The sequence below is a fragment of the Lottia gigantea genome (genome assembly GCF_000327385.1).
Source record: "Lottia gigantea unplaced genomic scaffold LOTGIsca_8, whole genome shotgun sequence".
NCBI classification, from domain to species: domain Eukaryota; kingdom Metazoa; phylum Mollusca; class Gastropoda; family Lottiidae; genus Lottia; species Lottia gigantea.
In genome coordinates, this window is record NW_008710662.1 from 3,903,975 (window position 1) to 4,041,162 (window position 137,188).

The 137,188-nt window shown below is 32.7% G+C and overlaps 10 protein-coding genes across 10 annotated transcripts; 8 read left to right on the forward strand and 2 right to left on the reverse strand.

Moving 5' to 3' along the window:
* Window positions 1-2,801: 2,801 nt before the first annotated feature.
* On the forward strand, window positions 2,802-5,740 carry LOTGIDRAFT_229657 (hypothetical protein; the record flags this gene model as incomplete). The annotated part of the gene is made up of 6 exons (XM_009067070.1): window positions 2,802-2,856; window positions 3,358-3,559; window positions 3,911-4,044; window positions 4,419-4,571; window positions 5,041-5,219; window positions 5,529-5,740. 6 exons carry the CDS (start codon window positions 2,802-2,804, stop codon window positions 5,688-5,690), a joined length of 885 nt encoding a protein of 294 aa, XP_009065318.1. The 3' UTR covers window positions 5,691-5,740.
* A 5,165-nt stretch (window positions 5,741-10,905) lies between these two features.
* LOTGIDRAFT_155524 (hypothetical protein) lies at window positions 10,906-22,985 on the reverse strand (the record flags this gene model as incomplete). Its single annotated transcript, XM_009067071.1, has 8 exons — window positions 10,906-11,532; window positions 12,127-12,344; window positions 12,687-12,816; window positions 13,261-13,410; window positions 13,781-13,929; window positions 14,236-14,391; window positions 14,626-14,733; window positions 22,811-22,985. The coding sequence occupies 8 exons, from the start codon at window positions 22,983-22,985 to the stop codon at window positions 10,906-10,908; spliced, it is 1,713 nt and encodes a 570-aa protein (XP_009065319.1).
* An 18,673-nt stretch (window positions 22,986-41,658) lies between these two features.
* LOTGIDRAFT_108347 (hypothetical protein) lies at window positions 41,659-45,900 on the forward strand (the record flags this gene model as incomplete). Its single annotated transcript, XM_009067072.1, has 2 exons — window positions 41,659-41,769; window positions 45,745-45,900. 2 exons carry the CDS (start codon window positions 41,659-41,661, stop codon window positions 45,898-45,900), a joined length of 267 nt encoding a protein of 88 aa, XP_009065320.1.
* A 7,182-nt stretch (window positions 45,901-53,082) lies between these two features.
* LOTGIDRAFT_108629 (hypothetical protein) lies at window positions 53,083-62,174 on the forward strand (the record flags this gene model as incomplete). The annotated part of the gene is made up of 8 exons (XM_009067073.1): window positions 53,083-53,254; window positions 53,526-53,633; window positions 55,023-55,178; window positions 55,516-55,664; window positions 60,200-60,352; window positions 60,550-60,679; window positions 60,925-61,139; window positions 61,617-62,174. 8 exons carry the CDS (start codon window positions 53,083-53,085, stop codon window positions 62,172-62,174), a joined length of 1,641 nt encoding a protein of 546 aa, XP_009065321.1.
* Window positions 62,175-63,978: 1,804 nt separating this feature from the next.
* LOTGIDRAFT_211143 (hypothetical protein) lies at window positions 63,979-67,592 on the forward strand (the record flags this gene model as incomplete). Its single annotated transcript, XM_009067074.1, has 3 exons — window positions 63,979-64,166; window positions 66,444-66,570; window positions 67,092-67,592. Coding segments are annotated over 3 exons (816 nt in total), but the record flags the coding sequence as incomplete, so codon positions are not given.
* A 7,975-nt stretch (window positions 67,593-75,567) lies between these two features.
* On the forward strand, window positions 75,568-75,894 carry LOTGIDRAFT_108573 (hypothetical protein; the record flags this gene model as incomplete). The annotated part of the gene is made up of 1 exon (XM_009067075.1): window positions 75,568-75,894. A coding segment is annotated over one exon (327 nt), but the record flags the coding sequence as incomplete, so codon positions are not given.
* Window positions 75,895-78,737: 2,843 nt separating this feature from the next.
* Window positions 78,738-85,301, forward strand: LOTGIDRAFT_108245 (hypothetical protein; the record flags this gene model as incomplete). The annotated part of the gene is made up of 8 exons (XM_009067076.1): window positions 78,738-78,909; window positions 79,181-79,288; window positions 80,390-80,545; window positions 81,718-81,866; window positions 82,387-82,539; window positions 82,869-82,998; window positions 84,205-84,419; window positions 84,765-85,301. 8 exons carry the CDS (start codon window positions 78,738-78,740, stop codon window positions 85,299-85,301), a joined length of 1,620 nt encoding a protein of 539 aa, XP_009065324.1.
* An 11,101-nt stretch (window positions 85,302-96,402) lies between these two features.
* On the forward strand, window positions 96,403-103,463 carry LOTGIDRAFT_92127 (hypothetical protein; the record flags this gene model as incomplete). The annotated part of the gene is made up of 10 exons (XM_009067077.1): window positions 96,403-97,003; window positions 99,930-99,977; window positions 100,172-100,347; window positions 100,753-100,943; window positions 101,055-101,290; window positions 101,461-101,693; window positions 101,931-102,059; window positions 102,231-102,467; window positions 102,621-102,950; window positions 103,236-103,463. Coding segments are annotated over 10 exons (2,409 nt in total), but the record flags the coding sequence as incomplete, so codon positions are not given.
* A 3,325-nt stretch (window positions 103,464-106,788) lies between these two features.
* On the forward strand, window positions 106,789-110,987 carry LOTGIDRAFT_184255 (hypothetical protein). The gene is made up of 10 exons (XM_009067078.1): window positions 106,789-107,001; window positions 107,399-107,596; window positions 107,728-107,861; window positions 108,020-108,157; window positions 108,440-108,544; window positions 108,731-108,853; window positions 109,012-109,212; window positions 109,446-109,566; window positions 109,700-109,968; window positions 110,189-110,987. Exons 1-10 carry the CDS (start codon window positions 106,863-106,865, stop codon window positions 110,270-110,272), a joined length of 1,512 nt encoding a protein of 503 aa, XP_009065326.1. The 5' UTR covers window positions 106,789-106,862; the 3' UTR covers window positions 110,273-110,987.
* A 3,183-nt stretch (window positions 110,988-114,170) lies between these two features.
* Window positions 114,171-121,657, reverse strand: LOTGIDRAFT_108291 (hypothetical protein; the record flags this gene model as incomplete). Its single annotated transcript, XM_009067079.1, has 12 exons — window positions 114,171-114,263; window positions 114,770-114,895; window positions 116,929-117,137; window positions 117,542-117,700; window positions 118,006-118,127; window positions 118,814-118,898; window positions 119,122-119,216; window positions 119,571-119,695; window positions 120,018-120,117; window positions 120,610-120,791; window positions 121,173-121,318; window positions 121,510-121,657. The coding sequence occupies 12 exons, from the start codon at window positions 121,655-121,657 to the stop codon at window positions 114,171-114,173; spliced, it is 1,590 nt and encodes a 529-aa protein (XP_009065327.1).
* Window positions 121,658-137,188: the final 15,531 nt, after the last annotated feature.

A 137,188-nucleotide genomic window follows, 5' to 3' on the forward strand; every position in this document is an offset into this window, starting at 1 on the left:
TAGGATATGTATAATGTATAAAGGTTGTATAATGTATTGGGTTTTGGGATATGTATAATGTATAGGGTCTGTTTAATAAACTTTGTTTAGGATATGTATAATGTATAAAGGTTGTATAATGTATTGGGTTTTGGGATATGTATAATGTATAGGGTCTGTTTAATAAACTTTGTTTAGGATATGTATAATGTATAAAGGTTGTATAATGTATAGGGGTTGTATACTCTATTAAGGGTTTGGGATATGTATAATGTATAAGAATTGTATAATGTATTAGGTTTATGATATGTATAATGTATAGGGTCTGTTTAATAAACTATGTTTAAGATATGTATAATGTATAAAGGTTGTATAATGTATAGGGGTTGTATACTCTATTAAGGGTTTGGGATATGTATAATGTATAAGAATTGTATAATGTATTAGGTTTATGATATGTATAATGTATAGGGTCTGTTTAATAAACTATGTTTAAGATATGTATAATGTATAAAGGTTGTATAATGTATAGGGGTTGTATACTCTATTAAGGGTTTGGGATATGTATAATATATAAGAATTGTATAATGTATTAGGTTTATTTATGATATGTATAATGTATAGGGTCTGTTTAATAAACTAGGTTTAGGATATGTATAATAAATAAGAATTGTACAATGTATTAGGTATGGGATATAGGGCATATTATAATGTATATTTGTTTGAAGATTTTCACGACTTATCTGCTTCTTCAAATTCTGTTTATTTTCTGTAATTCTAACAACATTCAAATGTTTTAACATATTCTCTTTGATACTGTCCGTTAAGGTCAGATACGATTTGTTGATGACAAGTTAACCTCTTTTTCCAGCTAAAATGAAAACATTTTTTTAACTTTAATAATTAATTAGAGATCACATCGTTTTATTTTCTGGCATTTTTAATGTAAAACTGACATGTCCACTTTCCAAACAATGTCTGAAATTCCTAATAGTCACAGAATAAGACATCTTAATCCCAACAGCTAATTAGACATTTGCAAGCAACAAAGTTTAATGTCCCACTGTTCTGTACTTTATTGGCCAAATGAAAAGCAGCACAGTCTAAGGTTCCACTGTTCTTTACATACCTATGGCAAATGAACAGCAACAAATGTATCTGTTCTTATTAGGCAAATGTCTCACTGTTCTGAAACTTCTTGGCCAACTGCAATAAAATCGAGATAAAAGTGTCATTTGCTAAAAATTTGGTGTGACTTTTCCGTTCCCTAAATATAATATACTTAAATAGGATACAAAATGGATTGGCTAACAGGCTAACTTACGTATTGTTTCATTCTCCGAGTTGTCTATTTTATGTTTCATTTTTATGAATAATCAGCTCTCTCTTCTTTCAATACTTCTCGTTTTGCTCCATTATTTGCGTTGATATGAAAATAAAAATGATTGAATAGTACAGTTAAAATGAAATTCGACTTCCAACTCGCATGCATCTTATTGTACTGAAAATGACCAGTTACATTATACAGTGAATAAGAAGGGAAAACTTCATGTGGCACAAATTGGTGGAAATTATTTCTTTATTAGGCCTTACGTATAGTAATAATGTTCAAATGAACTTAATGTAAGTTAAAGAATTCAAATGTAATTGTTTGATTTTAAATTCATGAAGTATAATCATCAAAAACCTACCATATTTCAAATAATGTGTAAATTCCCTGAGCAGCAAAAGATAAAGATTTGAATTTGTTGAAACACAACAATGTGTGAAAAGTGTTCAAGTATAGTTCACCCGTACTGTTGAGGAATTGGTACGATTGACGATTGGTGTTCAGAGGGCCTGTTTGATTCTCAAGAAACGATTTTGATATATTATGGTTTGAAAACCAAACTTTTGATTGGTTTGTTTGAATTTTGATCCAATCAGAATGAAAGTATAAAAGTTCGGTTTGATAATTGAAGCCATCAAACACCCTGTACTGAAGAAATGAATGGTGAACATTGTTCAGATTAGACTGTTGAATCAACAAGGCACATTTATCCCAAAGCGAAACAGTCCTAGTAGTACATCTATAACTATACGATTAATTCTGATGAAATAATAAACCATATTAAATATATATATCTGGTCTTTAAAATTCTTGTGCAGAAAAGTTTACATTCTTAATTTTTGTAGGACTATTTTGTTAAAAATGTAGATAAAAAAAAATAGTAACACGTACAAAATAGGTTGGTGACATTTGGAATCCGTCACCATGTTTTTTTCCCAGCTTATTACCAAGGTTTAAGAGCAGCTAATTATAAGCGGTATCGCATCGCAGTTTGGGATACAATTTTAGGCAAATTGCAGTTTAATTTTTGCGATACATAATAATGTATTCTATAATAAAAAATAAAACATTGAGCCGAAAAATTTGTCACATCAAATATCTCGAGGACTTAGATTCGACCTTAAATGAAATTTCAAACTGCTACATATTTGGTCTAAGCACAAATTTGTGTTACCTCTAAATGTTTTAACTAAAGCAAATTGATATTAGCTAGATGCTATAAGGATTATAAGCTCTGCGGTTTTTTATGATGATTATGAGGCTCAAAACTGCACTGATAAATATAAGATTGTGAGAAAAGAAAATAGTATTCATCTGATTTCCTATTCTTGACTTTGTGACCGAGAAATTACCAATTCTGAATGAAATATTGTTATGATAGTTGCTGTGACGGAAATCTACGAGTAGAAGTCAAGTATGAGGAAGGAAATGGGTAGCCTTGAGGTCCACCCGATATTTTTATTTTCAATTATCTACACGTTAATCAGTGACAATGTATGGCTTTTTAAGTTACTTATTTTGGCTAGTGGTAGCCCTCTCCTTTATATGTAAGTTTCATTTTAGTTATTATGATAATGCATAATTAAACGATGCACACTTATAGTGTTTTGGTATGTTGAATATTTCAAATATGTATTTGTCAAAAACAAATGTCATGCAGATATATCTGTGATTAGTAAGGAAATGTGAAAACAACAACTGTTATTAATGCATAGTGAATGTCAACTTAACGTGGTTTTGTACTTTTTTATATGCCAATTAAAAGATATAACTGATTTTTATTTTATCACCACAATGATCACTTTTATAAACCGTTTACTTTTCCAAATATGATAATATTATATCTAATAATAATAACTTTTCTGCTTGAGATTCCTGAAAATATATTCTTCCTGTTCAATTATTCCTGTGATACCCCAAGAAGTATAGTAATCAATAAACAGATGCGTAATAATTTCAATTTGTATCAATTGTTTATAAGTGTAAACGGTAACGGTAAAGTGACGGTAACGGTGAAAACTATTCCAATTTACTGTGTTTCGTTCTAGGTTCAAAATGTTTGAATGAGAAACTAACAAGGAAAAGAAGAGTTGTAGGGGGAGCACCATTGGTACCTGGCGAGTGGCCATGGCTTGTATCACTCCATTTCAGACCAACACATCCTTTCACTAATCGTACAAAGATGAGGCATCTATGCACTGGTGCCCTCATTGATCCACAATGGGTTTTAACAGCTGGACACTGTATGGAGTAAGTAGACTAATTTCTCAACATGCAGGGAAAAAAGACAACAAATTCTTATTTTTAAAATATAGTTAAAGCTATCACAAATATATAGTACGGCAAATACAAAGTTCCATAAACTATGGTAACACAAAAAGGAAAATATTTCCATGCGCTGAAATAATTCAACTTGTAGGCCTACATTCAAATAGGCTAGTTTTGGAAGCAAAAATTCTTAAATATGTAATATTTGATTCGTCGATTATTAGGTCTACCCTTCCTTTATAATAATGATAATTCTAAAAAAAGATGTACTGTTTATATCATCTGCTATCCTGCTTGACATTCAAACGTCACAACAGTATGGATTGATTTCAGTGGTAATGAGTTTAAAGGATTAAATAAGAAGAGTAATTGGGTGATAGTATTAGGAGAATATAACCAATATCGACGAGAATCGTGGGAACAAAGAAATAGAATAAAAAAATATTTCAAACATCCACAATATTCAGGTTAGTCCAAAACATTAGAAGAGGATAGAGCTGTAGTTTAAGCAGATTGGATGTCCTCGTGATATCCTTATATATAACATTGTCAAATAGAGTGAGTTTGATTCTTGCTCGCTAACCACGGTTCAATCTCGACAAATGTGGAGATGATACTTTCCTTTTTTTTTCGATTCGGTTTACCCTTGTCAATGTTAAGGGCTGAAAAAAAAAAGCGTCCAGTCGTTCGGATGGGACAATAAACCGTGTGCCAGAAGCTGTGCACGTTAAAGATCCCTCGAAGTTAAAGAGCAGGCTGACGCCATTGTCTTCCTATTATACCCTGCATGGCGCTGCCCGTCTTCATTAGTCCACAAAAACTCCATTCATTTCATTTCAAGCTCGTCCCCTGTTACGTGATTTGACACTAATAAAATTAAAGAGAAGAGCTACTATCAACGAGAAAGTCAAAGCAATCAATATAGATAGTACTGGTGAATGTACAGTTAAAGGAACGCCAGTATCTGTTGCCGGTTGGGGTCAAATATCTTACAGTAAGGTTTTTTGGTATTCTCATAAATCTTCTATTCTGTTTTGATTGTATAACTGTCTACTCCAACGAAAATATCGCATTTCAGTAACTAAATGGAAAAATATAACCGACTTTATGCCTCTATCGTTATCCACATATTGAAGTCCTAAAGCAGGCAGAGTAGTTTTCTGGTCCGCATCACGAGATTATTGTCAAAGATCTGTTTCATTCAGATGTTTCATCATTTATGGTTGATATTCTTCCTCATGCTAAAATTATACCAGCTGCTACCATTGTTATTTGGATTTCGGTTTGTGTTTTGTGTTTCGGGTAGTTAGTATAACTTGGTTTATTTATTTCACCTATGATATGATTAGTTTTTTATTCATAGTGTTATTATATAATTCTATTTCTAATATAATTTACAGTTCAATAATGCCAAGATGTTGTGATCCGGATGTAAATTCAATATCTCATCTCTCTATATTCAGGTCCATTTGGGTATGGTAATTTCCTCCCATTAAAAACGAGTTTATCAATATCCAATAAGACACAATGTGTTGAGAATTATTCTATAGTACCAGATAATGATCCCGATAAAGCCTTTTATGATCCTGAAGATGAAGGTGTACTTTGTGCTGGTGCTTCTGGTGGTAAAGATGCCTGTTTGGTAAGTAATGTTTTTTTTACTGAATCATGATATCACTGCAACGATTACACCTGTATAATACTACCCAGATGAAGAAGCAAAAAAAAAATCCGTGACTTAAGTTTTTTCATGTAGCTTATTTAGCAACTTATTGAACCATCAAAGGTCGTTGAATCTAAAGCAATCCCACGCAAAGATGCATATCAAGGTACGATATCAAGAGGCTCTATTGGCGACTGATCGGTTGATGTTTTCATTTTTGTTACGCATTCGAAGGATTATTAGATTTTTATTGCAAATATACTTGATCGATCTCTATTTTCTATATAGGGTGACTCTGGGGGACCACTCGCCTGTGAACGTGGCGATGAATGGAAACTAACGGGTGTTGTATCAACGGGTTATGATTGTGGTAATGCAACTTTTCCTGGTTTGTACACAAGAGTTGATTTGTACTCTCAATGGATACGAGATACTATTGCAAACAATTAAAAACTGTAATATTGCTCAAATAAATACCTCACTTTTCGTTTACATATTTACAACATTGTATTTTTTTCACATTAAAGTGATACAACGTCTTAGAATAAACATAAAATTTAAAAATTTTAAATTGGCCAAAAAGAGCATATATTCATCAGTAGATATACCTGGTGTCATAAATAACATAACAGGATCCTTATAAAATCCGATAAATCTAAAAATCTTAATAAAAATGCAATTAACTATTGAAAAACGCTTAATATTATGATTAAGCGTTTTTCAATATTTACTTAGTTTTATGAATTTTCCAATTTTCCAGATTTTACAGGGATTCTTATTAAACGAGGTAAGTTCACTGATGAATATATACTCATATTGACCATTCTTGAGAATTAAATTTTATGTTTATTCTAAGACGTAGTGTCACTTTAAGGGAGGTAACTCAATTACTACTATAGTAATTTTTTATTAGCAAGGTAATAATTCTGCTCCGTGTATATGTTTATTCAGAGGCTCGATATATAACCACCAATGTTACATATTTGTTGGTGAATTACGTCATGATGGGGGTATTTCATTAATTGCCAAAATCCAAACTTGGAGTCAACTCCGGAAAAATAACTTCTGTAGACTATAGAAGGTATCAACATTGATAATCGTCGATTGAAATATCTTTTTTCCAATCTCATGATACATGGAAATTGAAAAACAATACAAAACTGAAATAATCTACCTTTGTGCTGAGGATAATGGCAATAACCAAAATAGTACGCTTTGTTTTCCACATAATATAATGGGTCATACAATTCGATTGTCATCTAAAGAGCAAGTCTAAAGTAGTAAAAAGTACAGAGACAACAAAGAATAAAATCAACTAAGCTCTGATTTAAATAACTTTATCTATCATTACAATTCATGAATATAAATTCTAATATTTATTTTCTATACTTTCTTCTATCTATTTATATAGTATATATTGATGAGTAAAATAAAGAAGCATTGATTTAAAATAAACATGATGCGCATAATAAAATATAAATTAAACAATATTGCACTTATTGAATGACTAGATTGTGTACTTATATACTAGTATATAACATATGTAATCATCCATTTCATAATGTGATTTTTCTGGGGTCGTTTGTAGAGAACAGGTTAGAAAAGAGTGCATGTGTATCCCATTTTGAGATATCACATAGCTACTACATACTCTTATCAGGATTTTCATTCCATATCTGCAACATTCACTTTGCTATAATCAACATTATCAAATCAATGATTGCATATGTAAAAATTTCGAAACTGAATAACTCATTACCACTCTAAGTTCTGTGAAAAAAAATTCATAGAAATTTCAGAAAATGTTGAATAAATGTGATAATTGAGCATTTGAAATGAATACCACATTATAAATAAATTGTTGTACAACAAAATCACATCACAGATCAATAGAAAGTATACGAAAAGAACAGTAGGTCTACATTCATACTGAACATCATGATAACTGTTTTCTTATCAAAGCAGCAAACCTTTAAATCAGTTCACAACTACCAAAAATCCTGAGAGGCACTTTTCTGTTCTCAATTTTATGTTAACATTCACAACTTGTTGTTTTGATGTTCAGTACATTTAATTAACTTTGTAAGTACTTTTGGTCCTGGTTTATAAAGCATAACAATAATAATACAACATATTGCTAAAATACACAAAATATTTATCCTAGACTAAATTCAATATTTGATTCAGAAATTTAAAATAGAGTACTCTTAATAGGTATATCAAGGTATCTCTAGTCAATGACTAGAATATGACAATAACATTTCCTGTTACTCCTTCTGAGAGACAATATATTTTGTTTATTTCTATCACTGGTTCCCAATCTAAAATGAACTTCATGAAGGTATCTGGTAAGTTTTCTTATGATAATTAGAGATTGATACAGACCCTCGAGTTTCATTATGTCAAGGTCTTGAGAATTTAACTTGAGCTATTTGTTTTCAAACAGGAAAAAGGGGAATGAAGATAAATATTAGGAACCAGAGGTAAAAGATACTTAAATAAATGAAATAAAAGGGAGGCAATAATAAAGATAAAGGTGCCATATATATCATCAAAACATGATATACTGGTACTGATATGTATCATTTAATCACCATAAAACATGATATGTTTTGATATGTTTCATCATATATATTATGATAAACAATAAACAATATACAATAAATAATACTATATATTTGATATGTATTAGTATAATATTTGATATGTATTTGTATAAATCACATGATTTGATATGCATCTCTTCTGAATTAGACATAATTTGTGTTTTCTGCATCAAACAACATGAACACAAGACGTATACACATTTTACACATTTGTGTAACTGTGTATGGAAATGGCATGAATTCCACTTTATATTTACTAATAAACGAAGCTGATTTGATTTTTAAATATCATTCACAATGAAAGGCCTTTTTTTGTAAATTTCTCCGTAATTATTTGCTTTAGTAGCACATGAAATTAATTCTGTTCTATTAAATAATGTCAATGTCAAAGTATCATTATCCTCTCTCTTTTGGATTATTTTTAGTAGTGTTCAGAATGATGGTTGATACATATAGAACTCAAGATTTGAGTACATCAGTATTCAGATGTAAATTAAATCTAATGATAATTTTAAGTGGGGGTATGTGCTGATTTATTTGGTATATTTTGAAATACCTATTGGTATAGTATTGTCTCAAAACAGAATTAAAACTCTTTTATGGTAAAAGACTTGAAAAACTTTTATAAGAAAGCAAAACAATGATACTCCATTGACATTAATGGAAAAAACCAAGAATGATTTATATTTAAACTCAAATGATAAATCTATATCCAGAAAGAGATTCAATTTTTGAACAATGTTTTTTTAATTTCAAGCTTCTAATACTCCTTCTTTAAAGCAAAGATATATATAATTATCACATTATAATTGATATGTATTGATATTATTTACAATTAATTATATTAATTAACTTAAATACAAACTATAATTTTACTTGACTTCTATATATATTGATAATGTTTATCTATTAAATGAATAAAATGTAATTTTAAATATCAAGTAATTCATTAATATATAATTTTTGTCAGCTATATTCAAAACAATATGTAATAAATTCTGTTATTCATAATATATTCAAATGAAATTTAGATTCAATGAAATCAAAAAATGTTTGAAATTAAATTTCGAATTAAACTGACATTTTGTTAGCCTCTATCATCCAGTCCCTAATTGTCTACATATAGCTTCTACAAGATAGGTCTGAGTGTCAGAGACTAACGTTACTTGTATGCTGTATATCAACAATATTTATAATCATCTGCTATGATTAAACTATATGACAATATTATATCACAATATAATAAAAACACAATTCTTCAGAATTATAATCTAAAACACATTTTAAAAATAAATAAACTATGCATCTGATGATCTATAAATGCATAAAAACTATAAATTGCACCAAAAATGCATCCTAAGGGCATAAATATATAAGAACAATGATATGTATTGAACACAAGATGTGTTCTGATATGTTTAATATAATGCACATAATAACAACAATTTGATATGTATTAATTCAATAACTCTTAGATTTAACGTAGGACACATACCTGTGATAGCACACTAAATAGTATCTATTATGAAGTTACCCCACATAAATCATGGGGAACAATTTGTAAAAAATTGTGATTTTGATGTACAGATGACATGGTGCCATATCAACCTCTCCACCATCAGGGATCAATAACAAAATAGTGTATTGTCAATATTGACAATATCGTATACGCACTCCTAGTTTGGCAAACCTTTTCAAGGTAAAAACTGCTCACTATACATACAAATATACTGTATTTGTAAAATGTATAGCAATAAGGCATCTGTATATTTCTAAGGAAATTCACTATTTTAGACTTCTATCACAGGCATGTAGTAATCATAAATTTCACAACATTCACCATAATTTTGATAGAGCTAACATTAGTCTCATTAGTTCACAATTTATATAACTAATAACAATATCACTAAGCAAATTCAGTCACTTACTCACATTCAAACAAATATAACTAAAGGGACTTCATTAACTGGCATTTAGTTGGGTCAATTATGTGTATGCACACAAGTATGTATTTCCTTTTTTTTTGCCATTTTGTGATGTCTGAGAATGGACAATTTTGATAGTCCAATAAGGTTTCTAGCAGGTGGCCCCCCAAAAAAAGGGATTTAGATAAAGTATCAAAGACCATAATATTAACATCTTTTCACAAAATTAAATGGTGACCTCTCTCGCCATGGTTACAGTTTTATTTGTTATAATGTTTTAGCCACTCAAATTCTGCCAATCTTCAAATTCTAATAACTGATGAAAATAATATATCAAGTATATCTATCAAGTTTTATAACATGTATTAATTATTTAGAGACAAAAACCTTGACAGGCTGTCTTAAAAGTAGAATAAGTAGTAATTGAACAATTGCTTGTCAGACTTGTAGTATTAAAGGAATACCAACTCAAAGTCAAATTCAAACTTGGTAAATAAATGTATGTATTCATCAATTGGACTTACCTGGTGTCATGAATCAAAGATAGAATCTCTATATAAGATTATTCATCCATTAAACTAAATAATTATTGATGAACAGTTCCAAGCATGCAGTTTTATAGATTTATTGGATCATAGATTCTGTTGTATAGTTATGACACCAGGTAGATCCATTGATGATCAAAGACTCTTATTGGCCATCTTTTGGTCATCCTAAAAGGTAGTATACCCTTAATTATGATATTTGTATGTGCATAAATATTGTTGACCAACTATTACTTGAGCAATAAACATATGTCCAAAACTTTTCATTAACATGATGTACTCTAAAATAACATGAGGGTTTTCCTAAATAATTTTGATAATGTATATGCACTTCATCTAAAATTTAATGGTATACAACTGTCATGTATTTTGGTACTCTATCATCCAGGTGTTTAAACAACTCCTATCAGTAATGACAACAAACATTGCTTTTAAAAGTTGTATACAATAATATTTTGACTACTTATTAACTGTATTTTGATATGTTATAGTTTATTACCAAAACCAATATTCTTAACAAACCAATCCTTAGAATACTTTTTTTTCAAACAGATACATCCTTTATGTGTTGTCTTTGAAATCACCCATCTTACTCCTTGTCTTCTGATAGTGAATACTTATATTCATCAGCTGGGGTTATAATAGATGCTTCATCTGCTAATAAATCATCATTAGAGAACTTTAAAGCTGGATTGATCTTTCCGTTACTTTCCTTATATTGGGCAATAGAGGTCATTTCATTTGGTGGCTCTCGTCTTGATAGTATAATACTTTCTTCAGGTATATTAACAACACATAGAAATATATCGTAACGTGGCGGCAATTTACCACTGATAAATAGTTCCTTAAAGAAACGAGATACAGCAGTAATAACCAGCAATGTTATCAACATAGACAATGTCTTAAAGGGGAATAACTGAAGCTTATTAACCTCATCATACCAAGGATATTTAATAATAGGATCAATTCTCAATGCAGCTTCTCCTCCCGCCAATCTAAAGAACATTCCAATAATATATCCAGCTAATGATCCATAGGTATTAGTATCCACATATAAAACACACACCAATTGTGGAAATAATATAACATAGACTAAATCAGCACACAGAAACCATAATTCATAGATTGATGTTACCACTATAGCCATAACAGTAGCTAGTACTCCTACACCAAATATAGCAACTCTCATTACCCACAAGATTTCATTTTCTGATGCCTGCAATGAAAAAAACCTTGATAAGTATAGCACATATAAGTAACCAAATTTGAGTGAAATAGACCCAAATCAACATCCCTGGTTCGGATCCAGGTAAGTTAGAGTTAGGTTACTAGGTAGGTAGTAGGGAATGAAATCCAACATCAGGCTACCTTTATAAGCAATGGATTTGACCTTAGAACAGTGGTTACTGAACTATTTCAGCCTTCACAACCCTGGAGCAATCACCTGGACCTTTCACACCCCAAAAATTTTGTTTCATCCTCATTTGCAGCACGTGATAAAGTTAGGTGGTCTCTCTCAACTTCTTCTCCTACACCAGTTGGCCACACCCCTGACACCCTAGTCCAACACCCCCAGTGGGTGAAAACGGCCCAGGTTCGGAACCAGGGCCTTAGAACCTAACAGACAAAAATCCAACTCAGCAGGGTATGGGTTCCATTACTATTGACACATCATTTGATCATACCTCTTTGAAATGGTACATGCCCTTATTACTAGTCTTGGTAATAGATTGAAGTTGTTTCACAGAGAATAAGTTACACAAGATTTTGAATTTTAAGGATGCTCAAAAAACTGGCATGTTGAAGCTACCTTTTGTCTAAAGATGAGTTTGTAGATATTTCTAGCAAACATAGAACTTGCTGATAAAATAGATGAATCAGCTGATGACATGACTGCTGCAGACACTGCTCCTAAACCAATAAATGATACCCATCCTGGACATAAAAACTGTAAACACATGGGTAATATCAGGTTAAGTTTATCTTCAGGTATTGGCAGGACACCATCATAAGTTGTTTCATTCCAATCTGAAAACAGAGTAACATGTATCTCTATATCAAACATTATAATATATAGAACTGATGTTTTGCCATATATAATCACTATGTCTGTGGGCTAGTGATGTGGTGTGGCAGAATATAGCCTGTATAATGGAAATGGATGTTAATGACAATTTTCCCAGTCGTTGCAAGCAAATGACATGCTCATAAAATCTATTCATACAAAATATTGGAATGAAGAATGACAAAATCTTGACATAAAACAAATAAAGATCATTCCCACATTTCCTGTTCGAATTTGATAGACAGGTACTTAAAAAATTATTATTCAGCCAACTGTTCAAAGTCTTGATGAACTAATTTACTGACCTGTAGATTCAGCAATAGCACCAAAAATAACGGCAGGTAAGGCCATTATTACACAACCAAAGGATGCTATATAGGATAATATCTGGGCACTTCTGGCAGATTTAGAGGATAATACTCGTTGAAAATATACCTAAAATAAGAGATTTCGCTGTTATCATAACTTGTTTTTCCTTTAATCTGATATTCCTTTTGCAATGATATTTTACATTAGTCTGACTGACATTAAGATTGATGTAAAATTCAAGTGCTGCTTCGAAAAGTGAATAATGGTTTAAAGTTTGTATTATGAAGAATTCTCAGAAAACAGCCTGGGCTCAGTCCATTCTCATTCTCAGTCTCAGCTGTAATTGCGTACCGATAATCTGACAAAGGTTTAGATGGTAGAAAAGATGTCTGTGAACCTATTATCCTTGTTAAAATGATTGTTACTGTCAGCCAATGTCAGCTCAACAAATCAACAATAAAATGTTCAGGTAAGCACAAACAATGTACAAAATAAATGGCACAGACCACAAAAGAATAAAAAGACAGAAAAAAAAATTGAAAAATAGGAACAAAAAGTTATAATATTTACCTGCCAAGGTATCCCACCAAATATCAACAATAGAAAACTGTCAATATATACACCTGTAGCCTGGGGTTCTACAGTTTTAATCCAGTCGGTAGAGTTTACTGTGATTGGTGAGACTGCTTCATTTGTTAAAGCAAATGGAACACTTATCCACTGAAATTAGTCAAAGGATATAATGATGGTATACAATATTCAATAGCTGTACTATGAGGGCTGTACGATTTCAAAATTCTATTTTGCCCCCTATTTGTACTCCCAGTTCCACTAAGCTGCTTCCACTGCACATTAACACATGAAGAGATTAGGCTTCAAGCTAAATTTTCATATACATTCTCTCAAAAAGCCATACATGGACATGGGTCAAGAGTGCTTTGATGTTTCAGATCTTATCCATATCAATACTGAGTTTTTAAGAATCATTACCTTTAATTAAGTCATAAGTTTATCTATTGATATATATCCAATTTCCTTCATAATTTTGAAGATTTGATATTAATATTAATAAATAAATTACTTTACTTACCAGTCCTATAAATATACAGAATAATTGTACCACATCTGTATAAGCTACAGAATATAATCCACCAGTTAATGTATAAAATAAAGCGATACATGATGATACAATTATAGATGTATTGGTATCAATATCAACAATAACTGATAATGTAGCACCTGTAATTAAAAAAAATAGATATTTGAATTTCAACAAATGAGGTCATAAACATTTGCCAATTTAAGAAAGCCAACTTGGGAAATTATTTTAAGTGCAAGAATAACCATTCTATTTTTTTGTTTAACAGACGATATGTTTCAATAATCTGTAGACAAAACTGTTTCATTTTCCAAACTCCACTTCTCAGCTGCACTTTCAGTTTTGATGCTAACATATGGTATCAAAACAAATCAAAACAAAATTATACTTTGTTTAGAAGTTCTCCTATAATCTAATTCAGCATGTTTAGGTTAAAATATCATTACCTAAAGCTGCAAGTACAGCAGCAGTCCAAAAGACTTCACCTAATAAAGCTGGTATATACAATAACCCTCCCATTCTTTCACCATATCTTATCTGGAACGGATCTAACATGGTCACATAACCTTCTGTTCTCATCTTATTGGCAAAAAATAATCCCCCTGAAAAGAATAGTAATTCCACATCCTATATGTTGTTAAAGCAATAGGATCATTTAGTACAGTACACTAGCATATTATGACCTTTCTGAAGAGTATGAATTTCATAAACTATGAAGGTACTTTTAGCACTTTGGAATCTGCAATTTGGAATTGTTCTATGGCTACCTTCATACACAAAATAGATTGACAGGATCAGATTATTTAAAACATTGTGGTCTCATAAAAATGACTTACCAAACACTAAACTTATAGCATAACCAAAAGGTGCTTGACACCACACTAAACCAAATCTTACTATCATTTCTGCTGTACCATTTATATAAGCTCCACCAACCCATGTTGCTGAAATATATAATTAATTTTGAAATGAATTATTCAAACTTTAATCAGTCAGTTTTCAACATTAAAAAACAATTCAAGAATTACAATTAAAAATAATTTTTTTAAGCAAGATAAACTCAGAAAAGGAGCCCTACCAACTAAGGTAGTTGCTTTACTTAGCAAGTCTATTAATGATCAAGTCAATCCAATTAAGGATTTTCTTCACCGCAACAAGATTCTGACAAATTTGTAGGAAACAATTTACAGACAAACCTGAACATTTGATGGAACAGACAGATCTAATTATCTTGACACTATGTTAAGACATGCTAACATTGTAGGATGTTTCCATTTGATATCCACTTTATAACATTCTCTTAAAATACTTTCTTTATTGACTCTTTTTTACTGTGGCTTAACTAAATGAGTGGGTACCAGTGGATGTAAGTGGGTTGTCTCTCTTCCTCTGGGATTTTGGTTCTCAATTTAATGACTGTTAATGGAAGATTTGTGGATTTGTTTCAAAAGTCCCCATGGTAGTTGAGCCACTTTTCTTTTCTAACTGATTTAAAAGTAGTTTTAGATAATAGTCTTCATAGACATAAAGTTTGATCATTTTGGATTAACAAATTTAACTTTAACCAAATGGTCCTCTGGAAGTCAGACTGACCCTAGATTCCATAGTTACAGTTCCTTTTGTTTTGGAATAAATAATGTAGTTATTTCAAATATCTCCACTTAAACTTAAACAATTAAACCATTGTCCTCATTGACCTCAATGTTCAATTAACAAACCATTTCTGAACTAAACCCTTATAATCTCTTATACTCATTTCACAATGTAGGGATATATATATTTTTCTTTTGTAAATTCTCTGTCATATTATCTGGTATTAATTGTATGAGTACTGGTAAATGAAGGATATAAGAAAAGTTGAAATAAATAAATCAGGTAGTACCAATCCAAGTTGAAAAACAAAACACAAAATCCAAAACAACTTGAGACATTAGTAGAAGCTAATGAACTTTTCACATGAGGAAGTATACCAATCATAAGTAAGAAAGTATTTCATAATGAAAAGTGGTATCAGGTGTCTAAAAGAGTAAACATATCCTGAGAAGGGTGTAAGTGAGTAAGTGATATCAAGTATTTATGACTAAGTGTATTGTAGTAGAAATATCGACAACATCAAACCCTCACTTAATGACTTAATCCAAACCAATTTAAGGCATTAATTTTCTAGTCGTGTGACTTCAATTCTATTAACTTAGTTTAGTGGAGAGAGAAGGCAGAAAATACCATTTAATCACTAAGCTAAGCCTATTTTAGGTTTGGTATTAACATCCAATGTAATTTCTATCTGACACGGAGAGCAAATATCTCATTGATTTCTGCTTAGAATTGCCTAGCTTCTTCTAAAATCAATGAAATAGAGAAAATGTAGTAATACTATAAGACTAGATTTTAGGACAAACTATCTGTCTTCTCTCCATTCATATTGAAAAAATTATGTCACGTTTACAGCTATCAGATCTGATACTTTCTTAATGTCCAATGACGCTAAGCATCTAGCTGTCATAGATATCTAAGATTTTTATATCTCAACATTTTCAACCATATACATAGAGGAAACAAAACAATTTACATTTTATATCCATTATAGATCTTGTTAAAAACCAGAGACAAAATGATATTAGATTAGATTATAGATATAATATCATAGATCTATGTATTATAGACAAAATTCCATCTAATTGATATTGGCACATGTCTACTTGTATTAAATCTAATACAAATTTCCAACCAAGATGATGTCTGAATAAGACATTTCTGGAAAAAAACTAAATTGAAAATAAACACATTTCCTTTCCAGATAATGCACATCAATACTATTTTTATATTGACTAAAAATTCCTCTCAGTAACATTACATTTTCAAACTTGTTTTTTTTATGGACATTTTTATCATATTAAAGAGAATATTATAAGACTCTCAGTAAAATGTTCAAGTTGATATTTCAATATATATATAAAATAATAAGTCTGAAACCATTGTTGTCCAAATTCAATGAGTTTTCTCTTTCACAAACCTAACTAGTATTATTCAAGGAATTTGTCAAATGTTTTTAAACAACATAATACAGTTTTTTCAAACATGATTACATGTTGGCGTATAAAAACATTTCAAGAATTCCAATATTTCTTGGAGAGCTTTGGAATCTTCAATAATGGTAATGGACAAAGTGTTCAAGCATGAGTAAGTTAGTATCAGTTGACAGTTATATTTATATCTAGTTGATAGACCTTAGATGTCATGAATGTAAAAAAAAATCATTGATCTTTAAAACATTTTAAAATTCCATGTTACTTAAAATTATTTTCATATTGAAATTTCTTGACTATCTTCCTATATATAAAGTAAAAAAGTAAGTGTAACATAATCTGTATCATGTAACATAATATAACAAGTTAAATTAAAACATATAATTAGATGATAATAAGATAAATAAAGAGATAATATATGATATGATAATTTTATTAATGTTTATCAAGTAGTTATCTAGGATTATCTGAAATCAAATATATTTTATTTTTTTCAAAATCCTTGACATCAATAATCCCTTCACAAAGCAACTGCTTTATTACCAATACATCCAAAAATAATAAACTCAGAACTTGGGTCATTTTCCAAATCAAACTGGCCTTGATTTATTCTATGGTTTATTCTTGGTAGGAATAACACAGGTTATATGACATTTTATTTAACACAATTTTTCTTACAAATATTTCAATAAGCTAGAAAAATCTATCTAAATCTCTAAAAAGAATAGTTGACAATGGAACTAAACTATTATATTATTTGGTCATGTAAGAAATTAGACTGGATTGTGATTACTTTCATCTCAAACAATCATTGTATTAATAGTATGTAGCTGTTTACAGTCAAATACAGCTCATATCATAAATAATAACTTTTAATAAAAAACATTTGGTACAATTGAAAAACTGAAAAGTAACTTAAAGTTCCAGACATTGTAATGTATAATAACAAGTTTTTATCATGTACAAAGGTAAGAAAATGATCATAATCATGATTCACTATAGCTTCAAGAACTATGATTGCGAAATTCACCCCCCACAATCTTCAGAACATCAATTTAAGCTTCCTCCACACGTTTTTCCTCGGCACCCCATGTAGAAGTGTAAATTGTCCAGTAGTAATAGTGTGTGTTGATAGATGATATAGACATATTTCTAGTATAAATAGAGAAAATCAATGTGAGAACTAGTGGTATAATTGATTAGAATGTAAAGAACATCAATCATGTCTTAACTATTACACCTTTACTAGATTCCTTTTAGACACACCACATCACAGTACACAATACACATGCTCATCCCATTAGAGTTTACTTAAAAACAAAACTCCCCAAAAACAAATGCTGATCAGAATAGGGTACTGACATTAAAGAGGGTTGTAAAGGAAGTTGTTTGTTTATGTGTATAAGGAATACTCATTTACGCTATTCCAACATTCAGTCAAACAACTGTGTTTCTTGCAATTCCACTTAAACTAGGTGTTTTATGAAGTCACTATTGCTTTAAGGTACTCATATATCTGCGATGGTGATGTAAAAAAATTGCAAATGCCACAGATGCCTGACTGAAAATTGAATGGCGCAAATTGATGATATCAGTGTCCTTGATACGCATAAACCTGGATACAACCACCAATGAAAGTCGTAGAACTTTGTTTGGTATCAATGCTCTCATCACCGGCCAACTTTGTTTCACTCTTTACAATTTCTTCAAGTCCAAGACTTTGATGCATCTGATTCAATTTCTTATACAAAATTATAAAATATATCTATTGTATCTTCTAGACTATTCATTTCCATTAATATCTGTTGTTAAAATAGTCTGCGAAATGAGCTTTATCTGGAAGCAGACATTAATATGTCATCTACCAACCAAGCTGTTGTCAAAGCAAAAATTCTCAATTCTTTTAGTCTTTCTGCTGGCTATTTCTTTGACAGATTACAAGCAGACATGAATATAGTATAAACAATGAGATCAAGGAATAGTTGAGATTCTCCTTCGATATTTCAATAAGATAGATTTATTTGAATTCCATCACACTGTATGTAAGTGATGAAGCCTTCTTAGATTTTCTTTTATTTTGACGAGTCCCTCTACATTGATTGGTATTGTGTGTGATAGAAAATAGCAGGCTTAAGCAACAAGATCATGATTTAGTTGTGGTCTGCAAGTCATATGACCATTGCCTTTCAGATTGCTATATAGCAACAATGAAAGTATTCAATACAGATTTTTCTTCAAGAAATATAAGACATATCACATTAACTGATGTCTCCAAGTGATGCTTCTCAATGATAACAAAATCAATGAAAAAACCATAAATACATCAAAATGTCGTCTGTTCATTAAAATGTGGTCTTTCTTCCTTCAATTCATCACTCTAAAAGTCACAACTTTCTTAGTATAAATTTGTTTTCTTTGCTCTATCAATTATAATCAGTCCATCTAATATCATCAAAATGCACCACAATATACCTGTTTATATCACAGTGAGTCACTTTACAACATAAAGAGAGTCAGTTTATATCACAGTGAGTCACTTTACAACATAAAGAGAGTCAGTTTATATCACAGTGAGTCACTTTACATCATAGTGAGAGTCAGTTTATATCACAATGAGTCAGTTTACAATAAAGTGAGAGTCAGTTTTTGTCATAGTGAGTAAGTTTGTATCACAGTGAGTCAGTTATATCATAGTGAGTCAGTTTTTAGTGATCGTTTAACAGTGAGTAAGTTTATATCACAGTGAGTCAGTTTATATAACAGTGAGTCAGTTTATATCATAGCGAGTCAGTTTATATCACAGCAAGAGACAGTTTACACTGAAAACCAGATTGAAGCTGACAGTTTGCATTGAGGTTAGTCTACATTGCAGTGAGAATCTTTTTGGAATATTAGAGTGAGTGAAAAAAAATACCGATTTGACAAACTTTGAAACCTCAGGTTCATTGAAGGTCAGAGTACTTATGTGCCATCTAAATCATTTACCTTTCCTTACATGAAACCTTTCATATTACCAACCTATAACAATTAGAAAGACTAAAAATAATCTTCTAGATGTTCATAAATAAACTTTACAAATGAGTTCTGTAAAACTGGGTTTTATTTTCAATACCAATTAATTTGTAATTTCTCAAGCCCATTAAAACCCAATATCTACCGTGAAACATAAAGAGACTAACGTTCCTGAAGGGTATTTTTCTCTGCTTTTAGTTTGATGGAGCATGTAAACATTATCATGTGATTAATAGAAAATGTCTCCAGGCTTGAATTGTATTTTATACTGGAATTTTCTCACTAGTAATGTACTGATAATCAGAATAAGTTGATCAGGAAGGAAAAGGGATTAGTAGACTTGTTAAGGTGATTACAGTACAACAAAACCACCTAAATAGCATCTTTATTTATTGTATTTTTATATAAGAGGACAACCTCCTATTTCAAATACCAAACAAACATTTTAATCCTTGAATCTTACAGACAAAACACTTTCAAATTCCAATTTATATGCAGATACTGATCCTGAACATTTCAAAAGCAACATGGAACTTTTTAACGTGCTTCTGAGAGTCAGACCATTGTTGGCTTATACCTAATAGATCTGTTTCAATATGGAAAACAAATATGCTAAAAGTAATTTCAATATATTTGCCGAGCAAGAGAAAGATATGCTCCATGTTCAATTTCAAATTTATCAAAGTTATGTTCAGTTTCATATTTATTGAGAACTCAGTGACTTTAAACAATGAGGATCAAGAGACAGACAAATAATAATAAAGTTGAAACAGAATATCATTATTATTATTTCTGGACTATTAAATTTTCTACTTAAAATCCCTTCAGGGAATAATAATCATATTGAGCTGAAAGCTATTTTGAGAAGTTGCGAAACTGTCTGGGCCTATCATTCTATACTGAATATCTAATAACATACTCTTTCACAATATATACAGCTAAGGCATGGCGAAAGGTGGCCAAATTAAGAAAATTCAATAGTTTTCAAGAAACTGTTTCCCCACGGGACTAGGTTTATTTTGGTCTTGGCGTAGTAAACTGCTGCTTGTTTTAATTGGGAAGTTTGATTGATTGGGGTAAACTGTCGTGATAGATGAACATAGTGGTTGGAATTGGAAAGGAGATTGAAAAATCAATGAATGGTTTGGGTGTAAAATCTATTCTATTGTCACATAACATATATTACACAATCACTAGTATTCTTATAGTATGTAAAATAAGATATGTTGATACAGATTGTGTACTACATCAAGATTTATTAATTCTTTATAATTGTATAGCATTATTATAACCACCAGTCAGTCCAATATTATTATATTCAACTAACAGTAGTTATTTAACCTTCAAATGTCCTCTCTACATGAAATTATCGTGTTTATCGAGCTAGGAGATTGTGACATGATAGGAGTGAGCCACCAATGATTTCAATTGTCATCATTTATTGGCCACAAATAGCATAGTTGTTGTATAAAAAAAGCTCTTAAGTGTTCGAACTTTTTGCTCAGTGTATATAACAGTGAACAATGGAGTGTACCTTGACTTAATCACAAAACAGTTTAGCCAATTCCTACTGAAGACATATATCAAGAAGTTGATTTTGGATGTGCTGATTTGGTGGGGGGCGAAATATCTGAGGTTGCCCGAATTTCTAACCCAGTTATGAGATTTTTGCCCTCTGCTCCCCTTTGGCTCCGCCACTGGGTAATGCAAATTTTCACTTCATATTCCGTTACAAGATAAGTAGTAAGTTTTTGCATAAGAATTAATGACCCAGACAGAGAATTTATTTCTGACAATTTTGGGGTGCCAAAAACATATCAAAATCTATATCTTTTTGATTTGGTACAATGGCACTGTAAACGAATAAATCTCTGCTGAACTGATGAAGGTTTTGCTGGGGTTTAATTCTCACTTGCTGACCCCACGGGGTCTGGGTCACTCTCTCAAAAAATCTAATATGGATGCTCAACTTTCACTCTACTTACATTCCAACATGTTGAAAAGAATAATTAGTGTTAATGCCTGGTTATTTTTATTGTGAAATCAGATGGAGTTTATTTGTTTTGATAATCTCTCAAGATTCTTGTAAAATTTGTGATGCATTCATCTCGTTAGTAGAAGAATTCAAGTGTTTCTATATGTATCTTTTCTCAAAGACATTAATTGTTTTAATAATGAACAAATAAAGGAATGTTTTTCAAGGGGAAATCTTATTTAATCATTCATCTATTCATATGTGTATAAATATCTTTAATAAAAAAGTTTCGAGAACTATAAGATGATATTCAGAATCTATTCACACCGATGGTTGAATATATATATTTTTCATGGTCACACACCTATTAAAGATTAAATTTGCAAAATGTGTGCCAGAATTGTTGATTTAGTTTTGACTAAATTTGCAAGCATATATTCCATATATAGTTCAGATATTAAAATACATTATACTGGTAAAGCATGTTTATTATATACTTTATCTTAAAAAAGAAAAAAAAAGTTTGATTTTATATCAAATGTTTACCCGTACAGAATTTCAACAAGAAATCTCAAAATAAAAAGGACTCCAATCATGTGATCCACATTTGTGCATAAATTATACTAACAGAATTGTACTCAGGAGGAAAGAAAATAACCCTAGAATATTGTAGTATGTGCATAGGGCACAGAGACATCATAGAATATTCAGTGACTTTGCAAAGGACACATTAATGTTTCCACTTTGTAAAGATACTTTTAAGTTATGACAAATTTGGTTTTTGTCATGGTGAAAATTTTCTTTAAGTAGCAATCCAAAATGGATTTGGCTCAACTGCTGTACAAAGACATTTTAGGTCTGACCAAATCACATTGCATATGAGCAGGTAGGCCCAGATTTCTAAGGCTGTAAGGTAGTTTGCTTAGAAAGAGAGCTGTAAATACAAAATCCTCATCAGGTCAGTTAGTATGTTGTTTTTGATTTTGAGACATGTGGTTTTGTACATACCTGTCATAGTAAATATCCCTATTAAAACACCTATATTTCTCCCTGCTAACATCACATCTTCACTGTCAGCTGTAACACCAGTTTGTTTGGACTTTCTTCCTGCCCATAATCCTACTGCTAGAATTAGTCCATAGAATAAAACTATAGCTATAATCCCTGGTATATGTACCGACATCTTCTCTTTCTGTCTCTTATACCTACAAATACAAATTATATTATGTTCAGGTCAAAAAAGGATGTTTCAAGGCTCCAAAGAGGCTTTTGGATCTATGTGGACTGAAGTTGTGACTAAAATATTGTGGATGAAAACTGAAAAATGACCACAAAGATAGGTTTAAGCAAAAATAAATGATCATTAAAGGTAATGGTATTATAACAGTATCTTTGTAGATGCTCTGAAGGTATACTGAGTTGACCAAAAATCAAAGTCTGCCTTTGATAACTATACAAATCATTAATCATGAAGCACAATTTTGTTTTATTTTCATCATTATTTTCCTCAAGCATTTCAAGACTAATTCTTAGCTTAAAGAAATGTTTCAGATCAATTTTCTTAAACTTGTTCCTACTAATAGGAAGAAGAATATGCAGATTTCTGATAGATAAATTATAGATATAAGAAAGATAGAGACAATGGTACATTATAATCAATAGAAGTTATGAATAATAAAATTCACAAAGATAAGAAATCAATCTTTATCTATTTATTGATGAAGAATTTCAATGTAAGAATTGATTTAATCTATTTTTACTAATTTTCTTTACAATTTAAAACATTCTTCAGGACCTAAATACATGTTATACAGTAGGCTTATCCAGTTTGATTATATTCAGGATCAAGATACATGTTTTTTGTAGGTTATTACTCTGTACCAGTCATGGTTTGACAAAATTCTTCTTTGACTTTGACTAAATTTATGATGTATCAAAAGATTTCTTAATTTAAATGAACCAATCAAATACACTGTTTTAAATAGGATTAAATACAAAATGTAACATTTAGATTTGCATTTTAATCATTTTGAATTTCATCTAATTGCATCTACACATTGTGAACGTCAATATTGCTATACCAAAATAGTATTTATACACTCTCTATCTTAAATAACACAAAAGTGTAACAAAACAAATGAAATGAACGGAGTTTTACGCCCAGAACAATATAACATGTAGGCAACAACAACAGAATTTTCATTTAAAAATAATATATAAAATATATAATGTGATGTAACAGCTTTACAAAAGAATGACACCTACGACCCCTCACCCAAACTGTGCTTTCGTAACATTGCTTAACCGCAATGTTACAACCTAAAATTCCAAACAGGATGTTTGCTTCACGGAAAAAAATCTTTTCGACATCGATTTCTGACGGCCTCAGTTTATTTGCCACAAGAAAAGACACAAGGATTGATGAACTATGTTATATCTATATTTAGAGGCAGCCATACAATCTGAGAATAAATCTTTTCCTCAATGGGAATTTTCCATCTTAATGAGTAATTTGATTACTGAGTGATAATTCCGAGTTGGTCAATGATTTCGATTGTATTTCATAGTAAATATTATGTCTAGGTACAGTCTTCAACTTTCCTTAGACTAGAATCAATATAGCTTCTAGCTACCAGACTACATTTTAACATTGGTATTACTAAATTATCATATATCTTAGTGTGAAACATTTTCTAAATGGAACCAGAGCCAATGAATCACAAAAATCAGTATGAATACATTTATTTCAAATGACACCAAAGCTATAAAATCAATATATTATGCTCAAACATGATAGAGATGAATTGCAAGAAGTCTGTCCGACAGCAGAATAAAAAGCAGAAAGTATCAGAAAAATTCACATATAAACTTGTACTGCATGACTGTTCAAGGAAAGAAAACAGACACATATACCAGTCAGCCAAAAACTTTCCTTCCGTATTAGGGGATGGCTCTTCCAAGTGAGGATTGGTTTGCAATGGGCATCAGATCATGGTGCAATGACCACAGGACTTGAGTCAGCTATATCAGTTCAGGTTTAGTATAATTAAGACTGTATGACTCTGGTCTGACATCACTTAGTTCAAAGAATGCAACTAGTCTGTAATCATCTTATCAAGAAATTGGCCTGTTAATTCGGGTGTATATTTATCTTTTAGCATGTATATCTTAAAACTATTTAAAAAAACATCTTGTTTATTTGATTCACTATGTGGCAGTAAGATAAAATTTGTAATGCCTCTGTTTGTAACTGATAAATCATTTCAGATAGTTACCGCATTTAAATTGTATAATTTATATATTGTATCTATAATTCTGGTAAATACACTAGACAACTAAAAAATTCATATGCCACAACTTTTACAGTTTTATCTCCTGCTTGGGTATTTACAACAGAAAAAAAAATATGTGATAAAAATCTATACAGGCCGGACAATTCTGTTAATCAAAATCTCATCCAAAGTATGGTGAAATCATAGTAAAAGTTGGATATTAGTGGACTCCTTCAGAGTAAGCACTGAAATGTAGCAAATCACACACTTAAATTTCAGTTATGACGAAGTGAAAACTTTAAAAACTATATTTTAAATATTATAAACATTGGGAGGTTATATTGACTTTAACAATCTCCACAAAATCTTGAAACTCTTAGATACACCCTAGTGGAAATTTAAACAAGATAAGATTTGTCTTGAAGACAAATTAATTTTTGAAGTATGTAGAATAAAAATTCAATACAAATTCCTGCTTCAAAGAGACTTACAATATCAAACAACTGTTTTAGATTACAGACCAGTTCTTCATTTAAAAGACATACTTTCCTTATTTTTACTTTACAGACTGAAAGAGCTCAATTCAAGAATTCTATTCACCTGGATTCAACTAAAAGCAATGTAAAAGTTTAGATAGTTCTCACTGCCATAATGGTTTAATTATTTCAGATCATCTCCATCGGTCAAACGTGCAAACTTACCGGACTGCTAAAACCCCTAACTTCCATGATACATTTCTAAAATTGAACATTACACGGACAATATTTAGTAAGATGTATTTTACAAAGTTTTTACTACCATAAGATTGGTCATTGTCATGTTATGTATGTGTCATGATTATATGTTATAAAACTAGTTAAATAAAGAAAAGACTAAGTATTAACAATCGAAAACCTTAAATCCAAAATAACAGTTTGGCAGCTAATGCACTTTTCATATGAGGAAGTATATCAATCATAAGGAAATACTTTATAATGAAAAGTGGTATCAGGTGTCTGGAACAGTAAGGGTACCCTACCTCAACTGCCCTTGCTCAAACTTCAACTTACATGATAGGAGAACAGTTTAATTTTGAATCAATTAAAATGGACACAGAGTAAGTAGTTGTCTTATAATAACATTCCTAATGTCTTACAAATATTCAATGACAAAAAAGACAAAATGGTTAAATCATTACAAACAAACTAATAACTACAAAGTTCAGATAATCATCAGGTGAAACCTACCTTGTTGAATGAAAGAGAGGAAAGGAAAGAAGAAATTAAATCAATGGAATTTTTAACACAAGTTTTTGTTGTATTGATAATAAAACTGGGGGTGGTAGGAGGACCAATATGTCAGTTCAGAACTTGTCAGGAGTTCAATTATTGGAATAGAAATAAAAGGAGTGTTTTCCAACATGTTATCCACTAACTTGCAGACCTATTGATTTATCGTCTCTAGAATAGTAGAAATTATACCTTATCTGTAATAATGTGTAGGTTAGGCCTTTATACCATCCCTTCACTATTCTCTTATATTCTCATATCAGATTGAAAATTAGAATGAACTAGAGTGGGAGATTTCCTCTTCTTAATAAAACCTATGTCTGTCTCAACTACTGCTCTTGAAACAAGCATGACTAGAATAATATCAATACATTCTTTTCCCATTCTAACATTACACCATGTCCAACTTTAAATGAATCTGAACTAAAAGACATTAAATCTGAAAGACATGTAAATCTTCTATTTTTAAGGAATAATATCCAATAATCAAAGGAAAGAGAACGTGAAGACTATTGCAACTTCTTACTCAATCAAGAATCAGACATCTCTAATTTACTCCCAACATCAATTGCTCTGTTAGCTGCCATGGCAACGAATAATCAAAAAGGAAAATATAGAAATTTATAGGAAAGTTCCACCAATAAATTCATTGATTTCTTCTAATTTAAACAAGTTCAATACTTTAGCCTTATCTTTATCAACTAGCAACTAAAATAGTATCAATAACATATTTTATTCTCTTCTAATCTTTATTATATGTCCTACATATAAAATTAATATTAATTAATGAGTTTAAGTTTTTTACAGTAACATTATACAGAATAGAATCCAAAAATCTGGAACTCAAGTATAGTCTTTCTGTTTCTGATTTTTTCTAATCCAGGCATAATCCTGTCATTCTGTTTCTTAACAAAATACTTGCTACCATGATGCAGTTCATGTATAGTTCTTTCATTCTGTTTCTGATTAAAGAGATCATCCCTGATTCCAGTTCATGTATAGTCATTCTATATCTGATTAAAGAATATTATCATGATTCCAGTTGAAGTATTGTCTGTCATTCTGTTTCTGATTACAGAACATTAGGTAACATCATTCTAGTTTGAGTATAATACTATCAATCTGAAAACAGAACACTACCATGGGTTAAGTATAGATATGTTGAACAATACCAAGTTTAGAACAGTTTTGCTATTCTGCATCATGGTTTTAGGTTATATACACTCTGCTTCTAATTACAGAACAATGGTTTCAGGTGAATGTTTACTTTTTGTTCATTTGCAGAATTATATTAGTTACTGGTACATCAATAAAAGCATAAGAAAAATAAATTATTTGGATTAAAAATATAACTAACAGTATTATTAAAACATAAGTTAAGACTTGAACTATCTCTTATAAAAGGTATATATTGATTAGGTACATAGAACTAGAAGAAATATAAATAAGATAAGGGAAATAAGTTTGTTATAGAGAGGAAATAATGTATGATTCTTATCTTCACTTTAACACTAGCTACTCAATTTACATTGTTTATTAAGTACAATACTTACAGAGTTCTCGCTAATTAATTATGTTGGCTCTCTTCTTCACAATATATTATTTATTTTTTATATAAACTAAAAACACCTACATACTTATTCAACATGTTTTTAACCATATAGAATATTTTTAATAACATATAAAATATTTTGAAAGAAATTGATTAAATAATGCAATGCAGAAATATAGAGTCAAGTTGGCATTTAGACTAATTACAATTTCTATTTGTATGTGATAAAGTCAGAAGAGCCCAGTACACCAGCCAATGATCTGTCAAAATCATTTTTGGCATAAATCAGCAAGGATAACTGGAATCTCTCCACTTCTAAATGTCTTTGGAATCTTATTTGAGAAAAACATGTCAAAATTAAATTTGATAAATGTCGCCATGTAGCACAGATATAAAAATCTAATCAATACCCATAAGCATACAATTTTACACTTTTGTTACCTTCACAAGCGCATTTCTAGGGTATTAACATACAATCTGTTCATGAAACACGCTGAAAATTAAACTCAGTTAAATAGACTTATTCCATCCAGCATTTTGAATACGTCATTACCATTTACTCAAATTATTTAAAATATCACAGCAATATTGATATCAGCTCAGATTGACAAAAATAAAAGGAAATTCCATCATCTCTGTTGCATTTATTATAGATCTCTGGAAGGACTAACAGGATGAAGACTATTATGTCTATTATTTTAGCGTATAATGTACCAGTAGATCATGTCACTAGCAAACTAAATTACGTGATTATAAAACAGATAGAAATTGCGTGTGGAATGAAGATATCAGTAACTAGAAACTGATCAATAGACTATTTATAATTTCTAGTAATTATTTATTTAATTAACTTTATCTTAGATTAGTATTGTTAGTTTTACATGCTACATTTCATTTTATACTTTACTTAATCCCTTCAGATCAGATTCAACTTCTTACTTAATCTAATATTTATAGAAACAAATTACTTTCTATAAAACTACCATCTAGTTTCCTTTCTTACTAGGAGGTTAAATTAGAAAAACAGTTAAAGATCACACTTAGTCTAAGCTTTATACAATAAATATTGAAAACTATATTGAAACAAATTAAGTAACTACCGGTACCAAAGAAACAGCAGTTGGTCAAAAGGCTTATTTATCCATACACTAGCTTAAATCTTGTAAATAGGATTTCTGATCTATATCAACTTCAAATATGCAAAAACCTAGACAACAATTTTCATCAAAAAATCATTCATACCCAAGGTCATAGCAAAAAACTCAAAAAAATATTGTAAGTGGAAGTCAATTTGAGATCTCATTTATATATATATATCAGAGCCATAAGTCATGATGAATTTGACAAAAAAACTTAAATAAAAAATACATTTCATATAAAAAAATTTAAAATATAATGATGTCATCAGAAAATGTGGTTACTGTAGGAGGCCGGCAGATAAAAGGATTTTTGCCTCACAGAAAAAGACCCTAGTTAACGCCCTGTATACATAAGCTTAGCAAATCTGATCAAAACTGTACTCTCCCTACACAAGAATACTTTGATGGGAAATACCTCAAAAAACCTTCGTCAATAATTTGAATCATATGAGATTTCATAAAATTACACTCAGTTTTCTCAAAAATTGTCACCCAATTGTCAACCAAAAGACAACCAGACGGAGTTGACATAAACTCATGTCAATTTTATATTGTGGGTGTATAAAAATCATTTCAAAGAATTATTCACTATTCTGATAGCTTATAAATTTTACATTTTTAAATTGGTTATTTTATTGTTATTATATAACTTTAACATTATTGACAGATTTTATGATTTTTAACTAAAAATACAACTCATTTAATCTTCTTACCCTATTTCTAATATTCAAACCTTCTGATCTTTAGAAAGGAGACTCTTGTTCAGTGACTAAGCTTCCTTATGCTTCATAGGCATAAAGTCTAGCCTAACCCTCAAAACTGGTTGTTTAGTGAGCATTGTGTATCCAAACTATGTCACAGCAGCAAATCAGTTGAATATATTATTAACAATGATTGAAGGAGATTTATAGATCATTCATGCCCAAAGCTGGACTTAAAACAGAAGATGAACCTTGATTAGTGAAAGACATAAAATCAACTTACTTTTAACTGAGATTGTGTGGGCCTACCCAACCTTCCTCTTTTCACTACTTGATTTTAATATAAGTTTACTAGTTCCAAATGCATCAGAGTTTATGAAAATAGTGGAATCAAACCAAAGGATTTAAGAGATTTGACATATGGATAAAATAGGTGGCACAATAAAATGTCAAGGTCATTAAGCAACATGAAAGCAGTGATTGAGTCCAATAACGAAGCTATTAATCTTAAACACAATGACTAATAATTATCTACAAGATTCCAATTGGTAAAACTAGGAAGTCATTCAGTAGAATAGATGACTAGTTTAAAATAATAGGACTAGGTACAAACAATAATCAATAAATATAATAAGGAATCGAGGTTCTGGAATTCAATATATCTCATTCTAATTATAGTCTCCACAATGACCTTTTCTGTATGGATGCCATTTTGCTTTTACCATCATTCATAAGCCTCCAGAAATACATTTTATCATGAAGAATATTGAATTAGAAATAATAAACTTGTCAGAATATGACCATAACTTAATTTGATATGCCTGTTATAGAATAACAATAAATTTACACAAATCACCTTCAACTCTGACTTTCTGACACAGAATCAGGAATAACATGTCAAGTTAAGAGAACTTTTATCTGCATTATAATATAATTTCCAATAAAGAAATTGCCAAATATTTTCTTTTTTTTTCAAATATATAGGCCTACATTTTTTTTCTTAAAGATCCATGCAATCAATACCATGACATCTAATCACCTAAAAAATCTAGAATAGACTTTAGATGCATTTTTGAAGAGTCTCAGAAGGTAACAGATACAGAAATAAAATCAAATGAATGGAGTTTTAAGTCTTACTACTTTTCTGCACCTGATGGGCTATTGAAAATGGGCATGTGCAATGTGTAATAAGAGAAATTATTTAAGGACATCAACAAATGCATATACTCTTTGATTTCCATCTGACCCTGGAACCCGAATTGTTTAGAGGAGAGCATATGATGAGGCTTCAGTTAAACACAATGTTTTTCATGTCATAATGCTGATTTTTCTTTTTTGCAATATTTTTTTTTACTTTAGAGGTTATCTTAAGGACTAAATGACTAAAATGTATCATATATGCAGTAGTATGATTAAATTTTCTCAATCTGTTACATGCAAATTTTCAAAATTTTACAAAATATGCTTAAATCATTTTGATTTTGGGACAATCATTAACAGTCAGAGACAGACTACCTATATTTCTTATTTGTGTCCAAGAAAGAATTAGTTTAATTTAATAAGTCTCATTTATATGGACATTTCTACACATACTAAGATGGTGTAAGTAATATATAATGATAGCCTAAAAACATAAAACTACCATTTGCACACACCATATATTTCCATTGAAATCATTCTATCTTTCCAGATGTTTCAAAATGACCAAATTATGATATCTTTATCCTTAAAACCATTGAGTTTCCCCATTACACATATGGAGAATAAAAAGCCTCTTTTTATTACTTTTTAAAAAAGCCTATAAAGTATCTATTTATCCTAAATTTCAAGATGAATTCAAAGTAAAGTAAATAATTATAACTCACCGAAAACTCTTTTAAATGTCTTGAAAAATTCGAAAATCACCACAATTACTCCATTTTATAAGAGGAAATACTCCAAAGAATAACAGCAACCTTTAAACAGAAAATAGAACCATTTTAAAGAAACTATAATCGTCAAACCTGTAATATAGTGTGATTATCTGCTGGTGTATTCAAGAGATATAATTTACATACTGACGCTATGGAGATTATGGTGAAACTGAATGGTTGACGTCTGTACTGTAGGAATCGTGTCCAATTACTGGTGAAATATATCAATACTACCAGACTAGGTAGTAAACACCATAGCGTTATTGAACCGTTATCTGCCTACTACATCTACAACTAGCACCATAAAATCTTGTGGGTTGGCAAGATGGGAACAAAGCCTGTATTGAATTCAAGACAACTAATATTATAATAACGAACCCAATAACCCTGTGTATAAATCTGAAGAAGGGGCAAAACTAAATTAAAATTCCTCAGCTTGGATGAGACAAGTGGCCACAAATAAATTATTGATGTAAACCTACTATTTTACTACACCTACATGCTAACAACAAGATAACCAAAAACTTTAAATTTCAATGGATGGACACACAGTCTGGACGAATGGATGAATCTGCAATACTGGTATTTTGTGTGTGGGTGTATAAAAAACCTCACAAATAGGAGAAATTTCATTTTCTAATTTCTTCACAATACACAGAATTCTCTTACATATCAAGAACAAGAATTTCATTTCAAATTTCCTTCTTTTTCCAGTCAATCAATGTTTAGTACAGTTTTATAACAGAATTAAAAAATCAAGAGTGTAAGACTGACTATTGAGGCTAAGAACACGTAAATTGGCTCAGACAAGAAGAGATATATTGATCTTAAATACCACAACTCAAGTCCAATCTTTAGCAGAGATTTCTACCCTATCCTCTCAGTATAGATTATATCACTTACTAACCCTTTATCTGACTTCAGGTATGTCATCAATTAGTGCTTAGGAGGATCATCTTATCTTTAATTAATTCCAATAATCTAAATACTATATTATCAAATGTAATTTCAATGTTTTTAGTTTGACTGTCCAAATCTTTTATTTCAGCAGTTGCTACTACTAGGTTAGACCAAAACATCTGTCTCTATTCCAGCCTCTGATAGCTATTTTGACAGATGCCGGTTAGATTAGAAACAGCAAAATTTTAAATAGGGACTTCCCGCATATCTGAAGGTGCAGGGGTTTAAACTTATTTCGATATCCCGGAAATGCAAAACTCAAAATTGAATATTATGTTAGAAAAAAAGGCATCTCTGAAGGTGTGTAAAATGCCCTTTTCACAGGACCTTTTTCTTCTGACTCTTCTCCGATATCAGGACAACCCTTTATGTCATTCTAAATTGATGACTATGTGTAGAGTGCCCATCTTTATTAGTCCAATCTGGTGTAGAAAAGCAGGACACAAACTCTCACTGCTAATTGAGCTCCCTGTATTCCTTTTCAGAATGAAAATCAAGACTAAAGATTTTCAAAAAATTGTGTGTATCTTGACCATCATTATTCAGGCCATACTCATTTGTAGTTCATATTCATATTGATAAGATAATTACATTTCCCTTCAAAAAAAAATGAAATGAATGGAGTTTTACGTCCTACTTACATTTCCCTTTAGATAACAGTTATAATTCCAACAATTTTACTAGAAGAACAACATAATCCATGTAAACCAATTGTATGCTTACCAACAAAAATATACAACAGATCTCACAGACAAGACAATACTATTGAAAGAAAAGGCTGAGTTCATGAAAACTAATTTTCTCTGGATAGGAAAGATTTCTCTTTAAGCAGGTTTAGTTATTCACTTTTTTAAGAATTATCATTCTGTTTTATGGCATATTGATAGATGATGAAGAATTTTGAAAACTACTTTCTATATAAGGATTGGGTAATAACAGTTTATTCTGTCTATAATTGGAAAATACATTACCATTCTATCATTTTATAGATAAATACCAGAAATTATCAGATATGTTTCAGACATACAATGTTATTTTTCAATTTACACATTTTTTTATAGTCAGTTTATATTATAAATGGAGAAAATCAATAATTCCAAGATTTATGGAAATTGATCAAATATAGCAAGAAGACAATTTTCCAGCAATAATCAATGTTCATGTTTAAAGGAAGAAGTGTTTTTCAAAGGTGTTTCTGAATAATTAATGAATAAATTTCAAATGCTAAATTTTTATCATTGGAATCTTTGACAAACCATTTTTTAGCTTGAATAAGAATTCTGAAACATTGAAAACATTGTAAAACAGTAAACATATTGGATATTTCTTACAAGACAATTATAATTAATTGGGGTAATTAAAAGATTGTTAGATGTCACTAAATCTACAGGTATTAACTAATCAATATAAATATTTATTATGAATAGGAGCAATTATCATTATTGACCACACATCTGATACACCCACCTCCACATGCAGTTAAAGCCTAGTTTCATTTTATTATATAGTCTACTACAAACATATCCAGTTTCAAAGGCCTACAGAATCGAATTTGCCAATCATTTTCGTATGAATTGAAATATCACCTACAACATACTAATGCGAGTTAAAGTTTGCCTTGAGTTGATGAAAAATGTTATTAATCTTTCTTTAGTCTGAAAAGTAAATCATTTTGACATTTTTTGAATTTTGGCTAGATCAAACATTATTGGTATGATTGAAACAATGTTTATTTACTTCCACACATCTTAGAGAGAATAGATTGGTCAATATAAGAAAATTACCTGCTGCATTATGCTTGCCAGAGTTGCCCAAAATGTCACCCCATTCATATTAATGAAATCAGATTACTCCTTTTAAGACTCATTAGGCTTTAAATTCTTCCCTGTATGTTGCTTTAGTATTGCACCTTAAACCTAAAAATGTGCTTGTTACCTACTTAAACATAATAAAATTCATGTTCAGTCAGTGTAAAATAAGAATAAAATAAAATCTTATTAGATGTAGTGGGGGGAGGGGTGGCAAGTAAAGTTTCACAGAATTGTCAAAGGGGTTTTGGAGGGGTAAGTAGTAGGTTGGCTCACAGCCAATTTCTGTCCCAATGTAAAATGATAAACTCAGTGATAGGTACTCATGTAACAACCTAGAAAGAAATTTTATGATGCATAATTTATTGAATATTTCTTTTTCTTCTGAACATAGTAAAGGGAGGTAACATACGGCTCTGATGATTGATCACAACATCTGATTGTGGTCTGTATTAATACATATCATGAATATTCAACAAAACTTCAGACACTAGTTAAGTAATAAACAGAACAGATCTACGAAAGTTAAAATATTGTTTGAACCAAAAATAAATGGGTCGATTGAAAGTGATAGGTATTCGTTTTCTCTAATTAACTAAATAAGAAATTAGCTTCAATAAGTTTTTCTGAAGATGCTACATTCCAGAGATGAAAGGTTTCGCCGCCTGATCTATCACCCAAATTGAGCCCATGGTACAATGTTGAACCCTACTGTGCAGAGGAAGCTTTATACATAATCATTATTTTGAGATTTGCAAAGAGGGCTCAATCCATATTGCAGATTGGATTGGATTAATTTCCAAATTAGCCATTTTTCCTACGGAGCAAAGGCAAAAATAATTACCAAATGTAACCAAACTGACCAAGTTTCAAACTCTGCCAATTCTTGTTACCCAATCGTACGATGCTATTTTAGGTAATATTTTTTGTTTCATAATTATGGTGACAAGAAACCATCTCTGACCTGAACAAATGACTCTTTCTGGGTATGTTTTGATGCCATTTGCTCAATGGTTAAGATTTGATCGACTAATTTGAATTCAATTTAGGTTATATGGTAGCAGACAGTTTTATTTTAGCTCAATCTGATTTAAAACCTTTTCAAATCATGATTTGTCTTGTATCTTTTCTATGGGTGAACAACTTAATCCTATAAGTCAGCAGCTAGGGCCAGTTTGGTACTAATTACGAAGCACATGATCATGTTGGCATATAGGGCGGGTTAAGAACTGGACGTTAACCCTCTGACACACCTGAAGGAATGTGGAATGGTCAATAATACCAGACAATACCCGTTGCATTATACCCACCGGACACGTCCAAAAATTTACTCCACCCCGTGTTTAGTCATATTGACCCGTATATATAAAGAACCGAAAGTACTGATTGAAAATATTGACACATTGTCTGCTGCACTACACACAATGGCGTAATATTTTGGTTTGATCCAACCCAGTGCCGATGGTGGTCAAAAAATGATCACGGCAAGTACAATGTCTTCTGCAACAGCTAAAACACGCCACAATGCCTTTGTTTAAGATTATCTGGGCCAATCCTTTTGTGAGGATGTGTATTTTTGTGAGAATATTTTATAACCAAAATGTATTGAAATCATTGGCAAAGGGTCCAAAAAAGGCAGTTTGCGTTGTGGCGTTTGGAGAGATTAGTCAGTTACAACAACAACACAAAACAAGAACAACAAAAGATACAGTAAATACGATACAGTAACTCGAAATTCAAAGTCAAAAGAAAGAGACTAAGTCAGTCAAATATTATAATAGATCTACAGGTTATGCGGGTGTGGGTAATCAAACTTCATGCAAGTCAACATTATGTAAACTAGTCAAAATATACATTCATCACATAGCACCATCTCATTTCCAGTTCAAATTCAGTCATTATCATCTCAAGATACATTTCAATATACCATGGGGTTATAAATTTAGAACCTTACACGGCCCCACACTCGTATCTCTAACATCCCTATTGTTATCCCTAACATGGTCTTACCAAGCTTGAGTAAAATCAACAAAAAGAAACCAATAGAAATCATTTGCTGGCCAGCATTCTAAATGACAATTATGCCTAACAAGAAACCTAACTTGATAGAAAACCGAGTGTGGGAGTGTGTAAGCGATAGCTACACTAGAGCGACCATATCTTTATACCCTATAATCTAATTGAAGTTGCTCTTGCTGCTCTTGTCAAAATATTTGCTTTTTCAGATGGATGAATGAATTCGAGATATCATTCACAAAGAATGCAAATACGTCTGACATAACGTCATAACTCCATTCTCCCATCGGATGCAATTTTCACAGATGATGTTTAAATATCTTCATTTACAGTTGAAATATTATATTTGACAGTAACCACTGTTTCTTTCTTAATCTTCATTGGTCAGTGACTGGATAACGTTTTTCATGAGACTTGGTCTCTTAATTCATTCTTGGTTTACCATTTAGTCTAGGATAACTTTTTGTTTATGTTTGAATTCACCATAAAGTATTACTTCTTAACTTGGCCACCTTAAAAATTATTTTACAAAAGTCATCTTGATTTATCAAGAGAACGAGTCGATAGACGGACGCTCTTGACAAATCAAGATGGTAAAGTTTTCTGATAAAGAATATAAATTACATATACTCATGTACAATGAAATTTGACTGAAACAAATACGGGAATTTTGGTGTTAACGTTAGATTGTTTGGGTTAATGTTAGTATTTGGCTACCACCACAAAGTAATAATGCAGGGAAAAAAAGAAATAAGAAAGAGTTAAATTCCCGTTTTTTAATAGACTTTTTTGAACAAAGTTACTGCCAGAGAATATCAAATGAAATGTAAGCATATGAATTTATTGCAATGATAATTTTGTTAACAATTTTATTGGCTCGCATTCATATGCAAATATGTTTACAGAACAATCAATATTCCAAGGAAGAAATTTCAAATCAAAGACACTTTTACAATTGCTAACAATACAATATAAAGGTGGAAGTGAAACCCGGTACATTTCAGGTCCACGTGCATTTAAGGCAAGATTAAACTTACCAAACATAAGTTGACTCTTCACCAAGTAACCGGACATAGTGATTAACATTAAGATACATAGATTCAAGTCGCCTGGATTGTCCTCAACCAAATAGAGCTACCATGACTATAGGTACTACAGATACCAGTCTAATCCTGTTCCGTTTCGAGGCGTTTTTTATTCGTCCTGCCATTCGTGCCCAGGGGTTAAGCAAGTATTGGATTCAGAGTGCTCAGATCGAACATCCTCTTCCAATACCTCCTTCTCTCCTTCGCTTACTTCCGGGTTGGACTCTTGAGTCATAAGCCGTTGTGTTTGAGTTCTTCGGCTTTAGATGCGCACCAGTTCTATATGAATTTGGAGTTGATGGCATCGAAAGGATGCGACCTCTGTTGGCCGTTCTGACGTACTTGACAGCTGATCTGCTGTTGTGTCGTGGGTCAGGGTCTCAGGAGACGATTCAGGACTTCCTCGTGCTCCCTTTTTCCTTTTTCGGGAAACGTTCGTTTGGCTACTAGCTGGGATGGAGAGCTCTTTAAAGTTCTCAACAGAGTTTTTGACAGCCTGAATGATCTTCGAGCCAACCCTATGCCTATCATACCCTTCGCCGGAGTTGGCAGCTGTTGCAGCAATTTCTGCAACGTCCAGCATCAAGTTTAAAAAACTCTCCGCATCCCGGAACACTGGTGTGAAACCGGACCCCTTAGACACTATTGGCGGGACACTTGTTTCCAATACTGGATTCGACTTCTTTGGCTTTAGTGTGTGTTTGATTTTCTTCAACTTAGGACAAGTTGGGTCACCTGCCATGTGCCTTTCATTACAGTTGGCACATTTTGAATCCAGTGCCTTGCATGCCTACGTAAAATGCACGCCTCCACATTTGACGCATTTAGCAGCCGCGGACCCTGTCCACGTAAGGGTAGGTATTCCGGATCAGGTAGACGATTCCGATCTGTCTTGGAATATGCCCTTTCGGGAACGATTATACTACCGTTCCGTCTTCGGCTCCTTAACTTTGAATCGACGTACACTAGATACGTTATACCCCCTTTCATGAGGGTCCTCTAACAATTCCTTCTCGGAGTAAGCGGACGGAATCTGATACACAATGCATCGATCTGAGCTGACCGATTGCGGTAACCCCATCCTCGACTTTCTACCGAGTAGGCTGTCCTTTGTAAGTGCGATGTCCGCGCTTTCTCTCGCCTGGAAAGCTAAGCGAACCGATCCATTGCCTAAGATCTTGACCATTGGGATTCCGGCAATCCCCTAAGATCTAATTTCCCGACCGATTGCTGTTGCCTTACCTCCTTTGAATGTAAGTCCCTCCTCTGGCGTGACTTTGGGGAAGGTTTTTGAAGTTGGAGTACTCATAAAAAACTTCAGCCATAGTACGAGCATCAGTTTTGGGACTTTCCATTTTACCGACTAGAGTAATAGAAACGGTAGTTAAATATTATGACTGACTAGAGAGTAGAATTGAGTATAATCTTGCTGCGATCCGGGCGGATTTAACGACCAAAAATAGTATGATTTCAAAGAAATCAGTTGTGAAATAATTCACAAAAACAATTCACTAAATCACTAAGAATAATTTAACACAAAGCGGCTATCCAAATAATTAGTAGTAGTAATCACTTAAATCCAAAGAAATCAGCAACCTGAAATATGCAAGATGAATTAATAAATTCAACTCAAAAAATCACAAATAACTAAACACTACTAAGTCCAGCATAGAACAGCTATCCTAATATCGAGTAGTAATTCAACACTTGTAAGTGACAATAATGACACTAATTAGTGGAGTAGATAATTAGTCTTTACACTTTGAGTGCTCAACCAATTGAATAGAACAAAGTATATCAGCTAATCTACTTCACCGGTAGAAGTTTTTAGCAGAACTTAAACCTCATGCAGCTGACTTGAGAAAACACCTTAAAAGGAAATACCAATCATACTTCTGCCATCTGATTGAGAACCCATTCAGAGTAAATATAAAATGAGACCTACACATGCCTTGACATTTATTTTATTGACATCCAAAACCAATTACGAGATCCTTTCTAAACCTTTAATTAAACCATCAGAACTTTCGGCAACTTGGTCTTGAATATCAACCCTATTATAGATTAGATCTGAAAAGAAAGATATTTTTTATAGAATATAATGACAATGATAATTTTGTTGACAATTTTATTGGCTCGCATTCATATGCAAATATGTTAACAGAACAATCAATATTCCAAGGAAGAAATTTCAAATCAAAGACACTTTTACAATTGCTCACATTACAATATAAAGGTGGAAAGGAAACCCGGTACATTTCAGGTCCATGTGCATTTAAGGCAAGATTAAACTTACCAAACATATGTTGACTCTTCACCAAGTAACCGGACATAGTGATTAACATTAAGATACATAGATTCAAGTCGCCTGGATTGTCCTCAACCAAATAGAGCTAACATGAATGTGAGATGTTGGTTGAATTGTCCACATTAATACCACATCTGTCCAGAAATTAGGTTATAGAACGATTGACGATTTGAGTTCCGTTTCAAATTGGTCACCTGCAAAATACAACACATTCGATCAGAATAATGGAAAAAAGAAAACGACCTATTCAAACTTTGCAATTAAAAGGAACATGAAAGTCCAGTTGTAATTTTTCACGATAAATGACTTTGTAGTATATTTGCGAGCATGATAGCATACCTTTTAAGAGCTGAAGTCTCGTCCAATACAAGCAACAAGAGGTTCTGTAGCCGGGGACCTCCGTTTGAAAAGTGACTTTAATTAGTTGACACATGCAGTAAACTTAGTATCTTAGTAACCCCTGATTTCTGCTCACCTACGGTGTGAAACCAGTGGATTTAGTTTGATCAATGTTTTTCATACGACACTGAGTAGAATTAAGTACTAATTTAAACTTGAAACAAAGTTTGTTAGCTCTGGCGTGGTTAATGAACACGATGGGGTGAGGTGAGGCTATTTGTGTTGTCCTCACTTTTGTTGGTAAATCGAATTCCAATTATTAGCCCACTTTATGTGAACTGGAATATCAGCTTTACAATTATATAGCCTACTACTGATACTCTTAAAATTGTTTTTACATTGATATAAATATGAAGTTGTTGTAATACACTTTTCATCGCGAATTATCAACTGAAAATGTCTAAAAGTTTGGCTAAATCTTCTCTCTATAAACAAATCTCATAAAATTTTGAGGAACTTGAAATGCACATGTGTATCAGTCAGATGAATCCGATTTACAGTACTGTTCGTTGAAGAGTTAATAAATGCACTTGATATAACAAATTGGCCCTGAGAAGAAGTATTAATCAAACGTACTTAGTTCATTTATCAAATGGTCATCTGGTCTTATACATAAGTTGTCGTCTGCGGGGGTCTCCAAAGGACAAACGCCGTCGTATTTTGTTATGCCCCATCATTCTCTACGTGATCCTGTACTCAAGAGTTGGTTCCAAGTTCTATTGACTAACTGCTCCTTGCTGCAAGTTTCAGATTCTTCTCTATACGCTGCATAAAAAGTAGTAAAACTAAATATGAATGGTGAAAGTCAGATGAACCATGGTCCATGATATAACCTGCGCTCTGATAGCTATCGATCTATTTTGTCTATCAAGAGTCTGAAAACAGAATCAATTTTCTGAGTTTTCCGCGGGTTTATAGGCTATTCTGACTTGAGAGTTTAAGATATTTGTAAATTTACGTTGGCCTGTTATTATCAGAGATTATGCATACTTGGGGGCATTTGGTTCACCTTGATTTCACCAGCATTATACATAATATAATATCATGAAGATGTGTGTAGGTAATAAGACTAGATATGACTATTCTAGTATATAGGTTGATATTCATAATGACAATAATATAATCTGTCAGAATCAGTGACAACTATCATCCTTCAACCACTAACTATTAATTAAACAGAGAGAAACCATTGTTTATATATTGTACCACTCGTCTATTACCTACCTACATAATGTTCTCATTATCATTAATATCTTCCTTGGCATTTATTCACGAGTCGACTTCGGCTGTTTCCGTATTATGTACGTACAACTGTGATAAATGAGTTAGGTTTCAACGAGCTTTAGACTAAATCTGTAGAGCTACAGTATTTAAGCATATAATATTAGTGCGTTGTTATTTTTACACATTCAAGTTTTTTGTTTTTCTGACTAAAATGGCGGATGACATTGTATCAGTGACTATGAGAAGGAAAAATACTGCCACACCATGGGGATTCAATATGCAAGGTGGAATAGATTTAGGGTGTTGTGTATATATTCAAAAGGTAAGGCATCAAAGATTATGACACAGTTTATATGCAATTTACCTGTAAAATACATATATTTAGCTGGCATCGGCTGTAATCTGATATGGAGTTTTTAGGGACAAACCTGTTTCATAATATAGACCTACTTTGCGCTGGCATTATAATATAAATTAACACTTTAAATGTAGTGTGCTACAAACTCTTTGAAGTTTTTCTACTTCAGCTTCAACTCCAATTGATTAGTAATTATGTAGTTGTTAATAAGAATTAAATAGCATCAGTTAACGCAATTTATGTGCACTTTAACGAGGACCTTGATTCTTATTGCGATATGCACCTTGGTATGCAGGTGTAATTTTATCAGAACATCTAGAACGCACTTTATCATCAAGTTGTCTACTTGATAAATGTATAATAATTTCAAACATCACAGACAAACGGAAACTGCTTAATATAATGTCAGGATGGGAGCGAGTGAGATGACAGAAAACTATATGACTAACTGACATTCTGTGACCAAATGCCCTCCCAAAACTCCCCAAATCACCCACACAAATTCAAATGCTCAATGCAAACGGTAATTGAAGATTTCATTTTTTTTTAGTTTGAAAGGAAGGTGCATCACAAGACAGAAATTTATCATTATGGTCGTATCTATGCGTGCCTTATACTTCTAGAACTGAAATCTGATCAAGTATAGGACTATACTTATATTGTATAATAATATGTTGATGTGTAAGAAACATGTGATAACTATAAGAGAAACCTGGTTTACATCTGACATAGTGTAGACAATAACATGTAGTTCCTTATCTTAAATAATACAAATACTAACTAAATAGTTCACTCTACTCTCTACTTTTACAGGACGTAATAAAACAGCGATATCATACAAATATCATTTCAATCTGATTCATAGGACAGTGGATAGGCGCATTATATTCTTTAAATAAAAAAAAAAGATTTTCATTCGCCTTATGCTAAGTAGAATAACATTCGAGAGAATTAATAAGAGATAAACGTTTCCTGTCCATTACAGAGATAATATTAATAATTCAACAACAATTTACTTTTAAAGGTTATTGTTTCAAATGTTCAGTTATTGAAGTTTGGTAGAAAGATTTATCTTCATGATACTCACAATACAAATATATTTAACAAGGGTAAGAATTAGTTACTTGGAGTGTCATGGTCCTGTAGCAATTATGACAATGTTGCCAAAACAGAGTACGGAGTAGCCCTCCAGTGATACCCTTGACCGCTGATCTTTGAATATGACATACTTGCCATGACAGTCAACCATAGAAAAAGGACAGTACTCTTTCCTACTTTTGGGATTTGTAAGTAGCACATAGTACTAAACTATTTCCATTATATTTTACCTGTAAACGTATTAAACTGGGTTAATATCTAATTTTATCATTCAGTCTAAAATTGTGAATTAGAATGATTACATGTGCTGTAGTAATTTTCACTAGTAGCCAGAAGTAGAAATATATTTTGAAAAAAAGTTCATCTGGAAAAGTGAGTAATTAGGAACAATAAGTGTTTTATATTTATTTTCCTTTTCTCTAGACAAATGGGTCATTTTTACAAGTTAAAGGCGTTTTTAATTAAAGGAAACGTTGTTAAGGAAAGAGTACATTGACACTAAAATTTGGTCTTTTAATAATATTTATCTCTTAAACTGTACTTATCTACCTAGAGAAAACCACATGGGAAAACAAACAGCATTGAAGAACACACGAACATATTATTAGGCCTGCTAATACTTTTTATTATAACATTATAGATAGTGAACATTCCCTTCATTGTGTAATTTCAAGGTTGTACTTACATGTCTTTCTTCTGGCAAGTGAGAAAATATAAATTTTGATAACTAAGCTTTCATTATGAACCAGGAGACAGGCGTTTATCCATTCTTACATTAAATTTATATTCTAGTGTATCACAACTATCATTTGTAAACTTATTTGTTTATATACTTGTTAATCTGAACCGACATTATAAACATGTCTGTCTGGACTGTTTGTTTTATATAAATTTGTTTACTAGTAAAGTCATTATAAACTTGTTTATCTAGATTATCATGTACGAATGTGTTTATCTAGATTATTATTCATGAATATGTCTAACCAGACTGTCATTTATAAAGGTGTCTTTTGTGAACATGTTTATCCAGATTGTCATTTATTAACATGTTTATCTTAACTTTCATTAATAAATGGGTTTAGCTAGACTGTTATTTATAAGCTTTTTTTTTTTTTTATCTAGACTGTCATTTGTAAACTTGTTTATCTGGACTGTCATTTGTAAACTTGTTTATCTGGACTGTCATTTGTAAACTTGTTTATCTGGACTGTCATTTGTAAACTTGTTTATCTGGACTGTCATTTGTAAACTTGTTTATCTGGATTGTTATCTAATTTTTAAATTTGCTTACCTAGTCTTTCATTTATAAATTTGTCAAACTTACTCTCACTTATAAATGGTCTGATTGGAGAGTCATTTATAAATAGGTTTATCTAGACTTTCAGATATAAACATGTTTATCTAGACTGTCATTTATTAACTTGTTTATCTGGACCTTCATTTATAAACTCTCAATTAATGACTTCTTTTAAGGAGTAGTTATTTTGCCTATAATTTTAATCCTTTAAAAAACTGACCTCATGCCAATCTATAACAGCTGACTGAAGAACTAACCTAATATTTCAAGGCTATTCGTGCTTATTTTTTCTTTAACATAGTCTTCAGTAGTAGGTGGTTACAGTGTAAAGAACAGTGCTAAACGAATTTACTGGCACAAAATATGAACTGAACTAGATAGAAGCACGCGTTCTGTAGGTAAACCATATCATGTTACATCCTTCTACCTCTAAATCACCTGTTTACCATTTTATTATTTCAATATACGGCGAGATCAGAAGTTCATTCTGTTATTTCCGTAAACATGAGAAATACCACTGAAGACCGCTTTTAAATTAACTAAAATTTGAAATTCAACCAATAGTTATCTTTATCGTTAATCAAAGCCGAATGAAAGGCAGAAAATGGGAGAAAAACAACAAATTTAAATTGAAGTTATTTTCAAAATGTTATCACAGATTTTTACCTCTATTCATCTACGTGTCATAAGTCCTTAGTTCCCTATATGTTAAATGATATCTTTAATATATAAGTTGAACTTCGTTTTTGAAACGATAACCAAAATGGTAGTTTACTGCTCGGGCTCAGGTCGACATGTGACTGGCAGAATCGGAGAGTAGCTGAGGTTGATTATTCGACCTGGGAGCACTGGCAACTGAACAGTCTCTTTTGTCATCAGTTGCTCACGGTTTACTTTCTACAAGGAGATGGATCTTGTTGTGATTCGCAACCACCCACCTTAATATTATAGATTTACAAACCGTTTGTCTGAATGTCTTCTCCTTATCATTAGACGTCATACAAATGAGAATCAGCCCTAGTTTCTTTAGTATGAATACATTCTCTGTAGATTATCTTAGTAAATATGATTTCTAACCTTTTAATATAGTCTCCCCAAAGACACCCAAGTGGGTGGGAAAAACGTAGTAACCTACCACCCTTATTATGTTGTTCTGACTTTTATCTGATGTATATTGATAGAACAGTTTGGAGTTCTATTTACTGGTAAAATAATTAGTATTATAAAAACATTCTTGCCTATCATAATTTCTTATAGTTGATATCTATAGTCTAATGGATTCTTTCCAAAATAATACTCGTTCTGGCTCTTATCAATTACCGAACGCTTTTAAGATAATACTATATCTAAGATGCAGTGACCTTGGCCAAGAACATGTTCTTCTATTTGAATTGAAATAGGACACATTGCAGTATTGCAGCAGCATAAATATATCTTGATTGCATATGCTAAGTTCTAGTCTGATGCAACAAACTTATCATTTACCCTATATTATCATTTGTTAAAGTGAATTCTATATTAAACCATTGTGTATTATTTTGTAGGTAAATCCAAGGGGTATAGCTTATAAAAGTGGGGTTCGACCTGGTGATGCTATTTTACAGATTGGTAATACACCAGCCCAATACTTATCTCACCAAAGTGCTAAAATGGAAATAATTAGAAGTGGAAATGATTTAGACCTAATTGTTCAGAGGTAAGTTAAAACTATATTTGTTATTGCATTTGCAACCCTCTCTGAATTTCCTCTGTGATTGCTTATATCGTTCCAAGGTGGTACATACGAGGTTCAGATTTGGTCATGGACGCAGTGAATATTGAACCATCGAACAACTATCGCACACAGGATGCACATGAAAGGAGATACACGCATTGTAACTGTTGTAAAAGGAAGGTTTCATGGTTGCCGGGTTGATATTGCGCTTCGCTGCTAATATGACCGTATGTGTGCATCGAACGAATAATTTATTGATCGCTGTGTGCCAAATCGCTTCTGTCGGCACAGAGCAGTCTCATCATGTGGAATTATTTTGTATATATGAACCTGATATTTATCGAATTTATATTTTATAAGAAATGTTGTAACTCATGGAATAGTAAGTGTACAAGAATCTCGTAGTTCAGTTGAAGAAGAACCATCACCATTTCGTGGTTTCCAAAATCCTACAGTCCAGTCTCGTTCCTTTAAAATCATACAGAAATGTTTAAATTATGAAGATAGTAAGTAGTATAGACCGCTGTTTTTCTACGAAAATCAATCAAAACGTGTGGAAATCATAAAACTCGTTTGAGATCTTACCCAAATTGATAAGCATTTATAGTTATTGTCTACTCTTGCGACAACATAAGAATCAAAAATACGTTGTCTATAGATCTTGCATTGATCTCTCTTTTTTATATTGATGTAACACTTTGTTAAACGTGAGAGAGTTTATTTTAATCATTGAATATCCCATGCATCAATATAAACATGCACATAAAAGCAAGATCCACAGAAATGTATTTTAAACAAAGCATTAACTTTCTCTGATAAGAGGGTTGGTTGAAAAGGTCTAATGCTGGGGAGGATATTTCTATCGGGATGAAACTAAGTTCTACCACCATTAAGTTCAATCATTTAATTACATACGAACTGTTTGGAATTAAACTGTAGTTTTAATTGTTTTTGTACCTGACCATTTCGTGAACCTAACCATTAAAATCGCAATAAATGTTTTAAAAAAGGACAAAGTGGAGTTATCAAGACCCTCTACTGTATTGGCAAACTGCGATGACTTGTCTTCACGTTAGGGTAGCAACCATTCCAGGAAATATGACCCGGGTGCATTGCTGATCGATGATTGCCAGTGGTGTGAGCATTCTCTCAAACCATTTGGGAATAACAAAATTGTCTGCATTGCAGCATAGCATGAAAAGTGTCAAAACCTGGAAAGAGACTATGTCGAGAAAGAATGAAGACCATCGACTTTATTGAAACTTTCATTATTTTCAATGGTAACATGAACTATTTTCTGCTTTCTAGGCTATGAAGATTAGATGAAAAATAGTTTGCTTTCTTTGCCGAATATGACTAAATGAAAAACCAAGAAAGGATTCAGAAGATTTAAATTTGCCAAAGCTTCAAAGAGACCATGAACTTTTTTTTTGAGGAATATTATGTTTATATTGACTCTCTAACTTTGATTCTTTACTTTCTTTAAGATTCCGGAGTATTAAAAAGGGCTTGTTTGTATTCCAAACGTGTTGACAGTCAATTGATATATTGAAAGATAATAAAAGAATGTAAATAATAACGACTGTACATGTTTATCCACTGTAATAATTATTGTTGTTTGTATCTAATACCAACCAGTATTGTTGTTTATATTAATATATATGTTGGGTTGTTTTCTTCCGAATATTTTATACCATTGGTCAAAATAAAGTGTTGTTTTTTTTTACTTAATGTATTAATGCCATTTGAATCCTTGGGATGGCTTTTCATTCTAGGTATTCGGTGGGTTAAGATGCACAGATTGTCAAAGGGAAATATCACAGCTGTCCAACCGTTGGCTGCAAGACGATCAGAGATGTAAAGTTCGAAAAGAAATTTCAAGTTTTTACCAAGAATAGACTGCCCACTACAGCACTTTTACTCTAGAACACTTTTTACTAATAGAAATTGAATTCAAAAAATAGAAGTGTCGCTTCAAAGTCGTTTTTCACCACAGTTTGAAAAAATCACAATTTTCTGTTTTGGTTCAACTGAAATAGAAGCAAGGTATAATAAGTTTTCTTTGAAACAAAAATGATAATATTGGACCACATTTCATAACAATTCTTGATAGGCAAAAGTATCATGCACGGCTTTTTATATAATAGCCCTATATTCTAGAAGAAACCTAACTTCCGGTTAAATGGAAACAACAAAAGTTACGTTAGTTACTAAAGATAGACAATTCGGAAATACACATACAATTATATAACATATATACACAAATTCCCTACACTGCATTAATCGGTACAGGCGAGTGTCATACTCCTTCCCCATACTAAAATGGCTATAATTTGGCCAATTTTGACTCTAGAGGTATGATTTTTGTCCCAAACGAAAAGTTTATTACGTCCTACGTCTATTTCAGTCCAAAACTCAAAATTGGAATTTTTCAAAATTTCGAGAAAATCGACTATGCACGGTAGGGACTTGAAATTTAGAATATGATAACTTCAGATCCCAGCCCATATTTCCAAAGTCCAACATTACATCTCTGATAGTCAACTTGACCGCAGTAATCGGTAGAGGCTGGTGTCAGATCCTTTACCCATACTAAAATGGCCATAACTCGTGCAGTTTAACTCTAGAGGTATGATTTTTGTCGCAAACGAAAGTTTATTATGTTCTGTGTCTTTTTCAGTCCAAGCCACAAAATCATAATATTTTCAAATTTTCGAGAAAATCGACTTTCACGCATCACCATTAATTCAAAGAGTAAAATCACATTCAAAGTTACTTGCTGTAAGTATCTTGGAGTAAAAGTGCTGTAACGTAAAGACTATGCACGGTAGGGATTTGAAATTTGGAAGAGAACCATTTACGATCTATGCCAACATGCAGTCTAAATCCAACTGTGCATCTCTGATAGTTTTCGAATGGCAGCCTGTCGAAGTTCAGGTTTTAAACTCGACCTGTACAACTTGACTGCAGTAAACGGCACAGGCTGGTGTCGGACCCTTTCCCTATACTAAAACTAGAATTTCCAACTTTTGAAAAATCGACTTTGAAGTATTACCCGAATTTCTATAACGAAAATCCCTAGAAAGCTGCTTGCTGTAAGTGAGTGTAATGGAGTAAAAGTGCTGCTGTGGGCAGACTATACACGGTAGGGACGTGGAATGTAGAAGCTAACAACTTCAGATCTGTGCCAATATACATCTCTGTTAGTTTCCGAATAGCAGCCTGTCAAATTTTTGGTGTTTACCTCGTACAACTTTACTACATTAAACGGTAGAAGCTGGGGTCAGATCCCTTCCCCGTACTAAAATAGACAAAACTCGGCCAATTTTGACTCTAGAGATATGATTTTTGTCGCAAATAAAAGTTTTTTATATCCTGCGTCTATTGCTGTCCAATAGGAATTTTTCAATTTTTCGAGAAATTTAACATTGATGTATCATCCTTATTTATAAGAGGAAAATCACTCCAAAGCTGCTTGCTGTAAGTATACTGGAGTAAAAGTGCTGTAGCGGACAGACTATACAAGGTAGGGACATGGAATTTAGAGGAGAACAACTTCAGATCTGTGCCTATATGCAGTCTAAATTCCAACTTTACATCTCTGATAGTTGTTGAATAGAATTCTGTCAATATTTTGGTTTTTACCTCGACAAATGCAACTAGACTGTAGTAAACGGTAGAGGCTGGTGTCAGATTCCTTCCCCATACTAAAATAGAGGTAAAATTTTTGTCGCAAACGAAAGTTTATTATGTTCTGCGTCTATTTCAGTCCAAAGCACAAAATGAGAATTTTTTCCAAATTTTCGAGAAAAACAACCAGTGAGTATCACCCTTATTTCTAAGAGGAAAATCACTCCAAAGCTGCTTGCTGTGTAAGTATCTTGGAATAAAAGTGCTGTAGCGGACAGACTATACACGGCAGGGACACGAAATTTGGAAGAGAATAACTTCAGACCACTGCCCACATGAAGTCCAAATTCCAACTTAACATCTCTGATAGTTTTCGAAGAGCAGCCTGTCAAAGTTCTGGTTTTTACCTCGACCTGTTTCTCAAACATTTGAACAACCCGAGTAAAGGCCTAACATACGGAGCACGGTTTGCGCTGCGACGTCCTGTCCACGGTTGCGATCATAAGGACGGGACAGCGGCGTGCCTTTTAGTCGTTTAATATGATCCAGCAAAACAGGCACGGTTTTCTCGAAAACGAAATCACACTACAAAATTTCAGCTATTCGCAAAATATCACTTCGTGGACATATCCGTTCAATATCTCCAACTTACCTGTCATTCCAACTCATAAACTAATATGCTTCTATACATCACGTTTTTAACTGGATCTTTGTAATCTTGTTCTGTTGTATAATACAGATCATGGGTTTTCTTGTAGCCTACTTCTGAAAATATTTTTTTAAGTTATCTCCATCATAGTATCGTGTTTGCAACTAGAGATGGTCATGGGTCTTTCTAAAAGATCAATTGGGTTGAATTTGAATGTATGGATGTTAATAACTCGATTAAAAACTGGTTGCTGATTGTCCAAGACCCATCCAGCATTGTATAAATGGATGAAAACACTTTGAAGCAATCAGTTCGGAAAAAAAAACAGTCCAACGTATTCCAGCATTAGAAGATTTACTCATGTCGGAGTATTTCTTAAGGGCAAGCGGTCATTGATATATTGAGTCGCGTATCGGCTACTCCCTTTTGGAAGGTTACCAACCCGACAGTCAACACCCAGCTGATCCATCAAGCACGAGAACCCACTGGGAGCAAGAGCTCAAGCACCTGATCTTATTGATTCCGTGTACGCCGACCATTTGAAGATCTACACCGATGGTGCCAAGAGTAGTACAGCAACAGTTTACGGTTTGTGCATCCCAGTAAAAGGCATCCGCATTAGTAAAAGGATCCCCCCGCACTGTTCAGTGTTCACAGAAGAACTTCTTGCCATTAGGGACGCGGTAGCATGGCTAACCGTCAATCACACGGAGCATGCCGCGATTCTATCCGACTCGCTAAGCAGCCTCCAATCTATTTTTCTCACCACAACTACCAAACCAACAGCGACCACAAGATTGAATTAGTATGGGTCAAAATGCACGTCTCCATTCCTGGCAATGATCAAGCAGACCGTTGTGCCAAGGAAAGTCTGAGTCTGGAGGATATCGAGCTTGTAGAATACTTATATTCAACCAGAAATGGGCCGACATGCTACGGAACCTCGACATCGCAAGATACCTGAGAATTTTTTTGCCTTATCTTTCTATTACCCCTTTCAGGATCGTTGATCGATTTCATAACCCCCTTTCACCTAAAAATCCTACTACTTTGTGATTTTCCTTTCCATTTTGGAGAATACAGTCTTACTGAAAGGAAAAGCTTAATTTATAATTGTCCTAAAATTTTGTCCTAAAATTTTGTGCAAGATTACAACCCGCCTCTTAACCGCCCAATAGTTTTATAAATACCCCAAGGTTGAAAACCCCTGACTTAATGAATAGCATACACATGAAATACACGGATATGGACGGCCATGTTATTATGTTGTGAATTTTACCCAATGTCAACCTGTCCAGTTACCCTCATTTTCAATCAAGCGTATAATAAAGTGAGAAAATACAAAGAAAGGGATTGGACTGAAGGTGACAATTTATAGTTGAATGGATGAGAATTTGTAGATTAACTGCGTAAATCGTCTCCTGCACATTCAAAGACATATTTCACAGTAAGTTATATAATTATATTGTATACAATCATTAGCAAGGCATCTAGAGGTATCAAGTCTAGAAAGGTTTCTATAAGGTTATAAAATGTCATAAATTTATTGAACTAAATTAGTGACTTTATTTCTTTGGCTCATTTTTGCTACTTACTTTCAAAAATATTTCGAAGTATAGATTGGGGGTATATATTGTATGGATTATCTCATTATTAGGGAATTCACACACTTATACCTTCAAAATACTACTATAAACAAATAATACGAAAGTAGGCCATGGTTTGATGTGGGGCTATATTTATATTCTACACAATAGATATATAATGTCCAAAGTAAATACTTTACCTTACCTTTACCTGAATTTTCTCAGTGAGTGATAATGGATTTATCACCGGATAGATTATGTCTAATTTACATTGAAATTTAATTTAAATGTCTGTCAGAGGATGGAAAAAGTGGATTTGACTTATGTGTTTGTTTATTCATATTTTTTTCAAAGCCTATAAATATTCCATCATTTTAATAAAAGAAATAAAACAGCATCAGGGCATAATTAAAATGCAGATAGGTTATAATATCGTTAAAATGAGGGATAACAACGCCCTAATGGCATCAGATCAATGTGTCATAGATAGCTAAAACTGGTGATCATTTAGTGACTATAATATAATCCTTTCAGTGAATTTGTCATCTACCAACCGTAATATATTCAAAAAGTCATCCCTTATTTGCTTAAATTTAACAGTTTATTAATATAATGTTATGTGACTATACTAGCCACCTTCGACTTTTTTATGTTTTTCAAATTCAAATGAATAATTCAAAGATGAATCATAGCATAGATACCGTAACTATTCAACCATATCCGAAATATAATGGGGATTAATACAGATTTCAATAATAAAACTGTGGTCTTGTCCACATTTTCTTGGGCTTATAGAAAACAACTGGTAACTAAATTAAGTATTAAATGTATAAAATATTTTAAAATTCACCAATTTAGCAGACGTGCACGGCAAAGAAAGGAGCTTCTTGCATTCTAAATAGCCTATACGTTTCTAATCTGATGAAAATGTTGACGTACAAGTATATTGTTATGGCAGATGTCCACTCGTCTGTCCGATCATCCACATGCATTGTTAGCACGATAGGAGCATCTATCTGTTCATGTGAATTCACGAGGGCACAAAATTCTAGTTTACGATATTTCGGTAGGCAGTTTTTAGTTTATACTGATTTTTCATTAGATTTTTGTTCATATGTTTGACAAGATCAAAATTGTCGAATATTACCTTACCTTATCTCTCACACAGAGTTCTGTGAGCGGATAAAGACTGAAACTGGTATAAGAAAATGACAGTCATATAAACAGGATGATTCTTAACTTTTCAATAATTAGAACTGGTGATTTAATTTTGAGGTAAAAGACATTTCCGAAGATCGTTAAAATGGCAGTTAGCATTGGTGGTGTCATATCACTAGTAGTGTTTTATCTGCTCATATTGGCTTTTGGTATCTGGGCAGCATGGAGAAATAAGAGAGGTAAAAAGGCTGATAGTGAAGATACGATGCTTGCAGGGAGAAGTATTGGATTATTTGTTGGAGTGTTTACCATGACAGGTTTGTATATCATTCTTTGAACAGCAATTCGAATCATATTGATTTCATATTAAGTTTGAGTCTTGCACTGAATGTCTATTACGTATAATTTGTCAACCAGTCTGCTGAGTGTTTCAGTATAAAACTGTATTCTTTTAGATCATATTTTATAGTACAAGATACATTTTGATAAAAGTAGTTTGGGTATGTCATTAAAGAATATAAACCTTCATGAGAAGATAATATAAAGAATTGTAAATATGGTATTTTAATTAAATGATATCATTTTAAGCTACATGGGTTGGAGGTGGTTATATTAATGGATCTGCTGAAATTGTTGCTGATTATGGATTGTGGTGGTGTCAGGCTCCTGTAGGATATACTATAGCACTCTGTCTAGGTAAAAATCTCTTTTAACACTTTAAAGAACATTTTTAAAGTTGGAAACACAAACGTACTGTACTATATATATATATGGACAATTTACAAGATTGTACTATTTGAATGGAAATGCGTCATAGTTGAAACTGTTCAACTCATTCGCTTTTCATGATTTCTATGACATTCTTGCACTTCCATCAACATTTTTTATAAACGCAACAGAAGCTACAAGAAACTTGGTTAGAACTTTACTATTTTATCTTTAACGTTTTTGGTTTATAACTTATTGCCTTCACTTAGTCAACATGATGGATGCCTAAATTAATGCCATAGACGAATGTTACAGGCCTACCCCGTGACACCTTCCATAAACTACTGTATGGTGAATCAGGAATCCCAGCACTAAAGATACGCAGATATCAGCATAGGCTCACTGTCTTCTTTAAAATGATACACAAATTAACACCCTTATCTAAATATTCTTGTCCCGCCTACAGTTGCTGAAATGAACCCATATCCAAGCCGTAATGGAAATGACATCAGAACCATCCATACAAACAACAATTACTACCATGATTCCTTTCTACCCTTATCAATCCGTGACTGGAACAATCTCCCCTCTACCATTAAGGATACTACTAGCATCTCTTCTTTCAAATCTAGACTTTCATCCTTCCTACAAATCCCTCACATTCAAGATTACTTGAAGTCAGCTAAAGTATCATTAACCATATAGGTGAAGATCCTTCCTGTTCATGTGGTCATCAAATGGAAGACTCCTCTCATTATCTCTTGATTTGCAGAAACTACACTCTTCAACGAAATCAGTCAATCCACACCCTGCCTCCTGGCCTTAGAAGCACGAATATTCTCCTAAACGGAACAAATACTGCGGATAACAAAACCAACAGCCATATCTTTTCAGTGGTCCAGTCATTATAACAATAAGCGGTTTAAATAAATCTCTTTTACCTATTTGCCATCCAATCTAATATCACAAAGTGATCTCACGAACCTTTAAGCCATGTACGCCTCTAATGGTGTAATGTTTTGTACTACTCCAACCTTTCCCAAATAGCTTTGGTGATCACGCAGCAGATATGTATAGCATCTGAACACTGTCTTCTTCCTCGAACCCAGGCCAAAATCATTGTTCTCTTCTTCACTTTTCTGCACTATATTGACATAACAATATCATAAAAATGTAATTAAATTATAATTTGTAATTGTATATTTGAATGTTAAATTGATTGGTAACGGATTAGTATAAGCTTCGGCTTGTTTCTGAAACCATTGCTCATATTATGTAATTATCCATTGTAAATCATGAATAAATATTGTTTAAAAAAAAGAATGTTACGTTGTCTGGCAAGCTTTCTCATTGGTTATCAAACTCTTTTTTTTAAAGGAGGGTTGTTTTTTGCATCTGAACTGAGAACAAAAGAATATGCCACCATGTTGGACCCTTATCAAAGAAAGTATGGTGAAGTGATGGCGGCGATACTGTTTATACCTGCTTTATTAGGGGAAACATTTTGGTCTGCAGCCATATTAAACGCATTGGGTATGTTTTATTTTTCAAAATTGACCAGTTTAACATCTTAACCGCAGTAGTTTAGTTTCACCAGTAAAACGGTGGTAGATAAATCAACAAAAGACGATTTTTCATGCTTGTTCAATGCATAAAAATAGTGGTACATCAAGAATGGCTATAACAGTAAATTTTGAATGATGGAATGACTCCCTTCTATCAGTACCATCTGCAGGTTGGCGAGCAAGTGACTTAAAGAGATGGGATAGACGGTTTAATATGTTAATTCGTGATTTAAAACTATCGGCAATAAAATGTCGCTTTTTACTTTCTGTATTGATATTTTTATCATTTCCTTTTATTTCAATAGGAGGATCTCTATCAGTAATATTAGAATTGGATTCTAAAATAGCGGTTATTGTGTCGGCGGCTGTTGCTTTATTATACACCTTAGTTGGGGGATTATACTCTGTAGCTTACACAGATGTCTTACAGCTTATTTGTATGTTCCTAGGATTGGTACGTATAGATTCAATCTAATTCCACGCCCTTATAAATGAATAAACTCCACAATCATACTCTTTGTCTTAATTTACGCCCATTGTCGATGTTGTGATTTTTTTGAAACAGACTTATGGGATATGCCAAGCGCTAAAGAGCTCTGTAGATTGTTTTATGCAGTATTTTTCTTCTGTGTATCTCCTAACTGTATCTTACTGTATCTTACTGTAAACCGGTCTTTTATTAAGCTTGTAGACTTCTTGACCACCATATATAAGAGTCTAAAAAATTCACGTACTATCGTGAGATACGAATGTCATATGGAGTGCGCATTTTTATACATGTAATTAATTGTGTTCGTTTCACAGGTTATAGTCTATAGATGAAATTTTTCAGGGTCGTTTTTCCATGCCAAGTTTAGATTAGATTTAAAGTTGTTTAAAGATTTTGAATTGACCACATAGCTAGGTAATGAGTTCCAACTGTCAATGGCACGAACTGAAAAGTAGTTTATTCTGACATCCAATCTTGTGTGTGGCTTGTTCAGTTTAAGATTATGGCCTCTGGTGTTACTGTAGGTTGATATCGAGAACATGTTTTTGTCTACCAGTGTGTCTATGTTGTTTAAAAATCTGTATATCTGGATAACATCAGCACGTTTTCTTCTGTATTTAAGAGTGGGTAAACCTAGAGCTTTGAGTCTTTCAGGGTAGGTAAGATCTCTTAAGTGGGGAAGTATCTTTGTCGCTCTTCGTTGGACATTTTCAACAGATAGGCTGTCTTTTTTAACATTGGGCACCAAACTGTTGCAGCATATTCCAGATGGGGTCTGATTAGGCTTTTGTACAGGGGCAAAAACATATATTTGTCCATGTTAATGAAGGTTCTTCTTGTCAGTCCTATTAACCTGTTAGCTTTCTTTACACAATGAGATACATGTTCACTGAATTTAAGAGTGTTGTCTATTGTGATACCAAGGTCCTTTTCTGTACTGTCTTGTTGTAGTGGTTCAAATTTGGTATTGTTTTTCATGTGGTATTGGTGTCTTGAATTATTATATCCAAAATGGATTGATTTGCATTTGTCGATGTTAAATTGCATTTGCCAGGTTTCTGTCCATTCAACCAAATTGTCTAAATCATCTTGTAATTGCTCTCTATCGTGTATTGTCAGACTAGGGCCAAATAGTTTGGTATCGTCAGCAAACAGTTTCACAAAGGATCTAACAGCACTGGGGGTGTCGTTGATAAAGATGATAAATAATACTGGACCAAGGACACTACCTTGTGGTACTCCACTTTCAACACTTGACCAGGTAGATGCTACGTTGTTTAAAACTACACGTTGTTTTCTATTGCTCAGGAAGTTTTCAATCCATTTAATGAGGTTTCCTCCTATACCTATCTTCTGTAGTTTCATCAATAATCGTTGGTGCGGTACTTTGTCGAAAGCTTTAGAAAAGTCTAAATATATCACGTCTGTAGGTGTTTGTTTGTCCATGGCATCAGTTAAATAGTCTAGGAATTCTAGTAACTGTGTTGTAGTAGATCGGCCTCTTCTAAAACCATACTGTTCATCACAAAGAAGATTGTTGTTCTCTAGATGTTCCATAAGTTTGTCCTTTACTATCGATTCCAAAGTCTTGACAATCAAACCGGTGAGGCTAATTGGTCTGTAATTTGATGCAAATTTTTTATCACCTTTTTTAAAGATTGGGGTTATGTTTCCTTCTTTCCATTGATCAGGAAGTAAACCTTCTTGTAGTGAGCTGTTGAAAATGATTTCTAGTGGTGTTCCAAGTTCACAGCTGAGCTTTAAGGACTTTAGGGTGTATTCCGTCCGGGCCAGCAGATTTGGTGATCTTTAGTTTTTCGAGTTTAGCAGATACCTGTTCCTTAGTTACGGTAACATCATTTAGTTTGGGTCAATTGTCGTTGGTTTGATAAGCAGTTGGTCTATTGGTGTCTTCGACTGTGAATACACTGGTGAAGAAAGAATTTAGTTCTGTTGCCTTGTTCATATCATCGGTAAGTGTCTCGCCACTTTCTGTAGTAATAGATACGATTTGGTTACGAGTTTTGGTCTTAGAGTTTACATATCTCCAGAACTTCTTTGGGTTGTGTCGTATATCCGAGGCTATTTCTCTTTCAAATTTATGTCGGGATTTGATCTGAATAGCAGAGGCTTTGTTCCTGGCACTTCTATAATTCGCGTAATTGGTAGTGGTTTTGTTTCTACAGTATTTGTTCCATGTCTTTCTTTTGATTTTAAGGGCGTTTATAACATCTCTGCTAAACCATAGCTTGTTACTTTTTCTGTTTGGTAGATTTCGGATTTTTGGTACATACTGTGTGATCAAGTAATCAAAGATGTTTTTTAAGTAGGTCCATTTTTCGCATGTTGTTGTTAGGTTAATCATTTCATTCCAGTTGATTTTACCTGTAGTAAGTCTCATTTGATCATAGTTACCAGCATAGTATCTATATCTAGTTTGGGAAGGGTTGTCTATTGATGCTTTAGTCTTCATGTCAAAAATAAACACCATGTGGTCACTTTTACCTAGGGGAGGGTGGCTTACTACATTGTGGATATCATCTTCATTCTTGGAAAAAAACTAGATCAAGAATTGAGGGTCTTTCGTTGTTTCTGATTCTGGTAGGTTCGGTAATATGTTGGTAGAGGAAATTGTCTTGTATACATTTTAAGAACTTGTAGGTAGTGGATCTGGGTTGACAGGATGTGGATTCATCAGACCAGTTGATGTCTCGATAGTTAAAATCTCCCAGCAATAGTAAATTATTATATTTATCACAGGCGTCAGTTATTAATGTGTTTAGCTTTGAGGAGTTTTCTCGGCTGCTGTGGGGACTTCTATAGAGGCATCCAATTACCAGAGGGTCGTCGTTGGCTACGCTGATCTTGCACCATACCATTTCTTCAAACTCTGTATTGTCAAAGTCATCTACCCTATCCGCTTTCAGTTTGGTCTTTGTGTACTGTAGAACTCCTCTGCCATGAGTTAATCTGTTGTAATGTACATCATAGTTGTCTAGTTTGAATTCGACTTCATCCAATTCCCCTTTGTTAAACTTTGGCAGGACTTCAGTTAAGGCAATGACATCGGCTTCTGTTTCATTAATCAATACATCTAGTTCCAATCGTTTGTTTAAAAGGCTGTCGACATTGGTATATACAATTTTAAGCTCGTCGGTATCTGTGTTATGTACATGTGTGTGCTGAATAAAACTAGTTTCTCATTTTTGGTAGACTTCATCCATAATATAGCTTTCACTGTATATCATGGTCTCTTCATCTGTATGTACTGAATCATTATTAAGGTCCCCACTGCAAGAAATCAGTCTCTTTCTCTCTTGCATAATGGGATGTTTATTTTTACTTCTGGTAGCCAGTGGTGTGCTTGTTGTAGAGGGATTACTCAAGGATGGAGTTTGTATGATACGCTTTGGGAGTTGTATGGGATTCTGTACTTCTTCTGTGGGTCTTGCAGATCGCGCCTCACGTAAGTTTGCATACACAATCTCTCCGCCTCTGATCATGACATTTTCTCCAGTTTCGAGTCTTCTAGTTAATTCACTTCTTAGTTTCTTATAGTCATCACGCTGCTTAGGAGTATAGTCCCTTGACAGTGTCACATTGTTGTACAATCTGTGTTTACTTAAGATGTCCCTTCTATTACGATAGCCATTGAAGATTTCTCTTCGTTCTTTTGAGCTGTTTAGAATAACTTTGATTGGTCTAGTGTGGTTTGTAGCTGGTTTTCCGACTCTAATAACTGTTGTCAATTTGATATCTTTTAAACCTATAACAGATAAAAATTCAGTCAGTTTTTCAGTATCATATAGTTTCCTGTATTCAGGATTGTTAGCATTTGATTCTGGAATGTTGAATACCATCATATTGTTCTCCCTTCTCCTTTGCTCATCTTTTTCTTCCATCTGCTGCTGGACAAGAATTGTTACACGTGAATCAATATCCTGATTCAGGTCAGATGTGACTTTCTCTCTCAATTTCTTAACTTCTGAACTTATCAACTGGGGTACACTCTGTTCTACTCTATCTATCTTCTCTTTGTTGTCATTTTCAATTTTGCGCAAGTTACTGCTCATCTCACAGAACCTTGGAAAATTTTTACTGCAGACCCTACAGGTCCATTTGACAGAGTTAGTGGAATCGTTCATTATGCAATCATAAAGTTCTCTTTGGATTTTGGAACATGGCAGACAGAAGGATAGATCACACATATCGCAAATGATACATTTACAGTCACTTCCATCAAAGTTTACTTCACACATTACACAAAGTTGTGGATCATTTGAGTCACTTTCGCTGTCAGACTTAGAGTTGGGGGTGTTTAGTTTCTTACGCTTGGGTCTGTTGTCTTGGTTCGGAGTAGCCAGGTTGGTATCATCATTGAGAGACTTTGGCACCAATGTCTGCTTTCAATTTTTCTTTATTAAAATTTGATGTGTTCAATAAGACACTAGATTTGAAACAGTATCCTGGTGTTCAGAAGGTGCTACTTTTTATTTCAGTGGCTTTCTGTCCCATTTGCATTAACACATGATGCAGTTGAATCCATATCAATTAATGTTACATCTGTTTGGATAGAACCTGTTGAAGCATCTCAATCTGGTATATATATAGATGGTTTTCTTTTACTTATATTTGGTGGAATACCATGGCAGGTATGTTTTTTAAGATACGTATTTTTGCCCTTTTTCATATTCATTTTCTGTGGGAAACTACGATGGTTCAGTCATATATTGAATATGGATTATATACACATTCCAAACCGGAGCTAGTTGCTGGTCTTCACTGTCTAAGACAGAAAGGTTACACTTCCTTTTCCATAGTGTACATGCTTCGCTGCGATACTTTACAGGTGTATTTTCAAAGAGTATTGTCAGCAAGAACAGTAAATATTGCAAGAGGTTTATCATTTGCTGGAGCGTTGGGCTGTTGTATTATGGTAATTCCTGCTATTTTAATTGGTGCTGCTGGTGCTGCTGCTGGTAAGCTTCCGCTTCTTTCACACAAATTGTGATGTGGCATGATAATTACAGTGTTGTACGCTAATCAATTATAATATAATGTTCAGGCTTTTCAGTTTACGTAGGTTACATAGTTGTTCGCTTTTCGATTGATACAATCATGATACCATGGTGTAGCCTTTTCGATTGACACACATACTCTAGGCATTTGGATTGCTCAACATTGTTGCAATATTAAAGGCTAATTTAGCTACTTTATATTGCAGATTGGAATAAAACCGATTATCCATATCCGGAAACAGTAGAAACAAACTATAACATTATTCTACCATTAGTGTTGAGGTATTTGTGTCCAGAATGGGTTGGAATTATCGCCCTGGGAGCTGTATCTGCTGCAGTAATGTCCTCAACAGATTCGTCATTTTTATCCGCAAGCTCAATGTTTGCACGAAATGTATTTGGAGATCTTTTTACAAAATTTGTTGGAAATAAGGTAATTTAAGATATGATTGTACAGGATTCCAATTCTTGGAATTTCAAACCGGTTTCATGCAGTGATGCGGCTAACCAGGGCTGACAGAAAATATTATTTATCGGGATCTTTTTTGCTACAGGCTGTATATGCTAAATTAACATCAAAATTGTTTTGGCATAACTAGCAGATCTGTGAATCTAACAATCGCTTGTGTTGTGATACAGGCTGAATTTATCGATATACAAAATAAAACAGGCTGATGGAACTATCATGGCAAAATCAAATAGCAAATTGAAGACATTATCGCAAAGCTTTAATGAAGTATTTCCATTAACAGTATGATATAATAGTGCAGTATCAACAGGTATCGATTGCGTTTTATTTGGATGAAGTCAACATAGTTTGATGTAGCGCAAAACTCTGGTATGATATCCGATTTAACAAGGTATGTGCAGTAATTGTTTTTTTCAATTTTTATTTCAGCCAAGGGAAGCAGTCATATTATGGGTCATGAGAGGTGCCCAAGTAGTTATTGCAGTCACAGCGGCCGCTCTGGCTATAGAAATACAATCGGTTTATTATCTTTTTTATCTTTGTTCAGATTTAGTTTATGTTATTTTATTCCCCCAATTAACTTTGGTAATCTACTTCCAATATTCTAATACATATGGTTCAATAATGGGTTTTATTTTAGGTTTCGTGTTTCGTATATTAGGTGGTGAACCAACTCTAGGTTTACAACCAGTACTTGAGTATCCATGGTATGATCCAGAAGCTGGACAGTTGTTTCCTTTCAAAACTTTAAGCATGTTAATATCACTTGTAACTATTATGCTTGTCTCACTATTTACACATTGTTTATTTGTTAAGTGTGATTTATCTAGAAAATTTGATATTTTCAAATGCTTTGAGGAAAATGGTGATTTTAGTTATACATTTCCCGAAGGAAAGGACAACCCAGTTTTTGATGGAGGTTCTAAAAATTCCATCGTAGAAAAATATGAATTAAAACCAGAGAAAATACCAGACACAGACAATTGAAGGATTTTTCCACACATGCACACGAGAATCAAGATGGTTAATTTCCGATATCGACTATCAACAGTGCGAATAATTCGGACTTTTCTTGCGCTTATTGCTAACTGTGATCGAAGGTGTACCAGCCAAGGCTTTCTAAACTTAGAAAAGGGTCGCAAAGAGTCAAAAAGTGTTTTAGGTGCTTATGATATTGTTTCGTTATAATTCGTCATGTAGTATTTTTGTATTGTATATTTTAATACTTTCCATATACCGTTATTTCATTAAAAGGATTAACCTATTACTTCTGTGGTCTTCCTTGATATATTAAAGCAAAGTAAAGGTGTAAGGACAAAGTCAGTCACTGGGGTAGGTCACTGACCCTGCCTAAGTATATACACTCACACATAACGCAGTTGTAATTTCTCATAAGCAGTCGGAAACGGAAATCGTTGGTCGAATGTTAAAGTGACAGATGCGCCATTTTTTGACCAATCATATTTCAGAAACGGGAATTTTGTAGCTAAGTCAATAAAATTGTTTACAGCTCACCGTCGAAATTATCCGCGTTCGAAAGTTAAGAAGACGTATTTCTTGAGACACTGTCATATATTCAAAAGACATCTATAGATATAAGAAAGAAATTCGAGTTTGAGATATTTTAGAAGGAATTTTTGTATATTTCTAGTACTTCTGAAGATTATTTACATATATTCAAGACTCAAATCAGCCACACAGACCAAAATTGTGTAAAATCATTTTTCTCTAACACGTCTTTGAAAGCTCATTTGGAATTTTATCAATGAATCTTGTCTCTGTCAGGTTGATTTTTTTAACTTAAATTCCTTATTCATAACTCATTATTAGACCTTTTTCAAGTACGCGTCAATGGTTTTGTAGGTTTGTAAACTTTGACTTAAGGACATCGCTTTGGATGAGTACATGTCGGTTATCACCTTTTGATTTCGAGATAAAACCAAAATTTACAGGGCTTAAGTGTCGTACAATATGAAATTTTATCTCAGTCGTGTGAAATTTAAAGGGTTGTACTTTTAAACTGGAGTTGGGAGTTGAAATAAATTGTTTTCAGATAGCCTCCTTTCTTACACCAGTTGAAGATGAAAATTGAATGTAAACAGAATCACATAAGCTGACACTTGTACTCAAAGATGGTCAACTATTTTCACTTATTTATAAAAGCTTATCAAATTACATCTTAAAAAAAATCAAAGATTTGTTTTTTATGGTGAGTGAATAGGGCTTATAGAAAATCAACCAACTGTTTGCTTATAATGTCACCTAATAAAGGAAGGGTGGCCATAGCACTCTTTACATCATGATTGGTGATTTTACCTGAATGCTATTTTATATAGTAACAAGTCATACTGTATACAACGCGTAGTTCTAAGGAAAAGGTTAACCACATGTTCTCCAAATTAAACTAATAAGAATTATAGTTGGAGGCTTGGTATTTGGTATAGAAACATACTTTTCTTGGTATTTGATTGTATGCAGGTGGTATGGTTCAGACTAAAACGTGCAAAGTGCACCAAGGAAATGTAATTGGATAATGCTTGTCAACTTTCTTGAAAATTGTGTAATTGTGGATTTTTACTATAAATTAACGAATAAAACAGTAAACCGAGTGCTTAAATGCAAACACTTTACAAGGTAATTAGAAAGTTTAAAAGGAACAAGATTCGTCAAGTTTTATTTTTCTTTGTATATAAAAGTATACTGACTGTAAAGTGTTTGTTTGAGGACTGTATATACAATTCTAGAATTACTAAAACTGCATGTTGATTTAAAATTAGTCATTAGAAACACGATGGCATTGTTCAACATTATTAAAGCTATGGTTGTGAGATTTATCTTATTTTGTCATACATTATTAACAATTTGGAGAGTGGCATCAACTTATGGTGATATATACTACCTATTGACTTTAGCTTTAATACCATATCTTATTGAAGGAATTTATACAGTTATTCGCAGAAAAGGGATAGAATGGAAGTGGTAAGTATAGTGGAATAACTAAATATATAATATAATCGTCTTACTATTGTCTGTAACATGGCATCACCTCCATGAATTAAAAAGGATGATAATTGATAATTATGACGATAGTGGCTAGATACCTCTGATATGCGTTGGGTCGTATTGTATAAAGGTATTGTGAAAATTGATTGGAAACATGGAGGTACATGTTTTCAACCATCCTGGCCGAATTCCTGATATTAAGTAGTATATTTAAACTCGAAAATAAGCTAAAAGATAAGAAAACTACAATAAGATTTTATTCAGGTTTTTGCTGAAAGTAATATACCATTGAGGGCGTACAAGTAAAGCTTTAAAGTGTTTCATGCGAAAACTAATTTATGTATGCATCTAATTTACAACCTCAGTTACTATGGGGACCTTTTCTCAGTGAACCAAAGATAGGCTTACTCGGTTCATAGATATTCTTCAATTTTCAAGTAGGGTGACACGTCAAGTTTACTGTAAAAGCTCTTATTAATACATAATTTAGGCTATATTAAAATAAAATAAAAAAAATAAGACACCAAGCTTAATGAAAAATCGTCTAATATATTTTAACTCAATGAATGATTAAGAAAGGTATATTGAAAAAGCAATATTGAAGAACGTGATTCTCTTACAAAAACTGACAATAAATTACTTATTAGAGGATTAACGCAATAGAGCGTCATAAGATATCTATGAATATCAGTTCCGATGAAAGCAAAAATATAAAGTGCATGTTCAAGCAATTTAGCCCTGTGTACTTGTTATAAAAATAGCTTTCAGGGCATTGTAATAAACAACCACTGACAGCTTTGATTTTTAAAACGAACATTTGACAGTAGCCTACAGTAATAATCACAAGTGATCGCGAGAACAATTTTTTTTTTCAATTAAATTTCATTAAATTTCCTTCAAACATTTCTTACGAGAAGAGGGTTTATGCGAAAGTGAAACCTTTCCCAATGATTCAATGTAATTCAGCATCTTCAATCACTATCCTTTCCTCCAAATGTTACAATATTGTTGGTGGGATAAATTGGGGGCGTATTGGGCGTTTCGTTTAATGAGGAGAATATCGTGTTGTGAAACCAACGGTTAAATGTGATAAATGTCTCACACCGTTGTTCTAGGAACCTGACTTGCAATGATGGGAACCTCTTTGTAATTGAAGTTTTCAGCATGATAAATGTTACAGTAATACTTGGATTTATTTTCATATTGTAATGAAAAAATTTACTTTTGAAAGATCAGTTCTTGTCAGTCAGAAAATATATTAAACAAGATAAATAAGTAAATATTACTTTGTAAAGTATATACTGAAATAAGATGTAAACAATTAAGGAGACATAAAAATAAGAAAAACCTTAATCACTTGTTTAGATTTGCTTTTAGTATTGAGTTACTGTTCCATTAAGTTGAGTAAATTACTTTGGGACTGAATGGTCATCATTCTGGTGACTCACAATGATCATACATGGCCTTTAAGTTTGGGCATTAAAATGGTTTTGTCCATTCTGCACATAAATATGTAAAAGTGATTTTTGATGTTCAGAGCTTAAAGGCTTCTGATGCACTTTGTTACGTATATGAATAAAATTTATCTAAATTTCATGTAACCACGAAATAGGTTTCCTTTCCCAAGGATGATCCCTATAGAAAATCAGAAAAATCGAAAAATATTCAGTATGAGTTATTGCCCTTGTTCTTAAAAACGCGTTCAATCTTTAGCTTGTAACAACTTAGATTGTTCAATTATTGACAGATTTTGGTGCAATTGGGTGTGAGTGTTTGATATCACCCAAGGATGAACCCTATTGAAAATCAGAAAAATCAGAAATAATTTAGTATGAGTTATTGCCCTTGTTCTTGAAAATGTGTTTAATATTTAGCACTCTAGAAGGCACAACCCTTGATGGATTTTGACGAAACTTGGTGTGAGTGTATGTAATCACCCAAGGATGAACCCTATCGAAAATCAGAAAACTCGAAAATTATTTGGTATGAGTTATTGCCCTTGTTCTTAAAAACGCATTCAAGTTATAGACCGTAAAAACTCTAGAAGGTCCAATTCTTGACAGATTTTGATGAAACTTGGTAATATTCAGTATCGCCTCAAAAAGTTCAAAAGAAGTGTATGCAGGTTGAATATTTCATACTGGTGATTGTTACTGTACTAATATTTTTATTTAAAATCAAAGCTGCCAGTGGGCGTATATTACCTTGCCTGGCAAGCTATCTTTTTTTAACTTTATTCATATCATATTTCAGGTTGTGTCCATGTTTCGTGTTTTATTTATTAGCTACATTACCAAGTGTATGGTTGTTAGAAATTCAACGAACTAAAGATTTTGGAAACTTAAATACAACAGCAGTAGATGAGATCAGTATAATAGGAGTTAGTTATTAAAATCTTATCTTATGACATTTAACCTAATGAACGATTTTGTTTCTTTAAACTAATATATATAAACAATTGAATTTAATTTTTTAAAATTATTTATTCCTTAATGTAAAGAAAGTAAATTTAAGTGCAGTTCTTAAAAGCATTTCATACATAAAGTCTGATAACAAATTTTATCTTCGGTGTGTATAACATAGACGTAAACGCTAAATATTGAAAGGAATTCCTCATTCATAGAGGTCATAGGTCAGAAAATTCCCTATTGTACATGTAAGGCTAAATTCACCTCCATTGGTGATCCTAATGGTTCTAATGAGAGTTGGCCAGCAACCCAACAATCTAATATGGCAATAACTCTTGGCTTTGTACTTTATGGTATGATATTGTTGGTTAATATTTGAGAAGTCGAATGGAATTTAAGCCTCCTCGAGATAATTTTCGTACAAAATAATTTAATATAGAATGTACAGGCTGCAGGCATAGTTCTACTTCTATGTTTTTTTTTTATTTTTCAGTTGAAGATACCTATAGCGTTAGAATCTGATACATGGGTCTTAGTTCTCGAAGAATCTCTGTTATATTGTATGATTATTGGAAGATGGTTATTACCTCGTGGTAAAGTAAGTAGAGGGCAACTGTCAGAGCTGCTCTTTACTTTCATTGGTATAGCTTCTGATATTATGGAATTATTTGAATTATTCGAAGAAGAAGAAGTTCGAGGAAACATGGTATTAACTATATGTTTATTGGGACTGTGGTCGTGGAGCTTATTTCAATTCACAATGGTACTAACAGTAGCTTCTAAACCAATACGAATCAACCTAATAGAACAAGACAATAAACTTGTTTGTATTGAACCAAATAGTAAAGGAGGAACATCAATTGAAGTGTTCGCTACATTGGTCAGTTTATTTATGCAGGACGGACCGTTTTTAGGTTTAAGACTGTATACAATAATAAAATACAACATTATAAACTATGGATTGGTGTTTTTCACGATCAAGAACGTTCTGATTATATTACTTCTTCTGTATCGTCTTCTGATAAAGCTTTGTGAGGTGTGTTGTCCTGGAAAGGAAAACAAATCATCTATTAAGAAAAACAACGCATTAGAGGAAAAGAAGAAAAGAGATGATTTAGCTTTAACCACAGAAGAAATTATAGCAGCTTTAGTTAGTGATGCGGGAGCTATAAGAAGGCGTAGAGGTAAAAAGAACCAGATAACAGATTCGAATGTTTTGTTGAACGGTAGAAATACCGTAAATTTGAATTCCGATATAACAATGGAAACAATCATACCTAAAGATATACTTCCCAAAGAAAATAATGTTGATGAAAATAATGTGGCACAGAATGCTTCCGGTAAATCTAAAAGTCACTCAAACCAGAATCAGGAATTAAATGGGAGAATACAAAATGACATAGATAAACTTGAAATAAAAGTAGAACCAGATAGCTCCATAATCAACACATTGGAAGAAGCAACAGATGAAAAGATTCACTCATCTAGTTAAAAAATTAACGTCTTTTATTATAAATAGCATTAAAACTTTTCAAATAATAGATGTTTATATATACTGGACAGATAAAGAAACGTCTCAAAGCACAGAAAATAGTGAATTGTTTATTGAAATTTCAATAAAGCAATAGGTAATTGTCAGAAAACAACCACATTTGGCACAAAGGATTGTTTGGGTGTCTTTCCAGTTATTGCTATGACATATCAAGGTTCAGATCACGTCATCTTTATACAGATGGAGACTGAAAGTCACCATCTGGTGTGGTCACCTTGTGTTGATAACAGTCTGACATCTTCTGTACATAGATTGGCACAAACGATTTATAGACGCCTTTGGAGTCTGCGCAGAGACTCTTAGGAAAGCTGCACTCAGTTCTGCTGCTGTTGGTAGCGGTTGGATCTGGCTTTGGATGCCATCCCATAAGTGTTCTATTGGGTTTATTTCCGGGCTGGGTGAGGGTCATGGTATTACTCTGATGTTAGGCTGTTGGAGGAAGGTTCTGGTGGATATGGCAGTGTGTTTTCGGGCGTAGTTATGCTGGAAGGTGTGGTTTCTGCGTCTTGGAAAATGCGGTACAACGTGGGGTCGGAGAACCTGGTCGGTGTAATGGGCAGCTGTGACTCCATGGCCTTTGCCTGGGCTACAGGTCAAAGTTTCTGATTGATGCCGATTGCACCCCATACCATAATCCATGGTCTTCCTCGCGGGTCTCTTTCAACTAAACACTCTTCTGAAAAACGTTCACCTCTTCTTCGCCACACTCGTACTCTGCCATCTGCGGTGGAAATTCAGTACCGACTCTCTTCAAAGAACACGTGGATCCTCCACTGCTGATGTCGCCAGTGTTGTCGTTGGCTTACACACGCTAATGATGATGGGGAGTGAGCACCAGACACTTGTATGAACGGAGACAAGACAGGTTCTGGGAGGGGCGCCGATTTCGAACGGTATCAGCGCTGATGGGTTGCTGATGGTGGCCAATGGTCCGACGAATGGTCTGTGCCGCTGTGGTGAATCTGTCATGCAGATGTTGCCGCAGTATATAGCGATCAGTAATGTTGGTGGTGCTGTAACGAATCCGAAGTCTCTCAATGCTTCGTACACTACAGTTAAATGCATCGGTAATGACTTGAGCACGTTGTCCGCATCACTTTCAACTCCCACGGACAGTTCCAAAGGTTCACAACTCTTAAATCGAACGCAACCGATATTATCAGTTGCATGTCATAAACTGGTATAAAAATCATATTTTTAAAGGAAAATAACAATTTTGATCGTTCACGACTTTGTCCAAATAATCTAAAATGCGACGTTTCTTTATCTGTTAATTAAATGGTTATGGTTATGTTGTTACTAAGAGTTTCACGCTATGCAATTTAGATAACAATAAAATATTTTTAAAAAATGTAATCTATATTTTATTATATTAAATTTATATATAAACATAAAGTTATTATACATGCATGTCATAAAAGTAGCTTCATAGCTTGAAACAATTTGAAATATCACCAATTTAAAAATTCAGTGACAACTTTTGTCAATGTCGCCAACATTTTCCGCACAAACTGTCCTTAAGAGCAATTTTCTCAAAACATTTGTCTAAATATGTATGCTTACTCGTCTGGACACTTGATTCCACTTTTCATTATTAAATTAGTCTTCATTGTTGCAGGTGTTAGTAACTTTTTGTCTTGCCATGATATAACATCTGTCAGAGCCTTTTGTGATCATATATATCCCACACCCCTGAAAAATAGCCATGAATGAAAATTCAATTCGTTCATATAATTGACCTGGATGTCATATTCACTTCATTCATTTACTTGACCACTAAATATATAAATAAATAAATAAATATAATCGTGATATAATCGATTAGTAGGAAATTGGCAGATTATGATCTCTGGTATTATCTGGTTATCGATATATTGCACATTGCTTCAAGAGAGGTCAATTTCATGCCCAAATAGTTTGAACGATAATACAATTAATCTTGAAACTTAAATTCGCTGGGATATGTCAGGAAATCGCGTCTCCGGGTGTTAAGTATTCTCAAATTTTTCTTGTGGTGGTCCCATAGTCGCTATACAAATAAACCTTAAATTCTCAAAATTTTCTTGTGATGGTCCCACAGTATCTTTACAAATAAACCTTAAATTCGCTGGGAAATTCTGGGCGTCTAATTCTCTCAGCGGCATACCACGGACCCTATACAAATAATCTTGAATCTTAAATTCGCTGGGAAATGTCAGGAAATCGCGTTTCCGGGCGTCTTATTCTCAATTTTTTCCTAGTGGTGGTCCCACAGTCCCTATACAAATAAACCTTAAATTCGCCAGGAAATGTCAAAGAAATTTCGTTTCAGGGAGTCAAATTCTCTAGAATTCTCTGGACATCGTTAATCTATGCCACTAGAACTTTTTCTACCTTTTGAAGCTGCAATTGAAAAGATGTGGGTTAATATGAAGTCAAAATATTAGATTAGCTAAAAACATTTGTTTTATCTGGGCCAGCCGGCGGCTCAGAAAAAATGATAACACACTTATCTTTTCATGATTATGCATATACATGTAATAATGTAACTTAAGTAGAACCATAATATTTTATATGCTTGGGGGAGAAGTAGTGGATTGTCGTATGATTGTTTTCCATGACAAGTACATGTCTCTATTTGACATGGTTTGTTTTGATTTTTTTCGGTTCGAATTCTGGTCATCGTCTGTATACTGATAAATACTGAGAAAATTGTATAGGATTTATTAGTTATCTATACTCCAGAGAAATATTACATTATTTTGCTGGCCGATTAACCGCGGTATTTCTTTTATCATGTTCTGTGTTACTAGATGCATCGACTTAAGTTCTAACTTCTTATGTATTTACCCCAGAACAATTTGTTTTTCATAATCAGAATGTACTCTCTATCCTCTTTTTCACGATATGTGACATGAAATTAAAAACAATAAATCTTCATGAAAGTAATTGAGGTGTTAAGATGATTGACAGGGTTTGTCCTCATTTCGCCTGCACATAAAATTTGCCTACACCTTCTGTGACTTACTTTAAATACAAATGTTGTGTATACAGGTTCTGTCCAGTAACCCTTTACTGATTTAATTCAGAAAGAAAAACCGACTTTCACTATTATTATCAATCCCGCTTTTACTTCAATTTGTTCTTTATAAACGCTAATTACTATGAATTCAATGCCGTCAAGTTTATTGAGACATTGATATTATGTCATCCAACGTATTTGTTATCATTGGCAGTTTTTCATCTATATTTTGCGATGTTTTAGTCACATTTGGTAGTTGTACTTGATGATTTAGTGTTATCTTTTTTAGGTTATACAGAGTTTTAATTGCCCTACCAAAGACACTGATAAGACGTCACTTTCGTTCGATGGCTTTCATAACTTTCAAAACGAGCCCGAGGTCATTATCCGACTTATATACCGTTTCCTAATTACCAAAGATTAAATAATTGTTAAATATGTTGAAGGATCAATCGATATTATCTCGCATATGATATATCTAAACTTGCAGGAATTCAACGATACAAATTGCCCGGGAAAAAAATACTCTAATAATTTAGTTTTTAATTTTTAAAATCACTTTACTGTACGTTGTATCTTAACGATAACCAGTAAATCACAAGAAACATAAGGGAATATATTAGTGTAATAAATTATAATACTTATATAGAGCAAGAAATACAATACATAATCATGAATGACGTATAACTTGCGCTGAAACATTTGGCTTATCTTGATTTTGAACCTCCCAAACTAATTGTCAGTAGAAGATGGTCTTCCTTCAACACTTCAAATATTACAAGATCTTCAACCCATCCCTTAAAAGTAAAACCTGGCCTTCAAATGTAACACTTGTACCCCAGAATAAAGAACCTTGGTAAGATTGCGCCTTAGAATAGGGAACCTGCAAAGAGTTGGAAGGTTATTCATGAATTACAATTACAATGCAACATCGAAGAGATTTGCCGCCATAGGTTTATAATAAAGGCTCTCATATGCCATGGAAGACATCATTTTTACATTCTGCTTTCCAACAAGGCATTTGATTGATTGCCTATACATTCAACTCGCATAAGGTAGGTTATTTTTACAGATGTCGTACGACTTTGAAATAAGAAAAGCGTCTAATAATGTCAAGACATAGACATAAACAGACGCTTTTACTCAAAGATGGTCAACTATTTTCACTTATTTATAAAAGCTTATCAAATTACATCTTATTATATAAAAGATTATTTGATATTGTAAATCAACCAACTGTTACGTTATAATAAAGAAGGGTGGCTATAGATTTAGACATTGATTTAGTTACTGGAATGTGTCTCTCTCGTGTTTTGACTTTTAAAGGAATACTGCCTCGTGGAATGGACACAAAGTTTAAAGTCTCAAACTTGGTCAACAAGTGTATATTATATTCCACTGTATGCCCTTTGGGCATTCTCGGATTTACTCTGCACATTCTCGTTTATTTCCGTGAATATGCTCAATCGCTCAATCGGCATTAAGTAGTGCCGTTGGTCTACTTTCAAAACTTTCAAAACTAGCCGCATGTTTCTCATTTTTTTGTTAATTGGTAACATTGTATCCGAGATGGATAATCTCAACAATCCTGTCATTTTGTTACAAGATGACTTGCCAGATGATGACTTTAATTTCGAGTTTAATGAAAGTGGGTCTACAGACCCAATCATTAATGATGTCCGTCTGGACAATCAATCAACCGGATGTTTATCTTCTGAAAGGTCCGTTTCCGGTAATAATAATAAAAGGAGTCTAATAAAATGGCCACTAAGCCCCGTAAATGTCCTAAGCCAGTAGGTAACGCCATAATTGGTATAGAAACTCCCAAGGTTGAACACTTTGTTGATTCTTTCGGTGATACGTTTGAGGATATTTAACGAGTACGATAATACTGGTGGTAGTACTAGTAGTAGATCTACTGTTCATGTTGATAACACTTTTCATAAAGGTTGAAATCGACCGACCCAAAAGGTTTCCTAAAACTTTTAAACCAACCAATGTAGTCTCTGTTGAGAGAAATGACAACAGGTTGCAGTTTTAACAGACTTAGTTACATCTAATTATAATAATAATAAGAACAATAATGATAATTAAAATTATAATGTTGATGAGGAATAGGGCAAATCATGGCTGATCCAAATGATAATAGTTATGAACATTTTAATGATAATAATGATACCTCTAATAACAATATGGCCGCATAAAATCCTCGATCCCGAAAGTATGTATGAGGAATTCAATGAGGAGGCCCCGAATAACCCTGACCAATTTGTTATTCCCAAAATATTTAGCGGAGATCCCGCAATTGGTAACCCTACCTCTGACAGCATTGCCAACCTCATCAATATAGCCACTTCAAAGAAGGTAGAAATAGACAAATTGGCTTCCAAATATCCAATACCAGAAAACTGCATGAGACTTACTCCCCTCTTATCGAACCAGATGTTTGGAATATGTTGCCTAGGTATGCCCAAACACAGGACACGTCATTACAAAACGTTCAACGGCTTGTAGGTGTTGGGATTTCGCCACTGTTGTCGATCCTGTCGAAACAAATGGATCCATTTAGTACCATTTTAGATTTTGTGGCTACTCTTGGTAATGTCATACTGGAGATCTCTATTAAAAGGCGCTTGTATTTACGGCGTTTCATGAGCAAACGCTATCATCCTCTCTGTTCTTCCTCTAAGCCTGTTGGTGACACACTCTTTGGTCCAGATCTGTCCCAACGTATAAGGGAAATAGATCAAACCCATCACCTTAATCCCAATAAAATTATGTATAATTTCAGACAGAATAAGATCTTTCGAGGTAGAGGTCGGCCGTTCTCTTCCAAGGGACGAGCCAGGGGTCGGTACATTCGGCAGCAAAGCTACCCAAATTATCAATATCAGCAACAACAACTTTTCTTTCATCCATTGATCTCAAAGATGCTTATTTTTCGATTCCAATCTGCAGGAACATAGAAAGTACTTACGCTTTGTGTGGAGAAACAAATTGTATGAGTTTACATGTCTTCTCTTTGGCATTTCTTCAGCTCTCAGAGTGTTTACAAAAACATTGAAACCAATTTTTGCCTGTTTGCGCAAGCAACGAATAGTGTGTTCTTATTTTATAGATGATTCTATCTTCTCTTCCACATCAATAGAACAGTGTCTGAAAAATACAAGGAAAGCAGTGGATTTGTTTAATAGTTTGGGATTTAATATAAACTATCAGAAATCACAATTACTGCCTAGTCATGACTTAGACTTCTTAGGCTTTCATATATTATATTATAATAACTTATAAGGTTTATTTGACACAAGAAAAATGCAGCGAAATAAGAAAACTAGCCCTTCAGTTGCTAGATCTATTGTTTCAACCTACCATTAGGACGGTAGCCTCCTTTATTGGTCTCTGTTCTTTCAGTCGAACTGTAATTGTTATTGCTCCCATTTTTATTCATTATCTTGATAAAGGGAAAGTCAGAGAGCTTCAGGCTTCCAACTTAGACTATGATTGAAACATAATTCTAGATCTTGATATGATTTCTGAATTGAATTGGTGGGTCACAAATATTGAGAGCTTTAATGGTCATCACATCCAACCACCTCCTGTTGACTTGTTTTTAACAACTGATGCATCAACTCTGGGCTGGGGAGCACATACTGACAATGATCAATCAAGCGGTAGAAGGACTGGGCTGGACTCTATGTACCATATTAATTATTTAGAACTTAAAGCAATTTTTATTTTTTAAGTTCTTTGTGTTCACTTTTAAGAAATGTTCACATATGCATTCAATCTGACAATCAAACTGCTATTGCGTACATCAACAATATTGGTGGATCTGTTGAATATTTATTTTCTATCGCAAAGAAAATTTGGCTATGGTGCTGTGAGCGAAGTATTTTTATATCCGCCAAGTATATTCCTGGTGTTTTGAATCACTTGGCAGATAAGCTCTCTAGAGATTTTTCCAATTCAACAGAATGGAAATTGAACAGGCATGTCTTTGGTAAAGTCTGTCATCTTTTTTCAGTTCCTGATGTGGATTTATTTGCTTCTTGTTATAATAGTCAATTAGATAGTTTTGTATCATGGGAACCAGACCCACTTAGTATTGGAAATGACGCTTTCTCTCTGAAATGGTCTGATTTTTATCCATATGCTTTTCCTCCTTTCAGTTTAGTAAGTCAAGTTCTGTGGAAGATAACACAGGAGAGATTACCAAAGATGTTGTTAATAGTACCCGGATGGGAGACACAGGTATGGTATCCAATTCTACTCTCAATGTTAATAGCACATCCAGCTCGTCTTCCTGCCAGGAAATACATTTTGAGTTTGCCGTTCAGCAGAATAAACCACCCATTAGATGGGAAGAACTTTACTTGACCGCTTGTCTTGTGTCAGGAGATACCTCATTAGTAGGGGTTTATCAGGAAATGCTGCCACAAAGTATATAGTTCGTATTCGGTAGTAAATACTGCCAGATCTGCAATTGTTCAAACACTGAATAATATGGGAAATAGTAGCTTCAAAAATCAGCCTTTAGTGGCTCGGTTTATGAAGAGTTTATTTAACAAAATGCCTACAAGACCACGATACATGTTTACATGGGATGCATCAGTGTTACTGAAGCTTCTTGGTTCCATGTATCCACTGGATAAATTGTCACAAAAGGAACTTACCCTAAAAACTGTTTGTTTGTTGGCCTTGTCAACTGCACATCGATGTCCGACTTTGTCTGTTTCAGTTTAGATGCTTTTCATGATTCGGTAAGGTCATTACTCTTGGTATTAACAAGGTTATTAAGACATCTAGACAGTCAAAACCAGTTATACTCAGTCAAGCTATCAAATTTCAGGAAACCAAGCTTATGTCCTTGTAAGACCCTTAGAGTCTATATTTTGAGAACTGCAGAGAAGAGGAAATCATCTCAATTATTTGTATCATTTTTAACCTTTAGAGCTGTCACTTCAGAAACTATAGCTAGATGGATTAAATCTTGTCTGGGTATGACAGGTATTGATGTTTCACACTTTAAGGCACACTCTACAAGAGGAGCATCTTCCTCAGCTGCTTTTAATTCTGGTTGTCCTATTACAGAAATACTGAAAACAACAAATTGGTCGCACGCCACTACTTTCCAGAAATTTTGATCCCATCTTGATGAAACTTAGTATGTATGTATATATTGATGAGATTTCGGTCAAGTTTGAAAATGGTAATAATTCCATGAATGATTTCAGGGTTATTGCCCTTGATTTAGTAAAACATGTTAAATTTGGCTTGTAGGCACGATATAAATAACAGTTTTTATCCGATCCTGATGAAACTTGGTATGCATGTATCAGATATTGGTCAAGTTTGAATTTGATCATAATCGGATGAATGGTTTTTGGAGTTATGGCCCTTGAATTAATTCAATGCGTCTACTATGGCTTGTAGGCCTGATAGAGACTACATTTTTTATTTGTTTTGATGAAACTTGGTATGAGGCCTTGAAATGAGTAACAATCGGATGATTGGTCTCACATATTAAACCACTACAGACTTTGTTATCATTTCTGACAGCTGGTAGTGGGCGTATGCTACCTTGCCTGGCAAGCTATTTTTTTTTCTTTTTTCTTTTTTTTTTTTTTGCGATCCTAGGAGTAATTATACCTTTAATGGTCGGTCGGTTGGAGTTTTACGCCCTTTTCGTAATAAACAAGTTGTGTATTTTGCTATATGCCCGTTTCCTGTTTGCATTGGTTTTCAACCTGTTTGTTTATGTGTACCAACATCGAAGGCCTATTAGCTTGAAAAAAAAAACGATTTTCCAAAATATCGAAAGTTTAACTTAGATTGGATACCAGGCATTGTCTTTGGTAGTATAGAGTATTCAATGCTGCAGATTATTCTCTGAGTACTTAGAAACAATGTTAGTCGAGGCCGTGTAGTCATGTGAGATGTTAACATATTGTAGTTGGATAGGTTTTTTTTAGGATATGACACAAGTGTCAAAAGAATAGTGCAAAGTCCTCACTTGGAGGCACTTCCTTGTGGTTGAAAACCTACGGTTAACAGCTTAACGGTTGAATTAAAAAAAAAACTAGACATAACTTGATATGTATATGAATAATAGTCACCTGCTTATATAGGATAATGACCGAGGGCGAGTTTTCACCGGGGTTTACAAAGTCCGGTCCTTGGTGTTGTATAGGCGAGGACCTAGTCTTGAGGTATTTGGCCCCTCCTCTCTTTTTCGGGAGTTTTCTGATTTACATTTTCTGACATACTAACCGTTTCCTACAAAACTAATTCGTACAAAACTAACCTTAACTCGCAGAATTAAAGTACCAGCTCGGATTGGCCTCCAATCTTGCTGCATGTGGCTGCTAACAGAGCCTTGAGTGAGAATCTGTGTTGATTTCCCAGCACCTCTTGCAAAGGGAATATAAAATAATTATATACATGATAAATGTGCTAAATGTGCACTTTCCTAAAGCTAGTGGAAGAATGCCATCATGTACAGTGAAGTAAACTTGGAGCTGATTTTGATCTATTAAAAAGAAGAGATAATGATGCCATACACTGACGAAGGCTGGACACTATGATATACAGGCACCTAGTTAATAAAAAAAAATTGTGACAACCGACCAATTTTTCACTAAAGATCATACCCCAATTCCCCATCGGATTTTGGTTGAAAGGAAATCAACAAAAGCGGCGGCTAATGGCTAAAGGGTCTAGATTGCACATTTTTAAGTTAAAAAATAGATAAACGTTTGATTTTTCATTAGAAATGAAAGCCTTACTTCGGGTCATTGATCACATGATAAAGCATCGTTTAATTCCCCATAATATTTATTCCATAAGAGAAATTCTAATGTCACTCCCTCATTTACCCCATTTTCAATCAAGCATATAATGAAATTCAAAAGAAAAGTAGCCTACGTTTAGATAGTAGTATGGGTAGATGATAACTTGAAGGTAAAGAGTGTAAATCGTCTTCCTCATCATTTAAAGACTAAGTTCACGGTAAGTTATATTATAAATATATGTATAAAAGGGTTCTATAATATAATAGGTTGGATGTTATTCCTTTTTGTGCTAACACTCCAGTAATAATGTTCTGAAATACTTTACAATTCACCAATTTAGCAGACGTACTCGGCAAAGAAAGGAGCTTCATGCATTTTTAATGGCCTATACGTTTCTATAGTCTGATGAAAATGTGATGTTGACGTACAAGTACATACATTGTCATGGCCAATGTCCACTCGTCTGTCCGATCATCCACCTGCATTGTTAGCACGATAGCAGCATAACCTGTTCATGTGAATTCACGAGAGCACAAAATTTTAGTTTTCGATATTCTGGTAGGCAGTTTTTAGTTTATACTGATTTTTCATTAGATTTTGTTCATATGTTTGACAAGATCAAAATTGTCGAATATTACCTTACCTTATCTCTCACACAGAGTTCTGTGAGCGGATAAAGACTGAAACTGGTATAAGAAAATGACAGTCATATAAACAGGATGATTCTTAACTTTTCAATAATTAGAACTGGTGATTTTATTTCGAGGTAAAAGACATTTCCGAAAAATCGTTAAAATGGCAGTTAGCATTGGTGGTGTCATATCACTAGTAGTGTTTTATCTGCTCATATTGGCTTTTGGTATCTGGGCAGCATGGAGAAATAAGAGAGGTAAAAAGGCTGATAGTGAAGATACGATGCTTGCAGGGAGAAGTATTGGATTATTTGTTGGAGTGTTTACCATGACAGGTTTGTATATCATTCTTTGAACAGCAATTCGAATCATATTGATTTCATATTAAGTTTGAGTCTTGCACTGAATGTCTATTACGTATAATTTGTCAACCAGTCTGCTGAGTGTTTCAGTATAAAACTGTATTCTTTTAGATCATATTTTATAGTACAAGATACATTTTGATAAAAGTAGTTTGGGTATGTCATTAAAGAATATAAACCTTCATGAGAAGATAATATAAAGAATTGTAAATATGGTATTTTAATTAAATGATATCATTTTAAGCTACATGGGTTGGAGGTGGTTATATTAATGGATCTGCTGAAATCGTTGCTGATTATGGATTATGGTGGTGTCAGGCTCCTGTTGGATATGCTTTATCATTGTGCTTAGGTAAAAAAAAAATTTTTACACATGTTCCATCTGGGAACAAGAACATACTTTACGTTTGGATAAAAATAAGGGAAAGTGTTTTTATGACATTTAAAAACTCGGATCCTTCCGAGAGAAAACGTTTTTCTTAAATATCATAAAAACCTGAGGAAAAGTGTTTTATCTGACTAATAAACTGACAAGGAATCATTTGCTGGGTTTTTTTGTTTGAAAAAAAAACAGTGAATAGTAATAAAAAAGGGGCGTAACTCGTGCCTTCGATACTCGATAAGTTCATTAACCAGTGAGCTGGATTTGCTATATTTGAAAGACTTTGAAATTGAAATCAATAAATTTATTTTTCTTATGACTAGGTCTCAAATTCACGAATCACCTCGCCGGTTCCACTACAAATTAAAATTTCTGTAAGGCATTATGAATTTTTCGTGCAGTTCTATATTAGCCTACTTCTAGTCTAAAGACTATTTAAAAATATTCAAAACTCGAATCAACCTCCCATGGAAAAAGTGTTTATGTCGTTCGGACGGGACAATAAACCGAGGCCCCGTGCTGTGAACGTTAAAGATCACTGCGACAGTTGGAAAAGGAGCAGGCTAATGTCGCTGCCCTGGCAAAATTTTACTTATTTTACTCTGCATGGCGTTGCCCGTCTTCATTAGCCCACATGGTGCAGAAAAGTGGGACGTTACACTCCATTCATTTCATTTCATTTCAAATCAATCTCCGTAAATGAATTACCATAGCCCTTAAGATGAGAAATTAGATAATGTTTTAATAGCCTGTTTTAGAGTGACTGCCCTCGACCTATAGTTTTTGTTCAGGATTTGTCTAAGATGAGACTAGGTATGTTTATGTGGATTGATGAAATTAAGATAAGTTTGAACATCACTCAACACCAACTGGGTGTCTATTAAAGTTATTATTTGCCTATTATTTACGAAATTATATTTATATATCACCATCTTGTCGACTCGGTAAACGTCTAGTTTGAAGTTCAATGTTCATGCTCAAACAAAAACATTATTATCTTTTAATTTTTGCCGTGTTATACGTTGCCTAACATGCTATCCCATTATTAATCAAACTCATTATTTATTTTAGGAGGGTTGTTTTTTGCATCTGAAATGAGAACAAAAGAATATGTGACTATGTTGGACCCTTTTCAAAGAAAATATGGCGAAGTGATGGCGGCGTTTCTCTCTATACCTCCCCTATTAGGAGAAATATTATATTCTGCAGCAATTTTAAACGCTTTAGGTCTGTTCTTTTTAATACTGACTTGTGATTAGTTTTATTAACAATTTCAGAAGGAACATAGCCTTTCTTTTATTTCCACATCTCTGTTTGACCTTTTGTGATTTCACATAGTCTTTAGCTTTGTTATGTAGAGTTGTTTTTCTGTTGCATGTCAATCAGTATCTGTAAAAGTATGGTGTTCAGATGTATGCACTGATGTAAGCTTGTATTATCGATTATATAATGGTTGTTGACGGTTTTTCATTTTCACCGATTTCTCTGAAATCTCAATTTTGTGAAACCATTTGATACGTTCTTGAAGGATTTGTGGCACTTGTTTGGAATGTCAATCCCATGTGTTACGGTCTGAACTTCTGGACAGATACCATCACATACGTTCCGATAAGATTGTTTTGTTTGAGTTCCTGATTGGGTCTTGATCTGACACGATCGCCAAGACTGGGTTCTCCGATTAGGTTTTATCTGATACCTAAAGATGCGTTCCAATATATTCATCAAAAATCGACGCACTCCAATACCATAACATTGAACTGTGGTCGCGATGTCTTTCATCATCCTGATCGAGGGTCGTACTATATAGGCTACAACTGGACCCCGATGGGTATATATGCAGCTGGAGTGACCATGGACTTCATTGTATCTTGAACTTTAATGTTAGGTTCCCAGTATAATGAAACTAATCGTGATCTCAATCGTGGACTGGTCGTTATGATCATATTAAAACTTGAGGTCAGTCGTGACGATCGTGTAAATCGTATACATATTTTGAACGGTTTCTTGCTTCCTAGATGAGATCGAGATCTATTCGTTGACCCAATCTGAACAATCCTATCGGAACGTGTGATCGTAACTGAACGGATAATCAGACTGTGACAGTAGAGATTAACAAATCGTTAACAGATCAAACAATCGCAACAAATCGTATCCAAATATTTGTAATACAAATGACCATAAGGATCGCACTACAGTGAGAACCTAGAATTTTTCTTGTCGAAGGTCGATCTAGATCAACAGGATTTGGATGCACGATTAGATGCCAGCTGCAATGCATTGTTACGATATGGTACGATCTAATACGATGATCCTGATTGACAATATGTTGATCGTAACCAGACACTGGTTAACTTTTATTACCCTTTGGTGATATAATTATCATGTGCTTATTTCAATAGGAGGATCTCTATCAGTAATATTAGAATTGGATTCTAAAATAGCGGTTATTGTGTCGGCGGCTGTTGCTTTATTATACACCTTAGTTGGGGGATTATACTCTGTAGCTTACACAGATGTAATACAGCTTATTTGTATTTTCCTAGGATTGGTACGTATAGGTTATATAATATGAGTATTGCAAACCGAAATGAAATAAGTTTAACGTGTATCCAGAGTTAAGTCAATGCTAATGCACAAAATGTATTATTTGTAAGAGTCTAATGCATCGTCCATCATAGGCACACTTAAATGCTCTCATAGCAGGATTATTATTCTCTGCAACTTCGTTGTAGGTGCATTCTTGTCTTCGGTCAAGTAGTAAGGTTACCCCAGCACGTTCTCGGCCAGGAACAGTCGCGTTGTTAAGCAGACAACCCGCAGCTGCTTGGCCAAGACAGCTTCCTGCTTTCAATGCCTTTCCTGGCCGAGAAGAGCCTCGCCGTTTTGGATTAACCTCCTTTCTTGAACTCCCCGGAGCTCGAGCTTGTCATCAAGTGGACTCGTTTTGAAGACTCATTTGTTGAAGAGTGTGCAATCAAGCATCGCTCAGTCGACGATTTTTTTTTTATATTTAAATCAGCCTTCTGGTCGAAAACGTATCATGGTGTTCAGAAAACTTTCTATTTCAGTGGCTTTCTGTCCCATTTGCATTAACACATGATGCAGTTGAATCCATATCAATTAATGCTACATCTGTTTGGATAGAACCTGTTGAAGCATCTCAGTCTGGTATATATATGGACAGTTTCCTGTTACTGATTTTTGGTGGAATACCGTTGCAGGTACCTTGATAGGTTTATAGCCAACAGTTTTCTCTTATCTCGGTGTTGTATTACATATATTGAATTACTCTCGTCTACAAGAAATGTGGCTCTTGCAGTCAAGGTATTTGACGCAGTTCGTAATAGCTGGACATTGTGAACATGCTATTAAAGCAATCAAATATTGAATATGCATTCTATGAATATGTTACATGTAATACATATTTCAAACCGGAGCGTAGTTGCTGGTCGAAAACCTTATACATTAAACTTCATTTCATTTAATATACATGCTTTCTCTGTTGTATAATCAATCATAAGAAAAGCACATTGACTATGATACTTTTCAGGTGTATTTCCAGAGAGTATTGTCAGCCAGATCAGTACATATTGCAAGATGTTTCTCATTTGCTGGGGCTTTAGGCTGCTGTATTATGATAATACCTCCTATCTTAATCGGTGCCGTTGGGGCTACTGCTGGTGAGCTGTCACGTTTCTTGCTCTTTTTATGATACAGCCCTTAGCTACGATTATAAACTAAAACTAAAAAACCTTATCCGCTAAACTGTCATTGAATTAAGGGACCGAGGAGGAGAGGAAAGTCCCGTACATTAATGATGTCATAAGCGTGGTCATCCGCAAACGCAAAAAAAAATCGCCTACTGAGACATCCGTTGCGCTTACAGAGTTGTGTGTGTTTAAGGTCATAAGCAGAAAATTGGATTTGTTAAGGATTTAGATAGGATTGACTCTCGTTTTTTATACGCCCACACATTGATGTGGGCGTATATAGTCGTCGCCCCTGTCTGTCTGCCCGTCCGTCCGTCGACGAATCGAAAAATATTTACTATGAGTTATTGCCCTTGTTCTTGAATTATTTGTGGACACGATAGAATGTGGACAAGATAGAAAGCTGGTTTCTTGATGGATTTTGATGAAACTTGGTTTGAGTGTTTGTAATCACCCAAGGATGAACCCTATCGAAACTCATACGAATCGAAAAATATTTACTATGAATTATTGCCCTTGTTCTTGAATTGTTTGTGGATACGATAGAGAGCTGGTTTCTTGATGGATTTTGACGAAACTTGGTGTGAGTGTTTGTAATCACCCAAGGATAAACCCTATATAGCCGTCGCCCTTGTCTGTCGGTCGGTCCGTCCGTCCGTCCGTTGGTCCGTCGGGACGTCCGTCGCACTGTCTGTTTTTCTATCCGTAAATATATAACTGTCTTAACACAAAGATTTGCCACTAGCTGCCACTCAAAATATTCAATTCTATATGGATTAAATGATACTTGACATGTTTAATTAATCACACTTGAAAAAAAAAAGCTGTAAACAAAACCCATGAAATATGAAAATTTCACTCTCAGAAACATTCATTTACTGATAACTCCTGTCAACCTCCCGGACAATTTAGCTGCCATTACAAATGTGGGCGTATTACGATTGCATCGCTATTTTCTTATTGGGTATCCGTTTCAGTTTGAGTACACATGTAATCTCAGCCTTATAAAGGATTATTTGTTCACGATTCACATATCGGTACATAAAGCTGAAGGACGTTGGTAAACACGTTACCATTGTGTAGGCGTTTCGATTGACATATCATAACAGTACTTTTAGGCTTTTCGAATGATGATGTCTCAATATTATAGACTTATAACTGTTATTTCTATTGCAGATTGGAATAAAACGGAATATCAATTTCCCGATACAATAAAAGAAAACAGTCACATTATTCTACCATTAGTGTTGAAATATTTGTGTCCAGATTGGGTTGGAATTATCGCCCTGGGAGCTGTATCTGCAGCAGTAATGTCGTCAACAGATTCGTCATTTTTATCCGCAAGCTCAATGTTTGCACGCAATGTATTTGGAGATCTTTTTACAAAATTTGTTGGAAATAAGGTAATTACAGATACTTTGTTCATGATCTCAAATTTGTTACATGAGTTCGAAATCAAATATGCTGTTGACATGTCGGCCACTCATTGGAATTCTGGTTTTTTTTAGCTAATTATGAATTAGTTATTGACATGTGAGACAAACTGGTATTTTTTCAAGTCATTAAAACACCTCTACTTTCTATTCATATAAGTATTAGTATTGTGATTTTCATAAATTAAAACGAATGAACCCATCTTAAAGTATTGATCTTTTTAGTTATATTGGCGTACATATTGGTCTAGATATAACAAGCAAGATATTTGCAATAATAATTTTGTTCAATTTTTATTTCAGCCAAGGGAAGCAGTCATATTATGGGTCATGAGAGGTGCCCAAGTAGTTGTTGCAACCACAGCGGCCGCTCTGGCTATAGAAATACAATCGGTTTATTATCTTTACTATCTTTGTTCAGATTTAGTTTATGTTATTTTATTCCCCCAATTAACTTTGGTAATCTACTTCCAATATTCTAATACATATGGTTCAATAATGGGTTTTATTTTAGGTTTCGTGTTTCGTATATTAGGTGGTGAACCAACTCTAGGTTTACAACCAGTACTTGAGTATCCATGGTATGATCCGGAAGCTGGACAGTTGTTTCCTTTCAAAACTTTAAGCATGTTAATATCACTTGTAACTATTATGCTTGTCTCACTATTTACACATTGTTTATTTGTTAAGTGTGATTTATCTAGAAAGTTTGATATTTTCAAATGCTTTGAGGAAAATGGTGATTTTAGTTATACATTTCCCGAAGGAAAGGACAACCCAGTTTTTGATGGAGGTTCTAAAAATTCCATCGTAGAAAAATATGAATTAAAACCACAGTAAATACCAGAAACAGATTAAACGAGATTTTTTCTTAGGGATATTCGAAAGGTTTGGTGGACAATTTGATTTTAAGAGAGTAGATTCCAATATTCTATAGCCATTGTTGACCCCCTTTCATGTTGGTTATTGTGAGCGAGAGGGTACAAGAACTTTCTAAACGAAGAGTCAAGAAGGTTTGGAATCGGAGAATTGTATACAGATTATATTTCTAGAAATAATATTTTGTTCTTTAATTGATGTTTTAAAGTTTTAATACTTTGGTATACATTAGTTATTTACGAAAAATGGTTTAACTCTTTCTAATCTAGTTAATCTATACTCCAAGGTACACACAGAGTAAAGAGGCTGTGGTAAATTAGTACCAAGATAAACTGCACACGCATTTTTCCAAAATAACCGCCATAAACCTGATTTCTTCCAATATTTCCTCGTCAGAATGACTCACGGCTTTGATTTTATGTGCATAATATACAATGATACACAATTCAAAAAGCTCAACTATTTAAATATTATGAAAATATATTGGCTCAAATTGGCTATAATCTGTTATATAAAAACTGCAATATAGTGTTAAACACTATTTTAAAGATATCAAACAAGAAATTATTAACATTACTATAGGATGTTTATAACAAAATATATTCACTAGTAAATGACGACTAGACATGTTTCTTGCTGCTACACTCCAAACAGCTGCTTCACTATGAGAAGAGTACCTACAATCTGATGTGTGTAGTTTCAGTGGCTGGTTGTCTTATTTGCCAGGAGTTTTCCTATTAATTGTGGTATGTATGTGTACGTCTAACCTCACGTTTAGTCCATTATAAATTTCCTGTTCAGCCACATGACTATGGAATGTTTTATTACTAGTAACATACCATCCTAATGCCAATTTTGCAGCCAGACAGACGGCCTGATCCTTCCTCTTGAATATGTAACAAGAAGTTGTCCATCCATTGTTGGGTTTCTGTGTCCACTTTGACTTTGCTACGCAAGCTGAGTTCTAAGCTGAAAGGTTTTCTCTCTTGTAAACAGCTGATGATTGTATGTGTCTGAAAAAAAAAACCAACTTGTAAACAGTTCGTCTTAGACCGGTGTTCTACTACTACATCAAACCACAATAATACTTGCCAACAATATACAGTACAGAACTTGGCAAAGGCAAAGTTCCGGATAACACGCAGTTCAAACTTGATCCCGGTCATATCCTTCTCTAATAAGTTATAAAAAAAATCGGAAATCGGATTCGTCCCATAACAGGCTTAAGACGAACTAATCTCACGGTCCAATCAAACAGTTTTTACTTAAATCACCGGTGTGTATATTGAAGTCATTATCTTGCAGATAGTATAATTAAGTATGATCCTTTACAACTTAAGACTGGACCAACAAAAGAAGTCAATACTGGAATGGCTATCAGAAAACTGAAGAATCTGACAACATTTCATCTGCAGCAATGAATACATCAGCGGTAACAACAGCTGATAAATTACTTGATCTACTATGGGTAAATAGTCAAGCTCCCGAAGAAAGGATTTCTTAGAAATTGACACAACTGTTATCTATTCCAAGCCAACGTTTACCAGAATAATCCAAGAGAGGATCAAGATAGCAAAAGATGCCAATCTAATGGAAACACAAGCCGGTTTCATATCTTGTACGGATCAAACAGCTCCGCTCCATATACAACAATCTGTTGAATTACACTGACATCAAGATAGCATTTAATTAGTAGTTAAAACAGTTCGAATATTGATAAAATGTGGTGGTCGTGATAGTTCAGTTTGACTAACTCAAGATTTCCATAGTCATGATATATTGAATGTTTGTCCAAAAACTAAGTATTGACCAAGCTTTCATGTGACATATTGGAAAGTTTTCAACGAAATTTCTGAAAAAAGTTATAGAAGGTTGAATTTTGTGATTTAACATGGAAGCAGATGGCAAAATATCGGTCTTAATCTCTATCCCCGATGACATTGAAAAAATGAGTTACTTCCCTTGAATTACAATCTCTTTGGTAGTCAAGTTACCCTTGTATTTGAAAAATTGTCTGGTTAATTGATATTGTCAGTAACATTTATGACGGAAGCTACTATGAATAGCTATGCCTCTAGTCATAAAACCCGTTAGTTTTAGTGGAAGAACCACAGACGTCGGAATGAAAATTGGAATGGTGCAAATTGATGTTATCAGTGTCCGGTACACATAAAAAGTTTAGAAAACATCTCTACAATCCCTTTGAGTAACCAATGTGACTGTAATATCGTCTGGCTATATCTATGATGGTCAAATTACCTTTTTTTAACTTTGATGTCGTCTGGCTATATCAATGATGGTCAAGTTACCTTTTAACCTTTAATATCGTCGGGCTATATCTATGATGGTCCAGTTACCTTTTTACCTTTAATATCGTCGGGCTATAACTATAGCAGACGTAGACCTGTGCGCCACCGACAATTTACGACTAAGCCGCCAGCTATTTCTGCCAAAAGCCGCTGTCGGTCTGCTTTTTAAGCCATACAACCACCGCCCTGTTACTTCCGCCGACGCTGGACAGGTGTCACTTCAGTATGAAAAGCCGCCTTATGGTGGATACAACAACAACCGTTCCAAAATTCTCACTGACTGAATTCCTTCAGTGTGCCAGTAGTTTAATTATGAATGCCAAACGCAGTTCACTTGATGCTCTGAATATGAACATGATCTTCTTTATTCATGACAACATCCATCAAGTATTGCCATGACTACTATTTCTTTGCTGGGTTAGTGAAGCTAAATTGCAGTCCAGATATACTCCCGTGCAGGGAGGAAAGATGTATATAGTGAAGCCCACAAGCGGAAAAAGACCAAGTACAAACCGTTATTAGTTGGGTGCAGAGGCTTCCCTGATTGGAGAATGTTTCCTGCATTAGGAGTAACAGTGGGAAGCAGACGAACAGCAATCCAGAGAATTCTCAAGCTGCAGAAAAATCATCATGCTGGGTGTGGATAAAGAAGAACAACAGTAGCGGGAAACCCACCACCGATGCGCAGTAACTGATCATTACTGTGGACCCCTTCATTTTTCTATTACAACTTCACTGAAATGGTTAAAGAAATAGCACTGTTTGCTTGCATTGCATGTACATGTATTTAACTCTGTCAAACTAGTCACTGGTTAATTGATCCTACATGTTATAGGGGTGAAAAATGTCTTCTTTGCTTTGGCGGTATCGATTTCTTCTGTGTAAGCCTATGTATCTTTTAGTCGCTCCTGCTGTCCATTGATTGTCCCAGTTTTAGTAATGTTTTATTATCCCTGTGAATAACCTGTTATATAATTGCTTATTGAGCTATAGAATATTCCCTATTCCTGGAGAATACGTGTTCCTATTCACTTTATAGAACAGTGACAATTGTTATACATTTTTGTGAACAGTTATTTTGTTGTTGGTTACACATTACATAGTTAAAAATTAACCCTATTCTTTGACAAGTCACATTGTAGCTGTAGAAAACAACTGGCCATATTTATGTCAGTGCATTGTCTTGCAAAAAAAGGATTAACCATGAAAGTAGACAATGTAGACCTGAAGTTGTAAGCAATATGAAATGAATATTATAGCTTAACAATTTATATACAACAAGAGTGAGAAGTTGGCAACAGAAGTTGTAAAATCAATATTATAATTCTGTATAGTAGTGAGTCATAACGAGGCTATTATCAGGAATCCTAGATGATAGTGGGTTAAAAGTGAATGGTAGTTTTAGCAAGGTTAGCTTAGGGATTATTATCCTATTAGGTAGCTAATACAACTCAGAACGGTAAGTTTGTAACCATAATTTATTACAATTTAAAAAATAAACACTTTATGTCTAGGTCAGCATATTTTAATAAGGTTACTGTTAATATTTTATCTAGCCTATCTTGTAGCAGAATACGGCAAGGATGCTCTCGTTAACGTATCACACGGTTTGTATCTAGTCAACAACATACCGGTACTTAACAAAGTTGTATTACTTATTTCATGAAAAACATTGATCAAAATAATTCATGCCACATTCTTATATATTTAGATATGATGGGGTGTATCTGCTTCATTGGTTTGTAGAGATTTAAGATTTAAACAAGATTAGTTTTATGATATTTTTATATCTTCTAGACAGTTGTTTACCTTGACAACAGAAATAACTGGGTTAAAGTGAAGTAGATGTAAATCGAATTGACTACATCCGTATACTACATTCTCAAATGCACTGTTAACTTCATTTGCGACATTTATTTGTAAAGTGTTAGAGTATTATGAATCAGTAATATGAATCATGTAATGAATACTTGTATCAAACAAGTGAATAATTTGGCATGGTATACCATGATGATTAGAATTCTTGATGAACAGTAGGCTATTGTGTTTATAACTCCCAATGTAAGTACAATATCATTCTATATTAGCATGGAAGCTCTGTATATTACTTGCAATGAGTTTCAAAATAATTGACCTTGATTTAATGGTACACTTATTCTTAGTTATATACTTAAAATGGTTATATCGACGTTTTATGTGTTGTACATATTTGTCACAATATTTTACGAGAGTGAAAATCATACGGGTTTGTGTCGAACTAAAACTTTGTGGGCGTGGTTCGGTCTTATAATCAAGTATTGAAAACCTTGAAAGAGAAAGTGTTTGTACAAATATTTATAAGAATTACAGAGTTATTCATAAAGTTTTAAGGACAAAATGCAAAATATGGTAAAAATGTTCGACACTATACTCAATTTCAAAATGATACTTAATATTATGTTCATTAATGGCTGGAATGAATTTGTGTCACTTTTCCTCAATACATCAATTGTAAAGCGATAGAGAAATATTACAAATGAACCTGAAACATGTTGTTACTCAGAGTTTCATGCGATCTTCAGACAGATCAGACATACATGTAGTTCTTTCGAAGAGTCAGTATATTTAAGTGCCTGTCCTGAACTATTGCTGATAATTGCTGAATTACTTAAAAAGATTTAAAGGGGAGGTCGGAAAGCAAAAATTGCTAAATCCTATCCCCCAGTGTTTTCTTTATTAATTTTATGAAGTTATTTTTGTCGATTTGCCTGAACGGTTTTATTGTACAAATATTTCACCATTAGCCAATGTTAAGCAGCATTTCAAAAATTTCTCGATAATAGGTCATACCTTTGTTAGACTTGCAGAGCAACGCTACACCTGGTAATCGATAGAAAATCAGCCCATGTGACTCATATTCGGCACAATATTTCTAGTTTTATTCATTTCACTGACTGAGTGGTTTTTGTATATAACTGAATGAATTTTACTCAGTGTTAATGGTTAAGCTATAAAACGAATTATTCTATTAAAGGTAACAGGTGCCAGATATTTAAATTTATACATATCTTGACAAAATACAATACCATAACTTATTGACTTATACTACAATATTGTGATCAGATCTCTACCGGGTGTCATGCAAGATACCATGTTTCTTTAGCGATTGCGATGATAATCATGTAAATAAGCATCGTACCCTTTCAAAAGGAACATTGCAAGATACAATAGTATCGTAAAAATTACCACAAGGTGTCCAATACAAAATGCAATATGCGTACATGAGGGAAACTTCCTCCAATTAAAACATACATGTGACTGTGATTCAGTCAGTCTTGTCTGAATTCTCGATAACTTCTAGGAAAAATGCCTTGTTCTCTACATTTAAAGAACCTTTTTCAACATTGGTAACAACTTCAGTTATTGCTATTTTCTCTTTTCAAAAAGCAGAACAAAAGTGAATTGTCCTCAATGAAAATCAGATGTCCTTGGCATCACATAGGGATTTATTGATGAATCAGCCTTATTCTGATATTAGCTATATCGATATACATGTCTACGCTGAACGTTTTAAACGGAGGCCAATTGAAAACAGCATAATTTTCGAGCATTTTGCCATTAATTCTACTAATTGCCAATAAATATTCATAGATCAGATAGATCATAAAACAACCTATTATAACAGCTAGTTAGTTGACTTTCCTGACTCTATGTTAATATATACTATATATTTTATTTGCTTACTATGGATCACCAAGAGCTCTTAATTTATCTGAAAGTATTGTCCAATGCATACCTATAGAGAAAACTGTGTGTTATAACTATACATCTTTGGCTCTTGTACTTTGCAGCAGAATTACATGTGCATGCTTCTTGTGTTGGAAATTTTAGAACTGCATATATAGTTATAGGAATGAAGATGGACAGGCCTAATACAAGACATACCGACCGACATGGCAAACTTAATCAGGTGCTATGCTATGCTTCCTTTACCATTTTTTACTATAGATTACACAAATCAATCATACATAACCAAAATAACTTAATAATTCGCCTAAAACAAAGATACATGGGTGTTGGCCTATAACAAGACTTATATGATAGATCATCATTTAAATTGTATATGATAAACTGGCGTATTTAATGAGTCATTTGAAATATATTATATATATCAAGTGACGTGAATTATAACATATTAAAGCGATTATTATATACACTTTTTATCCATTGTGTGAGATTTTGTCATTTATGCCAAGTCAATTATGTCATTCAGTATTATACGCGTGGGTTTAATCTTTTCGGGCGTATTCCTTCACTGCAATCAAAATGAGACATCAGCAAGTTAATCTGAGAATCCATTGACTCATTTGTGTAGTTATTTGCCAAAAGAGCCAGCTTTTTACACTTAATAAAATCTTTTCCAAAAGTCAGGCCAAGTACAGTGTTTCCTATGGTAAAGAACAAAGAAAATGGACTCTTAAAAAATGATAAATATGTAAGAGTTACATTCTTTGTTGGCTATTGAAAACCTGTTTGAACCTTCCTATGATATTAGAAATTAACTTTACAAACTCTTTATTAACTTGGCCCATTGTTTGAAAAGGCTGGTTACGATTCACTACTTTATAAAGGAATAATAAGAACATGGACCCCGAGCTTATTAACATTGAACTGTATTTAAAAGGAACATTTGTTGTAAAAGGTTAACACGTGGGAATGTATGTACAATAGGTTGTCATATGAAGATTTAAAGACACCTTAAAACAAAGGACGTTGTTACTGTTTAACGAACACTTAACTGGACTTCATTTTCATTTATCAATCCTCTTAATAAGCAGTTAAATTCAATACTTTATGAAAGGTGTGGTTTTGTCCACAAAGTTGACCTGTGACCTGAATGTGTGGGACGCTTTAACATCATTGGAGGAAAACAAAATGTTGTGACGTTTTCAGGGCGTTTTACATTTTTCTTTACCTACACAAATTATAGTAGATACTAATCAGTCAGCTTTCTGGTATGTGGGATAATCCTAGTTTGTGAATCAACTGTGTTTTGCATCGGTAAGGGCACTCTTTAGGTATGTATATTTTATGCACTGTGCATTTTTACATTTACGTGTAATGCAGCAAAGTAACGACAAAAATGTTTAATAAACTGGTTTTTGGCACAGGTGAGAAAGATATAACCTAAACTCTAAAACTATGCCAAATATTTGACTAGGTTGAGCGTACTTGACATAGTTTATATCATCATTAAATAAGATGAAAGGTGAATATAAACTTGCACTTCTCATTTTATAGTAAATGACAAATAGTTTGAAAAATTGATTGACCTCTCTCTCCGATCTTTTGAAAATATGTGAATTTCATGGTTGCCATAGAAACTGTTTTATTTGACTTGATCTTATGAGTAATTGTGTACTTACTACCTTGAGGCCTGCGAGCTTTAAAACATGAATAGAATTAATGATATATACACTAAAGGTGGTATATTTGACATGATTAAGTATTTGCAGTGAAAATGAAATATTTTACTTATGTCTTTAAAATTTGCAAAATATATTTATATATCTGCATTGTGGAGGTGTAAAAGCCAACTTAAAACGTATTTATTCACACGTCAAAGTTATTTGTAAGTTATATCACTCGAAACCATCGTATCGTATATCATACGAAAAAAACATTAAGATGCGAATATGACAAAGGAAGATCTTCCTGGTTTTGCAATAACAATTGGAAATCCATTTAAAGTAATTCAAACTAGATAACTCTTATAATATACATCATTAAAATTTCCTTTAACTGAAAGTAGATCTTGCCACCCACATAAGATGGACATATCAAGATAATAGACAAATTTATACCAATCAATATTTTACATGAATGGTGGTCTACGGCATACGAGAAATGCTAAAGAATTTGTTATGTACATTTACACAATGTGATAAATTAGCCTGTTTAACAAAGCCAGTGAACGAATACATTCACTTCTCATATGCATGAAGTGGATTATTAATGCGGCAATGCAACCGGAACATTGAAGCGGCCTGTCAGCTTGACCTCATGTAATCAATCATAAATCTCAAATTTCATTTGGGAATTCTGTCTGGCTAAATCAATAAACAGGAGTGGTACTGCAATAGGCCTACCTCGGGAAAATAAGAACAAGCCCTCCCCTCAAATACCAAATGCAATAATTGTGGAGTATCAGTCTAACGACTGTGAGCCTAATGTGGCTTTTATGTTCACAGACTTTTTGTCTAAGTCTCTGATTGGCTGTATTCGCTAGCGTACAATCCAATCAAATCGCTAAATTTTCCATTTGAGACTAAAAAAGTGACTATTGCAGTCTAGGTATAAGTACGAAGTTCTTCATAAAAAAATGTTAACTCTTAAAAGGAAGTGGATAACAACCTTCATGTTTGTATATACACGCATTTCGCAGGGGTAAAGCCCATAAAGAAAATTTATACTTAACTTCCTGGTAAGCATAAAAAACATACCATATTGTATATATATATAGGTACTGACAATTATGATAACGCATTAACTCTTTTCTATCCGATCATAGTAAGTATATATTTTTTCACTGATTTTACTACCATAGCATGGCATGGAACTTATTCGTAGAAAAGTTTTAATCAAAGTTTTTTTGTTTTGTTGTAGTTTCTTCGTCTTGTAGACTATGGAAACCATGTGGTAGAGTTGTCGTGTAGTAGCAAAACTTGTCTTGTAGGATAGTTACGTTTTTTGATCTGCGTTTTGTTGTGTTTTTATGTAATATCTTATAGGTCTTTGTTGGTGTATCATGTTGATATGTAGTCTTGGTCTTTGTTTGTTGTTGGATGGTTATCTGAGTACCATTGGACTTTGTTTTGCTGTAGGATGGTTATTTGCAGACACCTATGTTTTCTTCGTTTTGCTGTAGGATAGTTATAACCTGTGTCTTTGTTTGATGTTGGATGGTTATCTGTAGTAACATTGTCTTTGTTTTTGCAGTATAGATGGTTATCTGTAGCGACTGTAGCCACCTAGAATTTCGTTGTTTTGATGAATGATAGTTATATATATGTCGTTGTTTTTGCTGCAGGATAGTTATATATTGGTATAGACTGAGTCTTGTTTTTGTTGCTGTAAAGTAGTTATATACGATAATATATAGTCACATTAATCTTTGTTTTGCTGTATAATAGTCATATACAGTCACTTGGGTCTTTGTTTTTCTGTAGGATGGTTACATATAGTCACCCGAGTCTTTGTTTTTCTGTAAGATAGTTATATATAGTCAACTATGTCTTTGTTTTTTCTGTAGGATAGTTATATATAGTCAACTATGTCTTTGTTTTTTCTGTAAGGTAGTTATATATAGTCATCTGAGTCTTTATGTTGATGTATATAGGATAATTATATATAGTCACCTGAATCTTTGTTTTTGCCGAGGATAGTTATATATAGTCACAATAGTCTTTGTGTTGATGTAGGATAATTATATATAGTCACCTGGGTCTTTGTTTTTGTTGTAGGATAGTTATATATAGTCACTCGAGTGCGGTTTTTTTTTGTTGTAGGATAGTTATATATAGTCACCCGAGTGTGTTTTTTTTTTGTTGTAGGATAGTTATATATAGTCACCCGAGTGTGTTTTTTTTTGTTGTAGGATAGTTATATATAGTCACTCGAGTGCGGTTTTTTTTGTTGTAGGATAGTTGTATATAGTCACCCGAGTGTGTTTTTTTTTTGTTGTAGGATAGTTATATATAGTCACTCGAGTGCGGTTTTTTTTTTGTTGTAGGATAGTTATATATAGTCACAATAGTCTTTATGTTGATGTCGGATAGTTATATAATATCATCTGTGTCTTTTTCATTTTATATAAACTCATCAAACCTGTCTTTACGGTTCACAAACTTGCTAGTATACATTATAATAACATAAATATTTACAAGAAATAGGTCAGATATAAGATGACATTATAATGAATGACATATAAAAAATGAAACCTTCGCCTACACATAAAAACCGCATTATCAGATTATTCTAAACAAATTTTGACCTAGGCCATTGATTAGTCTTTCTATATGGCACATAGCCTTCTATAACATACATTCTACAACATTACTCTTAATTAGTAGATTGTGGTATGATAACAATAATCCACCATTGATAGCAAATGCAGTAATATTCCATTGATATCTGGTTCTTTTACTCAAAGGGACAAATGTTCCATTTTGTGGGATTGATTTTAGTCATGAATGCATGTAAAAAGAAATGTACAAAAATTTCAAAATTCCTTTGAAATACTTCAAACTAGGAATGTCTTTTCTATATATCACACAGTATCTTAGATTGAGAGCAGTCATTTTAAAATTCAAACGCAGATCATTTTGAAAACACGTGGATTTGAAGGCTGTGAACACTATTACTGATTAGCTCAGCTAAAAAAATAAAGTTTCTGAGACTAAAATAGGATTGGTCAAGAAATGGTCTATCTGTCCTTTTAACAGCTCTATTGTACGCGAACTATAACTTCAGGTTATTTGAAAGGAATTTGACCGAATCAAAAGACATTCCAATTTTTCTTTGATTATAACCATGCAGACAATGGCAAACATTTTTAAATTCTTCTTTTTTATCATTTCAGAGTGTTGGTGTAAAGAGAGAAGATGGCCAACTCGTCGTCTGATTATTACAGATATTTTGATCCCCATAATTACACCTGTAGTGACGCCTTATTGCTTCCAATCATAAGTGAAGCAACATGGAACCCTGGTGTCCGGGCCTTCTTATATTTTCTGGCTCTATTATGGTGCTTTTTAGCTGTTGCCATTTTAGCTGATATTTTTATGTGTTCCATCGAAAAAATTACCAGTAAAACAAGAAAAGTTCGCGTTGCTGATTCTTCAGTTCCAGAAGGTTTTAAACAAATAGAAATAAAAGTATGGAATGACACAGTGGCCAATTTAAGTTTATTGGCTATGGGAACAAGCGCTCCAGAAATTTTACTTTCTGTTATCGAGATTGTCGGAAATAATTTCTATTCTGGAACATTAGGTCCTGGAACCATCGTTGGCTCAGCAGCTTTTAACTTATTAGTTATATCAGCTATATGTATGATGTCCATCCCAACTGGAGAAATTAGAAGAATTAACAACTTCAAAGTGTTCCTTGTTACCGCGTTTTCGTGTGTTTTTGCCTACGTTTGGTTGATAATAACTTTGATTGCGGTCAGTCCTGGAGTCATTGAGATATGGGAAGCCATTGTTACTCTCTTATTCTTCCCACTTCTTATTATAATAGCCTTCATAGCAGAAAAAAATTTCTGTATAAAACAGAAACCTAAACGTGAAGACTCTGGTGTTGTGGGAATAAGTCTGAGTAAGTATAATGATTATAGTATTATCATTGTGTTTATCTTAATGTATATATTCGGGTTATTGTGACCTATGTTTGACAATGTCGTGCTGATATAACATAGTGTCAGTCGATTCAAAATAGACTTTTATTAAACTCTGTACATGATCTAAGCCATGAGTAATAAGTTAAAAATCAAAGTAAATGTCACTTATAAAATGTAAATTGGTTAATGGCAAATTTCGGTTTTCCATTTCCCTTATGAAAAATATAAATTAATTTTTGTGAATGTTGCACGGTGTTGCTCACATCATGTGATCAGCTTGCTGTTAGACTAGCTAGACCATTATCATATCCCCCTACTTATTCCTAAATTTGATTAAATTTTCTTATTGAAATTATAACCAAGTAAATTAATATTAATTAATCAGGGAGTATTTCCCTGTCAAACTTACAGCATGTTGTCAAATAAACAAATCAAGCTATCTATAATATCTGTCAACTCTTTAATAAATATACATATACAGACTTCCATAACTTTGGTTAACGTAACGTAAGACCTTTCCCTTTCAAATTCTCAATAACTAGATAGAAACAGAAATCTTTAAGTGAATTAAAGTTAATGAACAGTGAAATGAAATAGTACCTAAAAATGGAAAAAAGGTAAAAAAAAAGTCATGTACATGTTGATAGGATTCGATTTCAGCGATCCATTGAACTTTTCAAAATTAAAATCAGCGACTCGTCTCTACTTCAACCGTCACACGATACAAATAATGACTTCCTAGAAGTGGCGACAATCTTGCAGTCTTTTATGATTTCTTAAAGGTGATATGGATCTGCTGAAACTGATCTGTATGAGCTGACATATCCCTTTAAAAGTGTCATTTTCCAAAGACTATTTCATTGGTCTTACATGTGCAGGTTTTTTTTTTAAATATCCCAATATTACAATTTGAATTATAGGAAGAGTAAATCAAATTACAAAGATTGATGATATAAGTATCGAGCAGGGAGAAAATGGTGCTATAGAGCAAACAGACAATGGTATTTTATAGTCAAAAGTTACTAGACTTAGAATAAACAATTCGAAAATCAAATTCGGACATAATAGCTTAACGTTTTTTGCTTTATATATCACTTATGTATTTTTGAATTATGCTTATGCTTTACTTTTGATTCTCATAGATTTGTTATTCCAAAATTTATTTTTAGATTTAATAAGTAAAATATATAGATTCACAAGCGTATCTGTGACCAATCGATCATTCCAGAAATACCTTTATCTATACCCTTATAATATGTTTGATATTAAATTGTATGATAAACTTTGCTTCATGGGAAAATTCTATACAATTTACAGATGCAGCAAGTAACAAATATACTGTTAATGACCAACCTAAATCCACCAATGGTAAATTATTTCCTCTCAAACCCAACATCACATATAGTTCAATAATCATCCATTTTAGGAATTTATTTTTCGTTGGCTTGTCACTATATAGGTCTTATTGATAATCATTTTCATTTCACTGTACATTGATGTTTTTTTTTCATGTTTTATTATTAATCTTCATAAAAATCATAAAGCATCTTAATATATTGGTACGTGTACTACGTTAGAAGGCAGGGCTATACTTTTTTGATCAAAATTTATTTGTTTAGTCGAACACTGCATGCATGCATATAATATTGCAAGCGAGTCCAACGTGCATTAAAAGTCTATACTGAAGCAAAATTAATATATGATATATGAAAGAGACTTTATGATTTTTATGAATACGCTTTTGACACATTCTCATTTAATTTAACTCATTTTTCCTATTATTAACCGGTGTGATTCGCTTCTTACAGCTGGCTACAAGTCTTCTCGATATAAGGCGAACGATGGTAAGTTATCCCGCATAGCTATGGCATGGCATGTTCAATGGTATGAACAGAGATCGCACACATTTCATAAGAAGTTTCTCAATAAGAAATTAATGAGCAAACGCAGAAAGGAAATTAAATGACAACGTTCGTAGTTTTTCAGTGGACTAGGCTCGAATACAAAATGAAATAGGGTTTTAAAATGCAAGGTCTCCAACGAAATGGGCACAACTCTTTATTGGTATAACAATACCTTGACAATGTGTGTATGGTTAAATTGCACAATTTTCCAACAATAGTCTAATATTTGAAATCTATGATCACTCGATATATACTAAGGACATGATTTGAATTTTGTGCTGATTTTTCTGACCATTGCCATAAAAGAAAACAAAGCTGGGGCATGAGGATTGTACAGATATCACATTGGTAATGTCTGTTTAACAAATAATACTTTCGATAATAGGTAAAGGGCCAGGTTGGTTCAATGAGATAAAATATACAATTTTTAGAATAGAATGCCTTTATTTATTTCTTTTGCCATCTTTTATTTTATCATTTTGTTAACTTTCTTAAAATATTGAACTTATATCCATGCGATATCACGGTAAATACCAATTCAAAAATTAATTTAACATATTTATCGAAAAATACTACTAAAATATATAGCGGCACTTTGCTACTTCTGGACGTTCGGAACATTTCTTCCCATTTGAACTGTGTATACAGATTAGAGATGGAATTTTAAATTCTATGCTGTAGATATGAAAAAATATCAATTCCATTACATATTATTGGTGTTTATCCTGATATTCATATAATATTTGCACTGATATCGCATTTTTTTTTAATTATTATTTAACCAGTTGTAAGCTGCTATTTATGTTCCTTATAGTATGATTTTGTTTTGTATTGTCTTCTTGGTTATATTCGGAATGTTGTAAGACAGTTTTGACTCAAATTTCACGAGCATAATTTATGATAACATTTCATCAATGGATTTACTAGGATTATGGTTTGTCGTTAATTTTTCGCGATCCAATTAAAAACTTAATCTTAAAAGTTGTTATGTTTCTTTTAGCTCGTGATGCCGAAGAACAACAAGCCTTAGAAGAACCACATCATGGACGTGCCTCAATTTATAGAATGGCCAAGGTATATATATTTCTATATTCCAAATATCAAATACGTTTTCAGCAAGAATTCATTTGCAACTAGAATATTATTGCGAAGTAACCACTAGATTTGTTTTCGTGAAAGCCAAATATTTGGCACCGTGAAATTTATTTTTCGCGTAATCCTTAAGATACAAAGCCATCAAAGATTCTGATATGTATAAGGTGTCATTCCAGGATTTAGCAATGGTAGAAGATCTTCCAGAAGAAGAGGCTGCTAAAATAGCTGCCAGGAAAATTGCCGAGAATGAGCATCACAATTCTGGTTGGTACAGAATTAACGCTATTCGGGGTATGTCTGGTGGAAAACGAGTTATTCCTACAGTTCTACAGACATTTGAGGGAGTAAGTCACTACGCATTTATGTTTATCACAAGTGTATTTCAGGTATTTATCGTTGTATTCGGTAGCGTACATTCCAATAAATTTGCTGCATTTACGAACAGCTGTGCTTTACAGAAAAGTGGCTATAGTTGCAGTCAAGGTATTAGATTGCAATAGCTTTTCCATAAGTTTTCTACAAGTCAATAAAATCACAATCCTGGCAAAGTCAGATGATCACAGAAAGAGTATCCTCATACAGCAGTATCTACGCAATTAGATACATTTCGCGTTTGGCCAAGCCTTTCAGTTTGACTTATATTGAAATGGATCCACAAATAGAGCCATCCACAATAAGTCTCTTAACTCGCTCAGTGTTTAATAAGAAACCTATACACTTTAACATAGATTTATGATCGAGTAAAATTACCAGAAGAGGACGGAGAAAATGATTTAGCGAAGACATTTGACCATAGTGAAGGGGGAACCAAACCAGTTGTTGAATTCACTGCTTCATCTGTAGCTGTTCTAGAAAATGAGGGCAAGGTTCGAGTTGGTATCAGACGATCTGGTAGAAAAGATGCTGCAGTTTCTGTCAGGTAGGATTTTTAGACTAAAATATTATCTGATGGTTAAAATGAATCTTCTTTCATTAAAGTCGATTTTGCTTTTGTAGCCTATTCCAATTGTCGTTATCCTTGTTATTATAGAGTTGAAACTATAAATGGTACTGCTCTAGCAGGGAGTGATTATAAACATTTTGATGAAGTCATACAGTTTGGTGCCAATGAAATTTTAAGACAAGTATTTATCGAGATTGTGGATGATTTCGAATGGGAACCCGATGAGTTTTTCTTCGTAAAATTGGCCAATGTACCTGATGAAACACCAAATTTTGAACTAGGAAAACTTGCCATTTGTCAAGTCACGATCATAAATGATGATGGTAAGTAAATTTGAAAGTATAATAAATACGATACACCTTCTTATTTAAGAAAAAAGTACAGATTCCAAAATGTAATCCCCCCTCCCTCCTCGAAAAAAAATATAAGTACGCTGTATTGAATAATGAGTGAATGTTACCACAGTCTTTACGATTTACATTGTTTTTGGTAGAACCGGGAACATTAGATTTTGCTCGACCAAGTATCGTAGCTAAAGAGAGTTCCAGACTTATTAGAGTACCTATACAGAGAACTGGTGGTGCTGATGGACATGTATCAGTCAAGTGGAAAACTAAAGACATGACGGCGTTTTCTGGTAAAGATTTTGAAGGTGGAGAAGGCGAATTAAAGTTTGATAATGGTGAAACTAACAAAACTATTACTATACCACTGTTTAGCAGTAATGTATGTATTTTGTAGTTTTATATCATTCTTACACCAACAGAATAATTGATTTCAATATGTGATAATTAATTGAGGAATTTCATACGGTCATCTGGTCATAAAAATATAAATGATGGTGATGGAAATGTAAATTGTTGAAACGTTGTATACAAAAAAATTTTAGGAGTACAGTATACCATAAAATGGTGTTTCATTATTTAGATTGTATATTATCTGGTAAATATTTTCTTTTGACAGAAACCAGAACGAGATGATAGCTTTCAGATTGAATTATTGGAAACTACTGGTGGTGCTAAATTAGGAAAACTAACAAAAACTATTGTTACCATTGTTAATGATGAAGGTAGGATTTTGAAATGTTATATGGTTACATATACAAATAGAAATATATGGTTACATATATACATTATTCTCCTGCTACAAAATTAAAGGTCAAACTTTATCTTTATTCACAAATTAGAATAATGGTTTGGTTCACTTCTCTTGCAGATAAGTAACTATATTTATAGATTTTTCAAAATTTAAATGTTTTATTAGTTGTCTAGTGTTTTAATTTTAAACCAACGATGTGATGAAAAACTTCTCCTTTTTTCAGAATTCAATGGTTTAGTAAGCCGTATTGTGAATTTAACATTTGGTAATCTTGATGGCTTAGCGTTAGATGACGATTCTTATATCAATCAGTTTAGAAATGCTATGAATGTAAATGGTGGTGATATTGAATCAGCTACATTTCTTGATTATATACTTCACTTTTTAACTTTTGTATGGAAGGTAAGATTAGAGCATTATTCAAACCCCCATTACCACCATTGGCTATACCAACAACTGACTAAATTAAATGTTGACGATACGCTGTATCCGTAGTTTTCTATAATGTAATCATATCATTGCCAGTTTGTGATGATTTTAATATTCATATTTCAGATCATCTTTGCCTTTGTACCTCCTGTTGGTATGGGAGGTGGCTGGCCAGCATTCATCATATCTCTCGGACTCATTGGCTTCTTAACTGCTCTAATTGGTGATCTGGCCAGTTTGTTTGGTTGTTTGATTGGTTTGGAAGACAGTATCACTGCTATTACCTTAGTTGCTCTGGGAACAAGTATGCCGGATACTTTTGCTAGTAAAACAGCTGCTATAATGGAGAGATATGCTGATAGTTCTATTGGAAATGTTACTGGTAGTAATTCAGTAAATGTGTTTCTGGGTTTAGGTCTTCCCTGGGTAATTGCGAGTATCTATTGGAATGTTAAGGTAAATTTACATTCAAACTAATAATCTATAGCTCTTCAAAAAAAAAAACTCGTTTCATCAGCCAGCAGAAAGTAGCCTTTTTATTTACTCCGGTTCAGTGAAAAATAAAAACTCATCAGGTTTCATGAGTGCCAAAGAAGTGTTAAAAACGCTTAATATTGGATTTGTCTTCTTCCATCATACCATTTTTTTAAAGATAAAAGTTAGTTACATTAGCCATAGTGAGGAGTGTTACCATCTGTGGTTATTTCCCTTGTAGTTAAATTTATTTTTGTTGTATTACAGGGCGAGCAATTCGAGGTACCAGTAGGGTCGCTTGGATTAAGTGTTGTTTTATATACTGTTGCTGCTGTCACTGCACTTACGATACTTATAATAAGGAGAAATGTTGGTGTGTTTGGTAAAGGAGAATTGGGTGGACCAGTCCCTGGCAAAATTGCTTGCGCAATTATTTTTGTACTACTGTGGGTTTTATATGTTGTTATTTCAGCTTTGCAAGCTCAAAAAGTTATCGATGTGAAAATTTAAAGCGAATGTGTAAATTATTATGAGTTTCACATTTACCATTTGTGTGCATGGCTCAAACTGGTTATTCTTATGACCTTTCAGTGTTTTTCATTTACAACTACAACAAGCTCATTCAAGTATAAGATAATGTTATGTTGAATAACAAACTATACACTCAGAATAAACTCTGTCCAAATGACTGAATCTCTAATCAATGTTCAACAAGTCTTACATCATAAGCATGGAGCTTGACTGCTCCACATTGGGAACTGTCATGAATCCTCATTAAACTGTTTTTAATTCTAGGTATAAGATAATTTTATCTTAAACTTCAGGAATACAATTTGAACAGACATTACATAATACATGTACTAATTCAGGCAGCAGTGTTTATATTTTCCAATTAAATTAATGTCTTTGCTGTTTAATGCCTTATATACTCTTTTTGTGATATTTTTATCATATTACTCTTATTGTCTTGTAAATTTATTCCTTTTAAACTTTTCTTTTTTTGCAATTCAATATTTTTTACTAATGAAGTTTTATTTATTTATATAAAAGCATAGCCTACATTTCATCTATTAATAAAGTTCATTTTAGTATCTTTACAGTAGAAAACGTAGTCACCATCTCTACAATCATGCAAAATTAGGTTAAATAATAATGAATAGAGACATTTTTTTGTAATCAGCGTAATATAAATTTAGAGATTTAATAAATTTAGAACAGGCTACTGCCCATTGTGCAATTTGTTACAATGTGCTTACGACCTGAAAGTAGCTACAGTTAACATTAATCCTGGAATAGTGCTATATCAATATGTTAAAATTCTAGTTGTAATAAATTAAATTTATAAACTCAAAACTGGTTGTTCTTCGGATCAATGATCCATAGATTTGACATGTTTTAATATTCCAAAAAAACAATCAAATGCATCTCATTTTGCAAAATAGTATAACTTACCTCCCTTGAACTTGATTGAGAGTCCCTTTTTAATAGAGTTTTATATGACCTGGTATCTTCCCCTGCTCGATAGACAACAACATGATAACGTGGAGTCTTATGATGTGATTATGGATTCATGAATACCGGTATACCTAAAACGCTCAGTATCAGTGGAATTTCATAAGCCACAGACGTCTGTTTGAAAATTGGAATGGCACAAATTGATGCTATCACTGCCCCCGATACACATACAAAATTTCAAAAATCTCTTAACAATCTCTATAGATAATACAAAGAACAGAATATTAGAGATAATTGTCAGTGTAGTTTGATTTCTTCCTCGAAATATGCCCTACCAACTTATATACATGCCACTACCACATTGGATAGACACTTTCATTAAAATTAACATTTCTAAACTTTGGTGGAAACATTTGAATATTGAACATGATAGATAGAACCATTCAACATTTGCAACATCTATTGGGTTAACATATGTTTTCAAATATCTTTGATCACGGATGATCATCAGTTTCAGAGATAGTTGCTGACCCAACAGAAGCTGACCGGACAATCTCACCGAAGAAATGACAAATAATTCAAGTGTCAAAATTCCGATTGAAAATTAAAAAGCGAAGACCTATATTGTATTTGACTTAGGAGATTCATCTAATTGATACTGCAGACTATAGATATAGATTTTTAAATATTAAACTTGACCACCCTTTACTTCCTTATCAATGACATGTAGGGTAGGGAGGAGGGTATATGGATGGATAGATAACAGCGACACTTCTGGTAATCTCGGGGATGATGGTCAATAATACGATATAAAGATGGATATAATACAATTTATGCCATCAAAGTTGGTTGTAATTGTGTTAAACTTATCTTCATGAATGAAATCTAGTAATCAAAACCAATGTGACAACAAATCTAAAATGTGACACAACTCTCACCAGCTGTTATCTATTCAGTCAACTTATTACAGTTCTTTGTATTCTTGGTATTATTGATCTTGTACACACGTGTTGTCAAATTATTAAAAATATCTTTCACATATCTCTTCAGTGTATATCTAATATGACCGGGTTCACAACTTGAATTAATGAGATATAAGCAGCTTTATGAATGTCATCAGCTAGAATCCAGGCCCATAGCCAGATTTTTAAGATTGTTGGAAGGGGCAAGTAATATATATCCTGAGTGGCAATAGAGTGTGGGGTTTAGTTTTCAATGACACGATTCCCAACCCCCTCCTTTGCCCCTGTAGCTATTAACGAGTTTGAATCTATAATCTTAAAGGGATCTTAAACCTTTTCCAAGGTTGATTTGGGTCTTGAATACCCGGTATATGTAAATAGTCTTCAAAAATATCATGAGTTTCACTTTTTTTTTTGCTATATTATATGATGGAGAAAGTTAAATATACGAGTCGTCTTTTTAACTTTCAAACGCGAATAATAATTATTCTTGACACACATATATATAGATTCTCCCAAACAGATGTTACAGTGGTAATCAGTAAACTTCCACCAGATGCTCATCTTGAAAAGTGATGCAGATAGCTGAAATAGCTAGGCGTGAGCTGATTCTGTTCGTTGAACTACAAAGCTAATAGGCATATACAGGCTATATGCATTTCCTTAAGACAAGCCCATACTTAATATCATACTACAATAATCTGGCTTGGGACAGTGGCAAGATTCTCTTATATATCAGACCCAGAACATTGTAAATCCTTCATGTTGCCCTTATCATTATTATTTTTTTTATATTTTGTATGTATGTATGTATGTAAAGTATAGTTCTGCTACAATTCCAATAAGAATCGAGTTGACCTATTATTAAATCTCGTATGAATGATTAATAAACATTTTTAAAACTACAATATCATGTTAAGAAACAACAGTTTTTATATATATATAAATAGAAGTCTATATCCATAAAAACTGTTGTTTCTTAATGTGCTGTGATACTTCTAAATGTCTTACAAGGATTATATAATATCATGGTTTATTATTTCATTTTTCTTTTAACCCTGCTGGCTGTAAGGCCTTTTTTGACTTAATCTATAGTCATAGATACCCCAACTCCATGATTTTCAATACAAGTGGGCATTATTTTAATCTCAATTAGATTTAATTAACGTTTAATAAATGCCACATTAATCTGACTCCTGGGCATATTTAGCTATTAGAGTGGAAAACACATATGACACATTATTTATAATTGACAATTGAGGTTTAAATGATTTACAACATAGCGGACACATTGAGGATTTTTTAACACGTGGTTAATTCCTTTTATTTACCACACGTGATCAAGATTTCAACCAATCAGATAACAACACGAGAATTTAGACTGCGCATACCGGAACTTGTCCTTTTGCCACGTTTGAGATAAGTAAGGGAAGAGCAAATTTATTCCGAACAGATCTCTTTCATCAAGGAAACCGTCATGAAGTGTGTTTTACTTATTTTAGGGTTTTTAGCCCTATCTGTGTTTGGTGCAGATGAAGAAGACAAAGTCGTCGTTTTAACTAAAGATAATTTTGACAAAACCATTGAAGAAAACCAGTTTGTTCTTGTAGAATTTTGTAAGTAATAGCCTAATATTAATAATGTCATTTAGACATTTATTTCTCGCCGGTCATTATCGGACTATGGTATGACATCAATTTACTTACGCGCTTTTGTTAAATATACTATTGCAAATATTGTAGGTACATACTAGGCCTATAGGTCTGTGCTGACATTTACAGCATAAGGCTAAATCATTGTATTTGTGTTACTATACTTGATGTATGTAGCTGTAGATTGATTATAGACTCATCAGTAGATATTTGAACCTGTGGATTGGCTTAATAACCAACAAAAGTTCAAATGAGGCTTAGCAGTTAAACTCAACCAATTTGCCACAAAAAATCTGGTTATGAAGTTACGTGTTACCACTGTTTCTAGTGGAATTGTTTATACAAATTTGTTATTTTCCAGATGCACCATGGTGTGGACATTGTAAACAGTTAGAACCAGAATACAAGAAAGCTTCTATTCAGTTAGCTAAAGACGGTTCTGATGTTGTATTGGGTAAAGTAGATGCCACTCAGGAATCTGAATTGGCTGAAAAGTTTGAAGTTAGAGGCTACCCAACAATTAAGTTTTTCCGAGGTGGAAAGCCCTCAGATTATAGTGGTAAGTTATTAAATGTCTTTCACAACAGATATAAAAATATTAGAAAAGTAAAATGTATGACTTTCTGCATTATTAACATCTTTCAGTATCTTGTCAGGGTCATTCATTTCATTTTTTTGGTTTATTTTCAGCTGGTAGACAAGCAGCTGATATTGTTAATTGGCTGAAGAAAAAGACTGGTCCACCTGCAGCTGCTATCAAATCTGTTGCTGAGGGTACCAAATTTATTGATGGTAATGACGTTGTTGTCATCGGATTCTTCAAGGTACGAATATTTCATTTGTTTCTTGTCTGCATCAAGGTCCCAAGTGGAAATAATATAAAAGTAAGCTTGCATCTGTAATTATTTGTTTTATTTTGTTTGCAAACCAACAGTTTCATTATTTCATTAGTTTAAGTAAATTTTTATTTTTTCTTCTGAAGGATGAAGATTCCACAGCAGCTAAAGCATTTAAAAATGTAGCCTCTGGTAATGACGATGTACCATTTGGTATCACATCTGACGACAGTGTATTTAAAGAGCACAGTGTAGATAGAGATTCTATTATCTTATTTAAAAAGGTCAGTACAATAATTTATTCTGGTTTGAATATAATTATTTTTCATTTGTTAAATGTGTGGTGTAACCTGTTAATGTCAGTTAGCATATGTTTCTGTCTGTGTTTTTTCTGCTGACTAAAAGTTTTTCTATGGCTTACAGTATGGTGATACTGTCACATTCTCTTGTATTACTGGAGATGAATGCTATTTGTTGGAAATTTTGTGAGCTCTTTATCATACGATATCGTTTACTTTAAATAAAATAGTTGATTAATGAATTTCAAAATATACTTTCTCTTACAGTTTGATGAAGGTAAAAATACTTTTGATGGTGACTTTACTGTTGAAAAGATTGAAGCATTTGTTGGTGAAAATCAGTTACCACTTGTTGTTGAATTTACTCAAGAGGTGTGTATATTATTTATTTTTGACTTTCTTATTACCTATAATTAGCATTACTAAAATGTAACCATATAAAGCTATTCTTCATATGTTATGTTAGTAAATATAAAATGATTTTCATCTGAAGGAAAAATCAATCAAATGGATGAATTACTGTATGTTCTTCTGCTAATGTCAATGTTTCTATTGCAGTCTGCACAGAAAATCTTCGGAGGTAAAGTAAAGAACCATATTCTTTTATTTGTAAACAAAGATGATGATTTTGACAAACATTTGGAACAATTCAAGGCCCCAGCCAAAGACTTTAAAGGAAAGGTAAGAATAGAATCTCTTAATTTACTTGGGTCACAATTTTGTGAATTGTGTTTTCTTCTTATATGCTGATGTAAACATGTTGAACTATAAGTATATTATACAGAGCCACTTTTCTATTATGTTCTTTATACATGTATAGTGAATGATTTATATTATAGGTTCTGTTTATTTACATCAATACTAAAGATGAAGACAATGCCAGAATTTTGGAATTCTTCGGTTTGAAGAGTGAAGATGTACCTGCTTTACGTTTGATTACATTAACAGAAGATATGACTAAATACGTACCAGAAGATAAATCTATTACTACAGAGAATGTCAAAACATTTGTTCAATTATTTTTAGATGGCAGTCTGAAGGTTAGTGTATACATAATGCATTGAAATAAAATGAAATCATCAGTGCATCAAAGATGTTAACAGTCTTTTGCCAATCCTCAAGTGAAACGGCTCTATTTGAGACATTATATACCATATTGTGTATATCCTTTCTTCCTAAAAAAAATACGTCCCCAAAATGCCCCAAAGGCATTATTTCTTTCTAAAAATGAATATTCTTTATTTTGTATAACTAATTGTGATCTTTTATTCAGCCTCATTTGTTATCTGAAGATGTCCCAGAAGATTGGGATAAAAACCCAGTTAAAGTTTTAGTTGGTAAAAACTTCCATGAAGTAGCCAAAGATAAATCAAAAGCAGTCTTAATTGAATTTTGTAAGTATTATCACTGGTTTCTATAAAGTCATTTGATATACATTTGCAATTAATTACCAAAGATTGTCACATGTGTGGTGCAAGATTTGTTGTCTAGCAGTATGTTATGACTTCTTTTTCCTTTTTTTTTTAGATGCCCCATGGTGTGGTCATTGTAAACAATTAGTCCCAATTTGGGATGAACTTGGTGAGAAATTCAAAGGCAATAAAGACATTGTTATTGCTAAGATGGACGCTACAGCTAATGAGTTAGCCGATGTAAAAGTTCAGAGCTTCCCAACTATTAAATATTTCCCTGCTGGAAGTGATGATGTTATAGATTATAATGGTGCCAGAACTGTAGAAGGATTTAGTAAATTTTTAGAAAGTGGAGGTAAAGAAGGTGCAGGAGCTGCTGAAGAGGTACGTTATCTTTATATTTCAGAGGTTTGAATTGAACTATTTGTGTATTTTAACTTCAATTTACATTTTGATTTCCTGATGTGCATGTTTGTCACCTCTTTAATTAGCATCATGTAGAATTAGATATCTTTAGTCTTGTTATTCTGATAAAACTTATGTTGCTATAGAACCAGGCAGTCGGAAGTATGTGAGTATTTATAACCATGGTTTTTTGTTACAGGAGGAAGAAGATGAAGGTGAAGAGGAAGGTGAAGAAGAGGAAGGTGAAGATGATGGTGAAGAAGTACCACGTGATGAACTTTAAGTCATACATCATCTAGTCTGTAATCATATAAATATAATCTCATTCAATCGGATGAAGTAGCATCAAGAAGTTGGAGTATTTCATGGAGGGAATACCAGGTCTAGAATAATCTATATCTTAAGATATGTATATAGTTAGGTGTTTATTTTATTTAATGCTCTGTTAAGATTTTTTTAAATTGGATAATAAGATCTTTCATACTTTGATGCTACTTTATCTGACATTCATCACAACTGAATTACTTACCTGTTACACAGAGGTATTCAGGAAAACATCTAAATGTCCTTCCTTCTTTGTTAAGTTTTTTTTTTAAATCAATCTTATATTAGTTCTTTAATCAATTTGGCCTGGATTCCCTTCATGTGTTAGCTTGTCTTAGCCAATCATTCCAGTGGTGGAAGTCTGACTTTTCTCCTGCTTTTAAGTTATTTATCTTTCAAAGAGAGTGGTCAATGTACAGGATAATTTGATTGGTGTGCATTAAAGAAACGTAGATGAATTGACCAAAATGTCATAATACTGTTGGCTAATTGTTTGGAATATATTATTCCATGTGAATTGTGTATGATGTGAGTTTATTTTGAAACCAAAACTTTACTTTGGTTGTCATACCTTTAAATAAAAAATTAATGTGAAATATCAAAATGTGTATTAAAATCATCACATGCTCATTTTGTATTAAATCAGGAAAATAAAAAAATTACAAAATTATCAATTATTTTTGAAATATTTAAAACTTACTACTAGTTTATGAATTGAGTTTATTCTCTTCATGCTTAGTTAGCCAGTTGTACTTGTAAACTGAGCTCTTGTTCATTTATTCTGTGCCATTGGTGGATTAAGATAAAAATTTCTGCATATGTATTGAGCTGAGCCAGAATAATATTTTGTTTATCTCGAGATCATTTTTTGCCTAATTTTCAAGTCTCCCCGTTTGCAATCCCAGGGACTAATCAATATAAAAAGTATCAATGGTACAGCTTGTCACAAAATGAATTAGCATTTATTTATGCCAAACTCTGCACAATGCAGACAGTTATTGTCATTGAAGATAATTTAGAACCACATTGAAACGTTGGAAGTAATAAATATTCTAGAAGTATCTATCCATAAATTATCTAATCTTTCAAAGGCATATTAGAAGCACAGGTTATATATAAATAAGACAATTTATGGATAGATACTTCTAGAATATTTATTACTTCAACGTTTCAATGTGGTTCTCACAGTCATCAGGAATATAATAATGGGTACAAAAGTAGGTAGGTAGGTAGATGACAAGTTAACGTTCGCTTCCAGCGGATGCTGATATCGCAAACTAAATGGGTACAAACAATAAGTAACAGGTATATATGTAGGTAACAATAACAATAGAAACAACAACAAAGGCAAAAGAGAAGACATGTAAGTGAGCCGTTAATAAGGGATGATCAAAGGTAATTATACAGATTAAGATAAGTAAGATTTAGAAGCCACTACAGGGTAGAAGATGAAAGTAACATTAGGAGAGTTCAAAGGGTTAATTACAACAACAGGGTATCCCAAATTCTTGGTAGTTGGTATCCTTGGTCTCTATTCAGTTCAGGTTGTAGTTTCTTAATCATGATGCTTTCATGGTATTTACTGGTAGCGTCTCTTGCCTTTGTTGTTGTTTCTATTGTTATTTTTACCTACATATATACTTGTTACTTATTGTTTGTACCCATTATTATATTCCTGATGACGGTGTTAGAACCACATTGAAACATTGAAGTAGTAAATATTCTAGAAGTATCCATAAATTTATTTAGACCATATTAGGTAAGGGGCCCATTTTGGGGTAAAAAAAAAAACTGCATTACACATGGAAACGTACAGTAATAGTATATTTCTATTGTCAGAAAGTACATACATCTAATTTCAAGCATATGTAAATAGAGGATACTGAGGTACTGTCAGAATCAATGCCAATTCAAGAAAAGTTATTTTGAACTTTTAGATACAAGCACAATTTCATACGTTAGAAACTATTAAATGTATTTGACCACCTGCTCAGTATTGAATCAAGTAGACTAAATATCTGATTTCAATACCTATTAAACACATGTTTCTATTCATCCATAAAATTGACAATCAATATTATAACAATATCATAGTCATTAAATAAGGTTATCAGCATAGTTTGGATTCAATTGTAATTGACAATAAATAAATAATTTCCGTGTATGTCATATTCTGATAGCTATTTAAACTTGTACTGTGAACAATTTTGACCTAAATAAATGATAAGAATACACTTCATGCTTCAGTAAGTCTAGCTACTCAAATTAATGTATCAGTTTTTGAAGAAGAACTCCTTTAACCTTGATATGCACTTCAAAGGGACATGTCCAACTTCTAGATTAATGATGTGGTCAAAATGTTCAGTCAATCATTGTATACAACTTAAAATTTTGTTACATTGAAATCGAAAGAAAACAAACAGGATATAATAGTCTACTAATAAAATTGTATTGTATACGTGTAAAGAAGAAAGATAGCTAGAGTAAAGAAAAACAAGCCTGAAGTCATATCTGACCTGGATTAAATATAAGTTTAATATATATCCTACAGACATGTACAAGTTAATATTTACATTAACAAAATATTATTTTGAATGCAAAAATAGTGTTTAATACATCAATTGTAGAATGATAATATTTATGTTCAAAATTTATATTCATGTAAAATTATAATATCATTTACAAACAATTTATGCTACATTAAAATGAAATTTTAAATTATTTGATAAATTAGCTATAAATATATTACAATATCACAATATAGCACATCACCCATCTGACTAGAGATAGAGCTAACATATGTTAATGATTTTAATAGCAATAAAAAACATTAATTCTGTTTTAAATTTGACAATAATGCATGAAGTCATTTAAAGGGACAGATTCGGTCAATTATACCTTAGTCTCAGAAATAGGATTTTTTTTAGCTAAGCTAATAATTAATTTTAGTCAAAATTTTAGCCTTCAAATCTGTGTGTCGAGAATTTTCTGTGTCTTATCTTGAGACTGACATATATAGAAATAGAAAGTGAAATTCCTAGTTTGAGGTAGTTTTACAGGATTTATGCGAATTTTGTACATTTCTAGTATTTCTGAAGACTAATGACATACATGTATATTCAAAACCAAAAATGGTGAACCTATCCCTTTAACATACAGTACTACATATCACTTCACTTGAATGGTTTGAGCTTCTGATATATATTCTACACACTATGTGACTACTACTAGCACAAATGAATATTGTTCAATATGTCACATCAATATACAATAAGACACATGGTTCAGTATTCCACCTATTGTGTCAAACAGTCCACTGCGCAAGCTGCATAAAGATGTTTTATTGTGTCAATTGTACGGAATAAAATAGGCTTACATGACTTCAAATTGGAAAAAAAAAATACGTTTATCTAGCAACATGTATAGAGTGAAAGGATATCTCCAGTCAAGTAGAGATATTTGTGCACATTTAAGTCTGATTCAAAACATGAACACAAGCATTCCACTTTACTTTTAGGTAAGAAACCAGTGGCAGATCCATGGCCCAACAACAAGACCCCCTTCCCCTCAACAACAAAAATCACACATTTTTTGCATATTTTCATTATAAAAAAATATAATAAAATTGAAAGAATACTCTTTCAACTTGTATAAAGTGCAGGATTAAGGCTCTTTATTTACAAAATATTTTCTACTTAAATGAGCAGAAGAATTTCACAAGAGCCTAAATTTCAAATGAAAATATATTGTACTAGAGTTCATAATTCATAATATAACAAATAATTAGTACTCAGTTTCTGTTAAGATTTAGACTAATATATTTTGAGACACTGTTTGAATCAAGTTACCAAACAATGCTAAGGACCTGTTCTGTGTATCACTGGATTTGATAGTCTGAATATGGTTGGTAACATGTTACTAATATTATTAAACATATCTTCTGATAGTCCCTGAAAAAATTAAATAAGCTACACCTATTATTACTACTAAAGACCAATTATCATACAACATTACAACCAAATAACATGAAAAAGGGCTTAGTGTCACTTGTGGTCAAAGGGAAGCAACTCATGAAGAGAACTTACTGCAGACTTGACACTCACTAATAATCACTGATTGATATATAATCAATAATATTAAATAATAAGTCAAACATAAAAATGGTTTGTGGACAAAGGGGAGTAACTAAAGCATAAAATTATTGATTGCTTTTGGCGTGAATTGAATAACCTTCTAATGTTCTTATGCCAATTTAAAAATTGCTTCTTGTAATTTAATGGGATGCCATGATGAATAAGGCAGAGGTCTAAACTAAATAGTTGGGTATGATTTTCTAAAGTTTACCCCCATTTTTCAATAAATGTTACCATGAGGATTGTGTATCCAAACAACTACAACTATCAGATGAAGTCTATTTGAATGTTTACTCTAATAATTATGAAAGATCAAAACTTACTCTTGGTACTAGAAATTGTATTGTTCTTGATTCTTGTGCTCCATATGTTGCCATTTCTATCATAAAACCTTTCACACATTTATATATTAATTCTGCTCTTTTCATACACCATGGTATAGTCATTTCCTGTTATATAAATTATTAAGATAGCTTGCCAGGCAAGATAATATACGCCCACTGATAGCTTTGTTTGAAAAAGATGGATTAATTATTTCGTTTAAACGAAATAGACGAAAAAATTAATTCGTTAAAACGAAATAAACATAGGGTATTTCGTTAAAACAAAATAATTATTTATCGTTTAAATGAAATAATAAATAAATATGTTTACAATTGCGCCTTAGGGGCTCCGTATTTCCCCTATGACCCATGTTTAATTTCATTTTTGTTTCAGCACAATTGGTGAAAATGAAATGATTAAGCAAACCTTTTCTCTTGAATGACATTTATAAAATGAAATCAGATAAACTGCTGCATCTTGGGATGTCACATGACTAAGCTATGATTGGATATCTGTCTTGGATTTTCCACTTGGTCTATTTATAGTATCTTATGATGCTGTACATGTATGGTGGCTGGTTAGGGACATGTTAAAGATTAAATTAAATTTTCTTATTTGTTAACCAAAATAGTTTCTCAGGAAAATAATGACATCTATTGTAAATTGTGATTATGAACAAAAAAATTGTGACTTGTAGAGTCTGTCAAGAATTGTGCCTCCTAGAGTGTTTACGAGCTAAAAATTGAACGCGTTTTCAAGAACAAGGGCAATAATTCATACTACATATTTTTCGATTTCCCAATAGGGTTTATCCTTGGGTGAATACGAACACTCATACGAAGTTTCGTCAAAATCTGTCAAGAATTGTGCCTTCTAGAGTGTTTACGAGCTAAAAATTGAACGGTTTGCATGAACAAGGGCAATAATTCATACTAAATATTTTTCGATTTCGCTGATTTTCAATAGGGTTTATCCTTGGGTGATTACAAACACTCATACGAAGTTTCGTTAAAATCCTTCAAGAATTGTGCCCTGTAGAGTGATTACGAGCTAAAAATTGAACGTGTTTTCAAGAACAAGGGCAATAATTCATACTAAATATTTTTTGATTTCGCTGATTTTCAATAGGGTTTATCCTTGGGTGATTACGAACACTCATAACAAGTTCCGTTAAAATCCTTCAAGAATTGTGCCTTCTAGAGTGTTTACGAGCTAAAAATTGAACACGTTTTCAATGACAAGGTCAATAATTCATACTAAATATTTTTCGATTTCGCTGATTTTCAATAGGGTTTATCCTTGGGTGATTACGAACACTCATACCAAGTTTCGTTAAAATCCTTCAAGAATTGTGCCTTCTAGAGTGTTTATGAGCTAAAAATTGAACGCGTTTGCAAGATCAAGGGCAATAATTCATACTAAATATTTTTCGATTTCGCTGATTTTCAATAGGGTTTATCCTTGGGTGATTGCGAACACACATACTAAGTTTCGTTAAAATCCGTCAAGAATTGTGCCCTGTAGAGTGTTTACGAGCAATTGTGGACGGACGGAGGGACGGACCGACGGACATAGGTGACGACAATATACGCCCCCCATTTCATGTGAGCGTATAAAAATGATCAGAATGTTTATAGAATGTCAGGTAATAATTTGTTATAAAATCAAATCAAAATGACACCATTCTTGAAGTTTAAAAACTGCTCCTACAGGTTAAAGCGCATGGTACTGCCAGGTATTGCATTGGTAAATTTATCTATTCTAAAAGTCTGGCGACCCTTGCATTACCATTCAAGTCAACCTAGAAAATAATTCAGGATAGATCTTTGCTATCAAAAGGTATATAGATCGGCTAGTAAAAAAAATCCTCACAGACAATCACTCCATTCCCTTCTGTTTACAGAGATACACCAACTTAAAGGGTAAAGAGTAGGGGGAATCATAACAGAATTTAAACATTTAAGCAAGAACAGGTTAGTGTAAGAACAGGGTATGAATGATATGATTTGGGATGCCCAGTCCTGTCAGGTTGTTGAAACCTGACATGCCTGGTCTTACTCACGACACCTGTCACAGTAATCAAAGTACTCACTGTCACATGACCCTTAGTCATTCAACTGGGAATATAGAGCTTAATAAATGTATGAGTAGTACCTACCTCTGTCATTTCATGAGTAAGTAATAATGGAATGGTTATAGTATGAATATCATAACGAAAACATAACTTGATGATATTTCTTAAACTTAATATAGCAGGATGTCTGGATGATATATCACTAGCACGAACACTGTCATCACATACAAGATGAAACACCACATGTATTTCAGATAAATTAGAATGTTCTGTTATATAAAAATCACCAGTATCTAACTTATTATTTACTGTTTTATTCTAAAAACAAACAACAAAAATTTCAAATAATAATGAAGAGAAGAAATAGCTTGATTATAAATGTACCAATAAATAAGTAAGGCTCTCTAAAACCTATTCACACTAACATAAGATGTTCTGGAAGAGTGAACAAGCCCTGTATTACTAGTAACTTTTTTGGACTCTCTGAAAGGAATACTACGTTGACAAAAACAGTTGCAGAGTGGTATCAGTTCTACCTGAGAATGATTTTGCCCTGCAATGAGTGCAACAACAACCACAGTGCTTGTTACAAATGAGAATTTTTTGGACTGATCCAGAGATCCAAACTACAACTTCTGTAATGATATTACTTTAAAGAGTATTACCTGTGTTTCTGTACTAGAATTACTATTACCACTAATATTACTTCCATTACTTTTAATACTCATATCATCTTCTTCTTTCTTTTTTCTTCTTAATTCATTCATTTTTATAACTTCTTGTTCTAACATTGAATAACGATGGTCTAAATCAGGAAAATGGAAATCTGTTGACTGTTCACATACTTTAGAAAAAGCTGGAAGATATGAAATGGATCATTTAACTATCTTTAATAGGTTTTATCATCAGAAAGTAATTGATAAAATCATGGAAATCAGTTGAAAAAATATTTCAAAGCTAATTTTGAAAAAAAAAATATCATTTTAAAAATTAAAATAAAAATTGGTAGAAATATTAAAGAGAAGCAATTTCAATAAAAGCTTAAAGCTAATACTGAGCTTAAAATCAAAATTCATTGAAAGCTTAGGATCTTTAACAGTTGTTCCTGCAAGATATGCAAAAAAAATACCTGAAAAATGTCCCAAATTATCAAGTTCTTACCTCTTTTCATGCCAGTATAGTTATTGACTCTATTATCTACTAATATAACTAAACCACATAATGAATTAGAATATAATGACATGGCTGTTTGTAACCGTTGTGGTTGAGGTATTGCAATTCCACTGAAATAAAAATTTTACATGAAAAAGTAGAACTGATTCACATGTAAAAATATCTCATTGTTCCAGAGATTGAATCGACTTCTTAGACAGCTCAACTTGTTACAATCTCAATCTCTCAGCAATGACATTCATGAGTCATAATCTTATCAATTTGTATGAGAAAACATAGATGACATCTCTGAACACATTTATATAAAATTTTAGTCAACAAAAGTTAATTACAATAAGGTATCAATTTTTATTATACAGGTGTAATAATACTCTGTCAATAGAGGAAATTCACACCCATACAATAATTGTATCCATATTACACATTATTTATATCTAAAAAGGTCAGAACTATTTTTCTTGCCATTTTTGACTTGCTAAGCACATTCCAAGCTTCAGTACTACTTAGAATAATGCATCTGATAATGATTTACCATTAAACCATATTTAAAAACCTGTTCAAACACCGAATGACTATAATTCCTACAAGCAATAGCGTTTTTAATTATTTTTGACAACAAATTTAGTGGTTTAACCATTATACATCTGGTACATTCAACAAACATCAAATTTGTTGCTTGATTCTAAAAGGAGTCAAATGTCCTCATGAAAACACTCTTTTTTCAGATGCTTATCATAAAGTAAGTGTTGTTGAAAAGTTGAAAGTCACCATTTGATGAAATTTAAAAACAACCTACCCAACAGTGTGTGTTTTATGTCTACATAAATCTAGAACATCTGTACATAGTAATCTTATATTATGAGTTGTCTTCATCTGGGCTCCTATATTAAAATAAATATCATTTATGTATAAAGGACAAACACATAGAATATCTTTGAAATTACCAATTTATAGTTTCAAATGTTAAAAAAAAAATTCTATGTAGAATTAGAAATCTATAAAAAGGTAAGTTATAAAAACACTATAATATCTAATAATAATCCTGTAAGTGAGGAGATCATCCTCAGTGTATTCAGTAAATTCAGATGATGAGTAAATATGTACCTAAGTGAATTGTAAAACTTTCTTCTAATCTGGTAGGTTGTGACTGTCTCTCTTCATCTTCTGCATCAGGTAAAGCAGACGACATAGCACGTAATCTGTTTCTACAAATACAAGGTTTAGTATTCTAACATTATGTACTGTTTTGTTGGATTTTAAGTATGTCACAGTGGCCTGTACAATTATGATTGTTATAATACTTTGATTTTACAATTTTAAGATGCTTTGGAAGTCATTTCCTAAGCAGAAAAATTAATTCCTCAAACTTAATTTTAGTGGTTTTATTCAAAAATACAAAAAAATACCACTGGCTAAAAATATAGAGGAAATCTGAGTTATATTTTATTTCATCAAATAAATCAAAAATACACTTCAATAATTTCAGAGACTAAGGCTAAAAGTGAAGCAGACTGACATCACCTTTGTTAAAATGTGTCAAGTATAAGACTTACAAATATGTTGGAGGTATAGAATTATTCTGAGAATCTTCATGAACTTTCATCACCCATTCCTTAAATTCTCTTTTCTGGGTTTCCTTAAGATTACTTAATTCACTTGCCCATTTACTAGAAATTAACTAAAAACAAGAATTTTTTTTTATTTATTTAGGTTGGTAATAATGTCTGCTTTAACTAGTTTCCTTCCATGGACTTGAAAAAATTGTCATTGAATAGTATAATTATATCATCATAACACACTTATACTCTTTGATGAATTTCTTGTCTGATTCAAACATACATCAGTGTTTTCAAGTCAAACTGAATTCCATATAAGTGTTCAATACAAGCTATACACAATAAAATAAACTAAAGCTTCTAATCAAAATATAAATTCTGGCTATGGGATGTGGATGAGGAAAAAAAAAATATCAAAATATATGAGATAATATCAATACAAACCTGTGTATTATCAAAATGTCTCTGAGCTAGTTGATTTATATCTTCATCATTATATTTAATACCAACATTATTCAACGCTTCTTCCATTTCTTCTTGTTGTCTACAAACAAATACCGTCTTCATTTGTATTAGCAGAAAAACTCCATTCATTTTATTTTCATTTTACAAACAAATCTTCACAAACACGATCATGAAGACAATTTTGACTTTTGGCGGCGCCCAACAAATACCTTCCGTATGAGTACCATATTTATTCCATGGGATACAAGAATATCATTTGTGAAAAAATGTTTTTTTAATCTAGAATCCACCACAGACATGGTACATAACAAAAAAAAATCATCTAAAACAAATATTAAATTTTCATGGCAGGTACAGGATAATCTCTATTACTCATATCAGAAGGTCTGTCAACAATGTCAAAATTAGTGTTTTATCATCTCCGAAATAATCAGTTGACAAAAGTTACTTACTGAGTTATTAATAAAGTCAACTCAGTAGCCGTTCCATTACTGTCTTGATCATTGCTTCCGGTCCAAATAAAAATGATTTAAGGTGCAATTTAAAAAAGAATATAATAAAAATATCTTACTTAGAATCTAGATGGTTTAAATCAGCATCTCTATTGGTTATAATGTCTTCTACAGATAAAGCATATGTATGCTCTAAATTTAACACAGTTTCTAAGGCAGGGGAATGAATTAAAGAATGATATACTTCTGAAAACATTTGTTCATTCGTTACTTCTTCGGGCTTGGCATATGTTTTAACTTCCTGTAAAACCGAAAAAAAAAACCAATATCTAAGGTCCTGGTTACATGTGGTGGGCCAGCCCTGTGAGCCGAGGTGGCTAGGTTTGCCAGGTTACTCGATCTGACGTCACTCTGCAGATTTACTCAAATGCATTTATATAGAAGGCAGTCGAGTCCAGGCTCAACGGGCTGGCCCATTACATATAAACAGGCCCTAAGATAATCTTTTAAACCTTATAAATCAAAACTACTCTATAAATTGTATCAATCTTGAATGCAAAATACAATGAATTGCTGGGGTCTCCAAATAGGCATAAAATGTATAAAGCAAATCAAAAACAAAGATAATGAAGGCAAGTAATGAAACTGATTTGGGTTTAAGTATTTAAGGGTGAAATATAACCTGGGTAAATGCTTTGTTCCATTTATCAATTAAAATGTTTTCATCTATCTTGTTATCAAAAACAGCTTTAATAGCCTCTTCACCATTCTTTTCATTCCATTCAGCTGTCTTAACTTCTACAAACTTGCAAAGGTCCTTCTGAAGATCTAGAAACAAAATGAAATGTATTAAAAGATTTAAAAAATTCAGTGATTATGTGACATACCCATTCTGAACTTGGCATAGCATTGGAATAAAGTACAAGATATATTGTGATATAAATCTATCTTATCCACATAACATGTGATTCTTTAAAGAAAAAGACTAAATTATTACCGTACGTAATCAATATAACTACCTTCAACAACATAAGCAGGTAAGTTTTTGGCTTTAACAAGTCTTCCTACCAATTCCTCCACTGGTTCCTTCACTGGTATATTGACAGGTACAGTTAATTTAGACTTTAAACCTTTACATTTAAACTCGAACACAAATTCAGTTTCCATCATTACTTCTTACCTGGAATAAAATATCGAAATGAAGTCCAACCATAGATGCATAAATTATCATGATAATAAACAATACAAAATAATTTTTCAATGAGATATATTTAAACCTTAGTGAATATTTGAAACCATTTGAACAAAAAAAATCTCATTGGCTTTTTTGTTAGTCTGTGTGTTTAGAAATCCTTGTCAGTTGATTTTTTATGTTCAAAATAGTAATGAATTCAGAACTTGACATTAAGAATATTTAGTACTGCAAATACTGCAAATTCTTTTTCAAAATGTGACCTAGTATGGCATCGACTGTACACATAAATGATGGCTCAATAATTTGTGATAAATAGAATGTTTTAATAACAGGGGTAAGGGGTTCATGTTAAAAATCAATGCACCATGCTTTTATGATGCCCTTATCACATTTGCTTTAATTTAAATTGAGTAAGAGAGTCACTCTAAAAGACAGTCCACAAAAATCTTGTGAAACATAGTCGTATTTTTCCCAATTATTAGAACACCTCTACTATTGATTGATATAAGCATTAGCTGTCAAATAATCCATACTAAAGCATGACAATCCTTGTTTTGACAGATGAATATCTGGTAGCGATTGTGCGGTTATATATTACTTGGTGTCATCAGTTTCTGTTTAAACATTAAATAAACACTCAACTTTCAATTCAGCAAAATGAAATCAAACTGTGGTGTATAACTGCCTAAAATGATTTAGAATGACTTCTTATTACTATTACAAATTTAGCGTGATTTTGAATTTGTGATAAAAAATGATCAAATGAAGATATCTATGAAAGTTATATGTGGAAAGTCACATGCGCGTCTGCTTCAAAAGATCATGTAACTATCACATGGTTGTATATATTCATTTAAGATTTCAAGGCTGTCAAAGTCATGCCGGTTCTAATTTTTTAAAATTATGTAATCGCGCTATATTCTATTAAAAACAGTTACAATACTGAATTTTTAGAGCTGTGTATAAATTTTATTGCTAAAAACTAAAGGTATTTTTATAGGTGACCTAGTTTACAAGCGTGAAATTCGACGTTCTGTTTTGAACAAAAATTTTCCCCACTAAAACTTAATATGAAATTTCATATTCTTACAAGGTGTAGGTTTTTGATTAATGTAATTTTTTCATAAATTGTCAGTGAAAAGTAGATAAGCAGCGTCAAAACTGGTAACACTTGGATATATAAATGAATAAAAATATGGAAATCCATCTATAATGAAATGGTGATTTCCATCTTACTTTCCTGCACCTGATTTTGCTAATAGGGATGGGCTTATGCCATGCATTGTGCAATAAGAGAAAGCAGCTTTTTTATGATAACAAGAAAGTGTATTAGTCACTTTAAAAATAATAGGATTCAAAAACAATTTTAAGTCAAGTAATTGAACCAATAATAGTCTAACGAGCACAAAGACAGGCACAGACATTATGAATTTTAAAAGTAAGAAGATAAGTTGTTGTTGTAATGACATTTGATTTGAAACTGATTATACAGTTACACTCACAGTCACAGCGACAAAGTTCTTTGGAACATTCTTATTCAAAGATGATTTGATGAGCATACACCTTCATCTAACCTCCCCATTTAATTCAAATTGGATGACAAACTTTGTTAATTAAATTATTTCATTCCAGGTGATCCATGATACTTAAAAAATCATACTTTTTTTGGTAGGAGTATTTTATTTCATGGAGGCTGACATTTTCTATTTTGCATTGTGGGATATCTGTCAGAAAGTAGGTCACACGTAAGAGATGGAGGAAAGTCGGTCACCACTGGGTGAAAGCCGTCAAAGTGTCCCACGTGGTAAGTTGCCTCTCCCCCGGGCTAAAGGGGTTTATTATTTACAGTAGCAACGCTTATTAATTCATAGATTGATTATGTATGTTTATAATGCATGTTACAGCAAAAATAACCCTTTTGCTGTTATCTAGGTTTTGGTATGTGCTTTGTTTTAGAATTAGGTCACCGCCTCCGTTCAATGCTAATGCTGAATATTTTGCCCTCTATCTGCCCTAGAATTTTGCTACTGTGATATTTTGTTTTAAACATGAATTTGGTATGACTTTACATATTTATTCTGACCGTTGTGAACAATGGACAATATATAATGATGGTGATTGTGGGACAGTTTCCTTGAAAATTACAGAATAGGGGTCAAGCTGTACATAACTGGGTCAAATTTGGTAATCATGAGATAATCAGATTCTAAGAATCAGGAGATAAATTTTTTATTTGCTAGCCAGTATTCAGATCTTTTTGATAATGTTTACATTGGATAAATGGGTTTTAAATGTCTTTAAGTTTGAAAACAAATTTTGTTATTAATAGCTAAGTGTCAAATTTGTGTGTCAGTGTGTCCTACATCTTTTCTTGCATTGACTTTAAATATAATGTAAGCCATTGGGTTCGTTCATGTTAGGCCTAGGCCTATAGGATTAACTATCATCAAGCAAAGTCAATGGTGAGGTGTTTCTTCAATTTGACCTCAATTGTGTCATGATGACCATATTATATTGTAGGATGTCTAGCCATTAATTATTCTATTTTCATTGAAATGTTAGACTATGTAGAATATTGAATAGAAATTATAGAGAATAACTTATCTAGCCTAACATAATCTTAGTCTTGTCTGCCATAGATGAAAAAATAAGAGTGCTTCCCAGTCTTAACCTACTTTTATAATCTTTTTTAATGAGTTATATAATGGGCAATAATGTTTATAATCTATGTATAGAAGCTGGTAATATTTTATATAAGCTTACTGCCTTAATAGTAAAGTAAGCTTACATAGGACAACACAGCCAGAATCCAATTGGATAAAGTCGTTTAAGTTTTGATATTTACATGTGATGGAACAAAATTTTATGAACTCGTAGAATTTAAGAATGATGATCCACTGTTACTACTACGATTCCAGAAAACATATTATTATCATCGAAAGTAATTCTTTATTCCCATTTTTTCCTTGCTCCATGATAAAAAGAAAATGTCTTTGAAATTACCGGTACTTGATGTTTTGGTATCTTTATAGCACAGGTGGAAATTAATGCTGAAAGTAGTTTTCGAAATTTGGGTTTTTTCTGAGCACCTAGTAAAAATAAATGAATGTCAGCTATAGCAACCAGCAAGTATGACCAAGTAGACGTTTTTTTAGTAGCTTTCATCATCCATGCTAATTTTTTTTATCTGGCTTAATAGGTTTCTTTTCCGAAAGCATGTAAAATTTATATTTTCAGTTGTATGGATGGAGAATCATGAAAGAATGGAAGTTAGAGACAGGCAATCACCAGCCAATAAAATTCAAAAACAAGATGGCAGACAGTCTCATAGTCAGAATGGTAATGGAGGACAGAGGTCTCCAAGATCACAAAGGAAAGAAGCTATTGCACAGGCTGCTGCAGAACAGTTGATAGGAGAACCAATGGTTGATAGGAGGCGTTCAACAACTGATCTTCATTCTCAATCTTCTGATGCTTTAAGAAGAGCAGAACTTTACAGTGCCGGAGGAGATGGACATTACATCAACAGACAATCTCTTGATAGTCAAATAGCACACAAATCTTTACCGAATAGAAAACTTTCTGATGCAACAGACCATCATGCAAAAAATCACAATAAAGCTAATGTAAGTGATAGAACTTTTTCAAGTGAACCTCACACCATAAAGAGGTCAGACTATGAACGCCACCTGACAATGGGTGAATCAATTGTAAAACACAATGACATTGGGGAAGGTATGATAATAAAGGTATCTACTATGGAACCATTAGAAGTGGTGACCAGACGTCCATCTATAGATAGTCAACTACGTAATGATGTGTTAATGGTCAAAAGACCTGTTATAGAAACTCAACAAGCTACAAGTACAGATAGCAATTCACCTACAACACATGGTAAGTAAAACTATTAAATCTAATGACTCATTTAATCAATTTTTCAGATTAGAAGCTTTCTAGTTCGAGTGGCAGTATAACTTTGCGCAGATTTTAAATTTTGACTTGATTTTATATTCCTATAGTTTTTGAGAGATAAAGAATAAGCATGAATATTGATTTCATAAGTTTAAAACAATTTTGTTGATTTCAGTTTAAATATTGTTTTATTTCCTGTGTTATAGTGGTATGGACACATGACTACAATGAAAGTAATAAATATAATGACGATATTGATAATAGTCCAGCAGGAAACTATATAGAATCTAATAATTCACTTCCATCTACCTTATCATCTGTTTCACCAAATAGTAAGTATTTATTTTATCATCCTCAGTATTATAACTTAGTATTAGATTTGATGTGGAATCTAAGGGATTTGAAAAGGGTTTTTAACCCTCAATGTGTATTGTGTATTGGGCACCCTATTCTTTCTATTTGTATTGAGTATCCTGTGACATCACTGTCACAATTGACTTGAAATATTTTGTTGTAGAAGGCATAATCTGATCTTCTGGAATAATATGAGTCTCTGGTGTCAAATAGAAAATCTGAGTGGAAGCAGTAATATCCTGATTGTTATGAAATAGGCCATAAAACCCCTTTGAAGTCCCCTGTTGAGAAATCTTGAACCAAAATCACTTGCTGACCCTCATAAAGGGTAGGGTGTGTATTTTTAAAGGGGTGCATAACAGTCTTTATATTATTATTTTATTATACGCCCACATGGAAATGTTCGTCAGTCCATCTCTCTGTCTACATTTTTTGTAGACACTATACAAGCTACATTTTTTAACTGATCTTAAACTTGCTATGCATGTATCTTGGTCAATTTCGAATAAGGTAATAATTGAATGAATGATTTCAGAATTATTGTCCTTGACTTGTAGGAACAAAAGAGATTACAGTTTTTATCAGATCTTGATGAAACTTAGTATGCATGTATATATATTGATGAGATCTCAGTCAAGTTTGAAATTGATAATAATTGGATGAACTGTTTTAGAGTTCTTGCCTTTGTGTGTACGTTAATGAGACCTTGTTCATGTTTGAATTTGATGAACTGTTTTACGTTGACTTAAAAATTAAGCTGATAGTGGGCGTATGTTACCTTGCCTGGCAAGCTATCTTTATTAACTTTGCAGCTGAATTAGTGAGCAATTGATTTTGCGATGGTTTGTAATTGGTATCTTGCATTTTCTTAGAATCTTAGTTTTTATTGAAATGAATTCATTTCTGACCATGAGTAGCTAATTTGGTACTCAATTCAACTGGATGTACAGAACCTGAGTTTGATGTATGCTCGTTGAGATTAAAATTAAAATAGACTTCTGAATTATTGATTAGAAAATGAAATCTGAGACAACTTTAATTTTCAATTTAATGAAATGGTTGTGGCAAGTGTATGCTCATGTTTTACTACTCCACTATGTTGTCAAGGGAAAGATTAGGATTCATATTGAAAAACTTTTCATTTCTTTTGAATTTTTGTTAATGAATTTTGAAATTAATTTGATTTTCTATGTTTGAATCAACTATCATTTAAATCGTGCATCACTCAACTTTCAGACTTTAAGCTAAGAGCAGACATTTTAAGTGCATTTCTACATTACACTGACAGGCTGACACTCACTCTTCAAAATTAAGAATGAGGTTTCATGATGGAACTGGATGGTTTAGTTACTATAAATAGACATTATGTCATCGACTCATTGACATTAAGAAAATAATTCTACTATTATAACAAATCTAGATGTAATACAATTCAAACAGTGTACACAATGTCATTTATATAGAATTATACACCAATTTCTCTGACCAAATTTATAATATGTCAATAGGATCAAGTATTGAAATTCTACTGAAAGAGCTATTAAAGGACATGTGTGCCATTTTTCTGACCAATCATGTCTCAGAAACAGTAATTTTTTAGCTCAGCTAATCAGTAATTAGTGTTCACAGCTGACCGTCAAAATTTAGCCTTCAAAGCCATGTGTGTCCAGAGTTACCTGCGTCGTTTTAAGAGACACTTCCATATATAGAAAAGACATCTATACAAATAGGAAAGGAAATTATTAGTTTGAGATATTTTTTGAAGGAACTATGCAAATTTCATACATTTTCAGTACTTGTGAAGACTACATATACTCAAGACTCAAATCAACCCCCCAAAATGGCACACCTGTCCCTTTAAAGCTTTCTAATAAATTTTGTAATTAAAGAATACATCCAAGTATGAATGCAGGAATGTTAAAGAAAAGTTAACAATAGAAAGGAAAACAAACTCAAATACACATGGGTTGCCAGGTTAGTCCCTGGTGTCAAGCCCCAGATTTGATGTTTTCAAAAAAACATTAATCATAGAATGTCCATAATAATCTCTCTGTGATCTTTTGGTATATGGAATATTCAGACATGAAAGGATTTTGAAGTTTATAGATATGCTGAACTGTTATATTATGTAGTTATATTGTCAACCTTCTTTCTTTAAATGCAGCTTGATATGTGAACATGAATCGAAAATTTATAATGATCAAGATAGAAAAAGCTAGAGATGATTATTGTTCATTTGAATGCTGGTTTCTATTTAAGTATCAATCAGCTTGTTAGTTCATTAAATTCTTGTTATTGAAACGTAATATTATTGATAGCTCACAATTGTTTTTAAAAGATGACAAACTATGTATGAGTTATGGCCCTTGACTTGATTAAATAAGGATCAAATATGATATCAAATCATCATACATGTATAATGAATGCTTTATGTTTGATTTTGAATGAAACTAGATTTATATATATATATATGTATATTATGTAAATTGATGAGGTCTTATGTTAAAGTTAAGCAGTAATGCATTCCATGCAGCTAGCTAATTTAATGATGTCATTAGTGGGTGTTTCTGCGGGTTGTATATCTAACCTTTTCTGGCTAGCAGTACTTTATCTTCTCATTGAGACTAATAGGCTCTCTTTCAGGCAGGGAATCAATTTTAAATAAACCTATTACAATTTTGATTCTATGCTCTACCCTATTTGTCTAAATTTCATTTTGAACTTGTGATGCTAATAGTTATAGTGATCCTAGTTATGAATAACAAATTACAAATAATATGATAAAATAAATGATAAACAACCACTGTATAATAAGGCTTGGTAGTGAAGGTAAAACAATTATTAGTATTTTATTGAGGACAGATCCATAGATTATATAGTATAGGTTACATACTATGAAGATATTTGGATATGGACTAGTAAATCTTGGTTGAGGTTATGATGACACAGACATTCCTGACACTTTTCCAATTTAACAAAACAAATTTCTATCATTTATGGGATGACTGTTGTTTTATCCAACGAAATAAGTTCAGTCTAGGTGTACTTCATCATTGACAGAATTTAGAATGTTTTTTCTTTGACAGCAATTGGCTTATTATAATTTTATTTGAATTATATAGGCTAAACTAATATAGTTCAAATAGTCTTCTAGAACATAGCATCAATCTTACATTATAATGTTGTTAACTCTGGGTTATATTGGCAATGATCAAGTCTTCGCTTATCTACAAACATAACAGCCATCTAATCCTGTTATGAGTCAGTTTGTTGTTCAAATTTCAACTTCTATGTTGTTCATATTAAAACAACAAACTAAAAGTATGATAAAAAGTAATGCATTAAATAAAGTGCTACAGAATGGTTCACTTTTGCAGAGGTTGATTTGGGCCTTCAGTACATGTAAATAGTCTTCAGAAGTACCATAATGGTACGAAAATTGCATAATTTGTTCGAAAATACCTTACACTATTTCACTTGTTTATTATTTAATGGTTTTATATCATTAGTTTATCCTCTGCTTAACAATAATGGTGATATGATTTAGAGATCATTTTTGATTATCTAGTCCTTATAATTGAAACACATAACTCAGAAGGCTAAAATTTTGATGGTCAGCGGTGAACACTTAGCTCAGCTGAACAATGTCGGATTCCGAGACCAAGGTAGGATTGATGTCCGATAACTTTTACAGTTACTGATCCAAAATATTGTAATTCCACCAGTTTTCAAATGAATTCTGCAGTAGGGCATACTTATTATTATGAAGATTTATTGAATGGTATAGATGAAATGATTGTCAATTAGTGATATATTTTGAAAATTTTACTAATTTGAGTTTATAATACACTCATATTATCAACTTTTATTGCCACAAAACTTAATAACTTTTTATGAGTGGATCATTTGATTATTTTTACTTTTACCAGTAACAATAAGAAAGAAATTGATCCTATAATTCTAGACATTCTATTTAGAATTCTGAAGATACGTTTGTATATATTTTCATTCATTTTACTTTGTTTCCTCTTCTTCCTCAGCTTTCATTCATGATCTTCTGTTATTTGTGTTATCAATCTTTTGTATGTGACTGCTACATTATATATATATATATAGCTCATTTTAAAAAAATGATGCTTAACTAATTCTCATTATGAATATAATCAACGAAATCCTGCTACTGTTTACTGTCATTAACATCAGTTATGACTTGTGTATAACACTATAGTATACTGAGAGGTTGAGAATAGACCTAATATGGGAATATTCTTGGAATAAGTATGGGACATGAACATGTCAGCATGCCCCGAGTTCTACAGGTTATTGATTTTGTTCACACAAAACATTAATCATGTCTTTCTCAAACATTGAGAGATATCAAAATGTGATGTAAATATCACAAATCAGGAATTAGCTCACACTTTCTTTAGAAATCTTAAAGGGACAGATTCGCCATTTTCCAGAAGTTGATTGGGTCTTGAATATACGCAAGTAGTTTTCAGAAGTTCTAGAATGTACGAAATCACATGATTCCTTAAAAATGCCTCAAACTAGGAAGTTCTTTCTATTTCTAAATATGTCTGTTCTATATATATTGCAGAGTCTCAAGAAAAGAGAAGTCATCTTTTTAACGCGAATAATTCTGGACACGCATTGATTTGAAGGCTCATATTTCGACAATGAGCTGTGAACAGTATTACTGATTACTGAAAAGTTTCCTGTTTCTGAGACTATAGTACCATAGATCAAACGAATGGCAAACCTGTCTCTTTAAGCACAACTTTGCAATCCCCTAGTTGTTCTAAAAAAGATAAAGAGATCCTATCTGGGACACCTATTCTATTTATACCCTTCCAAATTTCTGTCTGATCTTAATATCATTGTGATCTTGAATTCTGAAAATGCTATAGTTCTTGAAGTTTTTACTGATTTTCATGAAACTGGGTATATATTATGTACATCATATAAAGACAGAAATTTTCAGGTTGCACTAATCACATAAAGAAGTGGGAGTATTTTGATGTGAATCTCTATCCTTGACCTTCCTGTGAGGAAGAGCCTCATCACCTAGTTATCAGCATGTTGGCCATTATTAAAGCAAAAACAGGATACAGTTTAAAGTCATTTTTTTTGTGAAGTTTAAAGGGCAGTTAGAGTTTAAATTAAGTGTGGAAGGTAAAGTAATCAAGTTATTGAAAACTATAATCAAAAATCAAGAGAAATGTTTCCCTTACCGTAACTGAAGTTTTAAAATGATACTACGTCTTAGAATGAACATAAAGTTTAAGTTCTCAAGAATGGTCAATATGAGTATACGTTCACCAGTGAACTTACCTGGTGTCATAAAGTTACAACAGAATCCCTGTAAAGTCTGGAAAATTGGAAAATTGATAAAACTAAGTAATTATTGAAAAACGCTTAATATTAAGTTTTTTTGGATTTATCGGATTATGTAAGGATCCTGTTTATTGTGACACCAGGTATATCTACTGATGAATATAATATGCCACTATTGGCCAAGTTTCAAATTCTTAAATTTTATATTTATTCTAAGACGTATTCCTTTAAGTAAAAGTATTTTGCTAAGTTTTTGAATGCCAAAGGTTTACGTACAGATTTAGGCGGAAAAGTGTCTCCTACTTATTTAGCTTGACAAGTCTAGCCCTACCTGTTCTTTAGGGTGTGATATACAGCTGGGATACTGGCACCTTAAGGACCCAAAAGTGGATTGGAGCAATTCCCAGAAAAAAGTGACATTTAATGTCTGCCCTGTCTGGCATCTACCGATTGTAATGGTTTTAACTAAAAATATCAAACCATTCATTTTAAATACATATAGTACACACTGTTTTTTTATCACCCATTGAAAAACAAATTCCTATTGATCAAGTAGATACATAAAAGTAAATAGCATGTTTATAAGAAATTTTTGTCGCATACTTTATGTTTTAATTCTTAAAATTGTGCATATTGCTGCTGTAAAAGCATATTTATATCCTGTTTTTGATAGACAACTTTCACTGTTAAAAGGCCAATGATTAATTGAAAAATCCATATCCATGTAGCCTCATAACTTAGATCAAAGAGCTTTATTAAACTATAATTCAAACTCTTTAAATATTGTACTTGACAGTACATGATAACATATATAAAAGTAAACCCACTTAGTATATACATTTTGATAATAATGAAACTTAAAAAACATGCTGAATTATTAATTGTGTAAAAACCCAGCTAGATTGTATGTAAATTGGTTGTTGTATTTATATTGTGTATAAGTTAGATGTTCTACATACCATTACCACACACTGACCTGACCTCAATTTCTATTGAACAGTGGTTACCTTGCCCTAGTTTAACATTATATTCTATACCATAGTGCATTATCCTTAACCCATTTAAATCTTGCAAAATAGATTTAATAGGTATTTACAGAAATCTAACTGTATCTTATGTCTTGAAAATAACCAAATATTTAACCTGTTGGTTCTTTGAAGAGAAAGATTTATCATAAATTGGGAAAAAGGAAGGTCTGACTAGTAGTTACATGACTGTATTATGAAATGGTGGCTGTCTGACTGTCTGGATATCAATTCCATACATCATAATATGTCTGGAATTCTCTATTAAATCAGACTGGCCGATATTGGTCTTGATATCACTATCTGAAGGCACCTTATTCCATAAGGCACATTTCTGAACTAATAATACATTGTATAAATATATGATTTGTTATCACTGCTGAGAATATTCTGTTAGGACTATGATGATATTTGAAATGTTATAATATCTGGGACACTTTGTCTTTGAAAAATGCTGCTAATAATCTACATATCTCTGATTGGATCTAAGAAATTTTGAAAATTATATTTTGGATTTTCTAAAGTCATTTCACTTACAGCTGCTGATATAGTTCAGAGATATGAATTACAGTCCTGTTCTTGGCATGACGAGACATTTAATATAAGCCTTACCAATGGAAATTACCCTTTGAATTTGTCAACTTCAGCTGTTAAGTTTGGATCTATATTCAATCAAAATTTGATCAAAGCAGACAGCAAAAGTTGTCAGTGTATTTTATTTTGGAATAAGATACTTTACAATCAGCAAACTCTCAACTCAGGCTTTGTTTGTGGTTAATTCTGTCACTGTTTGATGCAATTTGGATTGAGGTCACAGTTTGCTATGATTAATTGTTGAAACCTTAGATTAAAATGAACTGAAGTTCTTAAAATGTATTTAATTGTGGTAAATTGTTCTGGGTCACATCCTACATGCACAGCAGGTGTTAAATTGTACAGATTGGCTGTCAGGTCATCTACATGTCAGTTTGTCATCAGTATAATTATGAATGTCATATTTTCACTAAACAAATGAATAGATGAAAATAGATTTAATACTGACTGATGAAAAGATTAGAAATTACATTTGAAATCTGTTTAGTTTATATCAGTAATGGTGTTAAAGTGATATTACAATGGTATTTGAAATAAAACTATATTGAGTAGAAGAAGTAGATTAGGTCACGATGTTTTACTAATAGTAGTTTAACATTAAAGTTGTTGGACCGTCAGGCAGGCTGACTGACTGAGTGGTGTGGGTTGTTATATAGTTACCATATTGATTCACACTCAGTCATTGACGTAAGACTTACAACTATAAATAATCACTAGAACTTGTCTAAAGTGATAAAACTAGGTTTATGATAGATTCCTGATTTCTGTATTATAAAATCATTTTGATCATGATATTTAACACTTATTGAAATAGACTGAACATTGGTTTGAATCCTAATATAGTCATGATGCATCAAGTCATATTAATTTCATTCAATCTTATTTATGATCTATTTCACAATAAATGTACCACATTACACCAATCTGAAGGTATTTAAATCAATGTAATATATCATGACACATAATATTTGATGTGATGCAATATGATAAGCATAACTGTCAATAGTAATTATTTTATCCTAGATTATTTTACTCTATATCAATCATTATGTGCACTAGAATGCAAGGGCGTCTGCAAAAGTTTCGTTAGGTGGGGTTGAATTAGATTAGTTCATCTCAACCTTTATGATATAAATCACAACTTGAGAAAAAATCTTCCATGCCGTTCACCACAAGCACTTAAAAAACTGAATCATGCCAGTTAAATGCTGTTTCTGTTTCAAACTTATATTTACACAGGCGACATGTTTTACATATAAAGTGCAATTGAGATGTCTGGACCCTTGTTCAGTGAGAACCCTGCGCTAGGTGTGCCTTACCAAGGGTCGTGACCTCTGGAACTAGCTTCATTAATTTAAATGGTTATCAGGCTTTGTTTTTTGTTGTCAAGATATCTGCTATTTGCTATACACACACTCCAAGAGATCCAAAGTAGGGAAAGGTAATGGAAAGTTTTATGCGTGTTTTATATAGTTATCAACCATTTCTTCTTTCTTCGTCAAACCACGTGAACTGGTGCTTTGCTCTGTGGTGAAGTTCAGTTGATGAGTTATATTTAAGATCAGTTCTCTTTGGAGCTTAATTTCCCCCTTATTCATAAAATAACCCTTGTGTATTATTCATCCCCAATTCCCCTCTTCCAAATTTTACAGCGGAAAATTTTGTATTCACCCCTGAGGGGGCATATGGACCCCTGTTGAGAAACGCTGATTTAGATCTGAACCTCGACAAATGCTTAAAGAGACCCTTGCACAAATCACTAGTTCATAGAAGTAATGTCTTATTCTTTAGATTCATCTGACATCATCAACAGCATTTTTTATTTGCACTTTAGAGGAATCTGTTTCATTCGAATTACTAAATAGACCAGGTAATTACTGAACCATTAATCAGATCAAATTCACTTATTTTTATGAATATTGAGCTCTGAATAAGCCTATTTTAATAGTTGCAATGTATGAATTACTAATGTGTTATAATGATTATAAGTTTTATAAGTAAATATAACAAAGCCAACACATAATATATGAATATATACTAGTCAGGCATAATACAGAGTCAACAAAAAATAATTGGTGATATTAAAACTGACAATGTTATTTACGGTTGACAGAGGTTTAAAAGTAAAAAAAAAAAAATTTTCTTTATGTTTGAAATGACAAAAATATCATAATTTTAAGTCATAATATATCTAATGTTATCTCCAATCTAAGTTGTCCTTTTTTCCCTGGTCAGATTAGAAATATCAATTAGAGCAATTTTTGCAAAATTTTGCCCCAAATTTTGACAATTGTTTTGATATACTTTGATGGTATTGACCAACTGATAGTAAAAGAAACAACTGTACATGACCAAAGTTAATACTTTGTCTAATTTTAATTATAATGAAATGACATAAAGTGACCTTCCAATGAATTTGAAATATGCTAATTAATGTAATTGTTTTTTTAATTGCTACTTATACACAAACAATTTCTTAAATTGCACTTTGTTGACCTACAATTTTATGAGAATTTAGAGGCTGTTGTTTTTTTTTTTTTGTAAGACAATTAGTTTAAAATTTCATTCTTTCTGCTTCCCATCTATCTTTTTCTGAACATCTTCAATAAAAGATTGTAGTTATAGATTAAATTACAACACACAAAATATCAAGACTTCGATATTTAGGTACAGACCTACATTAACCCTTTCAACCCTAGCGGCCGGTATACCGGTCAAACACTAACGCAATATATACCCGACCAGCCGGTATACCGGCCGTTGCTAAGTGACGTCATACAACGTTAACGTCATACGCTTTTACTTTTATTACTTGGAGTTCAAGGTATATGACGTTGTATTTCATTTACACTCAGGGTTCAAAGGGTTAAGAAAGAAACAACAAAGTTTTACATGGAGGACCTGGTCCCTTTCCATACCTCTTGGCATTGATCTTGGAATATCCATCTGTAATTTATTGCTGCATGGTCTGTAACAATGAGGAATGTTTATTCAAATTGATGAACTAAGAACCCATGACCACCAGCAAATGATATCATGTAAAGAACCAACTGTTCTACAATATACTAATGAACTGATTTACATTATATAGTTGTGACCTACATGTAGTTAGTTAATGATGTAAAGTTTCTCCACTGATAAAATGATTGTACAGGGTACATGCTTGTTTTTGAAAATTTATATTTACATTTTTATATGTCATTCTTGTTTTACTGCATGGAGTACTTATATGTTAACCGGTGGAATCTGGTATATTAAAGAAATTAAGTGATGGTATGAATGGTTGTATCAGATTATTTTATGGTTTAAATGGTTGTATCGAATTATTTAAATGGTTGTAACAAATTGTTTATATGGTTGTGAAAAATTGTTTTATGGTTTAAATGGTTGTAAACAATTGTTTTATGGTTTAAATAGTTGTAAGAAATTGTTTTATGGTTTAAATAGTTGTATCAAAATGTTCCAATGGATTTTACAACTTGTTTAAATGGTTGTTACAAATTGTTTTTTAGTTTAAATGGTTGTATCAAATTGTTTTATAGTTTAAATGGTTTTATCAGATTATTTTATGGTTTAAATGGTTGTATCGAATTATTTAAATGGTTGTAACAAATTGTTTATATGGTTGTGAAAAATTGTTTTATGGTTTAAATGGTTGTAAACAATTGTTTTATGGTTTAAATGGTTGTAAGAAATTGTTTTATGGTTTAAATAGTTGTATCAAATTGTTTTATAGTTTAAATGGTTTTATCAGATTATTTTATGGTTTAAATGGTTGTATCGAATTATTTAAATGGTTGTAACAAATTGTTTATATGGTTGTGAAAAATTGTTTTATGGTTTAAATGGTTGTAAACAATTGTTTTATGGTTTAAATAGTTGTATCAAATTGTTTTATAGTTTAAATGGTTGTGTCAAAATGTTTTATGGTTTAAATTGTTGTGTCAAAATGTTCCAGTGGATCTTACAACTTATTTAAATGGTTGTATCAAATTATTTTATAGTTTAAATGGTTGTAACGAATTGTTTTATAGTTTAAATGGTTGTATCAAATTGTTTTATGGTTTAAATTGTTTTTAATATGTTTTATACGGTGGCATCAAATTGTTTTATAGTTTAAATGGTTGTAACAAATTGTTTTATAGTTTAAATGGTTGTAACAAATTGTTTTATAGTTTAAATAGTTGTAACAAATTGTTTTATAGTTTAAATGGTTGTATCAAATTGTTTTATGGTTTAAATAGTTTTTAATATGTTTTATACGGTGACATCAAATTGTTT

What these genes read in the sequence shown, in the direction of transcription:
- LOTGIDRAFT_184255 (XM_009067078.1), top strand. Translation starts at nt 106,863, where the DNA reads ATGAAGTGTGTTTTACTTATTTTAGGGTTTTTAGCCCTATCTGTGTTT. An exon ending in GTTTGTTCTTGTAGAATTTT is followed by an intron (nt 107,002 to 107,398) that starts GTAAGTAATAGC and finishes GTTATTTTCCAG; the next exon opens with ATGCACCATGGTGTGGACAT. An exon ending in CCAAAGACTTTAAAGGAAAG is followed by an intron (nt 108,854 to 109,011) that starts GTAAGAATAGAA and finishes TTTATATTATAG; the next exon opens with GTTCTGTTTATTTACATCAA.